The sequence below is a fragment of the Scardinius erythrophthalmus genome, assembly GCF_964197995.2.
Source record: "Scardinius erythrophthalmus genome assembly, chromosome: 12".
Taxonomy (NCBI): domain Eukaryota; kingdom Metazoa; phylum Chordata; class Actinopteri; order Cypriniformes; family Leuciscidae; genus Scardinius; species Scardinius erythrophthalmus.
The window spans coordinates 10,028,388-10,172,566 of record NC_138232.1 but is presented as its reverse complement, the minus strand read 5'-3'; the positions used below and the strand labels follow the sequence as shown (position 1 = coordinate 10,172,566).

The 144,179-nt window shown below is 37.4% G+C and overlaps 4 protein-coding genes across 5 annotated transcripts in view; 3 read left to right on the top strand and 1 right to left on the bottom strand.

Moving 5' to 3' along the window:
- ip6k2a (inositol hexakisphosphate kinase 2a) overlaps positions 1 to 260 on the bottom strand; it is an 8,503-nt gene extending 8,243 nt beyond the window's left edge. The window contains exon 1 of the mRNA XM_081380335.1: positions 1 to 260. This exon is cut by the window's left edge and continues 373 nt beyond it. The gene's annotated coding sequence lies outside the window, so the exon portion shown is untranslated.
- A 36,535-nt stretch (positions 261 to 36,795) lies between these two features.
- On the top strand, positions 36,796 to 59,523 carry mst1ra (macrophage stimulating 1 receptor a). Of its 2 annotated transcripts, none has more exons than XM_081380017.1 (21): positions 36,796 to 37,017; positions 39,914 to 41,178; positions 44,116 to 44,289; positions 44,727 to 44,852; positions 45,026 to 45,190; positions 46,187 to 46,347; positions 53,329 to 53,464; positions 53,582 to 53,718; positions 53,852 to 54,022; positions 54,139 to 54,232; positions 54,314 to 54,517; positions 55,037 to 55,183; positions 55,281 to 55,434; positions 55,555 to 55,644; positions 55,725 to 55,919; positions 56,019 to 56,099; positions 56,938 to 57,119; positions 57,407 to 57,516; positions 57,664 to 57,829; positions 58,023 to 58,159; positions 58,727 to 59,523. In XM_081380017.1, the coding sequence occupies exons 2-21, from the start codon at positions 39,988 to 39,990 to the stop codon at positions 58,938 to 58,940; spliced, it is 4,035 nt and encodes a 1,344-aa protein (XP_081236143.1). In that variant the 5' UTR covers positions 36,796 to 37,017; positions 39,914 to 39,987; the 3' UTR covers positions 58,941 to 59,523. The 2 variants fall into 2 exon arrangements, with proteins under 2 accessions (XP_081236143.1, XP_081236144.1); XM_081380018.1 differs by having other exon boundaries at positions 36,805 to 37,006.
- A 21,684-nt stretch (positions 59,524 to 81,207) lies between these two features.
- Positions 81,208 to 111,268, top strand: camkva (CaM kinase-like vesicle-associated a). Its single transcript, XM_081380400.1, has 11 exons — positions 81,208 to 81,377; positions 105,777 to 105,884; positions 106,084 to 106,215; positions 106,437 to 106,511; positions 107,040 to 107,178; positions 107,422 to 107,542; positions 107,795 to 107,870; positions 108,235 to 108,371; positions 108,464 to 108,542; positions 108,950 to 109,037; positions 109,299 to 111,268. The coding sequence occupies exons 2-11, from the start codon at positions 105,790 to 105,792 to the stop codon at positions 109,548 to 109,550; spliced, it is 1,194 nt and encodes a 397-aa protein (XP_081236526.1). The 5' UTR covers positions 81,208 to 81,377; positions 105,777 to 105,789; the 3' UTR covers positions 109,551 to 111,268.
- A 315-nt stretch (positions 111,269 to 111,583) lies between these two features.
- rbm6 (RNA binding motif protein 6) lies at positions 111,584 to 127,897 on the top strand. The gene is made up of 23 exons (XM_081381367.1): positions 111,584 to 111,663; positions 112,352 to 112,462; positions 114,762 to 116,313; positions 116,657 to 116,746; positions 116,927 to 116,996; positions 118,386 to 118,459; positions 120,592 to 120,663; positions 120,779 to 121,067; positions 121,159 to 121,316; positions 121,429 to 121,529; positions 121,706 to 121,769; positions 122,983 to 123,067; positions 123,156 to 123,220; positions 123,330 to 123,453; positions 124,573 to 124,670; positions 124,765 to 125,061; positions 125,166 to 125,309; positions 126,145 to 126,216; positions 126,437 to 126,673; positions 126,821 to 126,895; positions 127,051 to 127,127; positions 127,232 to 127,283; positions 127,376 to 127,897. Exons 2-23 carry the CDS (start codon positions 112,416 to 112,418, stop codon positions 127,466 to 127,468), a joined length of 3,936 nt encoding a protein of 1,311 aa, XP_081237493.1. The 5' UTR covers positions 111,584 to 111,663; positions 112,352 to 112,415; the 3' UTR covers positions 127,469 to 127,897.
- Positions 127,898 to 144,179: the final 16,282 nt, after the last annotated feature.

The following is a 144,179-nucleotide window of genomic DNA, read 5'->3' as shown; positions in this document are numbered from 1 at the left end:
AACCGTGCAGTGGATCACTGCAGGACATAAACAAAAGAAGCCGGAATGAGGAAGAAAGACGACACGACAGAGAAAAGAGCTCTGTGTTTTGATTCAAATCCTTTCTTTTATGACATGAGTCATCTAGTTCGTATCTTTCTTATTTAGTAAAGTGCTCTATATTTGTTCTAATGGTGAAATATAAGGGATTAAACCGAGAGAGATGGCAGTTTAATCGCCTACGTGTCAACTGCCTTCTCTCAAACTCGTCTTCGACTGACACCGTAATCTCTCACCGAACTGAGAAAATGTCAGCGCTGCATCACAAACCCCGCCTCTAATATCAAACTGGCCAATCAGAGCGCCGGGAACGGTGTTGGGTGGCAACCAGTGGAGAGGACAGAATGCGAACAAAGAGTGAGGAAGGGTGGGGGAGGGGAGGAAGTAGATGGAAAACAGTCTGGGGTGGAGGGGGTGAAGCTCAGCAGCTCAGACTCAGCAGCTGTGTTTTTCTCTCTGTGTGACATGGATGTCTAGGGAAGCTGGTAAGTGCATACGTTAAGGCACTCGCTGCTAGGTTCACACAACACGAAAATACGGAAAATTCAGCCTTACGAGTACGGGGAAACGAAAGCTGAACTGAAAATGAACTATAATAAACTAGCAGATAACATTGACATGGCCACATATTCTACAATCATTTTAACAATATAAACAATAGTTTGTATGTGTATAGCGCTTTTCTATACACATGAGATTTGCAGTAGGCTATATAGTAGGCTATCGCTTTACGTGAGTAGGCTAAATGCGGAAAAAGTTAGATAGACCTAGGCTACTTATAGTTTAAATATTTGCGATTTTCTAAAAAAAATCAAGCAGTTGAGATTCGCTATAGCCTATAGCTTGTAAGTTACGTGTTGCTAAAGTTGGATAGGCTTACTTAAATGCTATATCCAAGTTTATATACAAAGTTCCGTCATGAAACTCTAGATGGCGCATTTGTTAGCAATCACTTCGTTATCTGCATAGTATTAACTTCGTTACTGATTGGTTGCTGTGGCATCAGCAGCCAATGAGCTTGCTGCTCAACATTTCAAATAGCTGGCATTGTTGCTGTTAGCAGTCTGCAGCACCTCTCAGAAACCCTCCACCTTCCCCAGCTCCACCTAAATAGATCTGCTACAAGGGTTGTTTCAAATATGTTGTACTGCAACAGCATATCTTACTTGCTCACAGCAATGCCTGTGAATGTATTAGCAGTAGCAAGTCTGCAGCAGTGTAGCAGATCTATTCAGCCAAGACCAAATACATTTGGGCAATTCCAAGCAAAACTGTCACATCCATAACGCCAGCACAATGCCATTGTATTTAGTTGGCGTTATGGATGTGACAATTTTGCGTGGAATTGCCCATTTACAATGCCACATCCATTACCATGCTAGTTTACATTTTGTAGTGATAAACATTTATGGGGTTGGACATTTTTATATAGCCATATATTGCTTTACGTGAGTGTAATGTTTGTATGTGGGTAAAGTTAGAAACTAGGTCTATATCCAACATTAAATATATTGCTGGGCGATAATGGGCCTATAGTTTAAATTTTGCAAAGGTATAAGCAATAAAGAAGTTGAGATTTGCAATATTATGCATGTAGGTGAATAAGGATGTACTTACTGATGTAATTGAAAGTCATGGCATAGCACTTATATAACACTGTGCAGTAATATATTTAGTCCCCTATGCTTGCACATTAAAAATAATATTATTAAATATAGAACATACATATGAAATGCTATTATAGCCTAGCAATAGTATGATATCATCTGTGAAAACGTTTGGTAGAAATACAGGCAAATGAGAGGAAAAACAGGTGACATGATACCAATGGACCCCATGGTAGGGGATTTCTGTTGTGTAATTTGGTGTCAATCGTTCAGCCGACAAAATGAAGTAGGGTGTCAGTGAACAGATGTTTGTTTTCTGAAGAACTGAGAGTGCTGAGTTTCAGACAATGGCAATATCAGTGTTTTTTTTTTATTGGTAATGTGTATAAAATGCTGTTATATGATATTCAGTGCAAAAAAAATTGGTTGGTGATGAGAGGAAATGGGCATTATAGTTCTGAAGACATCAGAAAAAAGTTAATGGAATGTAATGGCTACATGATTTTCCTCAGAAAAAGAGAATCTTAGTTTGAAGGAGGATAGATGCACGTATCATCAACAGTAGGAGATCTGCAGTAGTGTTGGACCACAGGCAGAGGGTTTGACTTTAATCCCTCGCTCTAATCCTGCCTGCTGGAACTCACGAGTGGAAAAATGGGCCATGGAAAAAGTGTGAGAGAAGAATGAAAAGCATGAATTACCACTACAGGGCAGGGAACCCCTTTTTTAAGTTACCAAAGGAGATGGATATTATTATTATTGAATATGACTAGTCAAAGTCCATCTATTAAGTTTACTTCAAGTTTAAGGATTTAAAGTCCAACTGCAGTCAATAATTGTATCCCTTAAAACTCATCTTTGATCACCAAAATGATATATTCAAAAGATTTTTCCTGGGAAAAATGTTTTCTTCATGCCTTAAAATAGCTTGAATGTAACTGTACACTATTTACATAATTCACCCGCTATATTGTTAAATGTACCGATTTTCATATCAACAGCAAAATATACAGGTTTAACCTGGTAATAACTTTTGAGACTCCCCTGCTTCACAGCAGTTAATAATATGCTAAAGTTAACATGATTGGTTACAAGGTAGTTTGTGATGTAAGAAACGTTTTTGATTTCTCAAAAACGCAATTTCAATCCGCGTTTTTGAGACTGTTTTTTTTTTCACTGCAATTTTAAGGAGAAAAATACTCCGCAATGGTGCTGATTTATGAATTTGCACATGGTTTGTCTAAAAGCATATTAAAAACACCACATAAACAACATTAAAAACTTGATTTTTACCACAGTGGCTTTAAATATCATTTACTCATCTGCATGTTTTTCCAAAATTTTTCTTTCTTAAAGGGGGGGTGAAACACTAATTTTCAGTCAATCTCATGTTAATCTTGAGTACCTATAGAGTAGTACTGCATCCTTCATATCTCCAAAAAGTCTTTAGTTTTATTATATTTATAAAAGAAAGATAGGCAGTTCCGAGTCTTTCCGGAAAAAAACGAGCGGCTGGAGGCGTGCCGTGTGGGCTGTGCTTATGCGCCGATAGCTAACAACACACAGTTTTACTCACCGTCTGCGGTTCCAACGCACGACCGTGAACCTTTATCATTGTGACTGCTCCATCCTTAAGTATTAGACGATCTGCAAATCCGGCGTCAAACTGGGCTTTGTTTATAAAACAATCATCGTCGAAATGCAGGGAACAAACAGTCTTGCACAACTCCGTTGATGCTCTGGAAAAACAAATTCCATCCACTGGTCCCTTAACGCCGGGTTCTTTGGGAATCTGTGCAGGGTTGTCTTGCCCTGGCAACTAAAAACCCACTTCTTTGGTGACACTGACTTCCCTAAAGCCAAGCACAGCGCTGTGATGATGGGCGTACTGCTTTTCGCTCTCTTGCTCTGGTCTACGGTTGTGCGCGCGCCCGCGCTCTTCCGATAGAAGTGCCCTTAGGACCCATATAAGGAAATTCCGCCCCATCTGACGTCACACATGCCCATACTCGAAAAAAACTTTCCGAAACTTGTGACAAACCGGAAGGAGCATTTTTGGCACAGAAATACTCCTTCAAACGTACAATTTAATTTTTGAAACTTTGTCCATGTTTAGCATGGGAATCCAACTCTTTAACAGTGTAAAAAACTCAGTATGCATGAAATAGCATTTCACCCCCCCTTTAAATGGAACATATAAGAAAAATATTTTGTCCAGTCATTTGAATAAACAAGATTGTAACTGGTGGCTGTCAAGCTAAAGGGGACAAAACAAGTAGTCTGTAAATTATATTCTGAAGCCAAACATTAGCTTAGAGTGAGAAAAAGGCAAATTTAAGTTGTTATTCGCTGAAATATATTGTGCATTAGCAGCATTTTCTGTGATTCAGAGCTTTAAACATTAAAACATCATTACCGTGTTTCAGTGTGTAAGCATGGCAGGGTCAAAGGGGCACACAATTCATTTATTCATTAAAGGAACAAATGCAACTTGAGGGGTGGTATATCAGTGGTTAAAGGCCAGTGATACAAAAGCCTGACACTTAGATCTCAGAGACCTGTGAACTTGAGAATCCCTGAGAGAACCATTGTGCCTTTAAATAGAGTGCTCTTTGTGGAGGGCCGTCACTGATATTTTTATACCGTATGTTACGCTATGTAAACAGCATCTGCTAAATGACTAGTAATTGATTACAAAAATAACCAAATATACTTCTATTAAGAACTGTGCAGAGCAGTATGTCTTTACAAATGTTTAAACAACACTGACCTCCAGTCAAGTAATGAAACGATGAGAGGAGCCAATTCAAACTGCTGACAAGAGTGAAACACCAGCCTAATTACTGATCTGAGATGGAGCAGGGCGTTTTGGCAATTGCTCGCTGTTGCAATAGATTCAGAGATATGAAACATTCTGATCTTTGGCAGTGTAAATCTGAGAACTGAACGAGAATGGGAGAACCGAATAAATTAGTGATAGGTTAGCTGGGGCATTTTTTTTCGAGTTCTAACAAGTGCATTAAAACCTAGCCCAATGCCAAGGCAGTACTCAACTTCTATTCATTCAATCCCAGACTTGGTACACTGTGATCCAGCCCAAACAAAGTCTGCAGGAGCATGTCAACCCTGTAACCCAATAAGAACTGGAGGTCAAAGCCAAGGCCAAGACTGGGCTTCATGAATGGAGACAGGTGAGAATGTGAGACAGTAATGCGATTAGGGCAATGCTAATCTCTTAATGTGGCTATCAATGGGTTAAAGACACTGAGATTGAAGCACAGACTGGCATCATCAAACCTGGACAAAGTGTACTTGTTAGAATGTTCTGTGCAAATATAAAAAACATAACTGGGTATTTGGTCTTGTGAGATAGAGATTTCTTAATGTAAATCAAAATCAAAAGTTATCCTGTTTAATTTTTTAGGCTGATATATCTGTCAATTCTTATATTCTTGTCTTTTCCATTGCATTGAATACTAGTAATAAGTATTTCAGAAATATGTCACATTATGAAAGATAATGAATTGTGAATGCTGTTTTTAAAGGAGAACTCCGGTCAATTTTAACATTAAGCTCATTTTTTTGTAAATTTGGAGTGCTGTCAATACAGAGAACAACGACAAAAATCGGTGTTGCCTACACCGTGTTATCCTCTTTTTAAAATTTGCACCCTGTTGACTTCAATAGGGCAAGTTTTAAACCTGCTTTTAGCCTCTTAACATCCTTGATGTGTCATTACAAGTGCACAGGTCATGTGAGTGATTCCTTCAGAGTGATCACGGGTGAATCTGACTGCAGTAGATGTGAAAGATATTAATAAAAATGATGTTTATTCAGCCAGTGCACATACCTGTATTTACATCCTGTTTTCGGTCGAAGTCCACAGTAGTCGATTGTCGAGTTCACGTGCATAGGTTTAGACAACTTTTTAATAAACATCATTTTTATTAATATCTTTCACATCTACTGCAGTCAGATTTACCTGCGTTCACTCCGAAGGAATCACTCACACGACCTGTGCACTTGTAATGACACATCAAGGATGTTAAGAGGCTAAAAGCAGGTTGAAAACTTGCTCCATTGAAGTCAACAGGGTGCAAATTTTAAAAAGAGGATAACACGGTGTAGGCAACACCGATTTTTGTCGTTGTTTTCTGTATTGACAGCACTCCAAATTTACAAAAAAATGAGCTCAATGTTAAAATTGACCGGAGTTCTCCTTTAAGTCTGTGCATATTTATGCATTGAGAATAATGCAATCTATAATAAGCTATTAAAATAGAAAAAAAAGGTTGGTTAGCTCTAAAAAGAAGGACATACATATTCACCATGACAATTTTAATATTCTTTTTCAGCATTCTTTATTAGTGGTTAGTGAAAATGATGGAGGTTTTCGTACTGAAATATCATAAACTAAAGTGATACAAATTTTAAATGAATTCGCCTGTGTGTTTTGAATCAATTAGAGAGCGATGAAAGAATATTGAGTTTGTGTGTGTATGAGAGATAAATTAAGAGAGGACAGCCAAAGATGACCTTGAGGGGAGGGCCAAATCTCCTGATTTTGCCCACGTGATGACAGTGCACCAGCAGTAAGAATGGATTAGTATGGAGTAAATGAGAATGTGATGACTGACATACCTGAACCAGGACAGCTTACAAGTTTGCAGGAAAGGAAAGCAATAGAAAGAAATGCAGCATATAAACACTATAAAGTCATCAAGGGAAACACGAGAAGGCCTTTTCAAATGAGTATTTTGACCTATACACAAATGTTTCTGCTCAGGAGTGAGATCAGACTCTAAGTATGAATCTAACTGACCAGCCAAAACTGACAACAATACAGGCCCATGGCCAAAGATCTCTAAAGAGCCACGTCCTGCACTGGGTGGAAAATAGTTGGGCTCAAGGTAAGTCTATTTACCAGACAGCTCAGAGCAAATCCACACGGGTCACTGAATAATACCTAGAATAGAATAGAATTGAATGAGGCATTTATATAGCGCTTTCACATGTACTACTGTACACCCAAAGCGCTTTATAATCATATCAGGGGGTCTCTCCTCAACCACCTGCACAGTATTCACACACAATGTCTAAGAATAGCACTGTTTCTCCACAGTCTTATAGAGGTGGATATATATAGATATACCTCTCCACTACTAAAGCTATCTGCTTTACACGTATTTCATTAATATATATATAGTAAACTAAACCTATAGTATTTATTATTTACTAAAGCTTTCATTTTCTGTTATAAATACGGTCCAATTTTAGAAAAATTGCTATAAAACTTTCCAAATGGACATATAAATGAGATAATAAGACAATCATTTAAACAAATTACCTATAACATGCTCCAAAAGTGTGCAGTAAAGAATCAGGTTATATTATCTTAAAATACTCTCTGGATTTCTAATTTTAATAAACACATGTAAAACATGTTGAGCATTTCTTGAAGACCTCTTGACTGGCGACTTTAAAACATCTTAAATGATTGCTTGCATGCCAGAGTTGTCTGCAGCTTTGACTTTGTGCATCCACACTATGAAAACAATCCATCACGTGCAGTAAACACATACGTGACTCTGAGATAATCCATCTTCAGTATCAACACATTTAGAATATCCCTTACATCTGTCTATATGAAGCTCTCCCTGAGCTGGTGAGATCATGACACACATAACGATTGATTTAAAATAAGCCACATGCCGGATACAATGAGAGAGTGGACTGATGTCTTTATGAAGGGTCATCGTTGTCCTGAACACACACTTCCTCTCCAAGACAAAGCCTGTCTGAAACTTCCTGAGTGCTCTCCACCCTACCTTAGAGAATAGCATATCCTGCTGAGATGAACATGCTGTCCTAATGTGCATGGGTCAGGTTTTTCCCAGTGCTTACATTGTGGGAGCCAAATGCCTTGCTTAATAGCTTAACACACTAAATAATGAAAATGTAAAAACAATCAGTATAAATAATAGAATTCACTCTAATTAATTGGTTCATTTTAAACTCCCATATGTAGCGCTGGGAAGTCTGATTCATTCTATTGAATCAGTTTATTTAAAAGTGTCATGTGTAGGAAGGTCTGATTCATTCTGAATGTAGCCTAGCCTAGCCTCTCATGTAGCCTAGCGTTGGAAAATTTGATTGATTTTAATTAATCAGTTAATTCTAAACTAATCATATCGCATTGAAAAGAATGCTTCATTAGTTAATCGTTTCATTCTAAACTAATTATAGAAAGAAAAGTCAGATACAGTCTAATAAATTTGTTCATTTTAAACTTTCATATGTGCTGGAAAGTCTGCTTCATTGAACAGGTTCATTCTAAACCAGTCATGTGAAGTGTTGGAAACAGTCAATCAGTTTTAAACGCTGTCATTTGTAATGTTTGGAAAATCTGATTCATTGTAGTGAATGAACTTATTCGGATGATCCATTTAAATGAACAAATTCTCAAAAATTCACATTTTGAGTCCCAGGACAGTTTTCGACTCTGCTATGATGATGTTTTGTTGTATTTAGTATAAATGTATTAGTTCAGATTTGCTTGTAGACCATAGGTCATTGGTGTTGGTTTTAGTCTAGAGTTACAGGAATTTAGAATATGGGAGAGAAGTGTGTTAGATAACATTGTGGTTGCCACACAGGAGGACCTTGTTAATTTGAACTTTCCTTCACTTAAGATAGCAAACTCACACACCTGTGCTCATAAAGAGGAGCTGAGCAACCGTTATGCTCACACAAATGTGCATCATACTTCTGATACTGTGTACAGAGCTGGAAAGTGGATTCATCAGACACTGGGAGTCATTTTTCTCTCCATGGTAACCCGTTGCTGTGTCACATTTGACCGTGTCTGAATATATTTAGTATTATACAATAGCATGATGCTCCTGCAGCACATTTGAGAAACATACCTATATCTAAAGCAGAGTAAAATAACAGAGACAACACAAAGACAAGTCAAATAATATATAAATAATTAAAACACAAAAACACCTACAGAATTAGTCAATTACAGGCCGATCTCGAATCTAGCTTTTCTGTCAAAGATACTAGAAAAAGCAGTGTCTTCACTGTGTTCCTTTCTTGAAAGAAATGATATCTGCGAAGATTTCCAGTCAGGATTTAGACTGTACCATAGTACGGAGACAGCTCTCGTTAGAGTCACAAATGATTTGCTCTTATCATCTGATCGTGGTTGTCTCTCTATTAGTGTTACTCAATCTTAGTGCTGCATTTGACACTATCGACCACAACATTCTTTTAAATGGACTCGAAAATTATGTTGGTGTAACCCCTCTCACCGGGTCCTTCACACCCCGCCCCGTGCGGGTCTCGAGCCCGGGTCTCCGGCATGAGAGTCAGGCGCTCTAACAAGGAGGCTAAAGACTGCAGCCTCTAGCATCTGTCGCTAGAGCGCCTTTTGAGATCAGAGGAGTGAGGTTTTACACGCACAGCAACTACTAGCTGGCCTCCGTTACACTCACCCCCCTAAACCTCACTCCCATCCGAGTAAATGAAGAGATGTCTTATAGATTACAAGTTCAGTATGGCGTACCACAAGGCTCAGTACTAGGACCGTTGCTGTTCACTCTGTACATGCTACCATTAGGAGATATCATTAGGAAACATGGCATTAGCTTTCACTGTTATGCCGACGATACTCAGCTGTATATTTCTTCAAAACCTAACGAAACTTACCAATTCAAAAAATTAACGGAATGCATAGCTGATATAAAAAATTGGATGACTCGTAATTTCCTACTACTTAATTCTGAAAAAACAGAGATTCTAATTATTGGACAAAAAACTTCCTCATGTAATAACCTAGAATACTGTCTAACACTTGATGACTGCTCTGTTAAGTCTTCGTCGTCGGTTAGGAACCTGGGGGTGCTCTTTACCAATCTTTCATTTGAAAGTCACGTGTCTAGTATATGTAAAACTGCATTTTTCCATCTTAAAAATATATCTAAATTACGCCATATGCTCTCATTGATAAATGCGGAACAGTTAGTTTATGCGTTCATGACCTCAAGGCTAGATTATTGTAATGCTCTACTGGGTGGTTGTCCTGCACGCTTAATAAACAAACTACAGCTAGTTCAAAACGCAGCAGCTCGAGTTCTTACCAGGACCAGGAAGTATGACCATATTAGCCCAGTTCTGTCAAAACTGCACTGGCTCCCTATTAAACATCGCATCAATTTTAAAATATTGCTGACAAAGCACTAAATGGTTTAGCTCCGCAGTACTTGAGCGAGCTCTTAACGCATTATAGTCCTTCACGTCTATTGCGATCTCAAAATTCCGGCCAGTTGATAATACCTAGAATATCAAAAATCTTGGAACAGTCTTCCTACCATTGTCCGGGAAGCAGACACACTCTGTCAGTTCAAAGCTAGACTAAAGACACATCTCTTTGACCTAGCTTTCACATAATACATTATAGACTTCTATAATTCAATGATAGGCTGCATAGATTAGGTCAGCTGGACATGGGAACACTTCCCATAAATCCTGATGTACTTGTTACATCATAAGAAGAATGGCATCTACGCTAATTTTAGTGTCTTTGTTTATTCAGAGGTTTTCCCGCAGCCTGCCGGATCCAGGTCGTATCCAGATCTGATGAAGGACCTTCGCCTGGACCCGATGACAACGCAGTGCTGAAGTGCCAACTAGTCTCTCCCTATGGAGGATCCCTTTACCACTCTACAGATAAAGCGTTGTCGGGAAACTCAATTTGCGTATCTACCCCGAATTGATAAAATAAAATAAAATTCTGCATCAAAAATTATAAGGAAACACCAGTACTTTGTTTAGGCTTGGTTTGTAGGGAATTCCAAACCTGCGCACATATATTCAAACGCACATAACTGTAGAACCAATTCTTAATGCGCATGTGAACGGCATCAGCGTTTCTCACAGGTTCGCGTTTAAAGTCTGTGTAGAGAGAATGGTGTCGTCTTAGCGGCCCCAAATTTAATAACAAATGATCGTTGCGACGGAAGCGAATCAATCATAACTAACTTTAGCTGGAAAATAACTTTATTAAAGAACCGCTATAAAGCCAAAACAATCTCTGTTACCTTAAATTATACGTTTATCTCTGTAAAGCTGCTTTGAAACAATCTACATTGTTAAAAGCGCTATAATTTTTTGGCTGTCATTGTGTCCTAAATCTACTAATAACAGCTCTATTTTTTAACAGTATGAAATCAAAACATACGGTAAGTGTTACTCTCACCTTCTTTGTGGTGCACATACATTAAAAATTTCTGTACAGATGTTTTGAAAAAATATTAATTGTAAAAATTATTAAACAAATTATGAGTAAATATTTCCCATTTAATATTTCAAGTATTTGTTTTGGCTTAATGACAACATAAAACACCAATTATTTAATTTATTACAATTTTCCTCAGACTGGAACAAAGTATCTTTATGCATAAAATATTTTTTTATTTTTTAGAAGGACTTCTAAAAGTGTCTGCAACAGCTAAATATTACCAGTCCAGTACACTCTTACAAATAAAAGTTCCAAAAGGGGATTTTCACAGTGATGCCATTAAAGAATGTTGTGGCCATTTTTGGTTAACCTTTCATGAAACAGTTCTTAAAAGAACCAATTTTTCTTAGTGTGAAGCACTTTTTAATAATCTGAAGAACATTTAAAGAACCTTCTGTGCAATTGTACGGTTTCCTGGATGTTTAAAGTTCTTCATAAAACTAGATGCCAATAAATAACCTCTATTTTTAAGAGTGTACTACCTACTCCATGGTTCAGTGTCTATGTGTGTGGATCGTGGCCTCCGTAACACAATCCAGAGAATGTCAATAAGGAGAGAGATTATAAGCAGGCACCTGGTGTCATTTCCTCAACTAATTTAGCACTCAAGGGTGAGAGATACACAGAGATAATCAGAGAGTCTAGAGTTGGATGGTGTCAGTTATGTGGAGAAAAGAGGGTGAATTCCAGAGCCTTGACACCCGACTCTCACGTGAGGGATAACATGAGTAAACTTCACCATATAACCCACTCACCTTAAAGGGGGGGTGAATTACTGTTTCATGCATAGGCCTACTGAGTTTTTTACACTGTTAAAGAGTTGGATTCCCATGCTAAACATGGTCAAAGTTTCAAAAGTTAAGTTGTACGTTTGAAGGAGTATTTTTGTTCCAAAAATTGTCCTTCCGGTTTGTCACAAGTTTCGGAAAGTTTTTTTCGAGTATGGCTCTGTCTGACGTAAGAGAGGGCGGAATTTCCTTATATGGGTCCTAAGGGCACTTCTCCGGTAAGATTGCGGGCGCGCGCGCACTCGTAAAACAGAGCAAGAGAGTGAAAGCAGTTCGCCATCAAAGCGCCCTGCCCGGCTTTTGGGAAGTCAGTGTCACCAAAGAAGTGTGTTTTTGGTTGCCAGGGCAAGACAACCCTGCACAGATTCCCAAAGAACCCGGCGTTAAGGCACCAGTGGATGGAGTTTGTTTTCCTGAGCATAAACGTTGTGTAAGACTGTTGTTCCCTGCATTTCGACGATGATTGTTTTATAAACAAAGCCCAGATCGTCTAATGCTTAAGGATCGAGCAGGATCGAGCAGTCACAATGATAAAGGTTCGCGGTCGTGCGTTGGAACGGTGAGTAAAACTGTTGAACAAATGTCTCTGTGTGTTGTTAGCTCGGCGCGTTAGCACAGCTTTAGCTTCGCCCACACGGCCCGCCCCCAGCCGCTCGTTTTTTTCCGGAAAGACTCGGTACAGCCTATCTTTCTTTAATAAATATAATAAAACAAAAGACTTTTTGGAGATATGAAGGATGCAATATTACTCTATAGGTACTCAAGATTAACAGGAGATTGAGTGAAAATGAGCATTTCACCCCCCCTTTATGCATGCTAAAAGAAAAGTGTGCCTTTCTTACAGACTTTTCTGAGATGAGGTGTGCCTTTTCTTACAGACAGAGTTTCTTTACAAACTTTTACAGAAAGGTTTTATAAAATATATAATTTTTTACATATATTTTTATATAAAATATATATTTTACTTCATGTTATTGTAATGTTCATTCTGACCTAAACCTCTTTAAGACATGTTTCTGTGTGCACCAGAAAATGTTTCATTGTAAAGGAAGACGTTTGAAGAACGTAAGTTTTCCTAAGATTAAGAAAAATCATGAAGTATTAACCCAATACTTCAATGGCAAATCTTTCTGTTTTATGTTTTGAATCAGTTTTTATTTGTGCATTTGTTTTTGTTACGTCATATGGATATTGAACAACTCATTTGTACGTCAAGTTGGTTATATGTGTAGTGCTTTTCACAATACTTCCTGTTTCATAATCAGCATTACAGAAAACTGTGTTACAAATCCCTCCAATAGCAAGTCATGAACAATGTGGCATGGAAAAAAAAAACTGTCAAGTAAACTGAGATCATTCATATTTAATAGGTAAATTAGCAGTCATCAACTGCCAGTGTCCGCCATTGCAGGCATGATGCTGTGCTGAAGGAAAACAAGAAGGAGGGGAAAAGGTGAAAGTGTGAAACCAGAGTGAGTCCAGAGTAAATTACAGTATAGTCTCACGTGCGGTTAGAAAGAGATATCTTTGCATGAGTTTAAGAGACAGACTGTAACCTAAGATAAGCTGTTAAATTTACATGGAAATCTGATCATATTAAAATGGCTACACCAATTATTCATGCTCCAAAAGCAACTGCATTGTCATCTTACAGTTAATATACTTTAATAGCCCTCATTACAGGTGCACACATACACACACCCTGCAGTGTGTGCTTTCTGTACTTTACAGCATGTTTGTTTGTTGCTGTGTTTTGGGTGTGATAGGCTATAATGCTTAGTACCCAGTGTACCATCGGGTTTAATTGCATGTACAGTTATGCATTTGGTAGACGCTTTTATCCAAAGCAACTTACATTGCATTTCAAGGTATACATTTACATTCTTATCAGTTCTTACTTTCCCTGGTAATCGAACCCATGTCCTTAGCGTTGAAAGCGCCAACACTCTACTGTTTGAGCCACAGGAAAGCTAATTTAGGGTGTGAAAACATCATGAGACCACATCTGTGTATTTATTTGCTTTAAGGGAGCTTAGAAAGTGTATTTGTGTGATTTCTAAGCATGCCTATGTCAGACAAAAAAAAAAAAAAAAAGAGAGAGAACAGCCTTTCTTTTCTATGCAGTACTCCTTCCTCCTTCCTCCTCTATTGCATTGCTGTTAAGGTAATGAACAGTATTGGGGAAGCCACTTTGGGGAAGCATGCTCTTAATTTAACACAACAGTGAGGACGTTATTTCTAGGAAAAAAAATATTCAGAAAACTTATGGGTCCCTGCATATATTCAGGTCAAGTGACCTGGTGTAAAAACACTATCAACTCACCACACTTAAATTGGCTGCATGCCGTGAGAAAGCTGCTGAGCCTGAGGTAAAGTTATATCTTATATATTTTGTTATTTTCATAGGAGATACAAACTGTAAAATTGAAAATAAAGGCAAGAAAAATGTGAAATTTTAGTCCTCTCTTTTGAGGATGACAAAAAAAGGTATTTTTAACTTCCTGCCCCTTTTAAGGGTATACTACTGTCAAGCCAACCTTCAGAAAAAGGAGTTATACAAGCAGGCAATATGCTATCTTTCAAATTACACTGCTATAAACACAAGGATAGTTATGATAATTTCACTGATCTGATGATAAATAATAATAATGATTAGATTATATGATTAAGTGAAAAAGAGCAGCATTGAGGCTATCTAGCACAAAAGGATATCGGGGATATAGCATCAAACTTAATATACTATATAAAGACATAGCCAACATAATATATATATACATATATCTAAAAAATGACATTAAACTTATTAAATTAATCAAACCTTTATTTCCATAAATGAATTAAAAACATATGGTAAAACAGGAGTATTTAACTAAATATTGCTTTTTTTTATCACAAAATAGAAGTCATACAATGCCATGCTGTGTGGTGAATCAACTGATTCAAATCAGTCGACAAATTGTTTTGTGAAGCAGTTACTAAAAATAACCGTTCGAATTTCGAACGAACGAACAAACGAAAAAGTAGTTTATTGTTATTTATGTGTCAGTAAATCAAACCAGTGACTAAATGGTCACTGTACCATTTGCTTCACAGGACATATGCTTTCAACTACATACTGTTTATTTATTAGTGTGTTCTAATATATGCCATGTTTGGTCTCATCTGATAGCTTATAAACTGAAATGAATGGTGGTGAACTTAATAGAGATATTAAAGCATCCTAATGTACAATCTAGGTACTATTGCTTAAACATACATTGAGGAGAATATGTTAATGTTCTTCTCCCCCTCTGGATCACCACCAATTTGCCTCAATTTTTGGTTTCCTGTCAGTTGGGTTTGGTGTTGGTATTCGACTCATGTTTAACAATGCTTTGCTCAGGGTATAAGAAGGAAAGGTAACTGTTGATCTAGGAGAAAGGTTTTAACCCTGCCACTCCCGCACACTGGTGTGTAACCTCAAAGGCTTTTATGGCCTCTTTTGCACAACAGTGCATTATTGTTAACTATGTTATGTTGTTCCATTCTACTGTCTGTATATTTAAACATGTAACTTATAGATAAATTTGCCTGCTTTAAAGGCTTTGAGAATCTTTCCTTTTATCACTGATTATGTTGAAAGCTAAAGTGATTATAACTTTCGTTATCTAAACGTTCAGGTTAAATCCTACGTTTTCCTATCAGTTCTAAGAAAGACCTTTACCTTTAAAGAATAAGAGGTTAAAGAATAACAACAACTTTAATGGAGTCAGATTAATTATATTAGAGTCAGATAAATATTCGAATTATACACGTTATCCTTCAACTGCCTTTTGTTCCGATTATTGGTTCAAAATAGCAGCGTAAGCTTCCAGCCTTACATAGGATGAAAATAATCTGTTATTTAAACTGTGATTAAATTATAAAGCAATCAAAGAACGCTCTTAATAGTTCTGGACTCTCACCAAAACTCCTGTTATTATAAACAAATCTCTTATTTACTTTGTGTTTGTACTGTTAGTTATGATGAGAGCATTCGTTAGAGTGCTGAAATCGAGTTAATGACGAGATCACTGCATTCATGCGCTCATCATGTTTGTGATCGGCTACAGTGCTCATCACTGCAACCTTTAATGCCACAATCTAAATATAATGCTATATATATACAAATATAATGATTATCAACACTTCATGATTAGTTAACCTTGAGAGCTGTAATAGTAAAAACTTGCTTAAAGTTTTCGAGAGAGTTCCACATGTAATACTTATTTCATATGCAAAGATGTTAGCCAATCACAGCAGTGGACGTTTACACTGAAGTCTCACAGCAGACACTCCCCTTCAAACAGAACATTCAAATCAGAGGGATAAAATCAGGTTAGGAAAAATGCCTTTTATTTCTAAATTATGACATTTTTTGATGTAAAAATCATCCTAACATTATAAGTGCACCCCAAGAAACATTATAAAATAATGTAGTTCATGACCCATTCAAACCATACCAGTAACTCTCTTTCTCTTTGTGAAAGTGTGGATGTGTGAGAAAGGTATCAGTGATCCGATGGATATCAAGAAGGTGATATGAGGCCTCTTACAGCAGCGGCTGTTAGAGAGTGTGGATGTTCTGATTGGCTGTTGATTGTTTTGTGGAAGGGTGATGATGGTCTGATTGGCTGGTGAATGTTTTGAGGCAGGGTGCTGATGTTCTGATTGGCTGGGTCCCAGCAGGCACGGCACACCTGAGACCGAATGTTGAGTGTCTGTGGGCTGTAGCGGGCACAGTGGAAAAATACAGAATCCGACTCTGCCAACTGTGAATAGGTTCACTAGGAGATGTGCATAAACACAGGCACACAAACACACCAAAATTCGCACTGGGCATAGAACACAAAAATGTATTTAGAATCCAACCAACACCTTTGAAGTATAATATGTGTGTGTGCTTGAGAGCAATTAGAGCAGCAATTGCCCCTGTCAGCGTTGCATGCTATTTTGATCACACATTGCCCCACTTTTTTTCTGTCATTTACATGCGCACGTCTGAAAAGAAATTATCATAAATATTAGCAAGTGAAATGCCCTGGGCCTGGTTAGACAAAAAGGGCCGCAATTTCAATACCAAAAACAAAACCCATAATTCTATTCCATGTAGTCACTGTTGTGCCCTTTCCTAGAATGGAAATACATCAAATAAAAAAAAAAGGATAAATGGATTACTGAGATTTATATGTTGAGCATCACATTTGTAAATATGAAATCTACAGACCTACTGTATGCAGCTTTAAACACTTTTTTTTTCTTTTTTTTTTTTTTTTTACATTTTCTGAAGAAAATATGTTTGGTGTTTGCCCATGAAAAACTGTTAGGGCATTGTGGGTGGTTGCCAGGGTGTTGCTATGCAGTAGTTAAGGTATTCTAATGTTATATTCGATGGTCTTTTGAGTTAGTTATTTTTATTTCATTGAAATGCGATTGATAGGTGTTTTGGGTGGTTGCTATTGTGTTCTGAGTTTTTTTTTTTTTTTTTTTTTTTTTTTTTTTTTAATTTTAGCTAATTGCTGTGTGGTTGCCAGGGTGTTGCTTAGCATTTGCTGTCTGGTCGCTAGGGTTTTCTGGGTGGTTGCTATGATATTATTTTTCCTAGTTATACTCAGACCCCTCTTTCAATGTTTATGTGATTTTTTTTTTTTTTTTGCCCATTTTATCATCCACTATGCTAAAATTGTTATTACTTCTAAAAGTAATTGTAAAACTCAGCTCAAAGGGCTGCACTATTTTAGGTCTGTTGCACAAACAATGTGTATTATGCACTAAAGTGTAGGGATAGTGGTTTAGAACAATCCCCTAACTCTAAGTAAGTATGAGATTGCATAACTCATGAGAACCAGAGGTTATGAACCTTTGATTAGGTCATTGCATGCATAAAGATAGATGATGCAACATGTCAGCTATGAAAACAGATAATTTTAAGAATTACCACAAGCCACTATATGTGCTAAGAACTAAATCTAGTAAGAACTTGGTAAACACCCTGCAATCTTTTTATATTTTTCATTCAAATCCTGTTCCATCCATCTCCTCACACAATCACAACACAAAAAGTCTGGCACTTATAAGTCCGTCATCAATGTCTCATACACCCAATATCAGATTACTTTGAATATGGCAACAGTGGCCCATTATAACCTACTTTATGACTGTGTCTGATTCTAATAATAAAACATGACCTGTTCATCTGTCCTGTGCAGTTATGCAACAAACCTGATTGTCCCAATAAGAAATGACCCACCAGAAGAGACAAATAAGGGACCAAACTAGAAAAAAGGATGTGAATGAAAATGAAAAATAGATGGAAAGGTATGTATATGAATAGGTATGTGTGATAATACATTTAATCCAAGATGGATGGAGACAGGCAAGGCCACAGAGGATGGTGGAGGCACAGCTGGGCAAAAGAAAGGCCGTATCAAAGTATATCAGAGAAAAGAAACTGGAGGAGAGAGATAAACTGGAGCGGAGAGGTCAGGGTGACATAACAGACAGACTGGATTTTGCAGGGAGTCACGGTTTCATGGAAGGACAGAAGAGAGAAGATCTCAAGCATAGAGAATAGACCCATCAGTTGTGTGTGTGTGAGATGGTCAAAACAGGTGATCCTCAGAGAACCATGGTGAGAGTGGCTGACCCTAGAGGCTGATTTGGCTGTGTTTTGTTGTACATGTTGCACATAGACACACATATGCATGCAGAATTTTGCTTATAGGTGCTTACATAACTTCAACAAAGACAGACGAACAAACAAAAAACAGCAACAACAGAATTTCATGATATCTGAATATATCATGCACAAAACTCACTTAAATTTACTGCAGGACATTCTCACACTATGCACTGCCTTGTAATGAATTCAGCTTGTTCATATATTTGTTAAAGTGTTTCTGTTATGACGGAGGTGCCCTTGAGCATGGCACCTGTCCCCCGAATTTCTCCCCGGTCACCGTAGTGAATGGTTGCCCGCTGCTCTGGGTGTGTGTGTGTCCATGGTTTGCAGTGTGTGTGTGTGTGTGTGTGTGTGTGTGTGTGTGTGTGTGTGTTCACTACTCACTGCTCCTATTGTGCACTAACTTGGATAGGCCAAATTCTGAGTATGGGTTACCATACTTGGCCTTCACATCACTTCACTATTTTTTTGCTCAAAAGCTCTAAATTTGTCTTTATAAAATAAAACTTATTTTGTTATTTTTTTTTGGGAAGAGAATTAAAAAAAGGGGAAAAAAAGATATTTCTATCTAATGAAAATGTATAGCTAAAAAACTGTACATTTTCTTTTTATAAAGAAAAAAGTATTTTTGTAATGAATACACTTTGTAAATATGCAAATACATTGCTAGAATTAAAACTGTTTTAGCTGGTTATGATGCAATTCCCATGAGTGCATTTCTGTTTTACTTGCATGTATCATAGACTTGTTTTGTAAGTGAATTACAGTAAAGATGATTTTTGTTTTGTTTTGACGTCAAAATGATATTCTGTGGTAATGGATGGCATTGTCTTGCATTGTACTGTTAATCGTGTCCATAAATTATATTGTTGGTTTTGATATAATTTATTTAACACTTAACTTTAACATTTAGAAGTTGCAAAAAAGACAAGAATAGAATAACAAATTTCCCCTTTATCAATAACTATTCTCTCCCTCTGTGTTTCTGGAGGTTTGAAAGTGTGGTCTATTCTCAAACATTACCATTTGGGAACACAGTGTACTAGACAAGAGCTTCCCATGTGATTAATCAACACTGCGCATTTCTTCATTTCAAAACGGATAACAAAACCAGGCAAAACATTGCATTGCTCTCAGATTTCAAAACAGATAAGGGGGGACTGGTTTATTGAATCGCTGACCAATGGAAAAGAGTTAGAGATAGACAAACAGATAACATAACACACACAAGGGAAGACTGCCTACGCTCTGTGCCAGAGATGGCCTTTAGTGTGCCAGTCCGTGTTGTTTAAATATAAACATGGTGAACCCCCATGAAAGGGCACGCAAAATACAGAGCAATTTAGCAGTGCTGCAGTCATGCTCACACAAAGGGAATAAACCCCGTGATTTATCCAACAGCCCACACAGACATCCAGCCTCCACATCCACACATAACCACCCACACATCAAACATCCAACACAAATGCCATCCGCCCCTCCAAGCACACCTGTCTGTTCTTCTCTGTTTTCCCTGACGGCCAGTGAAGTTGAGGCATTAGTTGCTCACTTAAAAAATGTTTTTTTCATTTTTTTTTATTAGATTACATATGTTCTGTGTTACTTTTAAAAGTAATCCATTACAATATTGTGTTTCTCCTTAAAAAAGTAACTTATTGCATTACTTAGTTACTTTTTTAGTTACAACCATCATGATTAAACTGCACACACAATGCCTCACACACGATTTGGGGGACAGTAGAGGTGTCAGTCAATAAATTTTAAAAGGTATCTGAGAGATGTTGTTGTAAATGTTAAAGTAATGCATTATTTTTGTAGTTTAAAAAGTCATCTGATTACGTAACCTGCGTTGCTTGTAATGCGTTACTACCCCCAACACTGCAAATGTTCAACTAAATGGTTCTGCACATCACCAAAAAAAAGTTAGCTTGGTATTAAATGATAAAACAATAATTTTGCACTCATTTATACCATGCAAAATGACACAAAAAAGCATTGGGCACTTTCTGGCTGTCACACAGCCACTAAAATGATTATTTGGTTAAAAGTCACGACAAAAATATTGTATTAAAATCTGTTTGCATTTGGCACTTAGTTTGATATTTTGTTCTCTAATGCAGTGAAATGTATTATTTCCAAGTGTTGTTTAAATATTCAAATACTTCAATGTATATCTAAAAACATCATAGACAGAAGGACAGTGATCTCATTGCATTTTGGCAGAGCAGAGGCAGAGATGATTTCACGCATGGCTAGGATTCTTGAAGGAAAGCAGTGGCTGAGATGGGATTTCATGAACTGTTCTTCCATGTAGAATGTGATAGGTTAGAGGAGATTATGTCTTGTGAGTGAATAAAGGAGGGAGATGTGTAAGAGGCAGGCACGTGCACAGGTAGGGCTCAACCTGTGCAGAGCACATGCCCTTTTTGCCCTCACACTCCGAAGTGCCCTTTTTTGGTGTTTTTTTTTTTTTTAATCAATGCTATTGGTCATCCTTTACGTCTGTCTGTCTGTTTTACAAATATTTAGCCAATGAAAGTTCTTAAACCGAGCTTGTGTAAATCTTATTCGATCCTCAAGCTGTCAGTAAGCTGATAACTCCGCCTCCTTCATATTCACGGAATCAACGGAAGTGCCACAGCAGCCGCACAGTAGACCGCAGCTAAACGAAGTTTTGCGAAGGGTAAATAAATATCTTGTTGTTTGAATAAGTACTATTAAACACTATGTCTATAAAGGCTCATATTTTATTTATTTGATGACTCACTGACTGAGGCATGTGGGACGTCGCCTGAGAGAGAGGTCTAGGCTAGCATTTGCCATAGTCATAGCCAATACATAGCCTAACGCAAATAACCTAAATATCCTGTGCATACAGTAGTATTTCATCTTTTATAAAATGCGATTTTTGCCAAATGTATTTTACAACAGGAAAAACAAACTAGTTTGTAACCTGTTGATGAAAATGTAATGTGATACCGCCTGCGCCGTTTTAATGACGGACAAAAAATGCACATTTGCACACATTAGCTGATCAAAAACTATATATTGATAAGTAATACAACAACATATAATTTGTTTTTACCATCGGAAAATCATAACAGGTGCGCCCCCGCGCTGTTTCGTACTGGAACTTACACAAAGCGATCCTTGTCACCTAGGTAACATATTTCTAAGAAATTTCTTCTTTGATTTATGATTGTTGATACACTTAATTTATTAACATTTAGGCTAATCATGTTATGGTAATAATATTCAATTATGGTTAATTCAAGGCTGTTAATATGCATGTATTCGCTATCTAGCTAATTTTTAATCTATATTATTCTATACTCTCCGCTCATCCTCACATGTATAAAATGTAGTAAAACATGGTTTTACTACAGTAATGTTGTAGTAGTAACTAAAAAAAAAAAAAAAAACATTAGAGAAGATCACTGTGAAATCTTTATATTGTATCATGCAGAATGTAATTCATGATGTAATTCATTCCAAGGCTTCATTTATTTGATCCCAAATACAGCAAAAACAGTAATATTGTGAAATATTTTTAGTGAATAAGAGACCTTCAAGAGACCAACATCCCTTGTCCTCCACAGCACAGTATCAAATTTTTGCCAGGTAGGCGGATACATGTTGGATATAGTAAAGGTATGGCTATAGTTTATTATAATCTGGAATTGATTTGGACATAATTACTCAAATTATATTTCAAAATAGTTTGTCAAAAATACTTGACTCATTGCTCTACCTTCCCCTCTTCTCAATGTCATACATAATCATGGTAACCAAATAATACAAATTAGCTAAACAGAATAGCTAAAAAAGAGAATATGAAGAGTTCAGATGCAAAAGCCTCTAAGTGCCATCTGAAAATTTCTTCTAGAATGATCATTTTTATCAAGCTCATATATTTAAGTTAAGTAATTTCACTTAAATGGCAATGAAAATTAGCTATTAATTGTAAATTACTGAACTTAAATATACGAGCTTGATAAAAATGATCATTCTAGAAGAAATTTTCAGATGGCACTCTCTCTCTATTTATATATATATATATATTTCTCTGCAAAGTTCATAAAGTGCATAAAGTTCATTAAAATAAACAGAATTTATTAGCTATTCTGTTTGGTTTTGTAAGCTAATTTGTATTATTTGGTTAACATGTTTATGTATGAGTCAAGTATTTTTGACATATATTTCTATAAATGCAATTTAAAAAAGAGGGAGTACACAAGAGCAACAGAAGGTTGCTGTTATATTTAGGTTAAGAGGCCCTTAAAACCCTGTTTATCTATATTATTATTATGGTTGTTATTAATCGTAAATAAATCTAAAGCTTTTGAGACTATTATTTTGTGTAATTGAATTTGTCATGAAGACGTGACTATTTCTTCCTTTTATGTAGGCTTACTAAATAATTTTGATATAAAAAAGGGAGGGGGGTGCCCTTTTTTAGTTTCAGCACATGCCCCTCAAAAGGTCTGTGCACGGCCCTGGTAAGAGGGAAGCAGAAATAGAAAGGGACATGGAAACAGTAAACCTCACTTCAACTTAATGGGATACCCCCAAAGTTCCCTCCATTTTCATTCAGCAGTCTTTCAATCTCCCCTTTCATCGCCTCGTCGGTGCAGCGTGTATCTATGAAAAAAATATTGGTCTCTCTATATGTGTGTTTGCAGGCTTATGAGAGTGTTTTATGGCTTATAAGAGTAAACAACAGTGATCCTCCTGATACGCCACATAAGGTTATTCAACAATTAGTAGCAATTTGTAACAATGCAATTTTATACTGTTTTACAGTTTGGCAAATTGGTGGCTAATTCATAAGAAATTTTGTAAAATCTGCGCCACAATACGCAAAATACGCCACAGTGGCGGTTAGGTTTAGGGGAGGACCTTCATGCTTTTTTAAAAATCGTACATTTTCATAGGAAATCGCCACCTCATAAAATATTTATGTTTTCCCGCGAGATTGGTTTGGGTTATTCGTTTACAACATAGGCAGCTCAGCTACTACTCATTCAAGGTTACTGTCATATTCTTATTGGTTGATCGTCTTGATTGTTCACAGGTGTTTCTTTTTAGTCATTAGTCTTGGTGTATAAATAGCCCTCATGTTCCCATTGTATCTTTTTGTGTGTGTAACCGCTGTTGGTGAGTCTTGTCCATTTCAATTTCAAAGTCAATTTCAGTTTTTTTGTGACGGTGTCAATGTCTGTGCCGGTGACCGTTCCGGTGTCTGTGCCAGCATCTGTGCCGGTGTCCGTGCCGGTGTGTCCGTGCTGGGTGTCTGTGCCAGCTGTCTGTGCTGGTGCCCGTTCCAGTATGTCCGTGTCCATGCCGGTGCCGGGTGTCTGTGTCCATGCTGGTGTTCGTGCCGGTGTCCGTGTATCTGTGTCTGTGCCAGTGCCGGTATCTGTGCCGGTGCCAGTGTCTGTGTGTCGGTGCCGGTGTCTGTGCCGGTGTGTCTGTGGCGGTGCCAGTGTCTGTGTCGGTCCTGGTGTGTCCGTGCCGGTGTCTGTGCCAGTGTCCGTGCCCGTGCCGTTTTATGTGGCGGTGCCAGTGTCTGTGTCGGTCCTGGTGTGTCCGTGCCGGTGTCTGTGCCAGTGTCCGTGCCGGTGTGTCCGCACCGGTGCCAGTGTCTGTGTCGGTGCTGGTGTGTCCGTGCAGTTGTCTGTGCCAGTGCCGGTATCTGTGCCGGTGCCAGTGTCTGTGTCCGTGCCGGTGTGTCCGTGCCGGTGTGTCCGTGCCGGTATCTGTGGCGGTGCCAGTGTCTGTGTCGGTCCTGGTGTGTCCATGCCGGTGTCTGTGCCAGTGTCCGTGCCAGTGTGTCCGCACCGGTGCCAGTGTCTGTGTCAGTGCTGGTGTGTCCGTGCCGTTGTCTGTGCCAGTGCCGGTATCTGTGCCGGTGCCAGTGTCTGTGTCGGTGCCGGTGTGTCCGTGCCGGTATCTGTGGCGGTGCCAGTGTCTGTGTTGGTCCTGGTGTGTCCGTGCCGGTGTGTCCGTACCAGTGCCACTGTCTGTGTCGGTGCTGGTGTGTCCGTGCCGTTGTCTGTGCCAGTGTCTGTGCCTATATGTCCGTACCGGTGCCCATGTCAGTGTGTCCATGCCTGTGTCCGTGCCAGTGCCTGTGCCAGGTGTCTGTGCCTGTGCCAGTGTCTGTGCCCGTGCCAGTGTCTGTGCCCGTGCCAGTGTCTGTGCCCGTGCCAGTGTCTGTGCCTGTGCCAGTGTCTGTGTCCGTGCCAGTGTCTGTGTAATTATTTATGTGTTTCATTATTACTGTGTCTGTGTTTTATTTTTTAATTTGTTAATTTAATTTCTTACTTGGATGCTTCTGTTAAATACACCTATGTAGCTGTTTATTTCATTTGTATATTATATGTTGTGTATATATAATGTCTAATGTAATGTCTGTAATGCCAATTATAAGATAATGACAAAGATTTTTATTTTCGCCACTTTGGCCTAAATGTCTGCCATTCTTTTTTATTTTATATTTTGTTACCTTGTGAGGCTTTGTTTTTAAAATAGGGACATTAGTTTGGCTGTAATGCTCAGTCACTTGCAAAATAGTAAAACCAACATGAAAAAGAATGGTGATAAAATCGTGAATCCTGATTTTCCTGAAAAAAATTGTGATATTATATTTTTGCTACTTTCACTAGCTCTCTCTCTTTCTTGTTCACTCGCACACATCTCTACAATATTTATTTTCATCTTGTTTATCCTATAGCTAAACACAGGACCTGTTTCCAATCCTCTTAACACTCTTGGCAGCTGCATGCAAGTTCCAGTGTATGTACGTGTGTCTGTGCGTGCACGTGTGTTTGTGTAATCAGATCTCAAGCTTCAGAAAGATCCGACATTAACAGGAGATGAGTGAATCATATCGGTCAATGAGAACACAAGATCAGATAGATGCCAACACACACACACACACACACACACACACACACACACACACACACACACACACACACACACACACACACACACACACACACACACACACACACACACACACACACACACACACACACACACACACACACACACACACACACACACACACACACACACACACACACACACACACACACACACACACACACTAACCCTCACCCTAAAACTACCCATCACAGAAAACTTTCTGCAGTTTTACTTTTTCAAATAAGCATAATTTAGTATGTTTATTAATCCATTTTCCTCTTGGGGACCACTGACTGGTCCCCACAATAGTTTACTATCCTTGTGGGGACATTTAGTCATACACACACACACACACACACACATTTATGCCATGTTCTACTCTTGTTGTAAAAGTTATCTTCAATTTAATTAAGTTTATTGAACATAATCTTTGTTAGACAACAGAGGGGAAAACAATGCTAAATGTGTATAAAAAATGCAACCATGTAATTGAATTTATTTATTTATTCATTTAATTTAATTCAATATTTTATTTAAAAATCTGAGAAAATATTTCCGATATGTTTTGTTTTTCACATTTACAAACTTACAATTTAAAACTATTTATGTGAAAACCTTCCTTTGTGATATTATCCAGCTCCCTGGCCTCTGACGTTAGTCCTTGGTTTGATACCAACAGGTTTTAGGAGCCGATATGAGCGCAGCTTTTTCTGAAGTGGAACATGCAGTTCTAGATTGGGTTCAAGAAAAGTGGCTTGGGACCAGCGATCAAAAAGTAAATCATAATGTTCCAATTAAATGTAGGTAACCTCCTATGAAATACTCTAAGCCTCTAATGATAAGTGACTTTCTTTTACAGAATACCAACTCTAATATAACTGCTATTCGAGCTATTCAGAAAAGGCAGCTAATTATATATAACATCCTCTTTCCATGAACTGTGCAAAGAAAGTCAGCTTTCAACACCTTCTCCATGATGGCTTCTTCAAGCGTGACGTCCCACACAAGGGGGGTGGCATGTTCCTTGAACTCCCTGGAAATCTGGATTGATGATAGGGGGATCTGCAGGAGGTTAGAGATCATGGTCCTTTTCAGTTCACTAATGTGAGAGGTTAATTGAGTGCGTATTTCTATGTCCGTGTCAGCGCCAGTTTTCTTGGCAATGATGTCTTCAGTTTAGGGTTACAGCTGATGAGCCATGCTGAAAATGAAACGTTTGACGAATCTATGCTCTTAGTTTACTCGCAGCATACACATGTATGTCTGTATGCTAAAATCCCTCTGCTCCTAGGCCATATCTAAACTTGACATAACACTCTAGGCTAGGGTATCGTTAATGACGTCATTATCAACCTCCCAAGTTTGGTGAAGTCAAACGAGTGCTCAGTGGATTGTCTGGATGTCACAGCCAGAATTGAGGCCAGGGTTTAGATACCAGGAGAGGGTGTGTGAAGGGAGATACCACCACCATCTGGGTTTTCCCCTTTAGAAGGGAAACCTCTCCTATTATGCAATGCAGAAGGAGTCTGTATTACTTGATCACACTGCTGATTTGAACATTTAATTAGGATTTTTGTATTTATATTTCATTGTGTGATCATTTCCCATATTTTTACATTTTAGATTACGTTTGTTGTCATCTAACACTTACTTGAAGTTAATCTTTAAAGCTAATCTTTAATTATAATTTATATGATTTTAAAAATTCATTCATTTTTAATGAATTAATTAATTAATAAATAATTTAATAAGTTAAATGTAATCTTTAGTAAATCTAATTTTTTAACGGCATTTTTTAAAAATTTTTTTGATGCCTAAATGCACTTGTAGCAATTAAAATAAACAGATTTTTAGTGTTTTATTTAAAATTTATTTAGACAAAAGTGTACAAAATAAATATCTGCAATGTATTGATAATCGGCTATAACATGAAAATAATAACAAGCTTATTGATATAAGCCAGAATTATAATTTTTGTGCATCCCCAATGTTAATCTCATGTTTGGTTCAAATATCCTGAATGCACTTCTAATGAAGAAAAAAATATTTCAAAGAAATATAATTGAATTCAATACTTGAAAGTTTAAAGGGTTAGTTTACCCAAAAATAAAAATGTTGTCATTAATTACTCACCCTCATGTTCCAAAACCGTAAGACCTTCGTTCATCTTCGGAACACAATTTTTGATGACCCCATCTAGACTGCAAAGGAATCTCCACTTTCAAGGCCCAGAAAGATAGTAAAGACATCATTAAAACAGTCCATGTGACTCAACCTTAATTTTATGAGGCGACGAGAATACTTTTTGTACGCAACAAAACATCAACAAAAATAACGACTTTATTTAACAATTTCTTCTTTTCCGTGTCAGTCTCTGATGCTGTTCACGTTGTAAACAGTGCATCACTTCCGGGTTCTACGTCAGAACGCCGGCTCAGTTCTGGCCGGCTCCTGCGCCAGCATCACACGCACGTGTCGTGATACTCACTCGAACGGCGTCTGAGACTGACATGGAAGAGAAGAAAATGGTAAATAAAGTTATTTTTGTTTTGTTTTTTTGCACACAAAAAGTATTCTTGTCGCTTCATAAAATTAAGGTTAAACCACTGTAGTCACATGGACTATTTCAACGATGTCTTTACTACCTTTCTGGGCCTTAAAAGTGGTCATTGCGTTGATGTCTATGGAGGGGTCAGAAAGCTCTCGGATTTCATCAGAAATATCTTAATTTGTGTTCCGAACATGAACAAAGGTCTTACGGGTTTGCAACGGCATGAGGGTGTCATTTTTGTGTAAACTAACCCTTTAATACTTAAGGTTACGAGTTTGTTCAAATCCCTAAGCCTAAGTATGAGGACTAGTTAATAATGGCAATAAGATCACAACTGTAAAACACACTTACTAGAGCTTTCTATGTGAAAGGTTAGTCAAAGTGGGTTGACCTGAAAATAGCATCACTAATGACTTTGTCAACACACAACACTTTTAATCAATAGCAGTTTGGCTGTAGTTAGTATAGTGCATAAAACCTGGTTCACTAGCTCTGAATTATACATGTTAGGAGGCCAGAGACAAGGTCATTCTTTGAAAGTGGAACCCAGTAACACTAACCCGCCAACACAAGCAGGGAAAATGAGCACACACACTTACATGCACTGACATGATTATACACACCCACAAAACCTTTTTGTAGTGAAGAACTGTATACTAACTGGTTAAATAGATATAAAGAGCCACCAGTCAGCAAGTTCTCACACATATCTATCTATCTATCTATCTATCTATCTATCTATCTATCTATCTATCTATCTATCTATCTATCTATCTATCTATCTATCTATCTATCTATCTATCTATCTATCTATCTATCTATCTATCTATCTTTTTTTTTGCATTCAGTTTTGAATGTAAATTCAATGAATTTAGTCACTACCATACTGTAATAATATGTATTGTCTCACTTTTTTTTAAAATAGTAGGCAGGCAACAAGTACAAATCCTTGTTTACTGATGATTCAAGGAGATGATTCAAATCCTATTAATCATTTGTCTACTGAAAGGAGAGAACTGAAATCCTTGGTTTTTCTGGAGACTTACTTAAAGAGCAGACTAAGCGATTCCTAATTAGGTATCAAGCACTGGGTTAGTCATTCCGAACACATGAAAGAGAAAAGATAAGATTAGGGTTTTGGGGATGCTCAGTCTACAGAACTTTTGCAGAGACAGCTGCTCACATTATGTTCAAAACCTTCCATTGAAAAAGGAAATTAAAGGGTATAGTTTAACTAAAAATGAAAATGATGTAATCATTTACTCACCCTCATGTTGTTCTAAACGTGTATTGAAAATTTTCTTGTATAGAACACAAAGGGAAAAGTTTACTAGAATGTGACACTATTTGTAAATGGCTGCAGTGCTCAAATCTCATTGAAATATGCACATATTCACACAAATCTACATCAGAGGGATACTTTTTCATTAAATAATGTCCTAAATGGGGTCTGTTTCTCACACAGACCTATCTTATGATATCAGAAGACTTGTAATATTGTGCACATGGATTACTTTCTTTAAGGTGCTTTGGTAATTTTTTGCAGCTTGGGTTTGTGGTCACCATTTACTTATCTTGTATGAAAAAAGCAACATGACCATTCAGCCTAACATCTTTTTTGTGTCTTGTTAAAAGAGAAAATAATACAGATTTTTGAAACATAAGAGAGAGTTATGATGACAGTTGGTTCATTTTTTAAATAAACCAATACCTTAGTTCAAACTAGAAGAAAAGTGATCTTAAGCCATTTTGAAAGAATAAGAGACATAAAGACCAAACATGTGTAGTTTATTCTCAGCCCAACTTTGACAGTCGGAGCAAATTCTTTTTGAAAAAACAGATAAAAGCCTGAGTGAAAGTCCTGCAATTACCCTGATGCTAATTGTATTGAACTACCTACTATTCAGAAAAGAACAATAAGCGTATCAAAATCTGTCAAATTTAAATCTAGGCTGCATTGATGCAAACGGAGTGCATATCAAGACTCTACAATTAGCTTCATAATGGCCGCATTGAGCTTATCTGCCAAATTAATTACAGGTCTGATGATTTGCCATCTCTGGGAGCCGTGAACATGAGTCGACCGCTTTGTTCCTGTCAGTTCACCTGCAGAAATCCATGAATCAGTGTGCATCACATGGAGATCTCTAAAGCAGCCACAGTAGCAGTTTCAGACATAGTATGGGGAGGAGGAGTAGACTTACATAACACTACTTTACAAACACACATTCACACTGCCGCACGTGTTCACAATGTTCCGGGTGAGACACATACCAGACAGAAAGACAAAACCAGATGTTCTGCGAGACACATCTGGATAATGGAAGGGCATTGGGCATTAGTGGTTTCGTAGATCTGTTAAGTGAGAATGTTGAATAAAAGGCTTTTATTTCTTCAGCAAACTCTTTCTCCTGCAGCTGAAAGGTTGTTAATGTCTGGATCACACTCAAAACAAGGTCCTTCTGGTCACATTCCATAAGCATACATTCTACCCTTTCGGCTTATCTTTCGAAGAAATCTCTGAACAGCTTATGCATAGAGTAGTGTGTGTGAGATGGTAGCGGGTGCGTATGAGTTTGTGTAAGTGGTTAGGGGGTGATGGCTATCAAGTATTACTGATTCCAGGAACAGCAGACAGCACGGGATGCCTTTGACCCTCCTAAAGGGTTGTAACTGTTCATCACACACGCTTCTCTGTAGCCTCACTCACTTTTAAAGGCACAAATGCAAATAAACTATTACAGACCTAAATAATAATAAACATCAATTAGCAAAAACTTTTTGATTTTAAAATAACAAACTGAGGTCAATAATTGTATTCCTTAAAACTCATCTTTGATAATCACAATGACATATTTAAAAATTACACTTTGAATAATACCATTGTATTAATACCACAATCGGTTGAAATGTGAGGGAAATAATCTATTTGCAGCAATGTCAATATATTTATTAAGCAAAACTCAAACTCAGGAACAGAACAACCGTAATATCATGAGGAGAACTGACAAAGAACAGAAAGAAACACAAGGCTTAAATACACAGAACAAACTTATCAACAAAATAAACAACAGGTGTAACTTATAATCAAACAATGATTATACCATGGTCTGGGTGAATACTCGATTCTGATTGGCTGCAGGGTGTCCATTAAAAAGTGATAGAGGACACCTAGTAAAGGAGTTCTGGTGAAACTGACTGTTTACCGTTCGAAATTAATAAATAAATGCGCTGGCTACACCAGCTGTGAGTAACCATAGCAACAGGCAGTCAAAGTATCTATACGGACTATAAATCGAGCGGACTATAAATATCTCCGGTTGCTAAATAAACCGGGGAAACCAAGTTATTGTTTGTAAAAACTTTAGATTTTGATTGTAAAACTAATTAAAATTTAAACTAATGTTTTAAAAATGTGTTATTTGGCAAGTGACCATGGTATAAGTGGGTTAATGCCCTTCGAGGTGTCCATTGTCAGGTATTAATGGATACCTCCGCTGTGCTTCGGATGGTTCACGCTTTGCCGTCGTCCACCTGACAATGGACACCTCGTCGGGCATTAACCCTTACATAATCAAGGTAACCAACTGAAAACACAGGAAACAGAACTATAGTGAAAACCCAACACAACAAAGAACACATATTTCCTATAACAGCCAACCAGTCTTATCTTTTATTTAGTTTAACTGTCTTTCCTCAATATTTTTTTTTTTTATTGTGCTGTCAAGGGTGTTTCCCCAGTCTTCTGGCTGAGACGGTGGGATAGACTCCAGCATCCCCACAGGTCAAGCAGTTTGGAGATTTGATTTGATTTTGATTAACCTTGCAGCAGTTGATTTGTTTAAAAAATGACTATAGCTTTGCATTTTAATATGGCAATGGTGGACTAAAACCCTAAATGTCCATGCCTCTGCTTTCAGTTTACAGGCATGAAAAGTCTCCACAAATGCCTCAAGCTCCACCTGGTCTCCCATGCACATTTGAAATTAGGCTTATGAACACCCAGGTGAGCATCACAGTGAATCACAGCAACCACTCCTATATAAATATCTTACCCAGTCAGTTTTGGGGATAGTGAAAAAGAGCCATTAATTCAACATGACTATTATTTCCCAATTAAAGTGCCAGTGAGTGAATGGATTTGACATTAAAATTTGAGCAACATGCCATTAGGGTCAAGTCAAAGTAAACATGTTGGGCATTAAATTGCTCATTAAGATAATGAGTTGCGTAAAAGTGGCTGACTCCCCAAACAGATGAACAGACGTGTGGAGCACATGACCTACAGTATAATCAAACTGTGATGTGCCCCTACAAGCAAGTTCCTTGGTGTTTTTTATAAAGAGCGATGACGCAGGCTAATGTAAAGTCATGCAACTAGAGCGTATCTCACAAGAATATCCAATAATTATGATGTTAAGCATTCCACAGAGTCTGTGTGTGTGTGGGTAGTTTATTTTTCACTCCGTCTCTCTCCAAGACAATGAGCCTTTTGCTCATCAAACAATGGAGGATCATTCACATTCTGTTCTCAAACCCTTGACTTGTCTTCCTACACATTTGGGTGAAAAACGCCCCAAAAAAATGTAATATGGAACTGGTCCGGTTTATACTGGGCATTTGACTATTGATCTTTTTGCTGTCTGTTTGCTCTAGGTTGATGACAACCAGGTTTGGCTATTTACAGGCGATTAGAATGAAAAAGCGCCCAAATTTCCATTAATCTAAAGAAAAGGAAAACCAATTGCAAAGGAACATTGGAAATCCGGCCTGATTGTCACACAGGAAAGTTGTCGCAAGGACTATCATCTAAAAGGTTTCAAAAGTACAAGGTTTCAAAGTAGTTACATACAACAGTTCTTTTGTATTAGTTTCAAACACCTAGTTCAAATTCTCTTAAATTATAATAATTATTTTGGAATTCTGTTCTCTACTGTTCTCTAAAAAGTAATAAACATCATAATAAAACCACACTGTGAATTTTCTTTTAATAAAACCACACAGGCATATTTTGAATAGGAGACTTGTTGTCAGGACAAGGTTATTTTTCTATGCATGTCAGGTTAGGGCAAGTTTGTTTTTCATATATATATATATATTTATATATATATATATACAGTATATACATATCACATGAATGCATCATTATTATAGTTCAAACAGGTTTCAGGTATCAGACGTCTTTAAGAACTCACGGAAGTGAAAAAGGGAAATGGTGATGTTGGCCTGGTGGTTTACCTCATGTTGCTGCTTACCATCATCAGACACGTCTCTGCAAATGTTTCAAGCCATACACATGGACATGTATTCAAAGAGTGGCGTGAATTATTTTTCCTTGCTAACATCTCTCTAGGTATAATAATAGTCTGCAGATATAATTCCAATTACAGTAATTGCTGATATTATTTTAAGCATCATACCTTGAAAAATCTATATAATACTATTTTAATTTGTCATATAATGAACTGAGGAGTAAGAAATGGAGAAGCATGGGCCTTTTGGTTCATTAAAAAAAAACAGCAGTACATTTCACATTGAATTGCTTTGTGCACTTGGTCACGATGTATGGTTTTTTCAAATTGTTGTTAATGAAGGATGGGACAGTGCCAATTGCCAGTGGAATCAACAGCATACCTAAAATCTGTGAGTATAAGCTTTGTGTCTCATTTCTTACGCAATTAATACATTTACATAGAATTATTAAAGGTACTGCAAATTATGTTATGATAGTAGGCCAAATTATTTACATATTTTATTGTTTCACCAATCATTTTTCTGCTGTTTGGCATTAGTCTGCCTTCCTTCCTCTCTTCCATGCATTTATTTCTTAGTAGTGACTGCCAGGCTCATGGACCCAGCCAAGTACATCGAGAGAGGGGGAGTAAGGAGAGAGAGAGATAGAGTGAAAGAGAATGAAAAGCAAGTAAGACAGAAAAATGCAGGCATAAATGCAGACAAAATTTGCAGGCATAACAAAATACTCAATGCATAAAATACAAATATTCAATCAAATGAAATGTATATAATTTCAGATTTGTCAGTTTGCATAACAGTCACATTCTTCTACCTATTAATTGCTGTGTGCTTTCAATTCTGTTCTTCTTCTTTTTATCATTATTATTATTATTGTTATGTTATTATCATAAAATTGTAGTTATTTTAATGTATTTTGCATTGTTTGCACCTAACCAGCAGCTGCTTTGGCAATGCAATCACAGCACTATTTGTCATGCAAAGAAATTGCACTAAATCTGATATTCATAGAGTGAGAGAGGAACATTGTGTGTTTCTGTGACTGTTCCACAGTTATGCAAGCCAGAAGTAAAAAGTCAAACTGTCCTGTGGAGCACAGCGAAATAAATCACTGAATCAAAGCGACCAAACGCGGATAGAGTACCATGCTTCACAGCTGATGACTTAACACATTGAATTAGTGGCTTGTCTGTGGAACTGGAAATGCATCAGAAGTGCCTTTTATAAAGTTGACAATGTCAGAGATAGTAATAAATGGCATGATGCATGCAAGAGCAAAAATAGGCTGCCCCCAGCTGGCTGTATTGATGGGGTGTCATTTTTTACATTTTAATTATTTTTGCAAAACTCTATGTCAGGCCAACAAAAATGAATAAGGCTGCAATTTGCTACATTTCTACAATAATACCATAATGAAATATTCTGAATAAAAAATAAATAAATAATAATGTATCAAAACAATTAGATAGCTGAACAACTACACAGGTGTTAGCCTTTCAATTTCATTACCATCTATACAAAAGGGTAAACATAATATTGCACCTGAACCATGTAACACTGCAGTGTCATTCATGTTTTGTAAAAATTTTCACAAAAGAAAACTTTGTATAATGCTAATTGTTGTTAGTGGTTATTTTTTACATCATTGTTTTATGGAAAAATTACTTCATGTGAGTGCTTTGGTAGTTTTAGTGCATTTTGAATGTGAAATTAACTGCTGTGCCAAGTTGAAAATTGGTTAAGAGAACTGTATGAAAAGTTTTGAAAAAGTTACATAAGTATTGAGAAATTGTAAAAATGTACAAATATAAACTGCATGCAACTTGTTGAATATAGACAAGAGACATTAAAAACCTAAAAAGTACCCTTTTCTTATGGCTTTTATTACGATTTAAACCATAAAAGGTTAATATATTTAAAAATATACTAAATGCATTGAAATTACTCAATTTAGCTTAAAATTGGATAGCGAGAGACAACAATGGATGCTAAAATGACAAAAATAAATCTTTCTTATCTTTTTTACTCGACTAAATGAACTCAATGGCATGAACTAAAAGCCACGAAGCTCTAATTTTGATTTCATGGGCTCTTTAGCAACCTGTTTTTCTCTTTCTCGTGTTTTGGAAAGACTTTATGTATCACTCTCTTCCTCAGCAGAGGCCTGAGCGGCACCTTTGGACATTCAGAGACAGACAGAGAGAATAGCAATCACTCCAGTGTGAATAGCTATGACGCATGTAGTTTTCTGGGTACTCCGTTTAACAACAACTCTACTTCCACCCGTTCTGGCAAACAGACACACACTAAAGCGGTCTGAAAAGACCCCAAACAGAGTTTGAACAGACAAAAGGAAGTCTGGATGACCTTTGTGTCTTAACTGGCTGTCCAAAATGGGCTGTTTAATAACAGGCTGAGCTGTTCTCAAATGCTGTAAAGAACAGCATTTCTCTTTAACATTATAAATGTCTCTTTCATTGTAATGTCCATGAAACTCAGACCACGTGCAATTATAATTATTAACAGTAGCATCTACTTTTGCAGTGTGCACATATTGCAGTGCCAAAAAATATTAAATATCAATATTTCATAGGTTTAATTGCCTTCATTGTCAAATTGTAAGCAATGGTGTTCCAATAGATCTGGATATTTTACAAAGCATTCTGAATTTATGAAACGTTGTTACAGTTTATATATACAGGTTGTTGGCGCCACCATGTGGATATACTTATACTATATATATAGGACTACAAGATGTAACTCATCAAGATGCGAATGCGAGAATATAATTTCAACACATTTTTTGAATTTGGTCTCTGTATTCATATTGAATGCCATCATATGAAATCATGCCTGATTTTTATCATTGAGTAGGCTACTAAAATAATGTAATAAATAAACGATAATAAGAAAATAATAATAATAATTTATAAATTATTTATTATTTACAAAATATTTTTACATTTAGACAAATAATGACAAATAAATTCGTATGATAAAGTAGGCCTAATTATTCAAATATTTTGTAATATTATCTAGACAGCAGAATTAGCAAACAAGAACATAAAGAGTAAATAGAACATCTGTAATTAATATAGGCTATGTGAAATCCATAATTACATCATCTGTTACGTCCGCCTACATGCTACTCATGTGACAACATCGGAAAATGATACACCCAAAACACAATTACTAATTTCTCCCACCCTCCCGAGCCCACACAACAGTTTCTTAATAGTGTGGAACACCTGTATATCACAACAACATCTAGGCCTACGTAAAGTGAACCACTGTATTGCTGGCTTAAATTTCCATTACATTCATTTTAATGAATGCTGACGTACCAGTTTCCCCCCCTCACCCCAGAATAGCCTATAGCCTGCATGGGAACTAAATTCCCTGCATTCCTTCAAAAATGTTATTGCTCTTACTAGCCAAGGAAATCGAGATCTTAGTCGTCATCTAGATGTTAAATGCGCTTAAATGCTGTTTAGACAAGGAAAGGGGTGTGCAAGGCTTAATTTTGATTTCAATCCCTGGGGAGATATTTAGGTTGAGGAGGAATTGCACAACATCACTTCCTTATGAGGTGTTCAGGCGTGTTCTGTGGGACTGACCGTATTCTCTGTCTCATGCTAATACTAGAAGTCGAAACTGTCCCGTCGAAGAGCAGTTAATCTTGTGAGGTTTTTTTTCTTCTTCAGGTAGGCTCAACTTATCAAGTACAATCACTGTTGTCATATTCTGTGGAGTTTTTGTTATGGAGTTTGACGTTTGAGAGCGCACGTTCACTCTTCATTGGACTTCAGAGAAAGAGGTAAAAGGCCACAGGTGAGCTTCAGGTAAATTCACACACTTTTTTACAATCAATAATAGGCTACATTTGTATCATTTTTTGTCAGCGCTTAGACTTTTTGTAACATTCCCGCGCCACACGCCACATTTTAGTCAATATTCCTCAGTATATAGCTAACTAAAAACGAAAATCAAAGCTGGTTACGCTTTGACATGTTTGTTTATCTACTGTTAAAAGTGCGCATACAGTTGCATATTCATTATTTTTACACGGCAGGGAATTCGGTTACAGGGAGTTTACGCACGTTCCAATAGCCTACATTACAGAGAAAATCTTTCTCTTAAAGCTATAGGTATATTCAGAGCCGGATTAACCCAAAGGCAAACTAGGCACGTGCCTAGGGCCCGATTGGCGGGATGGGGCCCAGACAGAGGGACAAAAAAAAATTGTACATATGTCCTATCTACAATTTATTTCAATATTTATTAATTAACTAAAAATAGTGACGATGTTTATCTTAACCATAGACTGTTACATTACTGCAGTTAAACCAATTAATGTGTCCGTTACAAAGCGGGTGCCGGCTTCTGAAAGTATAACGAACGCATCCATCAGGTGCTGCGAGGCAAAAGCCTAATAAGCACACAAAGAAGCACAGCTCATAATGCAGGTGTGTGAGTTGTCGTCATCTATTTTGGAGTGATTATGTATTCTAAATATAAACTTGTAGCCTACTGTAGATCAGCGTCATTTCTGGAAAAATCATTCACCGCTTTATTACGAGTTTAAAAGAGCGCGAGCGTCATTAACGTGCCCAGACGCGACGCTTTGAATTTGCGCGTACAATGAATAACATCGTGTCGGGAGCTGACTAGTAAAAAAGCTACAAAATTAAAAGACAAGACGTGTGTATTCTAAGTTAAAAAGCCAACACAGTACAACATTTTTAAATGTTTCTAATAGGCTAAAGGATCTCATATCTATGGGCTTCTAAATTCTGCTGATGATTAGACATCTCCTGACATTACGCCAATAATATCAGTTTATATATTTTTTTTCTGCTCAGTAGCGATCGTGTCTTTCTCTTCCACTTGATTTGTGTAAAGCATATTTAAGGTAGCAATGCAATATAAAAGCACTTAGTGGGATTCTGGAACTGTGAATAAATTGAATAAAACAGCAAAATAACAACAACAACAACAACAATAACAATAACATCTTCATTAAACAAAAAAGACATTACCTTAGATAAAGTTTGATTAATATGTACATACAGTACCGGTAAAAGTCTGGACCCATTACTATTTTTAATGTTTTTGAAAGAAGTTTATTATTATGCTCTACAAGCCTGCATTTATTTGATCAAAAATACAGGAAAAAACAGGAATATACTGTACTTTTTTAAAAACAACTTTTTAATAATCAAAAATCCTGAAAAAAAGTATCAGGTTATAAAATAAATATTAAGCACCATTTCTAACATTTGATAATAAATCAGAATATTATAAAGTTTTCTGAAGGATCACGTGACACTAAATTCAGCTTTGCATCACATAAATATAAAGTATAGTAAAATAGAAAACCATTATTTAAAATTTTAATAATATTTCACTATATTATTTTTCTTTATTTTTGATCAAATAAATCCAGGCTTGATGAGCATAAGAGACTTCTTTCAAAAACATTACAAATAGTAATGTGTCCAAACTTATGTACTGTGTAAGTAAAAATATACTGCTTTTAAAATTAAATGTTGTATAAATAAAAAGGTTAGGAATCATATTTGTTTTCAAGTGTTTTTTTATGGGGGGTGGCGGGTGGGGGGCCTCCAACATGAATTTTGCCTAGGGCCTCCTAATGTCTAGAACCGGCCCTGGGTATATTGCGTAATTATACAGCCATTTTTCGTCTACTTCATAGGCAAGTTCACTTGCAATATTACCTAGTAACAGTTTCCGCCAAAATACCAAATATGAGAACGCCTTCAAGCTGTAGGCTATTATTTATTTATTGACAACGCTGGTTCCTTATACCACGTGACCACAATTTAACTATGGAAATATGGTGTGTAACCGATAAAATGTTAACCTTGAATGCAACAAGCATTTGGATTTTAGCTGCCTAATGCATACATGTAAATGTAGCCTATTTTGGTAAAAAAAAACCCACAAAAAACAACTAATAATTATTGTTTTTAATTAATTTAAAGGGATAGTTCAACCAAAAATGAAAATTCTGTCATCATTTACTCTCCCTCAAGTTGTTCCAAACCTGTATGATTTCCTTTCTTCTGCTAAACACAAAAGAAGATATTTTAAAGAAGGTTGGTAATTAAACAGTTGCTGGTCCCCATTGACATCCATAGTATTTTTTTTTTCCCTACTATGGAAGTCAATGGGGTCCATCAGTCGTTTGGTTACCGACTTTCTTCAAAATATCCTCTTTTGTGTTTAGCAGAAGAAAGAAAGTCATACAAGTTTGGAACAACTTGAGGGAGAGTAAATGATGACAGAATTTTCATTTTTGGGTGAACTATCCCTTTAATGAATTATGCATTCAAGTTATTCATTCAAGGCACAGCATTAATTCATTTTAAAAGTAAAATGTGGTGTCAAATTCATCTCACTTTAATTTAAAGACCTCAAATCAAAGTTTATTTATTAAATGTACAATGAAACTAGCAAGATTAGAGTAATAAGCACTAATACATACATGCATAATAGAGTAAGGGAGAACTTTGCAATATAATACAACATAATCAAAATGCCGATCAACTGAATATGTTGATCAGTTTCGTGAGAGCTGCATTCAGCAGTCTTAAGTTACTGTCAAAATAATGTAAATGGATGGAATAGATGTTGTTCTGACATAATGGGGAGAAAACATTTTACATTGATTGTTAATCTCACTTCCATCTATTTTTGTCATTTTTCCATTCAAAGGTCCTGGTTATCTTCATCATGTGTTAGTAACAGCAGTGACATCCCTTCACCTCAGGCTACATAGGACTGTGGAGATGTTCATCAGCCCCAGGACCTTGTTAAAGTGTGTCTGGTTGCAGATACATTTGACCTGTGCCCTAAAAACATGTCCTGCGATCCCGCAAATGAACATTAACTTCTCTGTTGCCTACTCTGTCTCTTTTTTCCAAACTACAAAATCCATACAGAACATAGTTGTTAAGGAAAATTATGATGAAGTTTATGTAGCCTCTCAAAATGTTGTTGAAGCCTTGGACAAAAATCTCACTAAACTATGGGAATTAAGAACTGGCCCAGTTGGCAGTCCAGACTGTCAGACCTGTCACTGTGATATTGAGAGTGAACCAGGAACTTCACTGGACACAGATAACCAAGTTCTTGTTTTAGAGCCTCATGACTATCTTGATATCCTGTACATCTGTGGGAGCACCCAGTATGGAGTCTGTAACATCATTGATCTTACTGCAGGCCAAAAACCTCCCAACCCTTTATGTTTTTTCGATGCAAAAGCCAACTCACGCTCGGATTGTCCTGACTGTGTTGCTAGTCCTCTGGCAACAAAGGTCAGTGCAGTCACAGATGGTTTTTCATCTTACTTCTTTACAGCAGCTACCATCAATACCACCATTGCCGGGACTTTTGGCAAGCGCTCTCTTTCCATTCGCCGCCTACTTAACACAGAAAATGGTTTTCACAGCGAAGTGAAGGGTCTAACGGTTCTTCCTAAATTCCAGGATACATTTACCATTGACTACATCTATACGTTCTCCACGGAAGAATATGTTTATTTCTTATCTGTACAATGGGAGAGCCCAATGAAATCAAACGCCAAGTTGCAGACCCATCTTGGTCGGCTGCCGATCAGGGACAGCGAGGTTTGGATGTACAGGGAGATCATTCTGGAATGTCGCTTTGAGCCCAAACGCCGGAGAAGGAGCTTTAGGGATGTTGTGTACAACTCGGTTCAAGCTGCTCACTTCAGTACGGCAGGCAAGGAGCTGGCTGATGACCTAGGGGTGAAAATGGAAAGCCCAATTCTGTATGGGGTGTTTGCTGTATCAGATCAAAAGGGGAATCCTATCAGCCGGTCTGCCTTGTGTGCATTTCCAATAGACTACGTGAACAGAGCCATAGAAAAGGGAGTAGAGTCCTGCTGTTCAACTGGGACGGAGCAACTCTCACGGGGATTGTGCCATTTACAGTCCTGTGAAATGTGCCCACATGAGGTAAGTTTGTATTCTCAGTGGAGCTTCTTGACAATTCACATTAATCCTACAAAAGAAGGTATTTTGAAGAATGTTTGTAACCAGACAGTTGACGGTAGCCATTGACTTACATAGTATTTTTTTCCTACTATGGATGTCAATGGTCCTTGCAACTACCCAGAACTACTTAGCAGATGCCTTACAACACCCTAGCAATGCTCTAGCAACCACCCAGATCACCCTAGAAACTGCCCATCAATGCCCTTGCACCAACAACCCCCCAAACTCCTCACCAATTGCCTTGCAATGCCCAAGCAACCATCCTGAAATGGCCTAGCAACCCTCAGAACACCATATCAATGCCATAGCAACCACCCAGATTACCTTAGCAGTGCCCTGGCAACCCCAGGTTGCTTCGATGCCCTAGAATTGCTTCGATGCCCTAGCAACCACTAGCAATTGCTTTACAATAATTTAGCATCACCCAAGCAACCACCCAGATCACCAGGTATGCCCTAGCAACCATACAGAAACACAATATCAACCACGCAAAACATCCTAATGATGCTACAAAAATCCCCAGAACACCCTAACAACCACCTAGCAATGCAATAGCAACCACCCAGATTACCTTAGCAATGCCCTTGCAACCTCCCGAACACTCTAGTATTCGCTTAGCAATGTAACTGGCTGGCAAGGCCCAAAACATCATAGCAATTGCCTCACAATGCCCTAGCAACCTTCATTACACCCTAGCAACCGTCTAGTAATGCCTTAGCAACCGTTCGGATCACCATAGCATTAATTTGTCAATAATTATGAATGTTTACTTTGCCTTTCTAAAAAAAGCTGAATGAGTCATTTTAATTTGTCTACTGCCATTTTATGCTTTACCTGTACCTCAAGACTTGTCCCCATCTTGTGTTTAGTCAAAGGGTTTATGTAATTCATCTAGTTTATATTACACAACCTGTACCTTAAAAGGAGAGGACCATAACATATTTGATGGTTAGTAAGGCCACTTTCAGGAAATGACTCGCACAAACATTTGATTGTAGTTTAAACTCAGATGTGGAGCTGCACTTGCTCAGGGATCTCAGTGACAATCAGACTTTATCAGACACTCTCATCGCGTGTGGATTAAAAGTCTGTTGAATCAATGAAGTCACTTTCTGTTTTGTAGATACCAGCCGCCACATGCTCATACATGAACTAATACGTCACTCAATACCTTACTAGTGAACTGAACTTTCTGTGGCAAATGTTTTGTGCTGAATTTCCCTCAGGATCTTAAACAAGGCGTTGAGCCAGAGCTGATAAATCAAAGAAAGTATGTAGTGGGCTGGTAGGATATTCAGTAGTGACGTCAACAGTTTGTTTTTAACCAGCAGAAACACAGATAACAAGGGGATTGCCTGAAATAAAACAATATTTATAATGCTGTCCTGTAGTTATAGTTTTTCTAAAATTGCGCATTTTGTATGCATCCATTGTAAGTAATTTCTGGATATTCCATCCTGTACATCTCACATACATAGATTGTTTTTGTTTTTCATTTCATGCAATTCCATTACATTTTACAGAATATTTTAATCCATTCATTAGTTATAGTGGATGTAACAAATGATTTATTAGATACGTTTATTACATACATACTAAGTTATTATGGATTATGATAATGATCATTTATTTATACACCTTCTCAAAGAAAATCTCTCAGCTATCATATTACTTCAGAAGAATTGTATATTACTTCAGAAGAATTGTATATTACTTCAGAAGAATTGTAATATCTTGCATGTGTTGAATGGACCTCTTTAATGATACCAAGAAGTTTTTACATCCTTTTTTAAAGCATGGAAAATATTCCTCCTTTTATGTTCCATGGGAGCAAGAAAGTCTGTAAATATATATGCAATGCTGGGTAGATTACTTGGAAATTGTAGTTACAAATTACATGATGAAAATTGTAGTTGAATTGTAGAGTTGTGAGTTGATGAAAAGATAATGATTAATGTGAATATGTAATCATGTAGCCTAATCCATAAAAAGTAACTGTAATATGATGATTATGAGTTTTAGAATGTAATATAATCTAATTACAAGTACTACATTTATAGAATCGAAGTACTTAATCCAGATTACATGTAGTTACTACCCAGCAATGTATAAATGTTCCTAAATTCGTTCATTTCTTCAGCAATGCAAATTAAATCCTGACTGGACAGAGTGTTACTATTGACAGACTGCACATATTCCACAAAATCCTAATTTGGTACAAGGGTTCAAGCTTTATGGGCAGGAAATCATTTATTATTGCCAGATGGCGTCTGGAGCCTTCCGTTTACAAGTGCTTCTGCTTCCTTTTCACTGGTTGCTGTTGCTGTGGATGCATTTTTTGCTGTCACAATGCCCCCCTTTTTGAAGTCAGTAAAGCAAATCATAATAAAAATGGCACAGGAAATGGAAAATAAGTAAAAATGCTGATTTGATGGAAGTGTCAATGAAATTAAAATATAGCTGTTTATTCAAACAATACATTGAGCTTCACATATAGGCCTGGTTTCACAGACAGGGCTTAGATTAAGCCAGGATTTGACCTGTAAGTAGCTTTCATAAACATGCCTTAGAAAAAAAAAAAACATTACACGTGTGCATCTTGAAACAAGATATCTCAAGCACAATGCCAGCACAATGAGATATTAAGATAACTCAGTGCACGTTGCTTTCAGTTAAAACAGCTCAAACATGCATTTTAGTCTGGGAATAGGCTTAAGCCTTATCTTTGAACCCGTGGGATGGAGTGTATATTCTTGTAATTGTTGATTTTGCAGTTTTACTTAGGTTAAATTGACATTTTCTGTGTACTCTCTGTTTTTTTACTGATTTATTTACTAAGTAATGTTGAATGTAACATGAAAAAAAATATATTTATTCATTTTGTTCTATTTTGTCTAGAATACAGACGATTTGGCTTGCAAAGCTATCCCCACCATGGTGGCAAAGCCTTACTACAGAGTGGACTTCTTCAATGGAAAGATGAACGATGTTCTCTTCACTTCTATTCTGGTCACCACCATTGGGACCAAGACTGTGGCACACATCGGCACGGATCATGGAAGGCTCTTGCAGGTTAATAGTGCATCACAAATGTTTTGGTAGAAACAGATTCCTTTTCGAATACTGTGAAAAACGTTTTGCATTTTACCGAAATTTACTTACATTTTAATATGGAGCTAACATATGTGTTTTAAAGCCTTTTTAGGTGGGTTTCAAACTCCAATCTTTCATCTCAGCCACCATAAATATTTGCAACAAGCTCTGCCCCCCTCTGAATCCTCTCCTTAACAGTTGTTAAAAAGTTTAAAGTTCATATCTTTCCCTCTAATCAGTGGCCAATCTGATCATAGGCCAGGCTTTTGTTGGCTCCATATTGGATGGTTACTATGAATGAATTTTTCCCTTATATGGACAAATGTTATGCATGTTTCATATTTGTGTAGCTGTGACTAAGTATCATTCTGTTAAATGTGTATGTATAAAAAAACATAAAATAGTTTACTTTTCAGGTCATTCTGAGCAGATCCGTCCCTGTAGTGTTTGCCAACTACTCTCTTGTGGAAGACATGCAGAGAGTTTCACGAATGGCTGCCATTCGTTCCTCCGAGTCTCTGCTCTTTGTTGTTGGAAACAAGGTATGCATGTTTATTCTGTACAGTTCAAAAGCTTAACAGCCGTCAGCAGAGAACCGAAGGTTTAATGTTTAAAATATACCAGTGCACTGAAAGTGACTCATAGTTTTCATCTGCATTTTTCTGTGTTTACATCCATCCAATGTCAAATCTGTCTCTCTTCATCCTATGTACAGCTGATAGATGTGTCTCCAAGAGGTCCAGGCTGTGCCCATTTCCTCAACTGTTCAGTCTGTTTAGCGGCGCCCAAGTTTATGGGATGTAGCTGGTGTGGTGGAGTCTGTTCCCAAAAGTGTGAAGATCAGTGGAGCAGCATTTCCTGCCCTCCTGTTATCACCCAGGTAACGCATTGCCAGTGGAGTATGACGATAATTTGCCAGTAAATGTAAACACAATAAACTGTCTGTCTTTTAAGTTTGCATTCGTCATCATATAAGGTGAGTGTGCACTGATAATATCATTGTAGTCATATCAGGGCAGGGGTGTGTTAACAACCGCAGTTTTTGTTGGACTCTCACCCTTGTCTCACACTGGATGGAATGCCAGCTTTAGCTGTGTAGTCATTTGAGTGAAAAGGAACCTTAGTTTTGAACTATATACAACATTTTAGAACAGTAAAGTCATAAAACCTGAAATAACACAAATGGAAGTATGAAAATTATACAACGATGTCAAATAAAAAAAAAAAAATATTCTGTCTTGTACAGTAAATTGCTAAGATGTATGCTGGGCATTTGTAGGCTGCTCCTTTGCTCTCCAAAGAATTAAAATCAAAACGAATTAAATTTTTAGTTTTTTTTAAATTTTTAACTGTTCTGTACAAGGTCGAAGTCAGTAAGATTTTATTTCTACTTTTGAATGTTCTATTCATCAAAGAATCCAAAAAAAGTTAATCACAGTTTTCACAAAAATATTAAGCAGCACAACCATTTACAACATTGACAAATCAGATTTCTGAAGGATCATTTGACATTGAAGACTGGGGTAATGACTGCTGAAAATTAAGCTTTGCCATCACAGGAAGTAGAGTACATTATTTTAAATTGTTACAAAATTTCACAATATTACTGTTTTTACTGTATTTTTAATCAAATAAATGCTGCCTTGGTGAGAGTAAATTCATGAAAGACAAATTCAGTCTGTGTCCAGACTCTTGACTGATATTGTTTTTTTTAATGATTAAAAACTAAGTAGACATGTTGTACAGTCATGTTTTACATTAAGTTCGAGGCTGATCCAAATAACATATTTCAGTCCTTTTTTATTGTCACATAGTGACTATAATGAGCTTTATGCACAACCCTAAAACTTGATTTTTGTGCACTGTTGCTTTTCAGTTTTTCCCCAGTACAGTGCCCATAAATGGTAAGAGTGACCTTACTCTCTGCGGCTGGAACTTCCAATCAGCTTCCCGACCTGCTATCACTCAATCCTCTCACCAGGTTAAAGTGGGAAATAACAACTGCACTGTTATACCAGAGAAAAGCAGTAGTTCCCAGTAAGTAACACACATTTTTTAGTTTCCCCACAAAAAGGTTTGACAAATACAGTTTTTTTTTTCTTTCTACTGAAACAAGAAGCTGTGGCAGGGGTGTATCAAAGCATATCCTTTTTTTTTTAGGTTTCGAATGCGCATGCGTCGCGTCTGAGCGCGTTGTTGTCTTTGGAGCTCCATCGATTGATTTATAATTCTTGATTTCTCTTTAAACTCACTTACAACGAACATTTTCTACTTTTCCTCACCTCATAGTTATAACGCGGATTGTTGAGCAGACGCGTCTCAAGCCTTGTGATCCAACGCTGGATACTCTTATAGCAGGCCCGTCGCGACAAGGCAGGCAAACCAAGCAATTGCTTGGGGCCCCGAGCTGGCCTGGGGCCCCAAGACAACGACTGGTAAAGAATAAAATGCAACGACAAACTGTGTGAGCGCCCCTTTGATAGACAATGCAGTAAAGTGCAATGACACTGTTTTCGGGATCCCCCTCAAGGGGGCCCCTCTCAGCAGTCGCTGACAGCAGCCAGCCAACCACGTGATCTCTGCTGCCGCAAAATACAAATCCTCCTCGGCAGTCATCATGAAGCGGAATTATGCTTCAGGAAGCCAGAAAAGAATGAAGAGAAAGAAAGAGAAGGATAAGAAAAAACAAGATAGTGGTAAGTAGGGGTGTAACGATACACGTATTCGTATTGAACCGTTCGGTACGAGGCTTTCGGTTCGGTGTTCGGTACGCATTTTCAAACCGAACGGTTCGTTGGATCATTTTTCCTGCCGACCAAAATTTCGTTATTTCAAATGTAGGCGCGTTGCGTGTGGCAAGCGCGCTCATAATGTAGAGACGCCGGCGCGACCACAACATTGCCCAACATCAAATGGCAAACGTAATGTAAGCGGAACGAAACTGAGCTACTCGTTATTGTGTGGTTGACGGACCGTTGTTTATCAGTTTGGACCAGTGCAGCGCGAGCCGATCGTGATCATGCGACACTGTTACTACACAGCACTAATAAGAGATCCAGTAAAGAAAGCATTTGAATTCGCCACAGAAGTAATAACATCACTGCGAGATCTAGTGAGAAACATTCACATAGTTTGGCAGGAATAGTAGGCTATAATGCCTTCAAGTAACATTACGTCGGTTTTATTTTGACTTTATGAATACAATGCAAATGTTAATCTTAACTAAAATAAACATTTGTTTATAACTACTATAATATTACATTAAATTTTTTCCAAGGAGCTGTTTTGTTTTATATGCTCCTAAGAAGAGTCAATTATAGCTCCAGAATTGCTCAAAGTAAAAAGAAATCATATTTTATGATTAAAAAAAGAAAAATAAATAAATCAAGGAAATTGGCATTTCTTTCTTTTTGCTGTATCGAAAACATACCAAACCGTAACACGTGTGTATCATATTGAACCGAACCGTGAATTTTGTTACACCCCTAGTGGTAAGTGATAAATTACACTGGATAAAATAGCTCCACTTGTCTTGTACAAATGGTGTAATTTTGCAGCAGGTAGGCTAGAAAAAATATGTTTATGTTAGCTACCTGCCTGACGGCAAATGCTGCTTGTTACAAACAGTTAGTGCAACTTTTTTTTCGAACGGACGGAATATGGTTACATATTATAATATGTTTTTTTATTGGGGGGGCCTCCATGTCCATTTTGCTTGGGGCCCCCAAATTCCTTCAAACGGCCCTGTCTTATAGGTTACGTCCGTGGATCACGGCTGAACGCGTCTTCTCCGCACTCATTTAAGTTACAAACAAACATTTTTCACCTATCGTGCGTCTACTCTACACCCGTACCACTGAAAAGACGGATTATATCCAAGACTTAAGCCATAAATTAGTATTAATATTGATAGCACCACTGGTAGCGTCGTTGCTAACTTAACTTACTGTCCATCTGTTAAAATGGCGAATATATCAAATGTAAGTAGTCTACCTTTTGGTGCAGGTGAGGACACATTTGAGCTGCACGCGGTGCAGTCTGAGCTGGAAGCTGTTGAGAAACAGATCCACGACCTTTTAGTAAGAAAAGCCGAGCTGATAGACCGGCGTTTGGCTCTCGAAACATCGCGCGCCGAGGCACACAAATCAGAGATTAATGTTACTAACCCGCTGACTCCGACCTCGTCTACTCCGTGCGTTCCTCAACATCGGTCCCGAACGTCGAGGTCGCGATCAGCCATGGTCTCGTTCACTCCGGCTCCAACATGCCATCACGAAGCCTGGATTTTTCCGCAGCGGAAGTCGCGAGTCAGGTCTAGACCAAGAAAACTCTCTCCGACCCTCCCGGTTTTCGAGATATCCACACAAAACCGCTTCTCCCCTCTTCGCGAAACAGAACGCGATGCTGTGATCATCGGCGATTCCATCGTTCGACACGTACACGTTACGTTAAATAAAAGTAAGGTGCATAGTCACTGCTTTCCTGGTGCTCGTGTTTCCGAAGTCGCTGCTCACGTTCCCGAGATTCTGAACGAGCGCGTCGGAACCGTTGTCCTGCACGCGGGAGGGGCCGACATCAGACTGCGCCAGACGGAAGTTTTGAAGAAAGACTTCAGGAATCTGATCGATACGGTACGCAGCACATCGCCTGATATAACGATTATTGTGTCAGGACCGCTTCCCACGTACCGACTAGGTCATGAAAAGTTTAGTAGATTATTTGCGCTTAATGAATGGTTAATGTCATGGTGCAATGAGCAGAAACTTCTCTTTGTAAATAATTGGAATCTGTTTTGGGAGCGTCCTAGGCTTTACCGTGCTGATGGCTTACACCCAAACAGATTCGGATCGGATCTTCTGTCAGATAACATCTCCAAAATGTTAAATACCTTTTGACTAGTAAACAAAAGTCCAAATCATAGTCTCTGCTGCACCAATTTAACTGATATAAATAGTGTAGAACATTGCATAGAAACTGTGTCTATTCCTCGTTTAGTGAGATCAAATCATAAATCTACTGCAGGATCTAGAAAAAATCTAATTGTTATTAAACCAGAAAATGTTGCTATTGGTAATCAAAAACAATTTTTAAAGCTAGGTCTTTTAAACATTAGATCACTCACACCTAAGGCAGTTATTGTAAATGAAATAGTCACAGATAATAGCTTCGATGTACTTTGCCTTACTGAAACCTGGCTTAAACCAAATGATTATTTCGGTTTAAATGAGTCTACTCCATCAGGATACTCCTATAAGCACGAGCCCCGTCTGAATGGTCGTGGCGGCGGTGTTGCAACAATCTATAGAGATTTTCTCAATGTTACTCAGAAAACGGGTTATAAGTTTATTTCATTTGAAGTACTTGTACTAAATGTTACGCTCTTAGATGATAGAAAAACATCCCTATTATCTCTAGCCTTGGCTACCGTATATAGACCGCCTGGGCCTTACGCTGATTTCCTAAAAGAGTTTGCAGATTTTCTCTCAGACCTATTAGTTAACTTCGATAAAGCATTAATTGTTGGAGACTTTAATATCCATGTAGATAATCAAAATGATGCGTTAGGGGCTGCGTTTACTGATTTATTAAACTCCTTTGGGGTCAAGCAAAACATTACCGGACCGACTCATCGATTTAATCATACACTCGATTTAATTATATCACATGGAACCGATCCAACCGATATAGATATCATTCCACAAAGTGACGATGTCACTGACCATTACATGGTAACTTGCATATTACGTACTCCTGTAATATATCATGCTGCGCCGCGTTATCGATTAGGCAGAACAATCCTTCCATCCACCATAGATAATTTTTCAAACAGCTTATCGGATCTGTCTCAGCTGCTCAGTGAACCCAAACAAACAGATGAACTTGAGGAATTAACTAGCACTATGAGCACCATTCTCTCTGGATCATTGGATATTGTTGCGCCCATTAGATTAAAAAAGGTCAGAGAGAAAAGTAAAGCACCATGGTACAACAGTACTACGCGTGTTCTAAAGAGAGAAACCCGTAATTTAGAGCGTAAATGGAAACAAACCAACTTAGAGGTCTTTAGAATCGCATGGAAAGACAGTATGTCACGTTATAAAAAGGCCCTAAAAGCGGCCAGGGCTGAGCATCTACGCAAACTAATAGAAAACAACCATAACAATCCTAAGTTCTTATTTAACACCGTGGCGAGACTAACAAATAAACAGATGTCTCCTGAACAAAGTATTCCATTACAGTTTAGTAGTAATGATTTCATGAAGTTCTTCACTGAGAAAATAGAAAACATCAGAACCACAATTGTAAACGTTCAATCCTCAATCGCGCCTTATAATTCAGCCTCAATTATCACGCCGCAAGAACAATTACAGTGCTTTTCAACTATAGAACAAAAAGAGTTAAATAAATTTATCATTTCCTCTAAAACAACAACATGTTTATTAGATCCCATACCAACTAAACTATTGAAAGAAGTGTTACCTGTAGTGGAAGAGCCTCTCCTCAATATTATTAACTCGTCTTTATCTTTAGGTCATGTTCCAAGAACATTTAAATTGGCAGTTATAAAACCTCTCATTAAGAAACCACAATTAGATCCGAATAATCTAGTAAATTATAGACCCATTTCAAATCTACCTTTTATGTCTAAAATACTAGAAAAAGTTGTGTCCGCTCAACTGGGCTCTTTCTTACAAGAAAATGACACCTATGAAAAGTTTCAGTCTGGATTCAGGCCGCATCATAGCACTGAAACTGCGCTCGTTAAAATCACAAATGATTTACTTTTAGCTTCTGACCAAGGCTGTATCTCAATATTAGTTTTACTTGATCTTAGTGCTGCGTTCGATACTATAGATCATACAATACTCTTAGATCGACTACAAAATTATACTGGTGTTCAAGGACAAGCATTAAGCTGGTTTAGATCGTATTTATCTGACCGCTACCATTTTGTTTATTTAAATGGAGAAAAATCTATCATAACTCCAGTAAACTATGGAGTGCCGCAGAGATCTGTGTTAGGCCCTCTATTATTCTCAATATATATGCTGCCACTTGGAAATATTATAAGGAAACATGGAATTAGTTTCCATTGTTATGCTGATGACACTCAAATCTATATTTCATCACGGCCAGATGAAAACGCTAAATTATCCAAATTGACAGAGTGTGTTAAAGATATAAAAGATTGGATGACGCATAATTTTCTTTTATTAAATCCAGACAAGACAGAGGTACTACTTATCGGTTCAAAAAACCACCCACAAAACCTCTCACAATACAACTTTAACATAGTAGGATGTCCTGTTACTTCATCCTCTACAGTAAAAGACCTGGGTGTTATATTAGACTGCAACCTGTCTTTTGAAAATCATATTTCATATGTTACAAGAACAGCCTTTTTCCACCTTAGAAACATTGCTAAGCTACGTAATATGCTATCAATTTCTGACGCAGAAAAGTTAGTTCATGCATTCATGACCTCGAGACTAGATTACTGTAATGCGTTATTAGCCGGTTGTCCTGCATCCTTAATAAACAAGCTACAGTTAGTCCAAAATGCCGCCGCTAGAGTTCTAACTAGATCAAGAAAATATGATCATATAACACCGATTTTATCATCCCTACATTGGTTACCTATAAAGTCCCGTATTAATTACAAGGTATTGCTACTGACTTATAAAGCCCTAAACGGCTTAGCTCCAGTCTATTTAACCGATCTTCTATCGCCCTATAATCCATCGCGCTCTTTAAGATCACTAAATTCGAGGCTTTTGGTCATACCTAGGATATCCAGATCCACCAAAGGAGGGAGAGCATTTTCACATTTAGCACCAAAACTCTGGAATAGTCTTCCGGATACTGTTCGTTGCTCAGACTCACTCTCCCAGTTTAAAACTAGATTAAAGACGCATCTCTTCAGCCAGGCATTCATATAATACTTTTAATCCTACAGTTAAATCCGACCTCTAGTTCATAAACGCCAGAGGAGAACTGGCCCCCGACTGAGCCCGGGTTCTCCCAAGGTTTTTTTTTCTCCATTAGGTCACCTGATGGAGTTTTTCGGTTCCTTGCCACTGTTGCCTTTGGCTTGCTCAGTTGGGGATATTTGGGGATATTTAATTGAATTAATCAATCAACGATACTATTGATCAGCATTACCGAACGTAGACGTTCCACTAGAAACAAACATTGATGTATTGTTCTAATTTATTACTGTGAAGCTGCTTTGATACAACCTGTGTTGTGAAAAGCGCTATATAAATAAACTTGACTTGACTTGACTTGACTTTTTTTTTTAAATAGCCAATACTCAGGTCAAACTAACGTGTGTATAACATTTAGGAACAGATAAAACATTTACTGCTCAACCGGGTTTTTGTGTGGGCACTGGGCAGGAGTACTTTGCAAGCACAAGCTTTAAATGAGTATCAATTACAACTTATTACAGACCAGATACCGGTGAGCATTTCATAAAATGCACAAATGTTACAGATCACATACAGAAGCAGTGAAACTCAGGGAAATTGATACACAGAACAAAAATCAGTGCAGTACAGACAACCTTTTCTTGGATACAGATAACTTTGTTGTTACTCATATTGATGACCCCGACACTAATAAACATGGACTACATTTTTTTTTTTTTTAACACGCATACATACATGTGTGTTTTATCAATTGTATTTTAGCTTTATTTACCATTATAATATTTAATACATCAAATAGCTTTTATGGTTATATTTTCAGTTTTCAATTAATTAATTAATTTAATTTAAATTTATTTCTGGTTTACGTTTTAGATATTTTGTTATACGTGTCATTTTTATTAGTTTGTTTTACAACATACTTATATTTATCTTTACTTTTATTTCAGTTTTAATTTTAGTACCTCAACTTAAACCTTTTAATTCAGTTAGTAGTTTTTTTTTTCCATCTATTATTTGTTATTTTATTTCAGCTTCATTTCAGATAGTGAAATCTATTCATGAATGTTATTTTTCATTCATCTCTCAGGCTGGTGTGTAGGCTTGATGGTGAAGTGTCAGGCCTGGAGCAAAGTGTTGATATAACAATGGAAGTGAATGAAAAAAGAGTAGAAAGTGGATACTTCATCTTTGGGAAGGCTAGCATACAAGACTTCCGTTTTGTGGTAATGACCAAAACATTCTCAATCTTTAATTATTCCACTTGATTATGTTAAGTAATTATGTATGATTTTGCTGTTTTAGATTGATAAAACTCTGTCATACCAAATATCTTCCATCAGACCCCAGAAATCACAGATATCAATCCAAACTTTGGACCTAAGATTGGAGGAACCCTGGTCACCCTGTCAGGAAAACATCTGGATGCTGGTGGAAGCAGAACGGTCAGCCTTGGAGACAGAATTTGCCCTGTTGAAAGGTTATTGTGCCAGGTTATGAAATTCACTGTTTAACAGTTATAAGTCATCATGGTCTAGAAATAAATAGGGATGTGAGTATTACATTTTTAACTACTGCTTTCTGAGGATTTTCCTCCTGTTATTTCTCCACAGCATCTCCAGCAATGGAACGTCTATCATTTGCAGGTCTGAAAGTGTTGAGGAGACTTCAGAAGTAGATGTGAAGGTTGTAATTGATGAAACAACTATTTCAGCCTCAAAAACATTTAGCTACAAGGAGAATCCTGTGGTGACGGGTGTGAAGCCCAACTGTGGTTTTAGAAGGTGAGTCAAAACATTCAGTTTTTCTTTTGTTAACCATTTAATGCGGTCTTTAACAGTAAATTATGTGAAAGGCCATTCAATTGTTATGTATTTTTTGGGGCGTTGCTACAATGAAGAGGATCCAAAATAACCATCACTGGGCAGAATCTGGACTCTGTTTCCCAGGCCGTCATTAACTACAGAGTCAACAACACAAGACCAGTGCAAACCGTAGGACTCATTTGTAATTTGAAGAGCCATGTTTGATAATAGTGAATAAGTTGCTACTTATTGGATAATGTATCTCCTTAGGTGTGTGTTGGTCAAAGGAATCCCACCCAGATGGAATGTATAATCCCAGAATGTGAGGAGTCATCAGGAATTCTGTCTGTTGATTTGGATGGAGCCAAGGAACTCCTGTCTCAGACTTTTACCTGCCATGCTAATGGGGAACCCATCCCGTTTGAAAAAGATGTGCTTAAGCTCATGCCAGGGCAGGAAAAAGTCTCATTGCATGTGCGTCTAGATGGTTGCATGTATTAAATATGGGGTTATATAGTCTCACATAGCCAGACCTTTAACTATAAAGTATAGGATCTGACCAGGCCAAGTTTTCACGTTTTTGTTAAATGTTGATATTAAAAATATATATTTTTTATATTTAAATATAAAGTAATTTATACACATTTTATCATTTTTAATTTTAATTGTTCAGAAATACAGTAAAAACTGTAATATTGTGAAATATTATTCCCATTTAAAATAACTGTTTTCTGTTTTAGTGTATTTTAAAATGTATTTTGTAATATTTAAAAATTCTCTTCATATTTTTTTTTGGCCAAAATAACTCAAATTGACTGACATGACATGTAAATCAACACAATAAATGATTTATTAAATTAAAATTATGGCTAAAAACTGTGTAAAAATGAATGCTGGTTTTAAGTGAAAATTTGCATTTATAATATCAATTGAACTATTATTCTTCAAATTTTTATGTATTATAATCTAATCAAATGCTTGTTTTTATTCCAGCACAAAAAACTGACACTGGTGTCCGGTTGCATGGAAATCATCATGACAATTAATGGAGTGGATTGCAAGGCCACAGTTCTGGACAATGAGATCACCTGCTGGATTCCCAAAAATATAGAAATCCCTAGCCAGGGGGCGCCAGTCAAGGTCAGAGTCTGTGACATATTGAATTCAGCTTTGATATGTTTAAGATGGCTCTGTTTTTTATTCATGATGCTCTTCTCTTCCACTTTGTATTTCTCAGTTGTTTGTGAATGGAGAAGAATATTACATTGGTATGGTAGTTACTACAAAGAATAATTTTATTTTGGGCATGGTGCTGGGCATCATAGCTGCAGTTGGCGTGGGGGCAGCTCTGGCCTACGTAGTCATGGCACATAAACGCAAGAGAAAGAAAGGTAAGTGCCCTCAATAACTTTTTGGTACCAAGAACAGGATGAGGGGCCCTTTACTGTATGAAAAATAAATGTCAAATTTGGTGAATATGAATGTAAAAAACAAAACTGTTTGGTTGGCAGCTGCACTTGGTCATGTTCGACTATCCATGCTTTCATCTCGTGCAGCGGTGGAGAATTATGACAGATCACCTGATGGTGACTACAGAAGAGGTGAGACAACCTGTGAAAACAATGAGGCATCATTTATAAACAGCATCCATTCTTCAGTGAAAATAAATTGTGTCCTGTAGGTCTGGGAGTTTCTCCATTCCAAGCCTTGAGCACAACGTTATCCAGTCTTACGATGGACTCTGCAGCAGCTCCTTTGATGCCATCTCAGACGATCTCTATGTCTTCTCTCCGGCCAAATCTGTTGGAGGAGGTGAAGAATGTTTTGATCCCACCCAAGAAGGTCAAAATCCAGTATGACCAAATTATTGGCAAAGGTACATTTCTTAGGGCAATAGCAATCCATCTGATTTTGGTACATTATTTTCCATTTTTCCTTCATTTAATAGTACATTCTCATCCCAAATCTTTCTCAGGTCATTTTGGAACGGTGTATCATGGATATCTTATTGACAGTGATGACAAAGAGATTCACTGTGCGGTCAAGTCACTCAATAGTAAGTAAATTAACACTTTAAATAAAGGTGCACCAATATTAAAATTGTGGCTGGAAAAAATAATTAGAGTTATTTTTAATGTTAAGGCCAATTACTGAATAATCTAAAAAATGTAAAAAATTATTTTAAAAGTGAATTCAGGCATCACAACATTATAATATACAGAATAAATGTTTTCTAAAGATTACATTTAACATTATCAAAGTATTAGTTTAAATAAAGAGTATTTATTTTAATAAAGAGTAACTTTAAGTGAGTGTTAGTTATCATTTACATCAACCATTATACAGCTCACATTGACCAATATCAATAAATTCAAAAATCTTTAATATCAGCTGATTGTCACGGGTGAGGTGGTTGAGATCAAGCGCACAACGAAGGAGATTCAATAGGAGACTTTAATTCAGAAATGATACCAGGAAACATAACCACACATCAACTTAAAGTAAAAGATACAAGAGAAGGAACAGGGAGAAACAGAGGGCTTAAATACACAAAGAACAGATCAGGGAAACAAGACCATGATCAGGGAAACGAAACAAGTGACCATGGAAACTAACAAGATACAGCTGACAATGAACAGAGGAAGAGCATGCAGGTGAGGGCCAGGGAGGATGATGGGAAATGTAGTGATTGTGACACTGATAACCAGTGTTGAACAAATAAATTATGCATGCCTAGGTTTAAAGCTTATGAAAAGACTATAGAATATATTAATTTTTCAAAAGACAAACAGTGATATTATAGTATTTTACATTACAGTTTACATTACAACATTAACATGTGTAGCAATTACGGAAAAGACAATCGTTAATATCGTCTTATTCTTTCTTTAAAGGGATCACTGATCTGGAGGAGGTGGAGCAGTTTTTAAGAGAAGGAATCTTTATGAAGGCCTTCCACCACCCCCATGTCCTGTCTCTCCTGGGCATTGTGCTTCCCAGTGATGGACTTCCCCTGGTGATCCTGCCATACATGAAACATGGAGACCTCCGGCATTTCATCCGCTCTGCACAGAGGGTAAGCACATTCATTTTATACTACAAATCAGTGTCTGGAACAACATACTGTATCTTAGCCCTTACTTTAATCATCATAATTGATAGGTTGATGACTCAAACCCAGCTCATCCCTAACCCCATCTTAAGCCTAACTTTAACCCTAAAATATGATTTGTCGATAGCAATGTTGCTCCAGAACCAACAAGGATGTTTGTCTAGAAACGTTTTAATATTTTAAAAATCAGGTCACCTTACTAAAATGTTATACTGAATAATGCCTCATAAAAACATATCTTTCATGTTCAGAATCCCACAGTGAAGGACCTGGTTGGCTTCGGTCTTCAAGTTGCCAAAGGAATGGAGTATCTTGCAAACAAGAAATTTGTGCATAGAGATCTTGCTGCACGCAACTGCATGTAAGTAACCGGCAACCTTAATTATCATAATATGTATAGTAGATTATGTATATTTCAAACTGTAATCAACAGCCTTTTTTGTTTTCTTACCAAAGTACAATGAGTATGGACAAATACATTTCTATTGAATGGAACTGCTTTTCCTAGGCTGGATGAGTCCTTTACAGTGAAGGTGGCTGACTTTGGCATGGCACGAGATGTCTATGATAAGGAATACTACAGCATCCAGGACAGCAAGAAAGCAAAGCTGCCAGTCAAGTGGATGGCTTTAGAAAGTCTGCAGACACAGAAATTCACCACTAAATCAGATGTGGTAAGTTTAAACATGAAAAATCTTTATACCATTACAAGAATCATGTTTTTAAAACCGCATGATTAATAGGGGTAAAAAATAATAATGTTTATGTAAATGTATCAAATAGAGGGATTTCAATTTTAGCAGGTAGGTATGACGCTACATTCTTTATATAACATACATACAAATGTATGCATTTTATTCCCTCTAGTGGTCTTATGGAGTGTTGATGTGGGAGATGATGACAAGAGGGGCCAGTCCATATCCTGATGTGGACCCTTATGACATTACATCATATCTGATGCAAGGCCGTCGACTGCCACAGCCACAATACTGCTTTGATTCCATGTATGATTTTACGTGTATTTACCTGCTGCTCATTTTAAAGGGGGAATTTCATGTGGAATCAAAACTGACTTCTCATTGATTATATACTATGTGCCAGATTTACTAAACAGGGCAAATTAGCATGAGAGTCCAATTCCAAAAAAGCGCACATGGGACTGGAAAGCTCTGCACGTGATCTACTGACGATGTGCAAATTAAAGAACACAGATACAGCCGGATCATTTCCATAATGACCAACGAAATCTACCAAGAGCAACGCAAATTAGCATCTGGTTTAAGACATACTTTTTGTTTGCGTTAAATAATGGCGAAAATACCAGTGAACTGACTAGCGCAAACCTCAGTAAATCACCTTGCATGATTAAATACTCTCCTACCATAAATTTTGCATCTGAAAGGAAAACTCATTCAAATGCAGTAAGGTCAGACACAAAAATGTCCACATCACCAAAAGAGGGTTGGTTTAGAGCTGATAGAAAATCCGGCCCAATAGAGTATAAATTACATACTATAAATTACTATATATATATATAATTTTGGATTGTGTACTTTACTTTTGTATTATAGGTGGTCCATCCTGATGCAGTGCTGGCATCCTGAGCCTGAGAAGAGACCAGGTTTCCCTACGCTCGTACAAGCTATTCAAGAGATCCACTCCGACCTAGAGGGGGACCATTACATCAACCTCCAGATCACCTATGTGAATCTAGACCAGCCCCGGCCCTACTCCTCACTCTCCCCGGCCCCACCCGTGCACTCGGACCACTCTTCTTCCACCTGACCCTAGTCCCAAATGAAGTCTGAGCTGCCTTCATCCTGTGGATTCAACGGCTCGTATAGTCCTGTGAAGTTTGTGAACCAAAGAGCATGCACTGAAGATTATCTGCTGTATTTGGAGAATCCTTATGTGTGTCCAGCCAAAGACAATGCACATTCTTTGTGTGCCTCTGTAATGGTCATGCCTCTGTGAACTAGATTCACAGCCGAATTGATGTCTTGTCTTTGGGATTTTAACAATTTCTGGGCAAGTGCACTTTTTAAATGAATGCAGACTTTTGTTGTGTTACAGTATGATGATTGTATTGTTTTATACTTTTTTAAAGCACATGAAATTGTTTATTACCCTGATAACAACTGAATCATCTGTTATTGCTCATACTTTACAGTGCAACACGGTTCTATCCGGAAGACTGTAGCAACAAGCCATTTTTATGTTCACACTGCCTGTAAAAATTATAAGAGCAATGATATTACTTGAAATATGATTCCATCAGTTTCATTCTACTACTTTTTTGTGATATTTTCTAAAGTGTAAATAAAGAGTTCAAACTAATGTTGTTGACATTAAATTACAAACTTTTTTTAAACAACATTTTAAAGTTCTTGCATAGTTATTGCAAATGCAGATTTGAATAATCTTACAAAAGTTGTACAAAATTATTTTGTCATTTCTCGAGAATATATCCAGCTAAGAACGTTCTCAGAACTTTGGCTAATGTTCTCTCAAAGCTATAAAAATGTATTTTTCAGTAACGTTAATAGAATGTTCATTCTAAGTTATCTGGTCATTAATAATGACCTCAAAACGTTAGCACACAGGCATTATTCATACATCGTTCAACATTCAAAAGTAACAGTCCCATAATGTTTGAAGAATAATCAAATTTAATGTTCCCTTAACATTCACAAAACCAACAAAAATGTTAAAACATAAAAAAAAACTACGTTTTGAACGTTAAGAGAGCATTCAGACATGAAATCTTTACATAATTTAATGCGAACATTTTCAAAATGTTCTTAGATCATATTTTTGTTAGCCGGGTATAGCTGTAAGCGATTAAAATGGTGGAAAACTTGATTACTCAATTTGTTTAGCACTTTACTCTTTAACGACAATGGCTGCACTGGGGTGCATGCATGCTATTGAAAAATATGAACCATGATGCTAATAATTTACATTGCTTTTAGTAAAGTTATAGCTCAGTGACCTACAATAGCAGTGATAATGTTCTGATAATAAATTATTCTAGGATTTTGGACATATTTGAAGGGATTCACCTTCCTCGTCACTGGAGGTCAGTATAGACCTTCTGTAGGTTATTTTCCACATAACTTTAGTATCGCTAGCATCATGTTGTGTAAAGGTTTGTCCTCTAGTGTACTGCAGTGAGTCATATAGTTGTCACATTGGGAAGAAACGCAACACTTAAATGCCAGTGTCATGAAATGCTGAGTCATTTATGTCTTTTCAGTCTAACTGCTTGCCTTGATCTCTTTAAAATCCATTTCCTAAATCATATATTGGAAAGTTATATTCACAAGTGAGAATTAATGTCAACATGAAATAATAATTGACTGGTGCAATCCATACAGTGATTTTTTTACGCTTCTGCTGTTAGTAATGCTTTCAAAAGTCTCGCAATTAATGTCATTTAGAGCTGAGATTTTGTGATAGCAACAATAGGTGCGAATAAAAATAGATCAAAATATGCATTACCATTGAGATACAGTGTAAACTTGACTTTCAGCCTCCTTACATGTCTGGCTCAATTCTGTTATGAAACATCTACTTCTCAAGATCCAACAACTTCTTATGGATAAGATCAAGTCAAGACTTTTTTTTTTCACTCATAAATGCATCATGTTGCAAAGTAAAATGGGTTGCAAATGCCATTCCATGCTCCAACAGACTGAAACACATTATTTCAAGCACAGTTCAGCTTCCTCAGCAGGAAAATTACATGATGCGGGTATTGAAACATAGGCTACATCTATAACTCTATATACCTCTATAACTTCCCAGAAACAATTTGATTGCATAGCTACCAGCAACTGTCCTTCATCTCAACTCACTTTAAAGACACACTGTGTATTTAACTCTCATTGTTTCTATCACTCAGCCATTGTTAGAGACCGAGCAGAGTTTGAGCAGAGCAAAGTAAGTGTAGAGAGAGAGAGAGAGAGAGAGAGAGAGAGAGAGAGAGAGAGAGAGCGAGAAGGGCTGGAACTAAATGATGGAGGGTTGCTTCTGTTCAATAAGCTTGTTAGTGGAGGGATTCTGGAACAGTCACACATGACAGAACTACATGAACTTCAGGCTTTCCAGAATCCCTCAGACGAAAACATTTCTTTAAGCATTAATCCAGTTTATGTGGTTTGTCTTCTCTGAAAGCGAGGGATGAGAGGGTCTGGCAATGATTTATATGGGTGATTTGAGATGAACAATATTTGCAAAAGCACTACCAATTTTTCTACCCAAAAATTGGTGTGTCTCATAGTGTTTGTGCAACATGAATGATACCTACTTATTAAGAGAAGTGTGCTATTGCTAGTGCTATTCTAAGCAATCAGATCTAATAAAAAAAAGTGTTACAAATGTTTTTCTTCATGTATCCTTAATTGGTGTGCTTTTATTTTGAAGTTTAGTGTCTCTTGTCTTGTCTGTTCATGATTCCTCCATTGATTGTTCAAGTGTTGTTGGTCTTTGTTTATTCAAACCCTGTGTCCAAATCCTGAAAAAATGAAATGAATAGGATGAATATGAACACCACATGTAGACCATGAGAGTGCTACATTGACTTATTAGGTTATCAGTCACAATCTTGTAGAACATTCCATGAAAATATACATAAAACCTGACCAGTGAGCTGTTTAAACGGTCTTTCTACAGGTGTGCTTTATTTGTGTCTCGTTTTCAATCCTCCTCGAGATCAGAGTATTGTTTGTGTTTTGTCAGCGGAGTGCTGGAGTCTTTAGGAAGCTAAGGATGGTAAGGATGTTTCAGATGTCAGAGCCACAGCAGGAACCTGTCTTCTATTGAACACTGTGTTCTTCCTCGGCAGCTTTGAAGCTTATCTGTACATGTATGTGTGTGTTTGTACTTTGCCAAAATGCGCTACACACATAAATTCGGGAAAAAAAAAGAAAAAAAAAGAAAGGGGGACAACAGAGCCACTGTAAAAAATAACTTTATTAAAGAATAGTTTTCTGTTATACACTGCCCGAACAAAATAAATAAAAAAGTCACTGGATTTAAATAGGCAAATGCTTAAGAGTCTATGATTGATCATTATTGCAGTGATTATTATGTTTCTAGCATGTTCTAACGCTTACATTGTCAATAAAATTGATGCACCTCTTGATGGAAATAACATCACAACATCTATTTCCATCATTATTTGCATCAATTTTTGATCAAGATCTTGTATTGACAATGCAAGAGTCCAGTACTCTGTAAAGTCTCCTCCAGCACATCCCAAACACTCTCAGTGAATTTAAGGTCTGGACTCAGAGGTGCCAATTCATGTGTGAAAATGATTCTTCATGCTCCCTCCAACCATTCTTTCACAATTTGAGCCTGATGAATCTTGACATTGTCATCCTGGAATATGGCTATGACGTGTCTTCCTACAAGCTACACACTCAATCAGTTAGGGTTAGAAGAACTGTTGCCAAACATATAGCATGCTAGACACATAATAATCACTGCAATAATGATTCAACCATAGATTCTTAAACATTTGCCTATTTAAATCCAAATAGCGAATTTCTTTTAAAGCCGGGTAGTGTATGTATATGTGTATCAAATAAATACAAGCTTGCTGAGCATAAGAGACAACATAAAAAAAAAAAGTTTGTGCGATATATATAATTGTGTATATACTATGTTATACTGTATTTTGGTTATATTTCTATTTTATTATATTTTGTTGTTGATTTTAATGCCTTCCCGTTTCAGTATGTATCTTGACTATCCAAGCTCTACCATTAACTCAAAAGACACGATTTTGTGCATTCCTTTACCTGACATCTTATTTTCTGTATTCAGTTTGAATTTTAGCCTTGAGTCTGTGTGTTTTCAGCAAACAGAACTGCACTGCATTCTTCCATCTTTCTGCCACTGCTTCTCTGCATTGTCGCAAAACATCTAGAGATATTATGTAAAGTCTCACTGAGGTCATAAAGGTACAGATTGGTATTCACATGAATGCTGTTGGGTTGAATATGTCTGTGGATGGGAATTAATTGAAAAAATGGTTTCCATGGCATGAAAAGCATTTTGCAGACCCAAGGCTATGCGGCATCGGAGTGAATGCTAAGGTAAGCCATTTTGATCTTTGCAGATCACATTGAGAGTGACAGAATGTTCTCCTATGAAAGAAAGTTCGAGGTCTTTTGTTAATGTTTCACCACTTACTATCAAAACAAAATAAGAAAATTATTTTACTTTAGCATATTCGCAAAGAAATATTTCTTGCAAATGGTTGTAAATTATATAAGTTTGCTTTTTTTTTAAATGCCATATAGGTAAAGCCGGATATCTTACAGTTTGTTTTGTTGTTGGAGCTTAAACATCTGAGAGTAACACCAGAGGAAGAAGTTACAAAGAGAGCTCATGGATGTTTAAGGACATGTATTCTTGATTAACTGTCATGTCTTTGGAAAATAAATCATTTAAACCTGGATATATGGAAATACAGAATTGACATGAATATGAACATAATCTTGTTTAATCATCTACATGATTTTCTTATATTTCATATTTATATGTGGTTTGGTGGCATTTTTTACTTGAAAACACTAAGGATGATGAAGTGTGCATTAACGGAAGTTTAAAATGAACATGTTATTTTAGCTGCTTTTATTAAGTAAACTCTCCATAGTGGGTATTTGTTTAGTGGTATTATTAGGGGAAAAAATTGTTTGGGCTAAATAAATATTTCACCAACAATTTCAGGCCATTATCTACCAATTTCCTCCAGCTATTTGATATAGACTACTTCAGGTCTTATTACGCCAAATTGTTCTAATGGGCTCATATCATGTGAAATCAAATTTCCATTGATCCTTTGAGATAAAAGAGCTTGATGTGCTATATAAAAAACACGAAGTTTCTAAAGTCTGTTTTCAAATCTTGAGCTAATGGAGCAAAATGAGTTTATTGATGTTATCAAAGCTTGACAAACATTTTTTATGATAATTTGTTATTTATTTTTTATTCACATAGATGTACCTGTATACTTTTTACTTACATAGAAAATAGCTTACCAAGATGGCTGCTGATGAATGAACTTTTAATTTGAATTTTATGGGAAATGGTCATGGAAAACTACGACTTTGCTTTGAGATGACCCCTTTAAAACTTTATTTGAAAATTCATACTGACATTATGCTGACCTTTGAGTTTAATGAGTTACGACACGACCAGCACTTTCCTCGTATTGCTTGTGCAGCTCAATTAACATGCCTGGGTATAAAAAATGCATCAACTCGCTTCATCTATAATACATAAAAGCACATATTCACATTACTCTGTTATCTGCAGCCATGTACTTTTTTTTCAGCACTTTTCAGCGTATGTACTACGAGGTTGCTGATCTACACAAACCATACGCCAATGAAACTGACGAAAATGTTCATCAAAGCCTTTGGTGCACATTTTCGTCAGTTTCATTGGCGTACATTTTCGTCAGTTTCATTGGCGTATGTACTACGAGGTTGCTGATCTACACAAACAATGAAACTGACGAAAATGTGCACCAAAGGCTTTGATGAGTTGAATGTTTTTGACAAATCGATTATGCAACAGTGATGTTACCTGTGTATTTGGATCTTGTTTCTCATTTTACAGTTTCAGTCCTCTTCATTTATCTGACTGGGCTAGTTGTCACAGAGGGAAAGGCAGAAAACAGTAGTCTATGGTTTTATTGTTTCATTTGTTTACATTTTGCTATCTATAGGCTATTTAATGGCAGACAATGCAATACTTTATTTAACCCATGTGATAACATGCCCCGGTATTGGTAAAAATGTTACGTGAACTGTATTTTTACTAAACAATAACGCTGTAAATATTCAAAAGCGTTTTTGTAGTCAAGACTTGATCGAAGAGCCTATTTCAGAAATTAAGTTTATTTAGAAATAAAGCTACACTGAGAAATATTAACTGGAGTCATAAGTGTGACAGCTTGCCTTGTCATCTGTTTTAGCATTGTTTTTTGTAACATGTATTGTCCTCAGTTATGCAGGCTATGTTGGATTAAAAAAAAAAGTTTTATTAATGAATGAAACTGTAACCTTCTAGCCAAGCACTCTATTCTGACCTTTTTCCTTTGATTTATATTTAATTCTCTGGTAAGTCACCATTTTTATATATCCATCTTTATTAATATATGGATATATACATTACAAACCCCAAGAATTTTTAATATTTTTGAAGTCTGTAATCCTCACCAAAGCTGAATTTGATTGGAAATACTGTAAAAACAGTAATACTGTGAAATATTTTTACAATGTAAAATAACTGTTTTCTATTTCAATGTATTTATTCCTGTGATGGCAAAGTTGAAATTTTTGCATCCATTACTCAACTTCAGTGTCACAGGATCATGATAAAAACAGCATTTATTTGAAATACACTTTTTTTGTAAAACTATACATATCTTTACTGTCACTTTTGAGTTTAATTTGAAATATTACTGACTTAAATAAAAAAGGAATACATAATATATATATATATATATATATATATATATATATATATATATATATATATATATATATATATGTATATATGTACATATGTATGTATATGTTGCTTGCAACTTATTATTATCACAATACAATGCTGCCTTTGAATGGCCTTCAATAGACAAAAATGCTATTATCTGGATGCACAAAGAAAAATGTATGCTACAGAATCTCCTTGAAGCCTCCCTTTTTCTTTTCCTTCTTCTCTATATTGCTGCAGCTATTCCAAAAGAATTAAACACTAAGACAAAAGTGACTTTGACAGTGTATCTCTCTGAGATCTTCTGTCTTTGGCTGTCTCCATTTGCTCTGTGTCAATAAAATCTCTTCAGCAGAGTTTTTGTGCCCCGGGCTCTTTTTTTTTTTTTTTTTTTTTTGCTCAAAGCTGGTATATTGCAGAGTTCTATGCAATACACCTGAGTTAAGCCTAGGAGACAGCTGTGCTTTTCTATTTCTTCTTGACAGAGGTAGTCATAGAAACCCTTTACTCTTACTTCGGAAGGCTGCTTCTAGCAGCTGTGAAAACTCTATGTGAATCATCATTATTAATGCAACTTGATTTACCATCTGCAACTCCTAATAACAGACCAAAGGATCCAGTATCATTGTAGATGCTCTGTGTTTTTCACCCCTGATTCAGCCCACAAAAGTGCATTCATTCTTTTGATTAGGGTGTGTGTGATGACTTAATGTCACTTTTATGCTTTCATATGTTTCAGTTTGTTTATTCACCCAAGAATCAGCCTGATTGTGCTAAGCTCTTTCTGCACCACTTTATTGTGCTCTGTTGGCTATAAATTTGGATTATATATGAGGTTGGATTTGTGTGTCATAATATACATGCATCTATTATTTTAGTGGAGGCCTCCAATGTGCATTTCGGATGAAAATAATATAGAGTACTATTTTTAGTGAATCCGTGCAGTCATTCTTTTGTGTGACAAAGAGGGAGAGAAAAAGCAGGCGGTGATATATGATCTTTCCAAGCGCTGTGCAAAGATGATGGCAAAGGTCAAACCTAAACCTAAAATTACAATTATGCAAAAATGTTTTATCTTACAAAAGGTCAGTTTGCCTCTAAATATTTCAATGTGAAAATATTATTAGTTTAAATAACCGAATGCTTGCCTTTTAAAAGTAAAGAAAGTGATTTAAAAAGCCTTTCAGTTTGCATTTTGAGCAATTTCATGAAAACATTGTGCTTACTGAAATTTAATCTTTTTATTTCTTGTTTTGTGCTGTTTGTCTTTTTTATATCTAATGTTTTAAACTGCATGCTGAGACAAGCAATCAAATGAAACGCGCAGCATAAAGCAAATAACAAATTGCAAGGCCCAGCATGTTCTAAATAATCAATTTGTAGTTCTTGCTACTGTGCATATCTAAAATAATAGATATCTGTCTAAGGACATGAACTGTTGCTGGGAAATCTGTTTGCCCAGTAACTGTTAACAGAGCTAGAATGCTAAGTTTGCCAGTCTATAATGTAATGTTTTTTTGTTTGTTTTTCTCAGCAAATATTAATGCAAAATTAATGTTATTAAACAATTAGAATATTTTGCATTTAATTCTACTACAATTTTAAACTGATTGACAGCTCTAGTATGTTTGCAGATTTTAACATTAAACATCATCATATAATATTTATTTTTAGTATATTTTTATTAATATTTGAATATATCATAAAATATAACAAAAAACAATGTGCCTGAGAATAACACTAAAATCAGCGAAGCGAACAAACAAATCAAGCTAAAAGTCACCATGAAATCAAAATTTACATTTATTTTTTATTTTTTATGGAATATTGGGGTGTATATGTACTATAAAAGATTTATCTTTTTATTTTATTTATTCGTTCTGGTACCCTCTAAACTTTAATCAAAATAACTTCCCCCTCCCTTTTGCCGCAACATCTTTTCTGTGATGACATGTTCATGGCGAAGGGGCGGGACAACCTGTCACACACATGAGATTGACCAATAGCAAACCACAATGATCCAACCATCCAATCAAGTCCCACCCTCCATTTTTCTTGTTTTGAGAAGTCATTTCACTCAGATATACTTCACAATTGTGAAGAAAAGACTATCGACTATCGACTATCATGCCATGCTGACTTTAGCATGAAGGATAACTTCTTATATTAAAGATTTGAGTGAAATTTGAGTGCAAAAGGTTGATCAGATCTTGATCAGGTTGATATATATATATATATATATATATATATATATATATATATATATATATATATATATATATATATATATATATATATATATATATATATGTGTGTATATATATATATATATACAGTGCTATGCATAAGTTTAGACACCCATGCTAAAGTTGACTAAAAAGAGGAATAAAAAATCATCTTTTGGAAATTGAACTTAATGCCTTAATTAAAAAAATTTGGAAAAATCCAACCTTTAAGGACACCAATTTTCTTTGTGAATGAATAATGTATCGTAAATAAATAAATGTTCTTCCTTAAAATACAGGGTGCGTAAGTTTGGACACCCCTATGTTAAATTCCCATAGAGGCAGGCAGATTTTTATTTTTAAAGGCCAGTTACTTCATGGATCCAGGATACTATTCATCCTGATAAAGTTCCCTTGGCCTTTGGAATTAAAATAGCCCCACATCATCACATAGCCTTCACCATACCTAGAGACTGGCATGGTTTTATTTCAGTTAGCCTAATAGCTGGTTTGATTTGCATTGAGAGATGATCTTATGGAAAGTACCCCATGCCAGTCTCTACACTCTAAAAACTGCTGGGTTAAAAAATAACCCAACCTTAACCACACTGCTGGGTCACTATTGGACAGAACACGCGCTGGGTTGGTTTGACCCAAGTGCTGGGTTTTTGCCATTTGACCATATTTCTGGGTCATTCATTTGACCCAACCAGTGGGTGAAATTAACCCTTTTGCTGGGTTAAGTCTTACTCATGTGCTGGGTTATTTCTTGTCTCATTGCCTTAATAAAATTAGAAACAAATATTTGTTATATTATGAATGTAAAATAATTATTATCTCTGTAATACAATAAACAAGAGAGGCCACTGTATGATTTCAATCTCATTTTTTATTTTATTTTATACATTTCTTTAATACTTTACTTTATCAAATACAAATGTTAATCAATGTCAAAGGTCTGACATGTCCCCCTCATTTCATCCCTGAGGGACAGAATGTGCAGCAATTCACCAGTCATCTCATTTTGTAAATATTCAACCATGTTGGTCCTCACCTGTTAGTCAAGTCATCTTTATTTATATAGCGCTTTTTACAATACAGATTGTATCAAAGCAGCTTCAGTAATACTGTAACATGAATATAATACAACAAAGTTTGTTTCTAGAAGAAAATTGCATCATCATCCACCTTAAGGCAAATCAATAATATTGTTGAATATTAAATGTCCCCAACTAAGCAAGCCAAAAGCCAAGGCAACAGTGGCAAGGAACCAAAACTCATCAGTGACAGAATGGAGAAAAAAACCTTGAGAGAAGGCTCAGGCATTCAGTTCTCCTCTGGCCATCGAGCGAACAGTGTATGATTATGATCCAGGCAGCATTACAGGTCAGAGGTCAGATTGAATAAGAACATTCAGAATATTTATCCAGTTCCATCTGGTTGGAAGTCGGAGTCATCACACCGGTATGGAGACGAGTTTGTTGAGGATCAGTCGTGTCTATGAGGCCTTCACAGGGCTGATGAGGCTGGCACTTCAGGAAAGCGTCATGGATGGGTCCAGGCGCAGGTCCACCATCTGATCTGCTTACGGCCTGGATCCGGCTGACTTCAGTAAACTTAAGAATGAACAGAAAGACATACATTAGCATAGATGCCATTCTTCTTATTAAATAATGAGTACATCAGGTGTTATAGGAAAGTGTCCCCGGTTCCGGCTGACCTATGCAGCCTAATAATCATTTAACTGATTTGAATAATAGAAATGTATAATGTTCTATATGAATTCCAGGTAAAAGAGATGCGTTTAAGTTTAAAATTTAAACTGACAGAGTGTGTCTGCTTCCCGGACAATCACTTAGAGTGTTGCAATAAAACTGACATGCAAGTTAAGCTTTTTTTGTGGAAGTATCAATTTATTACTGAATATGCAATTCAAATTATTGCAAACATTACCAAATGACCAAATGTGAAAAACAAACAAAATGTGCATTCAGTATTGCAAACTGAATTATAGTAATAAAAGAGTAATTTTGACAAATATTATCAACATTAAGGCATTAAAATAAAACATTATTTTATTAAAAGTAAAATATTACTGTAATGTTGATAAAGTGTCTTTAACATTAAAATTCACAAACCCACAAAGCTGCTCGTTAATCTCCTGACTGGCAGCGCTGATGATCGCCCGTTTAGATGTTAACTTGCACACAATAAAATGAAAGATGACAGGGTAGGCTATCATGTAAGTTTATTTTTTTTAAGTTTTAAATATTGACGATCATTCGTTCAACTAAACGGGTATACTTTTCTTCTCAAAACTGGCGCTATTTCTCCTTTCCTCAGTCGATGTTTATAAAGATTGCAAGTCATACATTTACTAAAAAAGGCTATATCAAGGCTCTTGAAAGCCTTTATTTTTTGGCAGAAACGATGGTTCGAGACATTACAGACAAGACACACGCAGACTGTGCTGGAACTTACCTCAGTCACTTCTTCAGACGAGTATTTAGACACCAGCAGACTTTTCACTCACAACTCACTAGCTAGCCTAACGTACATTAGAGACTCATTTCCCGCTGATTTTACGTGCGAGCCCTGTGAGGGAAACTGCGCGTATGGATTTCATACAAAAGCTTTTCTCACTTTTAAATACGCAACGTCCACAATGAATAGGCCTACGATAATTACATGATGAATTTAGAATTAAAATTTTCAAAAAGGCTGCTGATATATCTGGTTTAATTTCAACTAAGGATTTAACATGCGGCATTTTGTAAAAAATTCTAACCGGCTAGCTGTGGCTAATTAATGTTTCACGGACGTTACCCCTCACACTTCCATATCAAGGACTGTATGTTGAACAGTGAAATTAGCTTGCTGCTACCACCACAACTTATTAAAAATATAGGTAAACATTCATAACTTACCATAAAACACTGCCTGCTCCGAGTGGCGTGCTCCTCAAGTCAGAAGTGAAGAATCCAGAAAGTTCCGCAAAGAATGGAAAAAGTAACCAGTTGCTGGGTCAAAATAACCCAACCAGCGTTTATTTGTGAATTGACCCCCTTACAACTCATTTGACCCAGCATGAGCAACCCAATAATGTGTTTACAGTACCCCAAACAACCCAACTTTTTGACCCAGCACAATCAACCCAACAATTTGTTTACAGAAACAACCCAGCATTTTTTAGAGTGTAGGTATGGTGAAGGCTATGTGATGATGTGGGGCTATTTTAATTCCAAAGGCCAAGGGAACTTTATCAGGATGAATAGTATCCTGGATCCATGAAGTAACTGGCCTTTAAAAATAAAAATCTGCCTGCCTCTATGGGAATTTAACATAGTGGTGTCCAAACTTACGCACCCTGTATTTTAAGGAAGAACATTTATTTATTTACGATACATTATTCATTCACAAAGAAAATTGGTGTCTTTAAAGGTTGGATTTTTCCTAATTTTTTTAATTGAGGCATTAAGTTAAATTTCCAAAAGATGATTTTTTATTCCTCTTTTTAGTCAACTTTAGCATGCGTGTCTAAACTTATGCATAGCACTGTATATATATTTATATATATACACACACATATTTTATATGCATGTATACAATACCCATTCTTGTCTTAGGGCAACTTTGATTAACTTTTTTTATCCACTTCAAATGTTCACTACTGTATATAAAAAAGGATTTTTCCAAAAATGAAAATTCTGTCATTGGTTTCTCGCCCTTGTGTCATCCAAACCATTATTAAGGATTTTTTTCAGAGGAATGGAAACAAGATATTTTGAGAAATGTTTTTTCCATGCGCTGGAAGTCAGTGGTCACCGAAACATTCTTCCAAATATTATCTTTTGAGTTCCACAGAGAAAGGAAGTCATAGAGGTTTGGAATCTCTTTAAAGGTTGATGAGAACATGCTGCTCACTGGTGTCTGTCTTTGTTGTTCATCGGCCTTGACTCCTTTTAAACCCATAGCTGAGATTTCCATTGAGCACAAACACGACTTGTACAGTCTGTACTGTATACGATTTAGAATGTTTCAAGTTATATAAACTAATGTAGATAATGGGGCCTCTTGTCAAAAATAGAACACTTTGAAACAAATTAGTTCTTGCACAATGTATTAAAACCTATTGTTTAATAGAGGACTTTCATTTCTTAAAGTCATCAAATCAATCACAGATAATGGGATTTTGTAATTTATTGTGCAAGGAGAACATTAAAAGAAAGATTACTAATGCCTCTTATCTATTTGCGCCATGAACAATATCTAGTACACTTTTTGTACCGCAAGTACATGTGAAGTTTACAGCCTGAGCCAGATAGTTTAACCTGGAAAACCTACAGTACTGATGGATGATCAGGGCAGAGCAAATGGTTAATTCCATTACTTATATTCCATGACTGCGCTTACACACACACACACACACACACACACACACACACACACACACACACACAAACACTCATCTTCCAAGGACCCTGATTTGGTTTCTGTGCTTATCACCATGGCAACCTAGCTTTGACGCTGAATATGTTGGATGGCCAACAGAATTCTTTAGAAAATCACGTTGCTGTATCAATTGATTTCAAATTTGTGCAGAAAACATATATTTGCTCCATTGTGAGTTTGTGCTGAGGAGAAGTGAACCGTCACCACTGGGAATCATAATGCCAGCCAACTCTCAACACTAACTGGAACTGACAAATCACAAGGTAACCGTCTTATAGACAAACCAAAATATGCGATACTACATTCAAACACATTTAAAGCAAAATATGTCATGTTAGTATTCATAAGAAATGAAATGGTGCTCTTTAGTGGCCTTTAGATCAGGTTTGGGAGTCTGGTGTGAAGGCTTGTGCTAGATTGCTCTGTAAGAAACAACATTATTAAACATTTACAGTCTGCAGAGAGATAGCTACGTTTCACAGACAGGACAGAGGCACTTGAAGCCGAAAAAATCTCTCAATGTCCGTCATATGTTGCTTTCACTCATTCAGCGAGCAAGTCCTCCATTCATTCCTTCCACTCGATGTGCACTTAAGAGGACGCAATTCAGCGGGCCTTTCTGATTGGCTTTCAAAGAGCCATGCCTGAAAATGCATCTATAAAGTTATATTATCAGAAAAACATGTCTGATTTTATATCTGACCATCTGAAGCTGTTCACATACCATTCAGATACGTAACAATACATTTATGCAACGTTAATGTGAACATTCAGTCTATGAAAGACGCGTCTTCATCTGTGATGGAGAATGTGCCACTCTTCATGGCACTGGACGTAACTGGGGCATCTGTGTTGTGGTAACCATGACAACGTGAGAGTTTGTCATCTACAGTGGCAAAGCTCTGAGGGGATTGAGCTCATGATTCTGCGTCTGTACCACACACACCCGCCCACACAAACACACACATATGTGCACATGCAACATACTACAGTTCTGGTTTAAGCCACGCGTAAAAGCATCTGATTCTTACTATCTGTTATTTGGAAAGGTTGCAAGTTCGAATCTCATCACGTGCACTTCAGAAGGCCCCTTTCAAGAAGACTGTCACTAAAATAAGTGTCACTTTGGATTAATCTGTCTGCTAAATAACTACTTGACTGTGTATTTTTAGGTAAAAAGTCAACTTTTTTCCTGATGTATACTCAGATATGCAAAATATTGCATGGTGGCAGCATGAACTATCAGTTTATTCTTTTCTACTATTCTCATTCTGCTAGAAATACTCTCTGTCAGGCCTCCAATTCTTTACCACTTCATTGCAAATGCATCTCCCTCCCAAAAGATTTTTATTCACAAAACTGTGATAGAGACTGTTTGTTCCCAGCAAGCCAAGGCTTGTTAGTTGATACGTTTCACTCTCTCCTCTGCGCTCTGTCATGACGCTTGTAGAAAACGAGACTAGACGATCGTTGTCAAGGTAACCAATCATCTTTAAAGAACTCATAATGCAAAAAAACATTTGAAAACTACTGGTCCAATGATGTCGGAGTTAGACCCTTTTCTAAAAATATTTAGGAAAGAAAAAACTTGTTGCACCTCTTTCTGAATCTGAACGTGCTATTTATAGAGGTCACAAAAATATTGGTTTGGTATGAATTAAATGTTCAGGATCCTGAAACATAATCTAAAATCTGATTTTTAAACCGTACATAATTAAGTTAATCAATTTCTAATTCTCTTGAGCAAATTGCAAATGCTTTGGTACATTCATGCAATTGATTATGTGCAATTTTCTGCTGTGTGTGTAATCGCTAATGTCATGTTGATAAAAATATTATACGGGTTCCCTGTTGAATTGTCAAAACATCTAGACATTAGTTATTTATATAAGTCATTAAATGCAAAGTGGTTGAACTGGTTGACTTAAACTTTAATATAAAAAGCATATTTTCTATACATTTCTATGTTTTCTTTTTTGTATCTTTAGCATCTCATGAAGTTTCATTTGGCAAGCATATATAAACAGCACAACACAGAGTTACAAATTCTGACAATGGAAGAACAACAAGGAAACAAACAGGGTCAGCAACCGGCAAGAAGAAGAGCTAGGAATAAGGATACATGGTGGACGGGTTACAGAGTCAGTGGAAGAGGTATAGAAGAGGCCAAGATTGTAGAGATGTTTCTGGTGAAATAAGGGCCACTATTGTGGACCACGTTCTCAATCATGACCTAACAATGGCTGAGGCAGGTATAGCCGAATGTCGGGAGAATTCCTCAATCATTCAATAATTTCATAGACAGAACAGGTAATCATACAATATTCACTACAGTATACTTTCTGTAATTCTGTATTACAGTAGTCCACTTGAATTTTACAGTAAATATTCTTTAGAGACATAATGTAACACACAAACAGACATGTAGAGTTGTAATCGAAATTATTCGACCCCCATTGCAAATCAGGCAAAATTTACAGACTACCTGCTGTTTGCAATGAACAAATCAACTAAAGTAATTGAAATGGCTCAACACAACAAATGTTTCAAGTGGTTTCCCCAAATTCAACTGAATATGCAACTTTTAATGACTTCTGCAGTCTCAAAATTAATAAAATCTTAATACTTAGTAGAACACCTTTTGCTGTTATGACCTGCTGCAAACGAGATGTATAGCAAGACAGCAGCGTTTCTGAGGAATCTTTGTCCATTCCTCATGAGCAATGGCCTCCAGTTCAGTAATATTCTTGGGTTTGCGTGCTGCAACCACCTTCTTCAAATCCCACTAGAGATTTTCGATGGGGTTCAAGTCAGGTGACTGTGATGGCCACTGTAGAATCTTCCAAGACTTCTTCTGCAACCAAGCCTTGGTGGAATTTGAGGTATGCTTGGGATCATTGTCCTGTTGGAAGGTCCAATGATGCCTAAGCGTCAGCTTCCTCACTGACGGCATGATGTTTTCTCCTAGGATTTCCTGACACTTCAATGAATCCATCACGCCTTCCACACGCTGCATGTTTCCAGTGTCAGAGGATGCAAAGCAGCCGCAGAGCATCACGAGCACCACCATGCTCAACTGTAGACAGAGGTTCTTTTCAGCACATGCTTCATTCTTCTTCATCAGACATACCATCCATATGGCCAAAAAGTTCCCATTTTGTTTCATCACTCCACAGAACAGAATCCCCAAACTTCTGTGGCTTATTTATATGATTTTTAGCAAGTTGGAGCTGACTTTTCTTATGCTTTTGGGTCAGTAGTGGTGTAGGTCTTTGAGTTCTGGCATGGAAACCGCATGCGTTTGGAACACACTTTACTGTGAAAGCTGAAACCTCAGTGCCTATTGCCACCAAGTCTTGCTGCAGGTCTTTTGCAGTCACTCAAGGGTTTTTCTGAACCTGCCTTCTCAGAAATCTGGTTGCAGTTGTATTTTTCTGCCCCGTCCAGGAAGTGTAACCACTGTTCCTTTACCTTTGAACTTGCGAACTATGCTTCCAACTGTGTCTCTAGGAACATTTAACTCCTTCGCTATCTTTCTGTGTCCTTTTCCTTGCTTGTGAAACATTTGTTGTGTTGAGCTATTTCAATTACTTTTAATTTTTACAGTTTAGTAGTAATGATTTCATGAACTTCTTCACTGAGAAAATAGAAAGCATCAGAACCACAATTGTAAACGTTCAATCTTCAATCGCGCCTTATAATTCAGCCTCAATTATCACCCTGCAAGAACAATTACAGTGCTTTACAACTATAGAACAAAAAGAGTTAAATAAACTTATCACTTCATCTAAAACAACAACATGTTTATTAGATCCTATACCAACTAAAGTACTGAAAGAAGTGTTACCTATAGTGGAAGAGCCTCTCCTCAATATTATTAACTCATCTTTATCTTTAGGTCATGTACCAAGAACATTTAAACTGGCAGTTATAAAACCACTCATTAAGAAACCACAATTTGACCCACATAATCTAACAAATTATAGACCCATTTCAAATCTTCCATTTATGTCTAAAATATAAGAAAAAGTTCTTATAAAGTTCTTAAGTCAACTGGGCTCTTTCTTGCAAGAAAATGACATCTATGAAAAGTTTCAGTCTGGATTCAGGCTGCACCATAGCATTGAAACTGCGCTCGTTAAAATCACAAATGATTTACTTTTAGCTTCTGACCAAGGCTGTATCTCAATACTAGTTTTACTTGATCTTAGTGCTGCATTCGATACTATAGATAACACAATACTCTTATATCGACAACAAAATTATACTGGTGTTCAAGGACAAGCATTAAGCTGGTTCAGATCATACCGCTACCATTTTGTCTATTTAAATGGAGAAAAATTGATCATAACTTCAGTAAACTATGGAGTGCCGCAGAGATCTGTGTTAGGCCCTCTATTATTCTCAATATATATGATGCCACTTGGAAATATTATAAGGAAACATGGAATTAGTTTCCATTGTTATGCTGATGACACTCAAATATATATTTCATCACGGCCGGATGAAAACGGTAAATTATCCAAATTGACAGAGTGTGTTAAAGATATAAAAGATTGGATGACGCGTAATTTTCTTTTATTAAATCCAGACAAGACAGAGGTACTATATATCGGTTCAAAAAACTGCCCACAAAACCTCTCACAATACAACTTTAACATTGTAGGATGTCCTGTTACTTTATCCTCTACAGTAAAAGACCTGGGTGTTATACTAGACTGCAACCTGTCTTTTGAAAATCATATTTCATATGTTACAAAAACAGCCTTTTTCCACCTTAGAAACATTGCTAAGCCACGTAACATGCTATCAGTTTCGGATGCAGAAAAGTTAGTTCATGCATTCATGACCTCGAGACTAGATTACTGTAATGCTTTATTAGCTGGTTGTCCTGCATCCTCAATAAACAAGCTACAGTTAGTTCAAAATGCCGCCGCTAGAGTTCTTACTAGATCAAGAAAATATGATCATATAACACCGATTTTATCATCACTGCATTGGTTACCTATAAAGTTCCGTATTAATTATAAGGTATTGCTACTGACTTATAAAGCCCTAAACGGCTTAGCTCCAGTCTATTTAACGGAGCTTCTATCGCTCTATAATCCATCGCGCTCTTTAAGATCACTAAATTCGAGGCTTTTGGTCATACCTAGGATATCCAGATCCACCAAAGGAGGGAGAGCATTTTCACATTTAGCTCCAAAACTCTAGTTCATAAACGGCAGAGGAGAACTGGCCCCCGACTGAGCCTGGGTTCTCCCAAGGTTTTTTTTTTCCTCCATTAGGTCACCTGATGGAGTTTTAGGTCACCATTAGGTCACTTGATGGAGTTTTTCGGTTCCTTGCCACTGTTGCCTTTGGCATGCTCATTTGGGGATATTTAATTTAATTTAATCAATCAATAATACTATTGATCAGCCTTACCAAACGAGGACGTTTTTTTCCATTAGAAACAAACCTTGTTGTGCTATTTTGATTTAATACTGTGAAGCTGCTTTGATACAATCTGTATTGTGAAAAGCGCTATACAAATATACTTGACTTGACTTGACTTGACTTGATTTGTTCATTGCAAACAGCTGAAAGTCTGTACATTTTGCAAATAAACCTGATTTGGGTTGAATGGGGGTTGAATAATAATCGCAATGACATTTTACTGTAATTTGTTGACAGGCCAACAGTAAAAGTGTAACTGTGAATCCTGTCCAGTCTCTTGAAATGTTGAAATTTATATATGCCATACAGATAAAGTGCAGTCTTGTGCATTTTCAATCATTGTCATCAAAATCATAGCCATAGTTTACACCTGAAAATACTGACAGAGACTGTTATATTGACAACATGACTAAGCATCTTGTTTGTGAACGATGACACAAGGACTTGTCATTCTGATGGCACTGATATGTTCATTAACGTAAAAACTTAGTTTTGAGAGATAAACTAAGGATTTATGAGAAATGCACAACTGGTTTACAAATCTTAAGGATGATTCAAGAAATGTATCAAAGCGACTGAGAAAAACTAACTGTACCTTTTGAAATAGACAGACAGACAGATAGATAGATGGATGGATGGATGGATGGCTGGATGGATAGATAAACTACATACATAAAATTGGGTTTGGGGGAAAAATCAGTATTAATATGATCATGAACAGGAAGTGCGATGTAAGAATGAGATTAAAACTTACTGCATAGACTATTCAATCACAAAGCTTATCACCTAAAAACCCTCAAACTATAACATTTTAAGGAACTTCCTTCCATTCAAAGTTTACAATTTATACAGGCTGACATTCACTTTTTTAGGCCATTGCGCTGTGCTAAGTGACAGTCCAGATGATTGAATTAAACCAATGACATAATTAGCAAATTGGGGCGAGAGAGCAAGAGAGAAAGAATGACAGAACATCAGGTCAAAAAAAAAAGAAAAAAAAAAGAAATAACAGACCATTAAAAGTTATTATTTTTATTAGAATAAGCTTTGTAAAAAGAGTGGGTTGGAATCTTTAAATATTAAACACAGCTATTTTTTTTTTTGTGAGTTTAAGAATGTGTCTGTATGTCTTTCTGTCTCCCTTATCCACACACACATACCGACACAAGGCCGTCTGTGAGGATGGCGTCATTAATGAAACAACTTTGGTGCGCCACATCAGAGTCCACCCACGTTGTTGGAATAGCACAGGTGTCCAGCCTCCAACAGGCTATACGAACCAGCTGACTCACAAACACTCTCTCACTGGCTCTGTGTCTGGAATAATCAATTATAACCAGATATAAAGCATTATAAATATTTAGCAATCCACAATCTTTAAAGTTACCACACCTGAGCATTCACCTGTCACAAACTTCCAGCAATTGTCATGAGGTAAAAACTGTGATCAGTTTAATGCATCCTTGCTGAATAAAAGTATTAGTTTAATTAATAAAAGTTTTTTAAATAAATTAATATTTCTGTTTAGCGAGGAAGCATTAAACACAACAGTGACAGTAAAGACTTCTACAGTGTTAAAAAAAATTCAAATAAAAGCTGTTCTTTTGAACTTTTCCTCAAAGAATCCTGAAAACAAGGTATCACAGTTTCCATAATTATTACTGTTTTACTGTAATTTTGATCAAATAAACACAGCATTGGTGAGCACAAGAAACTTCTTTCAAAGATGTCAAAAATAAAAGCATTTTCACTATCCAGGATTTTTGACGCCTGGAGTGATATATATTTACAAACAAAATGTGTGAATATGAAAATATAAAATTTAAGTGTCAATTTAAATTAAAACATTTAAATCTACATATTCGACTTTAAAGACAATGTCACAATTAAAATAATTGGAAAAAACGGCAGAGATATGCAGACATTAATAACAAACTCTGTGGGAGCTGGTATTACTTAAACATTATTAAAACTTATGAAAGCATCGGCATACCCCATCACTAAATTTATGGGGGGGGGGGGGAAAGACAATGGTACTAGTGATTATTTTGCCATCTAACACATGTATGATTGAAGGTTTACTGTTTTTAATGGTGTAACTAAGAACTATAAGAAAGGCGAGCAAGATTAACACACTATTTATAAGTTATGTGTGAGAAGAGCTACAATCATATAAGCCAAAAGAACAGAAACAGATGCCACACACTCCACAATTACACCCATGCAGTTACAAAGCTTAATTTTAGATATAGGCCTACAGCACATGCCCTTTTGCAGAAATAACTGTAATTGAACTGTAAAAAAACAGGCATTGTTAAAAAAAAAAAAAAGAGTAGGCCTATTTTGCAGCTGTTTCTTTTTGGACTTGGGTCGTTCTTGTTATGCTGTACCTTTGGAACTCTGACTTTTTAAATATGATTATTCTTGTCTTGAATTAAGAAAGCTTTTCTATAAAAGCACATAATACTTTCAGAAAGATGCTCTGGTCAAACTCAGGCCCCTTAAACTTTATAGGTATAGCTTGATTTATCTACACTATAGAAAGTAAGTGAAGTGGATAGAAAAATGCTTTTTTACAAGTTGTTTTTGCCTTTATTTTACAGGACTGTAACAGTATGTGTGTGAGAAAGGGGTAAGTAGGTCCCAGATTGGATTTAAACAGTTTAGATTTCTTTATAAATGGCTAGTTTGCTTCAACCAAAGTAGTAAAATAATATAAAAAATAAAAAATAATATAATATATACTATTAATAATTTTTCTCCCGGTTTCACAGACAAAGCTTAAGCTTGTCCCAGCCTAAAAATGCATGTTTGAGCTGTCTTTACTGAAAGCAACGTGCACTGACATATCTTAAAAGATTTTAGTGCCATTGTTTTGTCTCAAGATGCACACCAGTAATGTGTTTTTCTAAGACATTATAGAAGCTATATAAATGTCCTAATTGAACTAAGGCCTAATCCTGGCTTAATCTAAACCCTGTCTGTGAAACCAGGCCAAAATGAGATATTTTGACAAAAAAAAATAATCTTTGAAAGTGTAATATTTCATCCAATATATTAAGACATACATGACAGGGACATGAAAATGTACTGCATAACAGGAATTACCCAATTAATGGGAGCTTTTTACTCTTATCCTTTAACCTGCAACTGTTTTCGACCATTTTACCGTTTTGTGTTCTCATAACCAATACCTGTATGTTAATGAACGTTAAAACATTACGTTTTGATACAAAAAGATTGTATCCTCAGATATACTGTAGTTGTGTTAAACCAGCAAAGAGCAGTTTCAGCTGCAGCTAAACCCTATACTGCACCTCTACCTGAGAGACACAGAGAGAGAGAGAGAGAGAGAGAGAGAGAGAGAGAGAGAGAGAGAGAGAGAGAGAGAGAGAGAGAGAGAGAAATCGAGAGCGCGCTCTAAGTGCAGGTTTCTGGGTTGGCAGCAGAGCGCGCGAATAGAGCGTGGCACGCGGAATATTGGCCAAAAATTTAATTACCGGGAACTCAAACATCAGGAGACTCTCTGGGGGAAGCGATCAAGAACGCCACCCTTCATACATCTATTTCTCTGAATCGCTCATATTATCTGGTAAGTCTTCGTGGTTACATCAATTCAACCTATATGGTTCTCGCTGAATGCGTATATTTGTTTCCCCTTACTGATTTTACCCAACGCTTTCGTAGTAGATTGTGTCAGTTACGTTTAAAAAAACCGGGTCGCTATTTTTCTTTTCTGAAGCAAATTCACCTGTGACACCATCTGTAACTAAAACTAGAGGACTGCACAAACTCTTTCAACAACTTTAAGAGGTTCCGCGCACACAAAAGTATGCTTACATCAAACCTATCATCACTGCATGTTGTGCGCAAGTGGACACAGCTGTTTCTTTCTTTAGTTCGTTATTTCTTGACAGAAAAAGTTCTGTAATTCATCAGTTCAGCCTCAGTTGATTTCTTTAATGAATGTTAAATAGAAGTTGATCCCACCACCAGTGCAGTAGCCTATAGACTCTAAGTGAGTTTGAACCTTTTTACTAGATGACAAAAGTGCAATTTTGGAATGTTAAGTATTCTGTGTGGTATTGGCCAACAATGTGTTATGTAATTTGGTAAACCAAGTAAATACTTACAGGTAATATACATTTTGTATGGATGCTGCTTACACTCTTGCGGTTAATGGATTTGAAATTTTTCTTTTTTTAAATTTTTGCAGTCCACCATGACACAACGTTGCCCAATGCTGCACATAATGACATTTTGAGGGTTTTGTTTCAGCGTCTGTAACAACATCTGTGTTTTTGTTCTATATATCTCAAACGTAAGTCCCATATTTATGCTCTGATTAAAGTGGTTAATAAATGTATAAGCTTAAATTGTGTAAATTAGTGTAAAGAACAGAGAGTACTGCTGTTAAAACCTAGCACACTACTCTACACGACTTTTTACTTTATTGTGGTGATCAAATTTACTTAATTCATTATAGACATAAGATCATCATGACATTGGTAACACTTTATGTAGTAACTAACATGAACTAAAAATGTGCAATATTTGATACACTTTTTATTCATCTTTGTTAATATTAGTTAATAAAAATAGAGCTGTTCATTGTTTGTGCATGTTAGTTCACAGTGCATTAACGAATGTTAGCAAATATTGATTTTATTAACGTATTGGTAAATGTTGAAATTTATATGAACTAAGATTAATAAATGCTGAAGAAGTATTGTTCATTCTTAGTTCATGTTAGCTATTGTAGTCAACTAATGTTAACTGATGAACCTTATTTTAAAGTGTTACACATTTATTTAATTCATAAATGGGAACAAATAGGAGACATTTTATAATGCAAACCATATAAAAAACCTAGTTACTTTAATGACAGACAGTGTGTGTGTGTGTGTGTGTGTGTGTGTGTGTGTGTGTGTGTGTGTGTGTGTGTGTGTGTGTGTGTGTGTGGTGCATAACCAATACGCTACTTTGTCTTGTCTTGTGTTGTCTTGGAGTAAAAAAAAAAATGTTGGTCTGTCCATCGTCCAGACAAACAATGGAAGGTGTTCCAACTTCCAACCCTCCCCATCTGGTCAGGCATGATCTTTTTAAATCTACAGAATCATAGATTTTGTAGATGTTATAGGTTTAATTATAAGATAACTTGCTTATTCAAATGATAGTTCTGTCATTTAAAATCCACTAATATGATTACAATAAACCAGGCATTTAATTTGATTTCCCTACCTTCAAGAACGTTAAATTATATAATCCTTTATATTTTGGTGGCCATGTATGATTTCATCTTTGTAGCTCATTTGTAATTGGTATATATGTATGTGTGTGTGTGAGTGTGTGCAACAATGGACTGTTGTGTACTTCTCCCCATAGACTTCAATTCTGAGTCCATAATTGTCAACATTTTATGTTTATCAGGGTTTTTTTTTCCTGTGGTAATGGAGCTTAACTTGTATTTAACCTAGGATATTTCTTTTAAACACTCTCAACCTGTAATTTAGTGGTCACAGTATTGCTTGAGAGGCAATTATTTCTTATGTAACAGTCAATGATTGTTGCACTAGTTGTTTAGTTGTTGCATTCTGGCTTTTTTTACTCAAGAAAGAGGAGATAAATAGTATGAATCTTGTTTTTGTTGTAAAATTCGTTAAGTTTGTATTGTGTGTCCACCTCTTGTTTTTTTTTGTCACTGTTGTTTTCTGACAATTTGATCTGTATCCATCTGCTCAAAGGAGTCCATCTGCTAGATTTTAAGGATGTTATGGTATCAATAGATAGAATAGCATAACTGACCTTGCTCTCTGTGGCTCACATAGAAGACGAGCACAAAGCAGCCCGGACACCGTGTTTGTGTCTGTACAGTATGTGTGTGTGAATGCAACCCACGGGCTAAAACACCCACCACCTCTGATCAAAACACCATCCTGTTCTCCAGAGCTCTTAGCAGGGCCCGTCATCCCTTTATATAACATAACACCTGGCCCACCTCCACCCCCAGCCAACACCCGCACTGCACCAAAGGTGATGAACAAGAGCACACCCTCCCCCTCCCCACTACACTTTTCCTAAAACTGAATCAAAACGAAACACTTTTATAATGGCGGACCACTGGCCACAGTAGTTTAGCCAGAACTTTCTATCTTTTCTCAACAACCTGTTGATCAGTGTCTCAGACGGAGGTTGCCAAAAAATATAACCAAACTAAATATAATCCAGTGATTAGGTCTTTTCAATGTGCTCTTTTCCACCATTCAAGTGCCTGTTGCAGAAATATTAGTGCGCAGAGTTTTGGCTATTTCTGACTGTTTTTTTAACATAACGTTTCATAAACTACCATTCAAAAAATTGGGGTATATATATATATATATATAAATAAATATTTTTATTCATCAAGTGTGTGTAAAATTGTGACTGAAACGACATTTAAAATGTTACTAAATATTTCAATTTCAAATACCTGGCATTCTTTTAAACTTTTTTCATCCTAAATTTGTTTTTTCAAAATTGTTAATAATGAGAATTTTTCTTGAGCACCAAATCAGCATATTTGCTGCTGAAAACTCAGCTTTTCCATTACAATAATAAATTACATTATACATTGATATATAAAACAATGAAACATAAATTGAATATAAAATATATACAATTAGAAAACAGTTATTTTAAATTGCAATAATCTTTCACAATATCATATTACTGTTTTTTGCTGTATTTTGAATCAAATAAATGTAACCTTGGTGAACATAAGTCTTCTTTCAAAAATATAAAAAAATCTTACCCCAAACTTCTGAACATTGTTTGTAATTTTGTGGAAAACAGAAAACCATTGGCTGCATCTGAAATTGCATACTTCCCTACTATATAGTATAGGGCGAAAAACAGTACGTGACAAAGAAGTCCGAATTCACAGTACTCATAAAAGAGTAGTCGAAAGTACCCAGATGACCTTCTACTTTCGGTGAGGTTCTGAAGTGTGCATATGTTGTACACTTTACTATCCCATGAGGCCATGCATGGGAGAGGCCTGTGAATGGCAGTGAAGCGACACAACTGACGCTGGTAGGTCAGGTGATAATGACCACATGCCGAATGTAATATGTCCAGATTACATTCATACTACACACATTAATACTATATAGAACATACTTTTTTAGTGGTGTTTTAGGATGCAGCAATTGTTTACAGGTGCATTATGTAATAATGACATTTAGTGGTGGAAATGGGTACTGCTGTCAAAATTAGAAATATTGGAGAGAGCTGTTTCCTCCGTCCCCTCTGCCTCAGACTTGATGCTTAGGCGGGTTGCCAGTTTGAGGACACGCAACAGGAACGAGCGCAGTTGACAATGGAAGACGCTGAGCATTACACTGTCAAGTTAATGAGGTGATTTATCCACAGTTTAATATGCCTCTGGTCATAGAGCTTTTTAGATGGATGGTGAGGCTTTTTAGTCAGGTATAGCAATCTCATACCCAGTTCATTTGCTTGCTTCCTTGGCTACAATAATCTGTGTTTTCCTCCAACTGGCATCCCGGGGTGTTGAAATACTATGGAGTAAACTGGCAGTGGGCAGGATCACACAGACCAAAACAAAAACAGACATTCCGACACGGAACAGAACACACAGAATGTTTCCTAAGTATCTGCAAACATATTATGTTTTTTTTTATGCTTTAGTGGTCGAAAAACATTACATATAGCACTTTTGATTCTTTTTACAAGGTTCCACTAATCATGGAATACTTGGAAGTATCACAGTATTTTAATTTTGATTTCCAGGCATGGAAAAGTAATTGAAATGAATAAAATTAAGAATTGTAAAAATAGTGATTAAAATTTTGTTCTAATAACCTTAAGCTCTAAAATATTTAATTGACTAAAACTTTTCGCAAGTGCAGTCTTTATAATTCTTGAAATCTAAATCTAATCTAATTCAATTTATTTCATTTTTTAGACATTAGTGTTTTTTCATAAGGCTTTATGTAAAAGCATAGGTTGTATTTAAAATATATATGAATAGTGCCAAATACCTTTCAGAATGCATCAGTCAATCTGCTATTTTACAACATATAAAATTCTATATTATCTGCTAGCTACAGCATGCTTGCATTGAAAGTAATGTAGAAAATGGAATAGAAATACTTTTTTAATTGTGAATGATGATCAGATGTGTCTAAACCTGTGTCTTTAAAGGTCTCCTGAAATCAAAATTTAAGTTTTTTGGATCTTAGGATGAATATGTTAGCCTTAATGTTATAAATAAGCTGGTGTGTTCCAGAACAATGACAAAATTAGCATTTAGGAGATATAAGCATTCAAAACATACAGTCTCTCACTTCCGCTAAAATGGATCACAGATTTGTATGACGTCACCGTGGACTTCAGCTTCTCATCACATCTTATGTCCAATCAAATCATCTCTAGAATCTGAAGCGTCCCGCCCCCTATGCTATAAATACCACCTGGCCAAAGTGACTGTGGCTGTACCGGACTGTATGTTCGACAGTAAACACATGCTCAAATGTCAGCTGCTCGTGCTCATCAGTTCCATCAGTTAACTGTCGGAGTTACTGGAGTTACATATACTCCGGGATGTTGTTCATTTCGAGTCGGAGTGATTGTCAGGCACGTCTGAAAGCGAGTAACTTTAGAAAATTGGATCATGACTCTTTTTTTGAACGATTCAGTTCGATTTGGTGAACTGGTTCGACCGGTTCACAAAAAAAAAACCGGTTCACGAACCGGACATCACTACTGTTGTCACGTCACGGAGCAATATGGGTTGGAGATGTGTGTTCGGTTGTTCAAACGCTCGAGTTTTATTCCGTTTTCAGAATGAAATGGCTAGAATTTATTCACACCTCTAACGTTACTATTGAATCCAACGTATCAGCGTTCGGATTCGTTTCCATGGTGCTGTCAAGTATACGACTGCAGTCTGTGAGGTAAACTAAACGCTATTGGCTATTTGAAAAGGCGGAGAAGCCATTCAATATGTCCCGCCTTAGCTTCCTGTTTCAGTGGAAATTACGTCAACGCATCATACAAAGCTGCGCGTTTCAAGGTACTTCTGTGGGCCTTTAAGCAGCAGATCTGTTATAACCTGATTTAGTTTTAAAGGGTAAGTTCGGTATTTTACACTTAAAGCCCTGTTTACAGATCGTTTCTGATGAAATAGAACGGTTAAGATTCAAATTTGGACACATTCTGCTGTCCCGAGAATTTTAGGTTTCTTTCGCTTTCCCCAAAACCTCTAGAATGGGTGTATAGGTGCACTGGAACAATCCTTCATAAAACGCATTAAACTTTCGTTTACAAAGATGTGAAACTCACCGAGTGGTCAGGGGTGTTCACTGATATGCTCACACAAAAATTGCTGCAAAAGATGCTTTCCAACAGGTGTTTTACAATTCGTTGTAAAACTGTGGATCTATTTTTCCAAACGTCTCATACCTGTAGATTCTTCCGTTGAGAGCTTGAATAATAGACACTCCAGCTCAGTTGGTGGCGATAATGCACCTTTGCCAATTGCAAGCAAACCACTGGCATTTCATTGAATACACAGAACAAGCAGAAGAAGAAGCGGCGGAGTAACGTACCTCACACAGCTCTTTCAATACAAGTCGAAGGAGTTGGACAAAAACTACAATAAAACCTGTTGGAAAGCATCTTTTGCAGCGATTTTTGTGTGAGCATATCAGTGAACACCCCTGACCACTCGGTGAGTTTTACGTCTTTGTAAACGAAAGTTTAATGCATTTTAGGAAGGATTGTTCCAGTGCCCATAGGCTGCCATTCTGTAGGTGGGGGGAAAGCAAAATAAACCTAAAATTCTCGGGACAGCAGCATGTGTCCAAATTTTAATCTTAACCGTTCTATTTCATCAGAAACGATCTGTAAATAGGGCTTTAAGTGTAAAATACCGAACTTTTCCTTTAATCACCAACTCAACACGTGACTATATCTATAAAATCAGTGCTTAAAGTCCAACTGAAGTCAAAATTGACCCTATTTACTTTGTTAGCGCATATTACTAGTCTTGTGGTGAAAAATGAATCCGTGCAAGTTAATACACAGAAAAAAATTGTTTGCCGTCGTAATCTTTAATCAAAGTCTGGAAAGTTACTTCCGGTCTGGAATGGCGTTCCTTCTCTGATGATGTAGGTTTGACGGCTTGGGTTGGGAAATGCTTAACCTCTCCCCTCAAACCGTTAGTCTGTTATGAGCAGAGATGGAGAGGAGGAGCGCTAGAGTAAAACCCTGCCCTCTGTTCAATATTCCTTTTCACTGGGAAATGCGTCACAACACTGGAGAAAAGTCGTTTGCAACTTCCGGTTCACGCGGACTTTAAAACAGTGTCACTATTGCCATAGCCGAGAAATTTGAGATCGCTAGATCTCATCTGTTTTATTTCTGTCTAAATAGAAACCTCCAGTTGACACCAAATTCCCTGGAGCAGCTTCTACGGATATAAAATAAGAGGATGAGTATCAGTGTGTCTGTGTGTGAAAGAGATAAGAGAGACTGGAGTAAAAAATTACTGAAGAAAAATAATAGGACTGAATCTACAGTTTCTGAGTTTTATTGGGGCCCATAAAACTCAGCATCACACATGACACATGACACATGCCCTCATGACCTAGATTAATGCCCCCAAGAGTATCTCAATCTGTCCTGTCTCCTGACAGAAAAGACACTGATTTCAAAACTGATAACTTTATTTACCATGAATATGCGATGCAGTCAACTGCGTCTGTCAATTTTACATTTACATGTTATTTTATGCGAAAACTATAAAATACAATAACTTTCACTTCTCTGGTTAAGTATTACTCTGCTAGCTTCAGAGAGTGACTGTGATTTGACTGTCTGTCCAAACAGTCAAATACAAATGGGAATTTAAAATGGAGATGTTAATTAATATTTCACCCACCCCCTCATTTCACATAGTCAACATTTCCATTACCATCTGGGGATGCATTAGTGCATGCAGGTCTAATGGATCTGGACTTATGGACATGGTTAATGGATTTGTTGGAGTCATTAGTTTCACACAAGTTCATGGGATATTAAAGCACCTCAGCTTCGTAATATTTCCAGCAACAGTAGATAATGGTTCTCTTGGAAAGTCCAGCCTATTTATTTTAGTTTTAACATTAGCTCGAGTCCAATTTAATGAAATGTTCAGTAGGGTTTCATTGATCACAATATCTTTCATTTTTTTTAATTGAGTGTTGGTCTTAATTCTTTTGAGAAGATTGAGGGTTTTTGTCTTTGTAAACTGGGTCTGATATTGGTTTTTAATTCAGATTTTATATTTAATTGTCTCTTTTTTAGGTTAGCTGTAGGTTTAGCTGTTACAGTTTTTTGAAAACAATGGTTTGGGTTAGCAGTGAGAATATGGAAGCCCAGTGGTGTAATGTGGAAAGCTTGGAGGGATATGTTTTATTAGATTACCAGCATTCAGGAAATATTGTTTGCTGCTAACACACCCATCACTGATTCCCAAAACTATTTCCTACTCCGCAAGAGAGCAGTCTGATGCAAGACTTCCAAGGTAAAGCTTGAGAATTTGAGACTTCTCTTGAGAAGTGCTGTGGTTCTCTCACTGCAAGCTAATACTTGAAAAGCAGCCATAGAATAAAATAGAGCAACATCTTTGCTTTTATAGTCTGTTGGAATCCAGAAGCTATTGCTTTTCCCTCCTTTTTTGTTGCCTGGGAAACGGTGTTATCATGAGGCGGGTGCTTGTTGTTAAGTGATCCACCCTCAATGTTTTTCGGTGGAAGCATGCCCAGAACAGGCAGGAAATGAAGTTAACTGAGCAGCACTCTTTGTTCAGTGCAGTGGCATAACACATTTTTCTGCAGTCTGTGAAAAATATTTTCTGGAAGTTATGGGTTAAAAAATAATCGAATAGCATTGTCTTCCTACTGACGTCACAAAACAAAACCCTTTTATTTTCCAACTTCTCCATTCCAGCTGCCAGTAATATATATAATTTTTCATGATCCATTCGATTCCTGATGAATAACCATTTCATTTTATTTGGTTATTATTAGTTAGTATTTGCCCTGACACTTACAGATTTATTTAGAGGAAGTGTTGCATTGCTCATTGCTTCATTTAATTTCTTCAACTAATAGTTTAATTATCTTTAGTCTCAGACGTCACACCCTCGGATTGTTGGCTGAACATCTGATGTATATGGCACACAAAATGGGAAACAGTTTGGGAGTTTCAAAGTCGTAATCTGATTGGTTGAATTCTCCAGAATTTCCGGGAGAGTCGCGTTCTTTAAAGGTCAGCCTGGAAACAAAGCCGTTGTGACGCCAAACCTCCTTATGGAAAAAAAAAAGCCATTGTGTTTACAACTGACAATGAGCACTTATTAAGATCAACTAAACTATGGATTTTGAAAAATATGCGTTGGTGTTCACAGCACCATTGTTATACCATTGCTGCGTTAAACTTGCATGACGTTTTTGAATTTATTGCACACCGGTCTGTTATTTGGGGGACATCGACTTTACATTTACACAGTTGATCCTAACCCATCTGTCACAGGACAGATCATAATCAAAGAGACTTAACTCAGTTGTGACAAAACATATAGTAACTGCATTTTGCCTTTGTGTAACAGACGTAGGCCAGTAAGAGCTGTGCACGCTTGAAGCAGGTCAAGTTGGACCGATTACATTTGCACGGCAGAAAAGTACAGAGGGATTTATCGAACACTCTCAAAAGTCATCTCCCACACTGGTCAAGGACACAAATCTAAACTTTTTGGTCATATTCCAAGAATACCTTAGGGAGAGATTTTTGTGAGTCCTTAAATGTAGAATTGTGTTGTGCAGTACTGCGCAAATGACCAGCTCCCCTCTTGAATCCACTAGCCCAACTGCTGCTGGCTTTACTCTAAAGCAGCCGCACTGTACTGTACCACTGCATTTATGTATGACTGTAACCAAGGCAACAAACAACATAAGGAACAGAATGGACAGATTAGCCGACTGGGTGTGAAGCGAAACCAGGGTTCTTAATACGCACAGAATCCCTCCAATTAGCCATTGCTCAGAGAGACCTCGCTGGTGTTTTTGGGAAGGGAAGGTTCTGTCTGCAGCAGCTTGTGGCGTTGTGGAGGCATTAGACAGGTAAGATAAGATGCACTGCCCTCTTTGAAGGTTGTATTGTGCTCTTTGATGTTGTCTGTTAAGTCTCAGGAATGTTTTGACTCACACTCCATATGACCGTTTACACTACAAAAAGTACACTTGTACGGTTTAATATGGATAAAATGTGTAGTTAATGTGTAGTGAGTTCCTTCATTTGTGTCAGAATTCTCCTTGTTGTAACATCAGAGGGAGATTTTTTTTTTTTTCATGTGCGTGTGTGTCTTGGTGCTGTACTAAGCCATCTGGCACCTACTGTTTCACCACAGCTTGATAAGATTCACCCTTTGAAGAGGCCTAAGGATCCTGCTGTCCGCTAGGCCTGTGGTGTCCATCTATAGAATCACCAGAAATCTGGTGTGTTGCGTTATTTAAGAGTCATGTGTAAGATATGATGTGTTTTTGACCAAATAGGAGGAATTCAGTTCTGAGAAGATTGATTTTAAAGATTCTTTAAAGATCTTATAAGATTTTTTTTTTTTTTTTTTTTTGCTTGTTAGTGTAGGTTATATTAACAGTGTACTTGGCAGAAAACATGGATTTACACTTCTAAATTTGGTTAGTTCAAAGTCACACCTTCCTCAGATCATTTGCTTTTAAGTCCCCCTGTAGTCAATAATTGAATCCCTTAAAACCCATCTTTGATCACCAAAATTACATATTTAAAAAAAATTTCTTCATGCTTTAAAATAGCTTGAATGGAACTCTACACCCTTGCCTCATTTAGTATACGCGGTTCTATGAATATGCAAATTAGCAGTTTTAAGGAGAAAATACTCAGCAATGGTGTTGACATGAATTTGCATATGGTTTGTCTGAAAGCATATTAAAAACACCACATACTGTAGACATACACTCACCTAAAGGATTATTAGGAACACCTGTTCAATTTCTCATTAATGCAATTATCTAATCAACCAATCACATGGCAGTTGCTTCAATGCATTTAGGGGTGTGGTCCTGGTCAAGACAATCTCCTGAACTCCAAACTGAATGTCAGAATGGGAAAGAAAGGTGATTTAAGCAATTTTGAGCGTGGCATGGTTGTTGGTGCCAGACGGGCCGGTCTGAGTATTTCACAATCTGCTCAGTTACTGGGATTTTCACGCACAACCATTTCTAGGGTTTACAAAGAATGGTGTGAAAAGGGCAAAACATCCAGTATGCGGCAGTCCTGTGGGCGAAAATGCCTTGTTGATGCTAGATGTCAGAGGAGAATGGGCCGACTGATTCAAGCTGATAGAAGAGCAACTTTGACTGAAATAACCACTCGTTACAACCGAGGTATGCAGCAAAGCATTTGTGAAGCCACAACACGCACAACCTTGAGGCGGATGAGCTACAACAGCAGATGAGCAGCAGTTGAAGAAAAATGTTGCCTGGTTTGATGAGTCTCGATTTCTGTTGAGACATTCAGATGGTAGAGTCAGAATTTGGCGTAAACAGAATGAGAACATGGATCCATCATGCCTTGTTACCACTGTGCAGGCTGGTGGTGGTGGTGTAATGGTGTGGGGGATGTTTTCTTGGCACACTTTAGGCCCCTTAGTGCCAATTGGGCATCGTTTAAATGCCACGGCCTACCTGAGCATTGTTTCTGAGCATGTCCTTCCCTTTATGACCACCATGTACCCATCCTCTGATGGCTACTTCCAGCAGGATAATGCACCATGTCACAATTGGTTTCTTGAACATGACAATGAGTTCACTGTACTAAAATGGCCCCCACAGTCACCAGATCTCAACCCAATAGAGCATCTTTGGGATGTGGTGGAACGGGAGCTTCGTGCCCTGGATGTGCATCCCACAAATCTCCATCAACTGCAAGATGCTATCTTATCAATATGGGCCAACATTTCTAAAGAATGCTTTCAGCACCTTGTTGAATCAATGCCACGTAGAATTAAGGCAGTTCTGAAGGCGAAAGGGGGTCAAACACAGTATTAGTATGGTGTTCCTAATAATCCTTTAGGTGAGTGTATAAACAACATTAAAAGCTTGATTTTCACCACGGGGGACTTTAAGCATAATTTACCCACCTTCAGGTCTCATGACTCATCTATTGTGGAACACAGGAGGAGATTTTATAAAAAATTATATTGATAATATATATGTTAGGGCTGGGCGATATGGCAAAAAAATCCAATTTCGATTTTGATGCTTTTAATTTTACAATATGTAACATTCTCTTTATTTACTGGTTAAAAAAAGTTAAATTCCAAGTGCACGAAGTGATCAACATGGTGTAAATTTTAAACAAATGAATTGTTAAGTATCTCTGCACAAAATATGCATGAAATATGAAGGCAAATATTGTACAAACTTAAAAATCTTAAATCTCAAATCTCGTTTCTCACATCTTTTTCAGCGTCTCACCCATGAAACGGCATTCTAAAAACGTAGCACTCAAGTTAAAAAAAAGTTCAACTCACGTCTAATAACTTTTCCCATCCCACTGCCCACTGCAGTGCAATTACACATTTCTCAGTGAACAGGTTTAAGATTAGTGATGTCTTCTACATTCATAGAGCGTCACACAAGAGCGGTTAAAGCAGCACTATGCAGCTTTGCTGATTTCTTCGCTGTTTTCTCGCTTTTTGCTCGGGGGTTTCTCTATAGAGCTCCCCCTACAGCTTCGGAATAGATATTTGACAACACTGTCGTCAAAACTCGTTGGCGACTCGCCCCCCCTCCCATCTTCTCCCGCGGGTCATGTGCATTTGTTTTCAAAGAAGCCGGCGAACACACGGAGCCATGTCCACTGAGGTCTGTATGATACACAGAAGGCTAGCATATAAATGTTTAGATAGTGTATGTGTGCAGTGCCGTAAAGCAATTTGTTACATCGCGAGACCTGATATCACTCAATACTGCCGGCCCAAAGTTGCAAGGGTGGTTTTTCGGCTCACAGGCGCTCGGGGGGTGAGAGAAGACCACCATTCAACCCGAAAACAGACATATAATCATTCCAATGACTCCGAAGCTGTTCGGTTAAGATAAAAAAGTTACTTAGTTCACCTTTAATCAGGTGCGCCATCATGTGGTCTGAATTGTCAACATGTGTAATTGTAACGCTTGTTAACATTTTTATTCAAAACCACAATTTCTTGATTTAAAAAGAATAAAATCGTGGCAAAACAATCGTCCAGCCCTAATATACGTATATGTATAATATATGCAGATGCAAATGCAAGGTGTATTCTTTTTCATTTGAGTCATTATGAATAGCTCACATTTGTTTTTACTGCACATCATGAATCTGGATATATTTTATTTCACAATATAATTGTGAAGAATATTGTTGTAAATAGTATAAAGTGGTAATAACACTAGATAATGTGGTGAATAACACTATAATGTGGTAAATAACACTAGATGTTATTTATAAGTGTTTTTTTCTGTTGAAATAGGTCATATAGGGTTTATGCAAATTTCATTCCTCCTGCTTTAAATTAGTGAGGTCTTTATCTATTGTATTACAACAGTTGGTAATAAAGATTACCGTAAAGATTGTAAGCCTCAGGTCTTCTAATGTCCATCATTTGTTCATAACTCTGTGGGAGGGTCAGTTTCACAATTTGACTTTAGAAAGCACAAGAAAAGCATTAGAAGGCCCATGTCTGACTTTTTTTTTTATTAAAACATTTCTAAAGCTATTTAAAACTGTAAAACATCCTAGACATATTTATGTTTAGGAAATAGTTTTGTAGGTCATTGAAGTGTAATTGTTATGAACTGCTCTATTAAAGTAAATCAAAATCGTAATCAGAATCCAGGCAAAGGTCATACACAGGCAGGCAATCCAAACAAACAGACAAATCCAGAGGGTGAGGCAGGAACGGGAAAACCAGGACACGGGCAGAGATCAAGAACCAGGAACAATGACAACAAAGGAAAAGCTCAGAAATGCAGTGAATATTGTACAAGACTTTGCAGGGAATGATTAGGTGAACCAGGCTTATATGGGGTGAACTAAACAATATAATGAGACACAGGTGAATGTGATAATCAGGGATGAGTCCGGGCAGTGAGTTATGGGAAATGTAGTGATGTGGAGTGCCCTCAGGTGGCTCTCAAGGGCACTCCAGCTGATGACTGTTACATAGCCACCCTCAAAGGAGCAGCTTCCAGATGCTCCTAAAATTCTCCAGGAGGGAGGTGCAGCGGAGGCGGACCCAGGGGCGGGATGGAGGTCCAGGCCCGTGGAGCGGAAGAGGACCTGGAGACTGCGGCAGGACGGAAGGCCAGGGTAGAGCAGGCAGTGCAGGCGACCAGGGCGGAGCAGGCAGTGCAGGCGACCAGGGCGGAGCAGGCAGTGCAGGCGACCAGGGCGGAGCAGGGCGGAGCAGGCGGAGCAGGCAGTGCAGGCGAGCAGGTGACCAGGGCGACCAGGGTGGAGCAGGCAGTGCAGGCGACCAGGGCGGAGCAGGCGACCAGGGCGGAGCAGGCGACCAGGGCGGAGCAGGCAGTGCAGGCGACCAGGGCGGAGCAGGCAGTGCAGGTGAGCAGGCGACCAGGGCGGTGCAGGCGAGCAGGTGACCAGGGCGGAGCAGGCAGTGCAGGCGACCAGGGCGGAGCAGGCAGTGCAGGCGACCAGGGCGGAGCAGGCAGTGCAGGTGAGCAGGCGACCAGGGCGGTGCGGGCGAGCAGGTGACCAGGGCGGAGCAGGCAGTGCAGGCGAGCAGGCGACCAGGGCGGAGCAGGCAGTGCAGGCGAGCAGGTGACCAGGGCGGAGCAGGCACTGCAGGCGAGCAGGTGACCAGGGCGGAGCAGGCAGTGCAGGCGAGCAGGCGACCAGGGCGGAGCAGGCAGTGCAGGCGAGCAGGTGACCAGGGCGGAGCAGGCAGTGCAGGCGACCAGGGCGGAGCAGGCACTGCAGGCGAGCAGGGTGGAGCAGGCAGTTCAGGTGGCCATTGAGGCGCGGCCTCCATTACCCTATCAAGGGACACACTGCCCCCCCTCCCCCAAAATTTTCTTGAGGGCAGCTATGGGGTTATGCTCAGGAACAGGCACCGGCTCAGGAACAGGCACCGGCTCAGGAACAGGAACCGGCTCAGGAACAGGAACCAGCAGCGTGGCGGCAGCCATCTTTGCTGAGGGCTCAGGCGACATGGCGGCTCCCATCTTGTCCGGAGACACTGGCTCGGCGGACGTGACGTGAACAGTCTCTGGCTCGGCGAACAGTCTCTGGCTCGGCAGACGTGACGTGAACGGTCTCTGGCTCGGCAGACGTGACGTGAACGGTCTCTGGCTCGGCAGACGTGACGTGAACGGTCTCTGGCTCGGCAGACGTGACGTGACGTGAAGAAGCTCAGGCTCGGCAGGACTAAGGTGAAGAAGCTCAGGCTCGGCAGGACTGACGTGAAGAAGCTCAGGCTCGGCAGCGGCCATGGCGGGATGAGGCTCTGGTGTGACTGCGCTGGTGAGCGGTGTTAGCACTGGAGTTGCCAACACTATGATGATGGGCATGATGTGCAGTGGATCAGGCTTAGAGGATACCATGGGCTTGCAAGACTCCTCATCCGTAAAGCCCACAGTAAATGATGAGAATAGAGTAGAATAGAATGAGGCATTTATATAGCGCTTTCATATGTACTACTGTACAGCCAAAGTGCTTTCACAATCATATCAGGGGATCTCTCCTCAACCACCACCAGTGTGGAGCATCCACTTGGATGATGCAACAGCAGCCACAGTACAACGGCGCCAGTGCGCTCACCACACACCAGCTATAGGTGGAGAGAGGAGAGAGTGATAGAGCCAATTAAATGTAAGATGAGCCGCTCAGCAAGGGCAAGGTCAATAAACTGAGGTAGAGTCCAGTGAGGGGTATTGTCAGGCATGAGGTAGTTAAGAAGGTCATTAAGTCCATGGCGAAAAATGTCCTTTAAGACAGCATCATTAAAGTTAAACCCATGGCTAAGCTTACAAAACTCTTTGACAAAATCCTCAATTGGATGGTTACCTTGGCGGAGGTGGAAGAGACAAACTGCTGGATCCATGTTAGCGAAGTCTTCTGTTATGACCTGCTCCAAGACACGAAGGTTGAGGATCCAAATGCAGTTTTATTAAAGTAAATCAAAATCGTAATCAGAATCCAGGCAAAGGTCATACACAGGCAGGCAATCCAAACAAACAGACAAATCCAGAGGGTGAAGCAGGAACAGGAAAACCAGGACACGGTCAGAGATCAAGAACCAGGAACAATAACAACAAAGGAAATGCAGTTGAACAACGTACAAGACTTTTCAGGGAATGATGAGGTGAACCAGGCTTATATGGGGTGAACTAAACAATATAATGAGACAGGTGAATGTGATAATTAGGGATGATGAGTCCGGGCAGTGAATTATGGGAAATGTAGTTGTGAGTGAATAATGATAGTCTGATGTGGAGTGCCCTCAGGTGGCTCTCAAGGGCACTCAAGCTGATGACTGTTACAGTAATCTTTAATTTTCTTTTAGACTCAAAAGCAGCATTTAGGTTGCAGTTTAATCTTTCTTGAGGTGTCTGGATGTCTCAGGCTTTAATACATTTTTAGTCTCCTGACAGTTTTGTGTGTTATATGGCAAGTGGGGATAGAAATGTGTCATGCATGTAAATGACTGTACATTATCCCAGCTTATTACTTGCCAATATTGACTTTTTTATGATTTAACTGTATATTATCTTTAAGCTTCCACTGAGAAAAGTCAATTATTGTGTTTATAATGTCCATGATTACGCACAGTCACCCTTTGTCATATGATTTGGGACAGTTCCCTTGTTTTTAATCAAGCCTCAGCTTTCATGGCCAGAGTACATTTATAACACACAGCTTAATGCTATGATTGTGCCAAATGAGAGACAAAACAACATGATGCACCATCAATTAGATTACTAAGTACCCATTTCTAAGAATAAACTCATCCATATGAATGTGTTTTGATAAATAATGTCTGTCTCCATTTGTTGACTCACAGCTAATTGATGTTATGTCTCTTCATTTGTTTGATTGCTTCTAGAGAGCATGTTTTTTAGCTAAGAGGAGAATAAAACACTCTTGTTATGGCCGATGGAGGCTTGATGGCCAATTTAGAGTATTAAATGCTGAAATGGCATTTTGTTAATTGAACATAGACACACGTAATGGAATTACTGTACAAATTGTAACTGGGTTATTGTAAGACATTTACGTGTTTCTCTATACAAAAAGTATGTAAATCTGCATGTTTTTAAATGTATTTTGCTGTTCCTTGTCATTTTGTGCATGTTAACTATTTTTTATTTAAACTGCTCCGAAGAAATTTTAATTTCTAAAATGTTGCACTTTAATAGCTTAAAGGCCCCTATATACTTCAAGCGAAATCATAGAATGAACTGATGTGACGTCATTTCGAACAAAATCAGGCCAAAACGAACTTTTTTTGGAGTTTGTTTTGGGAGTTCGAAACAGCTTGCCAAATCGAGCTTTCCAAACCTTTCCAGGCTGATAAACACCTTTATACTACCATTGGTCTGTGGTATGTAATGGGTAGCTGTGCGCGGAGGCTCTGCCTTCTTTCCAGTGGAAAGCTTTTCCAGTTCATTTCTCCTCATGAGTCCGTTGAAGTCAGACTTAACCTGTACGTGAAAACATGAACACACTGGAGTTTACCAGATGTTTTTTCTTATGCTTTATTTAAAAAAATGCTTGCTGTTTTCTTAATTTTGTTGTTTGTTTATTTGTTTATTGAGAGGAAAGCGTGCAGCCCATATTTACATTTTCATCTAAACGTCTCTCTCATCAGTGTGAGCGGCGTCAGATGTTCAATAACAGTATATCGCAGTATATTTTATCCCAAAATGAAGAACGAAAAAGACATTTGCCGTTAGTATATCTGGGCCTTAAGGCTCACGGTCACGGTGATGTTTTAGAATATTTTTTCATATAGTTCATATTAACTAATTTAGTTAATTATTGTTAACAAATGAAACCTTATTGTAAAGTGTTAGCGAAATCTCTGACTTTTGATGTCTTGGCAAATCTGAGCTCAGTTAAAACTTTGCTGAGATCTCTTTTGAATCTCTAGAGTAGATGCATGTGAGACATTCTTTTTTCTCAAGAGAAATATCTGAGACACAGAAGACAAAAGTCTCCATTTGCTTTCCATTTAATCTCTTTGCTGTCTAGGGCAGATCTCATCTGTTTTTAGCTTTCTGCTTACTGGTAAAACAGTACAGTTGAACAGTCCAGGTAATCTCCCAGCACACAAATGAATCCAAACATCATTATTTGTTTGAACAATGCTGGTCCTGAAACAATTCCAAAATCTTATTTGATGTTAAGCTCAATAGGCAGTTTAAAACACTATATAGCTTTGCAGCATGTCTTATAAAAAGGCTGAGTGACAGCAAATGTAGACACGGCTGGCAGCTCTGCAGAGAGAGAGACAAACAATGCTCAAGGCTTCAAACTGAATGTTCAGCTTTACAGAGCACAGACAGCTTTTCCGTCGAAGAGACACATGCACACACACAAATACTGAAGCTTGATATCATAATTTATCAGAAACAAGGTTAAAGGGTTATATTGTGTTTTATTTCCTAATGCAAAAATACAAGAGGCACAGATGACCCCCAATTTTTCTTTTTTGCAGTGTATTTAAAATTATTTTTAAATACACTTTAACAGTTTGTTTCTCTTTTTGTTTCGCCTAAGACAGTTTAGATAAACGTAATATTTAACCCTGTAAAACACTTTTGAGTCAAAATATAGAATAAAGATAAGTTTGCATATGTATTTTAAGTATCATATAGGCCTACATGACACTTTTTTGGCTCTGTATGATACAGTGAGAATATGGAGCTCATACTGGAGGAGGGAAAAACACCTCAGTTTTTATTCAGAAGCCCAAAGTGAGCAAACATATGCAGTTTGGTGCAGTTGCTGATATTTATATGGCCAAAAAATAAGATGAAATTCTGATAACTTATAATGTAAATCAATGAGATTGTTGTAGCAGTATAACAGACAACCTGTACACATCCATGTAAATATCAGATGTCACTCTATATCTCCCACTAATCTTAGTAAGATGTTATATGCTTAGTTGTATGATCAAAGCTCTGTAGTTTTTATAGTGGAGGCAAAACTTGCAATGCAATACAATGATGATTGAGAGATTCCTCGGGTCTTTATCAATCCTGGTCGTCATTCACAACCCTACCCCTATTTTTTTTAAAGTTAGACATCAGCCTTCATTCATCAGTCTATTCATCATAAACAATATAACAAGATTTTTTTTTAAAAAGAATGTCTGTTTTCTCGTTTTAAGCAAATTTTTGCTAGCGATCCAAGGAATGTGAATGGGATTTTTTTCTACACAACAACAATCGAACTCAGATGACTTAATGAGTGCAATTCACCTTTATGCCTCAAGGTGGCAATGTATGATACACAATGATGTTTCACTCATAATTATTGTAGACATAAAACAAAAGAATACACAAGTATCATCGGCAAAACTTGAATGCCTTAACGATTTACTGCAGAGCAAGTACTGTACACAATCAAATATTACTGTTGCTTGATGGTGGATCTGGTGAAGAAGCTGTCAGCAATCAAAATGTTTATTTTGAAGACGTTGAAAACGATAGTTTTGAGAATATGGTTGAGATCGCGAATATGAGCCAGATGCTGAAAGTACTGGGGAAATGAACTGTGACAATGACAGTGATGATTGCAAAAGGCATCTGCTTGAATTGAACCCTTCCAAGTTCCAGTTGTTATTAAAGTATCAGGAGAGTTTTTGCGGCAGTTAGAAATCCATCCACAATGTTAGATATAAATCTGGGTCGCTAAAGACCTGAATATGTAATAATGATTGGCGAAACATTCATGCTTTTAAGGATTAAATGTATGATGCATCATATTTGAGAAGCTGACTTGGATAACCCCACTGCTTAAGAAACCCACTGGGGACCGGTATCCCTTCTTCCATTCGTTGCTAAAACACTTGAACGACTCGTTTTCAACCAAGTCTCTACCTTTCTTGCACAGAACAACCTCCTGGACAACTACCAGTCTGGTTTGAAAAGCGGACACTCGGCTGAGACTACCCTGCTCTCGGTTATTGAGGCTCTTAGACTGGCAAAAGCAGCTTCCAGATCCTCAGTACTCATCTTGCTGGATTTGTCTGCTGCTTTTGACACAGTTAACCACCAGATCCTCCTGTCAACCCTCAGATGAAAGGCATCTCAGGAACAGCACTCCAATGGTTCAAGTCTTACCTCTTAGGCCCTTCAGGGTGTTATGGAGGGGTGAGGTGTCTACATCGCAACGTCTAACTACTGGGGTGCCTCAAGGCTCGGTGCTTAGACCACTTTTCTTCTCCATCTACATGTCATCACTAGGATCTCTCATTTAGAAACATGGTTCTCATTTTTCCTGTCACTGCTATGCTGATTACACACAACTCTACAGAATTGTTTGTGGTCTTGACCAACCCAGCACTTCATCACAACTTCCTCATTCAGCTGGGTTCGTCAACCATAACTCCTTCCAGGAACCTTGGAGTTGTGATTGACGATCAGTTAAACTTCACAGACCACATTGCTAGAACTGCCTAGTCCTGCAGATTTCCCTTATACAACATTAGGACGCTAATGTATGCTACACAACTCCTTGTCCAAGCTCTTATTATATTCAGACTGGACTATTGTAATGCTCTCTTGACAGGTCTTCCAGCATCAACTGTCAAACCTCTGCAACTGATCCAGAATGCTGCAAATTGGTCTTTAACGAGCCGAAAAGAACCGACATCACACCTCTCATAAAATCGCAGTGGTTGCCAATTGCCGCTCGCATCAAATTCAAGGCACTGATGTTAGCCTACAGAACAACCACTGGTTTTGCACCCCTATATCTTAACTCATTCAAAAAACTGCGTTCTGCAAGTGAACGGCGCCTTGTGGTACCATCCCAAAGAGGCACAAAATCACTTCCATGGACCGTTACCTTGAACGTTCCAAGCTGGTGGAATGACCTGCCTATCTCAACCCGAGCTGCTGAGTCTTTAGCCATCTTCAAGAATCTACTAAAGACGCATATCTTTCGCCAACATTTAACATAATAATACTAACACTTACTATTCTATATCTATTATATTAAAAAAATACTTGCTACATGTGCTGCGCTGGTCTAGCTGAGACTGGTCACAACATTTGCATATTGTTGCCCTATTGTTGATTTGACTGCTTCTATTGCTCTCTTCATTTGTAGGTCGCTTTGGACAAAAGCGTCTGCTAAATGATTAATTTAAATGTAAATATTTGATACTCACACTTTAAGTGCTTATGCAAAACGTTAACATTACTAAATACATCAGCCCCAGTTAGATTTTTAAACATCTCTTCTGAACTGTCTTTAAAGCACCTGCACCTCTCTCCCCTCATTACCATGCATTGGCCTTGCAAAACTAGTGTCTCCTGCAATCATTGGGGCCAAGGGGAGATTAATTAGAGACCTTAGTGCTCCTCTGACGGGCAAAGCAAACAGCCTCTCTCTCAGCCTGTAATTTATGTAATGCCCCCTTTACTGTGGATATCAGGAATGGCTTTTTTTCTTTTCTTTTTTTGGTTGATACTCAGTTGCTGGGTGGTAATGGCGCTTCAGTCTGCTCTCCTGCCTTTTCTGGATTATTCTGGGAGAGTGGAGGAGAGAAAATAGGATGTTTTTGTACTGTAACATCAAACAGCAAGTTTCAGAGTAAGTTCAAGCCCAGCAGAGTTCAGAGGCGGGCAGTGCATGTGAACTATTGTGCTGGTTTTTGTCTTGGTTCTTTGTTAATGTTAAAAGCCTGAAGGCTTTAGAGACAAAATCCTGTCACATTATCCGGTGGAGCTTCAGTGTGATTGAGGACTGTCATGGTGTTTGGCAAATTGTTGGGTCAGACCCGAGCAGCGGTGCAATTGTACTGTCAGCCGGATGTGTAATTGCTTGTTTGTGTGAGGCCTTTTTGTCGTTTCTTTCAGTATGTTATACTGCATTAGATAATAGCTGTCCTCCCAGCTCTCAAAACAGTTAGGTGACATTTTTAGAAGATTCATAGAGTTTTGAGAGTCTATTCAGGCTCTTCAGAGAAGATTAAACTAACGGAGTATCACATGATGTGCTGCATAAGGGGAATTTAACACTGGTTGGGGACTTTTGGGCTCTGCGTGTCATGCATTTAGATTTGAGCTTCTTTGGTCGTTTCACCAGTTCACTAGTTAATTTTAATGTAAAACGCTGTTGTGTTTATTACCGAAGGAATAAAGCCCCAGGAAACCTTTTAAAAAGTGCACATTAAAGCAAGTACTAACACAAAGAGGAAATGCTAAGCTATCATGCTTTCTAGTGCTACACAAAAAAATGAAGCCATGTTTGTCATGGCCAAATTATATATTTTTATTCTAAGATCAATTGCAATCTTTTTCAGAAAAAGAAAGAAAAAATATCTAAATATAACTTATTTTATTTTAATATAACAGGTGAAACTGCCTGGTTTTATTAAAAGCTAATTGTTGCAGCAGTGAATTCTACCTTTTAAAGGCATTGTTTACCCAAAAATGATAATTTACCCTCATTTGTTCCAAACCTGTATTACTTCCTTTTTTCCATGTTTAACACAGAAGAAGATATTTTGAAAAATGTACAAAAAAATCATCTTTTGTGTTCGACAGCAGAAATAGGCTACCCTCCTTCAAGTTTCATGGTTAGTACATGATGATATAATTTTAATTGTTAGTTCTATCAATTTATATGTTTTATTTTGATGGGATCTAATATCGCTCATCATTTAGTATCCAAATGCAACTAAATTAAGACTGTTCAATTAAAGTCATTTTTATCTGTCTGATGTCGCTTCGGTCTTTTCCTATTGCTTGCTCTCAGATCTGTCATAAATAAGTATGAATACTGTTCAAAGAATCAGAATTTTTCAGAGCTACTTCCTGCCACAAGTGGAAATTGTCATTTTTGGAATAAATTGTAGGCATTACTCATTACTGGTTATGAGTGTGCTGTCTGCCAAATCTCTCTCTCTCCCCCTCTTTCTCACTGACTTTTCTCTCGCTCTCAGATAAATGAGAATTTATTCCTCTTTGAGTTCTGGCTCAGACGGAGAGAAATGCAAAGGGTCGCGGAGCTCACTTGCAGCTCAATGGAAGGAAAAAAAGAAACAACTGTGTGCATTTTAATTGTCAATGAATGAATGTGGAGCGGCATCGCAAGGCTTCACAGCAAAACCTCTTCATAATTTATTAAATTCACACCATCATCAACACATCAACTGCTTTTCAAAACATGCACAATTAAAATGTGCACTCAAAGGGTGGATAGAAGACAAAAAATTATCTAATCATCAACGTTTTTGTGCATTGAGAGGATTGTGAAGGCATGGAGGCAATGTTGCAGATGTAAGATAAAGGAGGATTAGACTGATGCAGCAGCGTTGATTTGTACCTCTATATTATTATTGCGACAGTGGCTTTTTTCAGGTTTTTGCTTATATTGTTATGTATACAACACTGTTCAAAGGTTTGTGGTCGTTCAGAAGTCTCTCATGCTCACCAAGGCTGCATTTATTTGATCAAAAATACAGTAAAACAGTAATATTGTGAAATATTATTACGATTTAAAGTATATTTTAAAAAGTAATTTATTCCTTCGATCCTTCACAAGTGCAGCTTAAAGGAGAACTCCGGTCAATTTTAACATTGAGCTCATTTTTTTTTGTAAATTTGGAGTGCTGTCAATACAGAGAACAACGACAAAAATCGGTGTTGCCTACACCGTGTTATCCTCTTTTTAAAATTTGCACCCTTTTGACTTCAATGGGGCAAGTTTTAAACCTGCTTTTAGAAAGGAAGAAAATACAGGTATGTGCGCTGGCTGAATAAACATCATTTTTATTCATATCTTTCACATCTACTGCAGTCAGATTCACCCGTGATCACTCTGAAGGAATCACTCACATTGGCTGTGCACTTGTAATGACACATCAAGGATGTTAAGAGGCTAAAAGCAGGTTTAAAACTTGCCCCATTGAAGTCAACAGGGTGCAAATTTTAAAAAGAGGATAACACGGTGTAGGCAACACCGATTTTTGTCGTTGTTCTCTGTATTGACAGCACTCCAAATTTACAAAAAAATGAGCTCAATGTTAAAATTGACCGGAGTTCTCCTTTAATATGTTTGAGAACTGTGACTTTTTTCAGGATTCTTTGATGAATAGGAAGTTCAAAAGAACAATATTTATTTGAAATGGAACATTTTAGTAACAACGTAAAAGTCTTTACTGTCACAATTTTTATTGCATCCTTGCTGAATGAAAGTATTAATTTCTTTCAAAAAAAGAAAAAAATATTACTGACCACAAACGTTTGAACTGTATTGTATTATATTATCATGGTATGATTTAAAAAGCACCAAAGCATAGTGCTGCTTATTCAGTGTTGTTATATAATTGCAATATCATCTTATAGTAAATATAATTCAAAACATTTTCAGAAGAAAATATTTTAGTGTTGTTTGCCCATTCAAAACTGGTCACTACGATGCTATAGTGTTATGAGTGTTTTATTACTGGCACAAATCTCATTCTGGCCCCTAGATATGCATCCCTCCTTCAATGTGCTGTAAATTTATTACGCACCAAACTAAAATAATAAGCTCAGTTGAAATTGCTTTGAAAAGTAATAACCCACATTGCCTCAATAAACCGCATGGTTTGTGATCATTCATGCCAGTAGTAGGCCTACATCCGATTCTTTTGAAAAAACATGATTTCGCGTTTGCTTTCCAGGGCAGGAGCAGCCATGCCATTTGGCTGTTTGACTCTGGGAGAGAAGAAGGACTACAACAGTCCTTCAGAGGTCACGGATAAGTATGACCTGGGACAGGTAGTGAAATCGTGAGTACAAATCTATCTACCTCTTGTTTTATTCCTGTTTATAGTAATCTTTCTGTGCAAAATGTATGCTTGAGAAAATGCTTTTCTAAATACAAGCACTCTTCATTACAAATTATTTCCAAAAATTATTTCCAGGTTTAAATTAGATTAAATCCCAGATTTTCAATGTTGACTCAATAGCACTGTTTATTGTCACCAGGGAGGAGTTTTGTGAAATCTTCAGGGCGAAGGACAAGAACACACTGAAAATGTACACCTGTAAAAAGTTCCTGAAGAAAGATGGGAGAAAAGTACGGAAAGCAGCCAAAAACGAGATCCTCATCTTGAAAATGTATGTTTTCCGCACAGGTTATTTAGATGTTACACATTTTAGTGAAGAAAGGTGCTTGCAGATGGTGCTCAGTGCTGAAATGTGTTTAAAAAGAATAGCAGAATGCAGTCGACTCTTTACCATGCAAATGATTTTATTTTTGCAGATAGTCATGATTTCTTTTCAGTTCCTAGCCTGCTTCCTTTCACAGTGTCACAGTTTCTCTCTGTCTCTCCCCGCAGGGTGAAGCATCATAACATCCTCCAGCTGGTAGATGTCTTTGAGACGAGAAAAGAGTACTTCCTCTTTCTGGAGCTGTAAGTGCTTTGAGATTTTTGTGTGTGAGAGGGGAAAAGAACATACAAGAATGTGAATGAATACTGTTTGCTTCCATTGTGAGTAGATTTTAAAGAAATACTTGAACAAAAATGAAAATTCTTTTATTTACTCAGCCTCATGTTGTTCCAAACCCTTGTCACTTTCTCTCTTCTGTGGAACACACACACACACACACACACACACACACACACACACACACACACACACACACACACACACACACACACACACACACACACACACACACACACACACACACACACACACACACACACACACACACACACACACACACACACACACACAGACTATATATATATATATATCCCCTGGCAATTTTTCTTTTAGGTGAGCTGTTTCTTTAAGTAAAGATGCATTTGCTTTTTTTGTAACTTGATCATTTTTATCTATAAACCAAAGAGTGAACATCTTTGTGTAATCATCCTATACATTGCAAACACAAATTTGACTATCACATGTGGATATTTGGTTTGGCTTTACTTCAGGGCCACAGGAAGGGAGGTGTTTGACTGGATCTTAGACCAGGGCTACTACTCAGAACGTGACACCAGCAATGTGATTCGGCAAGTGCTTGAGGCTGTGGCTTACCTACACTCTCTCCACATCGTTCACAGAAACCTAAAGGTGACTTGGGGCTTCACTTCCATCTAATGGTCACCACATAGTATTGCACCAGAATACAATCTCAGGCTAGACACCGTAAAGAGTTCATTTACGCAAAAAGGAAAATTCTATTATCATTGACATGACTATCATCTCTTGTTTTTTTAATACAACCCTAATAATTCCTATAAAAGGTTTTACAATGTGAAGTTCTTGAGGTTTAATACAATTTATTGCTTTTACTACTATATCTCACCTCGCCAGCTGGAAAATCTGGTCTACTACAACCGTCTGAAGAACTCCAAGATTGTAATCAGTGACTTTCACCTGGCCAAACTGGAAAATGGTCTCCTCAAAGAGCCATGTGGCACACCAGAGTACCTTGGTAAGAAAAAGTGTCAGAATTTTCATGTGTAACTGCACCCTATATAATGACTTATGGTTAATGAGTTTGTTTACAGACACCTAAAACCTAAAATAAAACTCCAGAAAGGTGTACAATATGGGACCTTTAAATACTTTTACTGGATGGTTACATCACTTTTTTTACACCACCATGAGCACAAACATTGCATGTCCAAGAATATGCGCTTTAAACTATATTTTTAAATAAAGTTCACCTTTTCATCATTTATAGCTCCAGAGGTGGTTGGCAGACAGAGATATGGCAGACCAGTGGACTGCTGGGCCATCGGGGTGATCATGTACATCCTGTGAGTCCATGCGTCATCTATACATTTGATTCATTGTGTAAGACAGTCCAACTTGTTAATTTCATTGTGCTCTTGAATGAGATCTTTATGTATTAGTAGACGCCATACATATCTGTTTTGGAGTCACTTGCCTGACACGTCCTTGGAGTCATTCATGAGTTCATCAGCATGTACATTCCATTTCCTGTAGTCACATTGCGTGTTAGATGATCCATTACCACTCTGTAAGTGCACTGCATTTCCTGAATCTAATTCTCTGCCTAATCTCTCCCAAACAATCAATTGCTCATGTAATGCTACAGTCCTAATTATCTTCTTGTCCTAGGAAATTTTAACACTCTGGTCATTTTATCATTTTCAACAGACTGTCAGGAAACCCACCTTTTTATGATGAGACCGATGATGATGAATATGATAATCACGATAAGAACTTGTTCCGGAAAATTCTGTCTGGAGAATACGAGTTTGATTCGCCCTATTGGGATGACATCTCAGATTCAGGTACAATAGTCAAATCACTGTAGAGTATGTTTGGAATGAATCTATAGGGTTGTGATCAAAACATAAATTCAACTTAGCCATCTGAATTGCAGCAAAAAGCCTAGTTGCATGTTTAATGGATGTGGACCAGGACCAAAGACTGACTGCACAGGAAGCCATCAACCATGAGTGGTAAGGAGCCTTTTCCAGTGTTTTTTAACACTTTATAATAAGCTTAATTCGTTAGCATTAGTTAATGTATTAACTAACAATGAGCAATACATTTGTTACAGTATTTATTAATCTTTGTTAATGTTAGTTAATACAAATTCAGCTGTTCATTGTTTGTTCATGTTAGTTCACAGTGCATTAACTAATGTTAACAAATACAACCTTTGATTTTAATAATGTATTATTAAATGTTGAAATTAATATTAACTAAGATTAATAAATGCTGTAGACGTATTGTTCATTCTTAGTTCATGTCAACTAATGTTAATTAATGAACCTTATTTTAAAGTGATACCCTTTTATAATTAATATTTGCTATTGTTTAAAAAAATAACTGCTGGGCATTTCTGTGTGTGTTTGTTGTTTAGGATATCTGGAAATGCTGCCTCAGACAAGAACATCAAAGATGGCGTTTGTGCTCAGATCGAGAAAAACTTTGCTAAAGCTAAATGGAAGGTAAGATGATCTAGTTGTGTCTAGTTGTTGTGTTGAGATACATTACCATTCAAAAACATTAATACTTTTATTCAGCAAGCACTTAATTGAATATAAGAGACAGTAAAGGCATTTATAATGTTACAAGCAGTAGTATACGACTAGTTTATACGAAAAATTATATGGGTTTACTTTTTAAAAATACATTTTAATTTATTAATAATATTATTATTATTAGTTACATACATATATTAAAATATCATTATTATTATTGTTATACAGAAAGCTGTTCGTGTGACCACCATGATGAAGAGACTCAGGGCTCCAGATCAGAGTGACTCTGGAGCCTCTAGTCCTGCACTGGGAGCCTCAGGAGGACCTGTTACCCCCAGCACCACCCCTGTTCCCCTGGCTGCCACACCAGTGCCTCCCCACAGCACCCTGGTCGGCCAAGATCACCCCGAGGCTCAGGGGCAGGAGGCATCAGCTCCAACACGGTGCAATGGAGAGATGTTGACATCCCAGCAGCGTTAGTGGGGAGACTAGGGAGGAATATAATGCTGGATACATTAAGAGAAATATAGTGAGAAATAGAGCAGCACCATATTGAAATCTATTGGTGGAGCAAAGTTCAATTGTGCTTAGAAGCTTGATCGCCATTTTACATTTTCATTTGTGCAAAATGCTGTAATCTACGAAGAATTTAAAATGTAAATCCCAGACCCATGGTAGTCTGCCTGTATTTTCTTAAATAGATTTATCAAAGAAATATTGTTTGTTACTTCTCTAATAATACACACTGATTTAATTTCCAAAACTTGCCATTGTTAATGCAAACCAATTAAAAAATTCCTCCTCCAAACCTTTGCTGCCATAACAGTTTATTTGTTTGGTTCTTAGTTTTAAGTTTATGTTTATGTGGTTATTTTTTTCAGCTTTTTTTGTTACATTCCTGAAACTTGCAAGTGGAAAACTATGATATGTTCTAAACTTTTGTTTTTCCTTTTTTATTTTTTATAAATAGAACCTTATGAGATTAATCTTAAAGCCATTATAGAAGATAATGCCCTCAAACACAAACAAAATGTATATTATGCTTTATGTATATTTATGAAATACAAAAAGGTTGGACTTTGATGTAGACTTTCATATAGACCTTCTCCAAATGTCTGTTTGAATTACAATTCATATCAATATTTTGCGTCATAATCTTGGCTAACTAGCAATTAAAACTGCTGCTGTACTTCATTAATGTACAAATCATAATGTTATTATCAATACTATCATCATATCAATATAATATTATTTGGTGTTTTTGTACTGCTGTATCATGTTTCTTTTTCTTTCGCTGTACAATCCTATAAGGAATTATGTAGCTCTTTTTATTCAATCTGCCCTTATATCTGTATTCTGAAGAGCACTGCATTTTATATAGAATGCAACTGGTGTCATCAAGTCTTATACATTGAGGACTATGGGTTTTCAGAACGTTCTGTAAACGTGCAGTACAAATGAAGCAATATGAATATTGCTGTAATACTGTGAAACTGCTATACAGGTGATAAGATGTTCCTGCCATATTTCATACAGGTAGCCAAGCAATTTGCTCTTGATGGTCATTTGTGTTCTCGACATGATCTTATAGCTGTGTATATTATGTCCAGTTAATGTATTCTGCCAAACCCAGACTTTATTTTTACTGTCCATGTGGAGAGAGATGAAAAAAAAAATTCTTTAAACTGCAAATCCCACTGTAGCTACTGTCCATTTTGGCCTATTTATTTGTTTAATGTTGTTAGTTTTACTTAACTGTCTTTAGCATGATATCATGATGATCACAATCACATGTTTATTTTTAAGCATTTGCTAAATATACTCCTCATTGTATATAGCTTCACTGAGTTGTATCTGTTAGTATTATCTCCGTAATGTAAAAAGTAATGTAAGGACGTACATTTTGTTTGACCTCTATGTGCAATAGTTTGACCTCAGATCATTTTTTTTCCTGTTTATGTTTTCCTCTTTAGGATGCACTGACTGCAGGCTCTGTGAACATTGAAATATATTTTCTGAGAAAAGTTTTCGTAATAGAAGACAGAGCAGAAAAATAAGTGATCGTAAACTCAGTTAAATATGTGTGAATGTGATTCGCATTTTCATGTATCAGCTCAGCCTAAAGTATTTGTCACTGTTTATTTGTGGCTTCTGTATTTTGTTACTCGATATGCAGAATAAATGTTTTTGGACAGTGTAAGTATCTATGGTGCTTCTTATTTCTGGTCTAGTGCTAAGTTTAAACAACATTTTGCAAATAAAACCTTACCTGTGTCCTCTGATAGCAATTGCTATATGTGAATGTGTATTATGGCAGTAGTAAAAATCCATATTACATGTATAATACTTTATTTATAATAGAATTATAATACACTGTTTGACAGACAGACAGACAGACAGACAGACAGACAGATATCTATTACATTTGCAATGAACTACTTCCATAGTGCTTTTATAGGGTAACTCATCTTTCTTTTTGGTTTTTAAACTACAACTCCCATAAGCCCTCATTCACCGGAAACGGAGTATGTACTCTTCCGCCTCTTTTTGTCGGTAAACCCAAGGACCCCGCGGAAAGAAGACAACAAGCTAGGTGAGACGTCTTAAAATGTTTTCCCGACGTTTAAGACAATACATGTTCCATTTTTAGCTGTAGCTTTTTGTAAAATTAAGATGGATTAAAAAAAACGTTGTTTAAGTCGTCCATATCTACGTGCTATGAAGAAATTTTTTTTGATTGAGAGCTAAAGTTAGCACGTTAGCCTTCTTTTATGAGGGCGGGTTTGTGAGATGAATAAAGAAATAACCTGCCTTCTTATTAATAAATATTTGAGTTCTCAAACTAGTATTTTGACATGATGCTCATGTGTATTTACTCACACAACGATGTCAGACATCTAGTTTGACCTCAGCGCTTTAGATACTCACACTAGTCAGACGTATTGTGTTAGCATGAGGGTTTGACAACGTAACGTTAACCTTACTTGCTTTTCAGTCTGAAACTCAATCCCAAATTCCCAATCCTGAAAAATAACATTAAAACGGTTTTCATAAGACCTCGTCGTGTTGCTATGCAAATATCACATTTCCATTAGCCTTCTAGAACGATTAATAGTTAATGAAATGCGTTTATGTCTTCTATGACAGAATATCTTTATTTTCCTTGTTCCGTGAAGTATATTTATTCGAATAAGGCTTTAAAGCCCGGACGTTATGTGACAATAGATTAAATGACAAATTAATTGATCTTTAATGATCAATTCTATTATTTATTTCCCAAGTGAAACGACGTTCTGCACGCGAAACTCGTGCTGAAGGGAACGTTTCAAGGAGAGGAGGAACACAATGTGGAACGGTTCAAGACCTGGACCACGAGGAGGAATGCCCTTTCGGTAAGAGATCTTAAAACAAGTAGGCCTACACTTCATCGGATGCTCTCACAAACAAGAGTATGTCAATTGTTTCAACAATTGAAAAGTACATCAGTTGTTGTGTTCCTATTGGTTCTTTATTGTAGTGCAGTTATACTGTGGGACATGCAACCTAAAATTTCTGTTAGAAATTGCTCAAATTTATTTTACCTGAAATGAATTGCTGTCAGTGGGCATTGCACTCACAAAAAATCCAAACTTGCAGATTTTGTCATGTGATGGAAGAGACATTTTATGAAAAAAACCCAAACATATTTGAACATTAAGAACACAATTAATGTGGGCCTTAAATTTAGGTCGTAAACATCTCATCTTAAATGGTATTAAAAAGTCTCAATTATAATTTCAAGAAAAGCAGGAATATACAATTCCTTTTCTTAAAAAAATGATTTAAAGGCTGAAATGTGAGGTTTATTATTTTATAATGCTTCGGTTTTTGAACTGTTGTTGTTTTTCACATCATCATTTTCAGTCCTTTTACTGTTAAGATGGTAATCATATAATATTAATTTTATTAGTGCAAATCTTAAAAAGCCTTAAATTTGATTTTAAAAAACCCTGCAGATACCCTGTGTTGAACTAGCACATTGGTTCCCAACCTGGGGTCCGCGCCCCCCTTAGGGGGGCGCCAGAGTTCACAGGGGGGGCGCGGGAGCACAGGGGGGGCGCGGGAGCGGATATGTTTTGAGGTGAATAAAGATGCATAAAATGTTCCACTAATAATTTTATATAAAAATATTTTTTCAAAGTTTTTAAAAAATCATATGCTTACAATGCCGATTTCAATTACAATTTCGTTATTTCAAATGTAGGCGCGTTGCCCGTGGCAAGCGCGCTCATAGACGCCGGCGCGACCACAACATTGCGCAAACATCAAATGGCAGAAATAGTGCAAGCGGAACGAAACTGCTCGTTATTGTGTGGTTGAAGGACCGTTTATCAGTTTGGACCAGTGCAGCGCGAGCGATCGTGATCATGCGACACTGTTACTACACAGCGCTAATAAAAGATCCAGTAAAGAAAGCATTTGAATTCGCCACAGAAGTAATAACATCGCTGCGAAATCTAGTGAGAAACATTCACATTTCTCCGTTATTAACGGATCAAACAGCGCTGACGTGGAAACCTGGAAGAAACATTGTGCCATGATTGAACTATCCAGTGTCATCAGCAACATTCACCATGGATTTACTGTAGTAACTGCAACTATGGAAGTTTGGCAGGAAAGTAACATTACGTCGGTTTTATTTTGACATTATGAATACAATTGCTGCCCTCAAATGTTAATCTGAAATAAAATAAACATTTGTTTATAAGTACTACAATATTACATTAAATTTTTTTCCAAGGAGCTGTTTTGTTTTATATGCTCATAAGAAGAGTGAATAGCTCTAGAATTGCTCAAAGTAAAAAAAAAAATCATACTTTATGATGTTAGTTTTAATATAAAAAAGAATAAAAAAATGTATTGAAGGAAATTTCTCTGGCATTTCTTCTTTTTGCTGTATCAAAAACGAACTGAACCGTGACACAAGTGTATCAAATTGAACCGAACAGTGAATTTTGTGAACCGTTACACCCCTAATATATATATATATATATATATATTGAAATGCAGAACTGTGTAAAAGTCTTAGGCCACCACTAAATTTGTTGTTTTAGCAAAGTTTCAATGAACATCCATATTTATTTTTTTGGTCTCTTTATTAAGATACAGAGTGAAAATACAGGAAATATGTACACAAAAATTTTCAGAACAAAATGGCTTCTTTAAGCAAAAATCTGTATTTAGTGTGACCTCCTGAACTACTTCCAGTTTCTCAAAGTAGAAACTCTGATTTCTTTTCTGACTCATAGTTTGAAAGTTTTCTTGGCCTTTCAGTCCTTTTCCATTCCATTTAGGTTTAAGAGAGCCAGGTTCCTGCTATTGCTCAAGTTTAAGAGGAGATCACTAAATACTTGCCTAAATACAACGTCTAATGGTGGCCTAAGACTTTTGCACAGTATTGTATATCTCAAGCACATTTTTCAAGCAAAACATCTTACACAAAGACGTCTATTAGGTTTTATTGGAAAACTCTAGGTACTGTTGTATACCTATATCTACATACAGATATACTCTGACAAATTATTTGGACAGTTTCTGGTTTTGGAAAATGTACATTGTTAATGTGATGAATTACATCTTTGTGAGTCAGTTTATGTTTTGAGAAAAAGTAAAGATTGCAAGGTTGCACTAATGTGTCTGATTTTATTGCAGTGGGGAACCTCGTGGAGGCATGTTTGAAGGTAGAGATGGCCCAATACCGGACTTCAGAGGTAGAGATGGCATGAATATGGACAGGTCACCCATGGACATGAGGCGGTTTGACTGCCCACCCCATATGAGAGGAAGAGATATGGGTCTTCATGACCGAGGAAGAGAGCCTTCCCGAGAATTTTTCAGGCCTGGAGATGAAATGGACATGAATTTTCGAAGGCGCTTTGAAATGGATCAGAGAAACAACCTTCAGAATTCTCCCGGCTTTATGGGTCAATCCAGGCCACCAATGGATATGGGCGGCAGAGACATGCAAGGTGGTAATATGAGGGGGCCGGAGGACGGATTCATGAATATGAGGGAGAGGGAGAGATTCCAAATGGATATGCCTGGGCTTCCCCCCATTGACATTAGGAGGAGACTTGCTATGGTGGCTATGGGCGGAAATGGAGATATTGGGGACATGAGAGATAGGGAGAGGTCACGAATGGGTGGCATTGATGGATTCAGCATGGACATGCCCTCCAGAGACAGACCAATGATGGATTTTGAAAGACGTGGTGTGACTCCTCCACTTAATCCAAGAGGAAGGTTTGAATCTGATATGGATATGAGAAACCGCATGGGATCCTCCAATGATTTTAGGGACCAGCCTGCTCCGATGTTTCGAGACAATGATGGTGTTCCCATGGATATCAGAGGAAGACCTGATATGCCTTTGGGTCGTGGTGGCCCAGAATCCATGATCAGAGCCGACGAGTTGACCCTCAGGGATAGAGAATTCCCAGAGCCGATTGACAGCCCCATGGGCTTCAGAGGAAGAGAAAGTGATTCACTCTCAGACGAATGGCGCAGCCACGGCATAAGAGACCGAGACTCTCTTCCACCGATGATGGGCAGAACGCCGCCACTTTTTCCGAGAGAGATGCCAGAGAAGTTTTTCTCTCCCCGTGGAAAAGATGTAGATCTTGGAGAGCGGTCTCAGTTCAAGGACAGAGACCGAGACAGGCAGTCTGGGTTTCTGGGAAAAGACGGCACAGGCTTTAATCGTTCAGAAAGAGACTCCAAACTCCAAAACTGGGACAAAAATATTCCTAGTGATTTCCCAGGCAGAGATACAACTCCAAAGCCAGCTCTTCTTCCAATTGATCCCCCTCTAAATGCCCCAATTAGAGAAGGTGATAAACCCTGGCCAAGTGACCGAGACGAAAAGCCTGACAGAATTGCACCAGCAGGAAGTAGACCTCCATATTTCCAAGACAAGAACCCGCCAAAACAAGAGCATCATTTCGCAAGTGATCATGTGCCCTTTAAGGGATCCAGTGACATTGCTTCAGATCAGGGACCACCGAGAGAATGCTTGGTGTCTGGGCCAAAGGAAAACCAGGGTAATCGAGGTGAGCGACAGGATCAGGATTATAGGGACATTGATTACCGCACTGGCTCAGGGCGCAAATACGACTACAATCTTGGGGATCTTCAAGCACCTGAGAAAGATGTCAAGGAATCCAAACTGGGTCCAGCTCAAAGACCAGATGACTCTGGTTCTCAGGTTGGATTTTGTTTTTGTTTAATGGAAAGCTAGAAAATCTTTTTCTATTCCAACTACAATTTTTTTTCTGACTTTATTTAAAAAATAAATAAAATACTATGTAAATTAAATTAATTGATTTTCTTTTTGCTTTAAATTGCCTTATTTTTTTTTCATCCCCCATGGTGGGTAATTCTTGTGGCATATGGTAATTCATATGACATATAATGGATAATTTAACAATTATTTTCACATCTTATGTAAATGATTATTTAAAACGTAATGTACATTCAGACGCGCTAGTATTAGAAATTGACTTGTGAATCATCTGAATATTTAAACTGCTGTGAATTTTAAAACAAAGGACCAGGATTACAGGAGTGCAGGTGTCCAGGAAAAAGTCTCAAAAACCATTTCCATCTCTGGAATTCCTAAAACCGCCACAATGCAGCAGGTGAGCAAGATTTTATCATTCAGACTGTGATCATTTTCATACTATTTTTAGAAAAATAGTTCTTAATAGATTTTAAAAAAACATGACAAATTACTTGAATGATTGTCAAAAGTAGTGTTTTTGTCTTTGAATCTGACTGTAGCATTCTTTGTATTTACTCTATTTATTTTTATTTAATAGATTTTGGATGCTTTCGCGGTTCGTGATGGTGTGCCAATGCAGGGCATGAAAATAAAGAACGTTGTGCCAGGTGAGATTTTGTTCATTGTAAACATTGTTGACCGATTCGCAACCACATTTCGCTATTCGCTCTCCGAATCTTACGCTCACTGTCTCTTTTACATCGATTGTACTTTCTGCATTTGAGTCGCTTTTGCTTTCTAAAGAAATGCTCATCAGAATTCCGAACATGCTACAGGATCTCTTGTTGTCCCCTTTCCACATGTTCTTGTGCGGGAGGTTGAATTTTCTCTGAGCAGCTTCCATCTTTAAGGTGGTATGCGTTTGGAGGGAATTTGGAATTTCTTAAACGCGGATCTCTTTATAAACAAGTCAATAACTGTCGAAACGCAAATACCAACCATCCTTACTTTGTGATGATACCAACCAGCCCTACGAAGTGTTGCTGCAAAATGCTCTTCTCTGGGTTCGTTTGCCAAGGGTTTCAGTGGTTTTTCAATATGCCAGAATAGTTTCCTTTCTCCACAAAAGACTAACCAATTTACCAATGTGCTGTTCAGTGTTCCCTGCAAAACCTAAAAATATAAGGCTGGGAATACACATTTTTGGAAATTAATAAAATAATTATAATAAAATCATAAAAAAATTCTGTAGTCATTATACTTTTACAAATTAGCACAGTTCTAAATTATTCTTTAACTAGAATAATCTTCCATTTCTGTAAAATGCTATTTAATAATTCTTATACAGACATCAGAAATGACTGCAAAAGTCATGGAATTGTTTTTTAATTACTGCATTTAATTACATAACTATCTTTCTTTTTTTTTTTACTTGCAGTGATGTTAACATGACATTGTGTAGCCATGGCATCCCTAGAACTTCAATTAATTATTAGTGAATAGTGTTTCTTTTCACCATAATTTTATTCATAATCTAATAAATCAGTTCAGGTTTTTAAAGATCCTATATATTCCATGTGATCCCATACACTTCTTTGCTTTATTAAACTTAATTTTTGAATTGTTCAAACTGTTGCAAGTTTGTTGCTGTTGCATGTGGGTCTTTTACGATGTGTTTTAGGTGTAATGTGATTAGACATTTACTAGCAACTCAGTTTTAGTCACTGTAGTGTTAGATTAAGCTCTCTTTTACACGTTGGTTCTCTTTTTTTCTATTACTACTATTTTGATTCATTTATTTTTTATAAATGTATATCTTGGGCTCTGAAGTGTCTCTGAGTTGAGGCTGCTCTGATTCTTTGTCACTGACTTCAAAGAATTATAAGCAAAGTTGCTAATGAAATAAAATGTGCCAAAACAGGCAAAAGACATCCTGTATGAATTCGCTTAATGACATGTTTCGTGAAACGAACCACTGCTTATTTTCTCTTGAAAATTCTCCTATTTACCTGCATTAACTAACGCAAACCCATCTGTATTTCAAATGCTGTTCCCAGGTTACAGCTACGATACGGCCTATGTGGAGTTTTTAAACCTCGAGGATGCTGTCCACTTCATGGAATCCAACAAGGTGGCCCATCCTCGTCCTCATCCAACGGCTCTGTCTGCTAACAGGAAGAAGGCTTGGGCCTGGGGAGGGGGAGGTGGCTGGGCTCTGGGTGGGAATGGGGTAGATGGGAGACCTTCAAGAAAAGACCTTTCCCACTCATTAATCATGACCAATTAAAACACGCCACTTAGTTTACAACATTAGTTTTCAGCAAGTGAGCGTAGTGTTAAGGAATCCAATGTTCTTTGATGATTGCCATAGGCGTATTAGCTGAGTAATTGCTTTCAACTTTTTACACAGAAATAGATAGTTTAATGAATAGTTACACTGCATACTAAGTTTGGAATTGGATGTGCAACAAGTTGTGCGGCAACCATTTCTTCAACTCTTGATATTCCTTTCAACGTTTTCAACCGTATAATATTTTTTCCCCTCATTTGTCCAACTTGTCTTATGATCACTTTTTACTTGATCCCACTGATACATTCTGAAGTGGTAATGAAGCAAAATTATGCATTCCTCTTTGGCCTCCTGTATTTTCTTACATTACAATGATTCAACGTTGGATTTTCAAGATTTCTGTGTTGACTGAAATGCTCTATGTAGTTTCCTTTTGTAGATTGTCATATTTTGCTGACTTAAAGGGAAAGTGGTAGTTGCTGTTTTCACCATTTTACATTTTTGATTAAAAGGTTGTTCTACGATTGTAGGTGAAACTTTATGCTGTTATGCACACAGCAGAAGAGTCAGTATTATACTTGTGCTGTGTCAACACTTATCTTTCATCCTTACGGAGTTCCAGAACTGTGCTCTTTGGTTCTGCTTTTAGCCCAAAGTATTTTATTCCTCTTTGCCTGGATTGTGATTTCATCATCTTGAGTTTGGGCGTCTTATCTCATCCAGCACAACAAACTTGTTCTTTCCATTCCTGCTTACTCCAGCTTGCCTGGCTTCATGGTTGTTGTGTATCTGGATGTGTAGAGATCCATGCTGATGTTTGTTTGGACATTTTAGACTTGGAAAATCTAGACTTGTGTGTCGTAGTATTTCCGCATTTCTAATGAAACTTACTGTAAATATAAGGCGAGTGCAAAAACTAAAGTTTGCTTGGGTTTGTGTTGAAAGCTTTTTGGCAGTTGTGCTGAAACTTGAATTCCCTGTGAGTTGCTCTGGTTGTATCAGCGTATAATTTCCCCCGTTTTTGTCTGCCAAAGTACCTTTGAGAAAATTTTTTTGCTCAGGGTTCTTGTTTCTCCTGAAACTACAAACTATTTCTCTGCTGGCCAGCTAGCAGGATACGTAAAAAAAAAATACTTAATGCACTTAAAAAAAAAAAAACAACGAATCACTGGGACAGTGGTCCAGCAAAGACGGTGGGTAAGATGATAAAACGCTGATCACATAACACCGAAGTCACTTACCTAGAATGATCTTTCAACCTAAAAGCAGAAGAGCCTTTTAAAGATCTTTATTTTATTTTTAACATTTGTCCATAAACAGTATTTTTCTTTGGTCAGGCATGAACTGGCAACAGTAGGGAGTACCAGGACTTTTCCTGATGGCCAGCCATTTTATGGACTGTCTTTTGAAACCCTATTTATAAACAGCAAGGTTGATGGCCTAGTATATATAGAATGTCACTGCTGTTTTTAGCCATTTTTACCCTCTCTTAAAAGTTAAATTCTGTGGCCATCCAACCTATTATTAAAGTGAATTGTGTACTAGTGGTCAACTTTTGCAAGTTTCTCCTCTGCTATCTGTCTGTACACTTGCAAGAAGTGCACTTTTCTCTTTATTAGTCCTGTTTACGGATGACTAATGTGCAGTGGATCTGCTTCTAGTATATCGTTTGACATTACTATATACTTAGCATTCACATTAAGGTGATAGTACACAAACCATATATAACCACAACACGATTTTACTATACTGAAAAATTTTCAGATTGTAGTGTCTGTATTAAATAGGCAGATAAAAGCAAATTTTAGTCCAAACCTGGGCATAAGCAAAGCCCAGATCAGACCTGCCTGTTTTCATGGCCTCAAATGGGTTTGCTGGGCATTTTTGGAAATACCTTTCTTTTTTAAGTTGGGTTATTTTTTTGGGAAGATGTCAATAAATTAGCATTAAAATACTTTATTCCTGTTTTCTAGGGATCTGTTAAGGTTGGTGATAAGACTGCTCTGCTCAAATATATCCAGCCTGACAAAAATGTGAAAGAACAGGTGAGTTTCCTTTTTGTGAAAGCTTTGTTTTTATATTGTAGAGATTTGTATTGATTTGAACTATGATGCAACTCATCCATTGAAATCCTTAAATATAATGTCATTTGGATTGCAGTATCATGAACCACCAACTAAAGCTGCTCCAGCCAGCGATGACGGTTTGTTACCAAATCCAGTCTTGCCACTGAATATAAAGGAGGAAACCGATGCCGAACCTGTGCAGGATCCCGCCTCTCAAGGTGTGTGGCAGAGAAGCTCCAACTTGACTCCGGAAGCATGGCAACAGCAAGTGGACCAACAGCTACAACAGCAGGAGGTGGAGCAACAGACCGAGGAATGGACCAATCAGAGAGCATCACGACAAAACTTGCAACATTCAGATCCAATCTTCAAGGAGAGTAAGAGTAAGTGGCCAACTGTGAATGACATTATCTAAAAGAAAAAAAAATAAGAAAAGGTGGCAGATTGTTCTAAAGTTTTTATGTTTATTTATAGCAATGATTATTAAGAACATTTTGCCCACCACCACCGTGGAGACAATTTTGCAAGCACTCGATCCATTTGCGTACCTGGATGAGCGCAATGTACGTCTGGTTAAAGGGAAGTCACCTGGATCCAAATGCTTCTGCTTTGTTGATATGGATTCGCATGAGGTATATTATTCCTTCATACAATATTATGATGCTAACTATAATATAATATCTTTAAAAGCTCAATGGTGTTACTTGGACCATTAGAAACTATACCACTCATTTTTATATACAGCATGTGACACGATTGGTGGAGCTGCTCACCAAACCCCGCCCTATCATGATTGATGGAGTCAGAGTTTATGCTGAGGTCGCCAAGCCTTTAAAAAATCAGAAGTAAGTCTCATATTTGCTGTAATATATGAAAGTAATGAAAGAATATTTTATGGATATTCTGGTTTTAGTTCTTAGAGGAAACATTTCATAAATCATAAACGAAGAAATTTCGATGTGAATTGTTGTTGTTGTTTGAGCTTTGAAGCCTTTTAAGGTTACTCGTCTTTTCACTGCAGCTATAGGAGGGACAATGATAAGTCAAACACTTCTCTCCTGGGATTCCCTCCAGATGTTATGATGGTAGGTCATTTTTATACATAACATTAGTTGTTAATGAACAGACAGCTAAACTGTTTTTTAAGTTGATACAGTGTTTTAAAAACGTTGTACCCATTGCGTGAGATGCTGAAAAACAGATAAACATTACAGATCAGGGCTCCAGACTGCGACCAATTGGTCGCATTTTGCGACCATTTTTCCTGCCGGTGCGACCAAATATTTATTTAGGATCGAAACAAAATGAAAGCGGAACGAAAATGCGCTACTCCTTCATGCTTCACGGACCGTTTATTAGTTCGGACCAATAATAGACTGTGCAGCGCCAGAGCGCCCCGAACTTGCCAGTCGCGGGCCGATCTCGATCACGCGACACTGTTATTAGGAGATCCAGACTCTGGAGATCCAGTGAAGAAATCCATTGAATTCGCCTCAGAATTAATAACATAATGGCTGCGAGATCCAGTGAGAAACATTCCGATTCGGCGCAGAGTTCTCTATTATAAACCATAGATATCAGATCAAACAGCGCTGACGTGGAAACCAGGAGAAACATTTATATAAGGCTTTCAGTCCACAAATCATTAATATTCACCATGGATTTAATGTAGTAACCATAATGTGACAGAAATATTCAAACGCTTACAAGTACTAACTGTTACTCATCTTTTTACAGCACTTCAAAACTATCATATAAATGTTATTTTTAATGTGATGACCAACACATTTTTTGTTCATCCTTCAAAAATGGTTTTATTTAAACTCTTATTTAAACACTTATTTAAAAATAATAAAATAAATAAATTACCATTGTAAACAGTAGGATGCTTATTGGCTATTTTCACTCCCTAATATAATTTTTTTTCACTCTGTTTGCTTTTTAATTAATATTAAGACATTATGAATGATAATAATTAAAGTTAATTTCATCTACACCCTAAATTAAGCTTAGTGCTTTATTGTCAGCCCCAGTGCTACCAGATATTTTTTTTTGTAGAACTCATGAACTCAACTTGCATTGCAAGCCTATTTTAAGGTGTGCCCCTAAATTTTCTGCTTGCGCTCCTAAAATTTTCAGTCAGGGGCTACAGCGCTCCTAGTGAAAAAAGTTAGTCTGGAGCTCTGCAGATGGTAGGAGTTCACTTCTATTAAGTGCGTTTTAACATTGTGTGAACAGTCCATCTTCTCATCGAATATTTTGTATTAAAGTTTTCATATATAATTTTTCTTTTTCTAGCAACAACATCAATATCAGCCGCCACAGCAGCAATTTTATCCTCCAACTTCTCATATGACTATGGGTGTTGCACCTGCTGTACAAGGTATATGGTCTTTACTTTTTCATTATTATGGTTTTGAAATTGATTGTAGTATAGTATATTTAGATGTGTTCTGTGGGACTTTCTGCAGGTGACCCAATGGGAGCAGATGTCACATTGTCATCAGCTGCAATGCAGAGTTCAAGCTTTACACAGGTGATTTTCTTGTTATACTAGCACAAAGACACATATTTGAGACAGGGTGGCCAATTTAAGCCAGGAAATATTGTTTTTTGGACTGTAACTGACTCTCAGGCTTGCACAGGGTGTGATGTATTCTGAGACAACAGCAATGGTGCAGTCAGTCCAGACAGCTGAGCACCAGACTGCAGCTTTATCTGACGCTGCTCTCCCTGGAGCTGCGGAGAACATTGACGGCTACAGCTACGGTATGTCACTGTTCACTGTTTGTGGGGCGTTTGGAAACGCTTTGTTTGCCAATGGCATTAATTTGATGGTACTTTTTGGTACTCTTTTGTTAGTATAATGTTTATTGCACTAAAACGTTTGGGTGAAGGGGTAGGGCTTGCTATCTTATGTTATTTCTATTCAGCCTTTTTACAGTAATTATATAATGCTATAAGTATATTATTTGGCTTAAAGGGTTAGTTCACCAAAAAAATAAAATTCTGTCATTAATTACTCGCCTTTTGTTCAAGACTTTTGTTCATCTTCGGAACACAAATAAAGATATTCTTCATAAAACCTGTGCCATTTCTTTACTCTCCATTGACAGCTAGGCAACTATAATTTTGAAGCTTCAAAAAGTTCATAAAGAGATCGTAAAACTAACCTATATGAAATAAGTGGTTTAGTCAAAATTTTCTGAAGAGACACAATCACTTTATATAATGAACAGATTGAATTTAGGCTTTTATGCACATATAAACATTGATCAGTGAACATAAACGGAAGCTTAACTGAACCTGCTTGACGCGTGAGAACAAACCGTAAGATCAAACGTGCTGTGTAACACACGATAATAAACCTCATTGATTATTGCTGAAGCTCAAACGTGCTGCGTAACACACGAGAATGAACCTCATTGGTTCTCGCACGACAAGCGAACATGCTTGAGCTTCCAAAGAAATCAATGAGGTTTATTATCGTGTGTTACACAGCACGTTTGAGCTTACGGTTTGAAGCTAAATAAATAATAATAATTTATTATTAACACTTTATTAATTTATAGTTTTATCTTGTCAATATTCTTAAACATATTGTTCAAAAAAATTTGCCAGTTGGGTCAGTGCCAGTTGGGTCAGTTTTTTTTTTAGTTTTTTTAGCAGTGATTCAAATGCATAGTTGAATTAGAGTTTTGAATTGATTTAATAAAGCAGGCAGTTTGAAACCAAATGCATTGAACATGTATACTACTTAAAATGCTATTAAAACATCTGTCTTGACAGACACAGATTGTGCATAGATGTATATATTTACAGTATTCACTTGCCCTATTTGAAGATCCTTTTTGATCTGATCTTATAATCGTGCTCCTATTATTGCAGGATCTGAGGCTCCGGATTTGTCAGCCTTCCTTTATGATGCTACATCAGGCTTCTACTATGACCCCCTGACTACCCTGTACTACGATCCCAACTCGAGGGTAAGTACAGGAAATAGCCCTTTAATTCTCCTAAATGTGTAATATGAATAAAATACAGTGTACAATGACATAATGTTTATTTTGGCTTGTGTAGTATTTCTACAATGCTCAGAATCAGCAATACCTGTACTGGGATAGTGCCACAAAAACCTACGTCCCAGTCCAGAGCTCTTCCACTGATGTTCACGAGCCACCTCCTGAAGTTGGTATTCCCGTGGCAACTGTTGCTGAGGTTATAGCCACGCCCATCACTGAGGAGGAGGTGAAGGTGGTTCCAGAGGTGGCTTCAGAGCCCGGGGCAGAGGTGCGGGCGGATGAGGAACCTGCCCCACGTGCAGAAAAAAAAGAGAAGGAAAAGGAGGAAAAGCCCAGAAGTTTAGCAGCTTTTAAGGTATTAACATCACTTATATAGCATCACATGTTCTGTCCCTTACAAGAAATGGGAAAAAAAACACTGTGTTAGATCTGTGTGGTAATTTTGGATCTGATCATCAGATAATGAAAGACATGGAGCGATGGGCGAAAATCCAGAACAGGCAGAAAGAAACCGTACGAGCTCCTTCACCTCTCTTCAAGTCTGGAGATGACCAAAGGCCTTCAAAGGCTGCTGATGCTGCCTTTGCCATCTTTGAAAGGAAGGTCAGAGAACCCTTTATTTCTTTTCTTTTTTCTCCTGTCCATAAAAATATTGTGTAAATAAGGTGTGGTGACTCTGCTCAGGCAATATTCCTATTGCTATGGCTCAATCGGAGTTAAGAATTTAAACAAACCTTAAACCTTGCATACTAATAAAATAACTTTGGCACAGACTGTTTGTGATTTCGATGTCTAGCTCTGTCCGGTTTTAAATAGTAAATTTTGGCATACCATTGACATTACCTGAGTAGTTGAATTAAATACGCTATAAAACCTCATTTATTAAAGGCTGTGCATTTATTACATAAATGGAGCAAAAACATAAAGTAAGTGTTTAGAATGCATGTGCAGAGTGACTGATGGCCATTGTGTAATCTGCCCCCTGCTAGCAACCACATAGAAACATGCTACAAACCATCTCATTACTCTTTCCAGAGCTTGTGCAAAAAATAATCATTGCCTTTGACTTAAACCGATTGGGTTGCATGTGCCATGTTTATTTTTTATCTGTCAGCAAAATATTGTAACATGGTATTTTTAGTCTTTTGGAGTGTTGTGTGTTGCATTGTCCCATAAATTATTTAAATGGACTGCATTTTAATCCTTCAACCTTGCTCATCTGTTTTCACCTGCATGTTTTAGCATCCTCGTTGATAAAGAATGGAAATGCAATAGGCCAGATATGTGTTTTTAAAATTCAATAAAATTCAGTTAACAGTGTCTGATTCTACCCATCGGTCATAGGTCTATAACCGCCCTATAAACTTTAGCTAAGTTTAAATCTTTATTTGAAACATTTTGTCTGTTATTTTTCCATACTGTTCCCTTATTCATATAGGTCTCTGGCGCAGATGAATTATTCAAGAAGCCTCTTGCTCCTCCAAAACAAAAAGATGAAAAATCATCGAAGGTGAGAGTTCAAAGTCTTAGTAACAACAACACACATTAACATGCACACTAACAAACTTCATGGATTCAGACTCAGTTTTCCCAAACAGCTAAAAGGGCACACACACCGCCTTGACCCTGATTGATGAAGGTTATTTGATAACCCACACTAAAGCAGATTTACAGTGAGTGTCATTGTAGATCAAAGCAAAACTCCCCCCTCTCCCTCTGTGTGTTGGCAGCGGCCCATGGGCTCTCTCGGCATGTTGGCGGCCGACTACGGGGCAGGCAGCGACGAAGAGGAAGAAGAGAAACATGAGAAGCAAGAAGCTGCACGACCCACAAAGAGCCAGCCGCAGGTGGACGAGAAGGAGGACAGGTTGACAGACTGGAAGAAGATGGCGTGCCTTCTGTGCAGGAGGCAGTTCCCTAATAAAGACGCTCTGCTCCGCCATCAGCAGCTCTCAGACCTGCATAAGGTACCAGATCTCTGACTAAAACTTATATGGGCTTTTAGGACTGTTGACGTAATGCGATAATTAAAATTTTATAGAGAAGAAATATATATTAGTTTTAAAAACTTGTGGGTGAGGTTTTGACCTCTTCATTGTTTTTCTGTATTTTAGCAAAATATGGAGATACACCTAAAAATCAAAAGGTCAAAGAGAGAACTTGAGGCTCTAGAAAACCAGGAAAAAGAGGTATCATTTTTCCCTTTGTCAGTTATGTACATCTGAATCATTTTAGTTGTTTCTAGTAGATTTTTAATCATTTCAGGTCAACATTGACTTATAAAATAAAAAGTATATTTTTCATTGTTTTCTCACAGTAGTCTAATTTTTAACCCGTCTTTTAGATGAAAATTAAAGAGTCGAACGGTTCACCTGAAGCAAAAAGAAGAAAGCCGCAAAACACATGGGCCGGCACCTCAAGGTTTGTGATTTTTCAGAATCCTAATACATTTCATTTAAACTTGGCATTGATATGGACCCTCATACCTGAATATTGACATGTGGCACCATGTGGTGTTGTTACAGGGACAGTCATAAAGGCAGCGAGAGACCAGGCTTGGGTTTAGAAACCGCTGAGGTGAGTGTCTATTCAGCTACAGGATGTTTTGAGCTATGACAGTTGAGGGTCATTGATTTCATCTGCTCTCTCCCTCTTGTTTCTTACCAAAGCGGAAGAAAAAGGAACCCGTCGTCTGGAATCATGCCACATACAAGCAGGCGGTTCGGAAGGCCATGTTTGCACGTTTCAATGAGCTAGACTGACAGTGAAATGAATGAACACAAAATAATTTGTGAATATATATATATATATACACACACACACAGTGTTGTGTGGTCTGTTGGCAGCTCATTCCAGGCTTTATTCTCTGAACTGATACAAAATTCCCAGAGAAGCTTATTGTGACTGACCCCTCATTTTGTGAATATGGTGACGTGTGCCTGTGTAAAATGAAATTATTATTTCCTTGCAGCCAAATGTACTCTTATGTTTAATCATTCTTTTTGTAGCTCTATTCTTCAGGGCTTTTTAAAAAATATTTCCTAATTTGATGTTGTACCATGTTTTTTCCCCTTTTTTATGTAGTAAATTTAATTATTTCATTTGTAAAATGAAATATTTGAATTAAAGAGCTTAAAAATTACTGTAGTTTGTCCTTGGGTCAATAAACTGCCTCAATGTGACTGAAAATATACAGTTAGTCTGTTGTCTTTATATACTGATTTGTTTTTATGTGTTATTTTTACATAAACCGATACATCTCCTTTTTAGTCCTTGTGGATGTCTCAACAGTGTCAGGAATCACTAAAAGAGGATAGAGCCTTTTTTCCTACACCCTCCTCCAGGTGGCAGTACATAACTATTGTCAACATTGCTATTTCAATTTCACATTGAGCCGCACCTCAGAAATGTCTAATGCTGAAAGAATGAATCTACACATGCAGTCTTGAATTTCATCTTTGTAGAAGAGTGCCTCGAGTTAAACTTGAAAGTGATGCATTGACAGTAACAGTGCTTAAGTTCATTGCATGCTAAGGCAGAGATTAAATGTCAAAGTTCTAAAGCCTTACCTGAACCTTTTAGTGCTTTGTTATAAAATGTTGAATCATGCAGTTTATTAGAGCCAATAACCTCTATGCAACATGATTCTTCATGTTTTAAGCATCTAACTCAGGGCTGCCCGATCCTGTTCCTGGAGATCTAACCTCCTGCAAAGTTCAGCTCCAACCCTGATCAAACAAAACTGATCCAGGTATTGAGATCTTTTGGAGAACTTGATAATCACAGATAAGTTTGTTTGATCATGGTTAGATCTGAACTCTGCGGGAACAGGATTTTGTCATTTCCTTGCTTATTTACATTTAAATACATTTATGTGCACAACATGAACTTTTGAAGCACATGTTTGAAGGTACTAGAAGTCAGCAGCAAGAAATACATCAGCAGAACCTGCAATGAAAAGATCCCTTACCCTGACATTCAATGAGTGTTTGATCCTTTTCTTGGTGGACAAATAGTCTCTATCCATTGAGTTTGAGCTTGTTGAAAGAGAGGAATGTGGACTGTTTGTTTTGGTCAATCATGCTTGAATGATTGATCAGGCGAGTAGGACCATAAAAAAAGGAAAAAGAGTAATGCACCCCAAAAAGGTTTCTTTTACACTTCCACCTCCCTTTTCAGTCACAGATAAAAGCTGATAATACTTGTGTTAGGATAACATATGGACACAGCGTCTAGATCTCCACAGAGCAAATTTTAGTACTCTGTTTTTTATCAGACTCTGCTTTGATGTGTAAATGGCTCTTGCCTGTAGTCATGGTATAATGTAGAGAAATGTCAGAGGTCAGCTTGCTTTCCTTCCTCCTCATGGTTGTTGTCATCTGAAATTGCTTTTTAATTAGTCATTCTTTAAAGGAGAGCTCGCAAATGTCCGTTTCAGCCAGCTTCTTTTGAAGGGGAGAACTTTTGTCGTATTGAATCTTCTCAGAGTTTGTTCCCATACATACTTCTTGGCCTGTTTCTGTGTCTATGGTTTAAAGAAGTCTAGAAAACGTGTCCCTGGGTGAGACTTTTAAGATTATCCTTTAGTTCACAGTGTGAAATAAGATTGAAATGTGCAATCAATGTACTTAAACATATTGTTTTATATATATAGGGCTGCCAAAGTTAACGTAGTGTAACATTAAAATTATTTAGATATAAAGATACTTACTATTTTGAATTTTGCATTCAATTGTGTATGAGATAATATATAGTATGTGGCCTTTGTGATATAATTTTTTTGACAATATTAAAGTGTCTGTATACATAAAAATAAGTAGCGGTTTTTATAATAGACATTTTAAATTACAAAGAGTAATTTCTAAACGTTTGTTTCTAGTTTTCCTCCTGGAATGCTTTTTTCCGTGTTGGCTTCACGGTTTGACCTTCTTTCCTCTTTTATTTGCCAAAGGTCTGCGATGGCTTAAGGGAGTTCCAGTCCTACCGGATTTTCTGCATGTACAAGAAAAGATTCTCCTCTGTATCTTAAGACTTTGCAGTCCTCAATATTTTTGTAATCCATCATTGTATCCTCGCTTGTCGTCTTGCACCTTAGTGGGCCAGATGTCAGCAACACCATCCTCATTACTGCAGAGCGCATCAAATTACCTTTGGCCTTCAGATGAGTCCAGACCATTAGAGTGGAGATACAGAGGGGCCGGTGAAGATGAATGCGGGGGTCTGGGGTTTTGTACCCACTGCACGTGCGGCTCGAGTCCTCAGAGGCAGCAGGACTGACTGTGGAAAGCGTGCGGGGAGCCTCATTATCTCCAGCCAAAGCTTCTTCTTGTACATAGAGCGGGAGCTGCATGGGGTCTCTGGCCAGCCTTGAGATGGCCCTCAGAAAATAAACAACACAGTCAGAGTGCAGGGCTGAACCAACAAAACAAGAGGAAGCAATTATTTTAGCATTTTAATTAAAGCCGTAATTCATTCTGTTTAGAATTAGGACTTAATTTCTAAATAATGTGGTTGGTTTGGGATGTGTGTATTTGGAGGTTCTTTTTTAAATTTTTATTATGGCACATTTTTTTCTCAAATTACTGCCATAGACCATCTTGATGTGCAAACTGATCTGTTTATTACATTTAATTTCTATAAATAAAAATGTCAATTCCCCATTAGATAGGCGCCAGATTCATTTCTTCCGTTCCTCATCCATCAGCTCAACCACTGAAGGAAACTCAAAGAAAAACCCACAGAAATCTCAATTTAATAAGTAGCCTACTGTGCAAATGTTTACATTCACTTGTGATTTCCAGGGGTTGACCGCAAGTTTATTTAGCTGAAAATGATCCCACCACAATGTGTAATCATAATTATATCAGCACGATCTAACTACATTGAATCACTAGAACCTTAATGTTAAAACTACTTGCAATAATTTTCCATCTGAAGAAATAGTGTAAAATTACCAAAAACAAACTCTAGTCTATCCAAGTATGCACGTTTGAAATACATGGGAATATCAGAACTGCATTTGCAATCCTGTTCTTTTATGTGTACTTAATTTGAATTCAAACTTCTGATCAGTGAAGTACGTTATATGCATAGTTTTGTGTATAGCCATACCTAGCATAGCATAGCAGCTTTAATTGGCCAAGGACCAGCCAGATGCCGTCTGACTGACATGTAAACCAACCAATCACAGTTCATTTTGTTCAGTGTCATGTTTAAGGAAGGATGTGAAAATGTAACGTCGATGTCCCTACAAAATGTTCGGTGTGTAAAACTCTTTACTTGAACTTTACATACTTCACATTCTTTTAGAATTCCAACGTTTAGTTGATCCTGAAAAGCCGTCATGTTGTAAACATGACGCCGTTCCTCTTCCATGAGGGGGTTTGGCGTCACAGCATTTGTTTCCAGGCAGGAAACAAGTCAGTTCTTCTGACGCTTGTTACTAGTCCTCTTCAGCTTTAAAAACATATGTCAAATGTTCCCGCCCCAACGGTCTCGGCATTAAAATACCATTAAAACTAACATTTCGAAAAATCCTTTGTATTAAAAATCTTTATATTAACCGGCTTTTTATATTAATAATGAATGAAAACCGTCTGTGCACTCCCGGCATCTTATATAATTGGCAGTTTAGTGTTAAGTGATTAATTTACACCAAAACAAAAGATGCCTTCATTTCTGAAAACATTATTTTTGTCCTACATTTCATATTGAACTCAGACAAGCTGTGTGTCTTGTCATATCTGTAAATAGAGAAAATTGCTCCAGCTACTCTGGCATAGCTGCAGGAGCTAGAGAGGTTGACATGGATCATGCTAAATTAACCTCTGGGGAATCACCTGTTTTAAAAAAGTCTGAACAGATGAGCTTCTGCTTGCAAAAAGAGAATGTGACACAGCCCTATTATGTTTTTTACAGTCAGAGCTCGTAATTAAATGAGAATCATGATTGGCTCGCTTTTTGAAGATGGCGAGAACTGATGGATTTGAAATGTTGTAAAAGCGACCTGGAGGTGGCGTCTTTATTAGGCTACTCAACAGGTGAGTAAGGTATTTTATGGAATATTTAAATTGAGCTCTCTAACATAATTTATTGTAAAGCATTATCTATTGTGAAGGGTGATTTCATTATTGGCTGTTGTAGTGCTGTGCTGGAATTATTTTTTAAGTCGATTAATGGGTATAAAGCTACAGGGTTCTCAAGTCTCACGCATTGGCCGTGAGACACGCAATTCAACCAGTTCACACGCTCACACGCCACACTGTGTATTTCTCACGCTGAAAAGGCAATGCCAACCAAGTTGTCCTGCGAGCTTTATAACGTTGTATATGAGGCGCGGGCACACAAAGTGAAGTTTCCTGCCGCCAGCACGTATCTCGCGGCCAGATTGCGTTCGTTAATAGCAGAGACAATTTATATTTGTTAATAGGCAACATAGATGCGCGAACACACGGAAGTTGACGGAACATTCTCGGCCACCGTACGTTCGTTACTAGGTAACCAACAACATCGCGCGAACACACGTCGAGATGGAGAAGGTAAGTTGGAAGAAAGCTCGTCTAACATTTTTAGGCTAGAACATTTAATATATAGCCCATCGTATACACTATTATTGATGCAGTCAAAAACTCTACAACTACTTTGCAACCAGGCCAGAAGCTTTGGCTCAGTTTGGCTAGCTTACGTTATCTGAAACTAAGGGAAATGTTAGTGGGTATGGGAAGGAATGAAGATGTATTTCTTCATTTTATTTTCAAATAAATTTAAATGTATTTATTTTATTTTATTTTAAATTATATTATATATTATACGGTATTAATAGTATTTCTAGTTACATTAAGGCTACATACGTATTAAAGCAGAGTGCTCTGGGCAATATTTTATATCCTGTCAAAACATGACGTTACATTAATCATTGATTGCCATTGCATTTGTATTTTTCAAACACTTGCAACACAAAACACATTTTATAAGCTGGAGTGTACTTTGTGTACACACACAAACACACACACATACCTTAATAATACTCTAATATGTCATTTGTTCTCAATTTCCCACCACACAATAAATCATTATACCATTTCGACTAGACACATTCAAAATGCAAAAATATTTGTTTTTCCAAACTGTTTGGAGCAATTTGTTATATTTTTGTACTTTTTGTAACTTAATTGTAATTTTGAAATATAACATTAAAGAGTATATTTGATGTGATTAATTGCTCTGTCATTTATCAGATTTACCAATTGTTATAATTTCAATTTGTGCTGGTTAATTATGAACAATGGGTAAAATTGGGGGGCAGGGCTCCATTAGGGCCCCTCCCCTAACCGCATGTGATCTCACTCCAAGATTTTGATAAAACTTGAGAACCCTGAAGCTATTCAGCTAAAGATCATTTCCATCTTATATCTTTTAAGCCTAGTAGCAAATGTTTTATGAGTAGTGGGAATTCATCCGCACAGTCACGCAGAGCCGCAACACAACCAAAACAATGTTCATCCGCAAAATGCGAGGGCCAAAAGTTACAAAGTGTACTTTTAAAATATAATGGGATCTCCTTTAAGCAGTGTAATACGGTTTCAGATTGTTTCTTTTATTACAATTTTCATTTCATTTTTTAAAATGAACATATTTTAATATGTTCTAATATGACTATTTTTTTTAACAAAAGTAAACAAAATTATTTTATTTTTCAAAACAGAATATGGTTCAAACTTCCTGAAGTGATTGTTTTAAACAAGTATTAAAACTTGGATATTACAAAAAAAAAACAAAAAAACAACAACAAACCTTTAGCTGAAGTGTTTGTAATACATGAGGACCTTTTGCTCCATGCTGCTATTCATATTCAAATATCCATTTGTATGTGAATCTGTAAAGAAAATATAGTATGAAATTAAAATAGGATGGCTTATCCTTTGGTTGGTCCTAAATTAAAGCGATGCGTTTCAGTGCTCATATCTGAAATTTCACATCTTTTTTTTTTCTGCCCTTTGATTTAAAGTGGGCTTGTAATTCAAATCCTTTCATGAAACCATTTGCTTGTACAGTTGGAAAAAGCTTCAAAAACCGTGATTAAGAAATGAATCAAGTTTTTGGCCAATTGGCAAGCAGCGTTCTGCTCTGCTAACTTATAGCTTATTTCTTTTGAACGTATTTATTGTCTTTTTCCAGTTGTCATCACCTGGTTTTATTGCAGTCATCATGAGGACTTTGCAATAGTTTCTGACTCCCTCATAAATCAGAATATTTGCAGTTATTGCCCTAGCTTTGATCTTGCGGTCCATTTTCTTTAACTGCCAGCTTCATTTAGGTGTAAATAATACAGCAGTTTGCATTTGCCATGTAATGTAGAACCTCTTATTGGGAATATTCTGTTACTTTTTTTGCCTCAAATTTATACATCTCATTTCTGAGTTTATTAATGAAACACTTTGACTCCATACGTCACTGTCAGACAAGGTGCAAACGATAGGCAGTGATGGTTCAGTAATTTGTTTGTTATACGATGCCGTGAAGAGCAAATCATTTTTACTGTTGACACGTCTGTCCTTTTCCCAACCGCACACTACCTTTATTTCCACATTCATTCTGAGGTTCTTTGTCATAAAGACAGCCAGTGTCAGTATCCACATTTATCTCATCACCAAGTATAGTGTCGTCCCACAGTTCAAGACTGTTAAATGCTAACAAACCAAAGTAACTTTCTTTGTGCGCCTTGGCTGTTAACATCGGCCTTTCAGCAAGTGAAGCATGTCTTTAACCTTGTTTAGCCTTTTGGAATCAAGTATAATCTTCTCTGACAGGAGATTAATGGCACCATCTCTCTAGTTTTTACTAGCACCATCAGGGAGGAGTGAGAGGCAAAAATGAAGGGGAGGAAAGGAGAGAATGAAGGTCTGCAGTCTGTCATCATGCCATCCTGGGATGAGTTTGGGTGAAAGGGCTCCGCAAAAACATTATGAGAGATGTATGGATTTTATGCTCTTTTGTTCTCCCCCCTCTATCTGTTTGCTCTCAGTAATCTGTCATTGTGTCATTTACTGGGGGTAGAGATGTCTGTCCCGCTGGCCTACGGAGATATATTGGGGAAATGAAATGTTGTTGCTCAATCCCTTGGACATTTCATTCTAATTTTGTCCATTTGCCACTTTTCTCTCAATCTCCTCTTATTTCAATTATTTATTTAGAATTAATTCTTTATAGTCTTGGGAAAATTGATGTTTTCATATTTTTAGCAGACAGTAATTAATTGCATGAAACATGGTCTGCGTAAACCATATTTTTCCTTGTTGAAACTTAAGCATGGAATGCATTCTGGGTCGTATCTTCTTTAATGTTGCATAGATTTATTCTAGGTTTTTATGGATGAAGGCATGTAAAGCAACCTTTCCATGTTGGCATTGACCTGAACAATTCAACTAGCTCCTAGCAACCACATAGCAACGAGTAAAAAACAACAAAAACAATCAGAATACCTTAGCAGTTGGATAGCAAAAACCCTGGCTTCACGCCTTCACAACGGCAAGTTTTGAATGGGCAAGGAAGAATGCCTTCCCATGCATGTTAGCTTACATGTATTGGTTTGTATATTCTGGACTCTGTGGGAGGAAAGAGGTGGTAATGCCCTGGAGGTTAAGCCCAGATGGTAGCATTTCTTCCACAGCCCCAAACAGCTGCTCAATCGTTTTGCAATTCTGCGGTGTGACGACTGACTAATGGCAAAGGCCCATCAGTGTGTGCACACACGCGAGTGTGTGTATGTGAGACTGAATGATGGCTGGGACTTGGGGGGGGGGCCCACCGTTGCATTTAAAGGTAATACCTAACCACACCGGGCCCCTAAATGAGCAGCGAATCAAGGTAGTGTTGAAAAGGGCTTACAACACTCGCCCGCTAAACTAAAGCAACGTCCCGTAATTAGATTCAGACCATTGCCTAAACTTAACATATCAGAAACCAGACCACTGCATGCTGGAACATAGACTGGTTAAACATTCAGTCCCTAGTGGTCAGCTTTAAAGGAAATGTGCTACATAAGTATCAGGAATATCTGTTGGAATATTCAGAGTTTAATACAATGTAGGCTCAATTGACAGCATTTATGGAATAATGTTGATTACCACAAAAATTTATTTCCATTTTTTCCCCCCAGGTTTTAAAAGTAGAAAAGTGAAGCTTATAATTTTATAAAAGCGCTTGCATTCGTTCTTCTGTTACAATGTATGTATTATATGAACTGTAACATTGTTTTCGTGGTGTTTACAGTAATTTTAGGGTTTTAGCCATTAAGTTTTTTAAGTAGCCTACATAGATAGATTTTAAAAAGGAAGAACAAGTCGAATTTAAATGTTTCAACATTAAAGATGTAGAGGTTTAATAAAGATATTTTTCTGTGTTTGTTCATTTTTACATTTTTCTTGGCAGAGGAGAAAGAGAACCATTTTCGATAATAGGATCATTTTGTTTTATTACACCACACTTGAATATTTTTCTGCTGGTGTGAACATGATATTTATTCTAACCTTTCGTACAGAACGCCTCAAGCTGGAACATTCTCTTCCTTCCTCAGACTACTTTGTTTTGAGAGAACCTTCCTTTTTCTAGCAATGAATAGCAAACAATCACCATTAATAGGTTCGCTTTCAAAATGGGTCATGAGTAAAAACCTGAGGGCTCTCCTGGATTTGAGAGTTAACAATTTTGCTTTATTGTACACTATTTGTGTGGACTTTATATTCAGTGCATTTTTTTTTTATTTTTTTTTTGGTAAATTATAAAAATATAGCCTCAAAGTGCTTTAAACCCATGCATGTTATTATATAATATATTACTTTTCTGTTTTCCATATCTTCAAAATTCCTTGCCATGATGGTTTATTTTATAAAAACCCTCAAATTAAAAATATTTAAGTACAGTACTTTCACCAAAAAATGTTCTGCAAAAAATATTATTATTAATATTATAAGCGGATTTGTTCTCTAAGCTGTATTTTTCATGGAGGTTAAAGGTTCAAAAAATGTTCAGTACACATAAACATTAACGGAACTTCACTTCAATCTCCCAAACTTTTACGTTTCATTTTCGTATTTCTACAAATACATACACTTCTTAAATGCCTCTGAAGGTGCAATGAATTACAGTCCTGGTCAAAACTTTCAGGTTCAAAGGTTCAAAGGTCAACTTTCTTTATGTGTACTGACATCGACTCCAGTACAGCCTCCCAGTCCCTTAAATTTTGTTTTGTGGTGGGAAAAATGCATTAGATAGCTGATATAAACAGATTAAATATCTTGTAAGGTTTACATATCACAGTGTTTTAAATTTTATAAAGCAAGCATAAAATAAAATGCAGACTACCGTTTCACACAAGAAAATTGGAGGCTGACATGCAATGCAAGGTGTCCATGGTGTCATGCATAATTAAATGAATAAATTGCCAATTGCGACTTACTGCTGTGAGATCTAAAGTTAAAGCCTGTTTACTTAAAGTACATGCATGTTCTATCATCTCATATTTCTTCTTTTCTTAATTGTTGTCATAGTGAGAGGCTGTTAAAAGCCTATTATAGCATCTCAGCTTCTCTCCTGAGGTTGAAAGGCCAGCATGCAATTTTAGCATAAGAATGCAGACCCTTATGCATGCCATTAGAGTGGTGTACAGTAACCATTACCCTCCATTTTAGATGACAGCAGAGAAAGGCCCCTATAGTGAGGATTCAAAGACCACCATGTTTACCGTCATTAGGCTTTGTAACCTCACTTGCTTATATATTTATAAAATACTGGACAGCCTGAGGGCTAAACATTCAGACTATTCTAGGACGGAGTTTCCCATGTAAGTGATCTAGACACACAAGGACACTTTAATTATGAGCTTTTCTTGGTAGGAGATAATCTGTTATTTTGGTCATCTTATATCTTAATAGCGCTCGATTCCTTTCCTTTACTGTGCTTTAGTACTTCCTTATCCCTGCAGGATCTGTTTGTACGTTTTCTTAATGGACTCTGCTCTCAAATGCATTTAACATGCAGTCAGTCGATTGTTTATGTAAAGTTTGGTGTCAGGTTGCGCTTTGAGACGCATTGTGGGTCCACCTTGGCCGAAGGGAAAGCATACGCTCTACATCCTCTCTGGTTTAGATGAAAAACGTAGTATAACCCCGAGATGGCTTGCTAATTTTGGAGGGAGCATGTCTTCGCTGCCGTATAAATTAATGCATTGGTTGCCACTCATGCATTAGGTTAATGTCTTATGCATTCGGTCAAATTGGCCTCTTGGCAATGAGAGAAGAGCATATTTTTTGAAAATGCACATTTTTATACAGTACTGTGCAAAAGTCTTAGGCATGTTAATACCCCCCCCCCCCCCAATGGTTTTAAGTCAGTTATTTATATCTTTTGCTGTAGTGTGTCAGTAGGAAATATCAGTTTACATTTCCAAACATTCTTTTTGCCATTAATTGTAATAATCCAGTGAGATTTCTGTATGCACAAAGAATCTGACAACAGCCAGGATGATCTGATCTCACCATCATCTAGTCCGTCTGTGATTACATGAAGAAACAGAAAAAACTCAAAATATTAAAATATTAACATGCCTAAGACTTTTGCACAGTACTGTATATCTAACATGAGTAATCACATATTTGCTGGAATGGAACAGGTATCTGGTTTCTTTGTAGAGTATATAAGACATTTGATCTTTCCTCAACACTTATAGGCCATGTATTTTAATAAAAAGGAGTCATGTTTTTTGATTATCATCATGTTCCTCTTTCATGTGCTGTATCTTTCATGTCATCCATCTACAATTGGCTGCTGTCCGCCTTTACAGTGCAAAAAAAAAAAAAAAACTGGCAGACTGTCTCAAATCACTATTAATCATTGTAAATGGGGCATGATAACAGCAATTAAAGCCACGCGAAACAACACCCTTGCTAAGACTTTCTTTAAGCTTCATTTTGTAATCTCTGCCAACTTTGGAAAAAGTCTCACTGAAAGGACATATTGTAAACCAACACGATAGACATGAGACTGTAAGACTTTTGTTTGGAGAGAATTATTTCACCTGAAAGGAATTGTGCAGGATGACTGCAGGAATAATTGCCCTGGGCTTTGAGGAAGAATAGAGAATAGGCTTCCCTCTTTACAACTGGAAACTTATGTTGCCTTTCTTTTGTATATTAAAACGCTCTTTTGCAAAGAATGAAAGGAATGCTGAATTGTGTTTCTGTGTATTTCCGGTGTATTGTTGCTATAGTAACATAACAGTAGTCGTGAGCCAACAAAGCTGGGATGCATTTCTCCCTCCAATTTGATAGACAGACAGACAGTCAGATCAATTGTTTTATGAAAATGCGCTTAAGTAAAGGTTAGATCTGAAAATTTATTTTAGCATATGTAAGCTTCCTGCAGTAATGTTCATAATTCATCCATGAGTCTCGCTCTATAACTGCCATCTCATCTCATTAGGTAAACACAACTAAATGAATGACACTTCTCGCATTATGACCTGTCAGAGTTTTGTGTAATGACAGGCAGCCTTGACAAACAGTAAATATCTCATTTCCTCTTTCCTAATTATGTTTGATGAGTGTTTGTACCCGAAAGGTCAAACCGCCAAAATAGAAGCAAGTCTTAATTATTTGTAATTTATTGGAGAGTCATATTAATTGATGTTAGAGATTAGTTTGTTCTCAGTTTAAAAGTGTAAAAGGGATTAGCGTGTGTAAACAGAGGCATTTGTTGAGCTTGTGCATTAAAAAATTAATTTGTTCTCGAGATAGTCATGCACTAAAAGTAGGTTCTTATAAGGGTAAACAGTAACAAATGCTACAAATCATCAAATAAGAATCGAAGAGGCAAAATAATTTTGAACTTTTTTTTAGGCTGTTCATCACATATGTTGCTATCATTATCTTTCATTAAGTTTTATGCTATCACTAAATTCTTACTCAAATGCAGTAACTCAATAATTTTTTTCTCATTTTTCAGTAAAATCTCTAAACATTAGAAACATCAGATTTATGCTTAAAACAATGATTTGAAAATGTAAATTTAGAAGTCTTAATAATTATGCAACTTTGTACATTTATCTTGTTTTACTGGAGAAAAATGATCACCAAAGCAATTTTTTCAGTTCGAGATGCCTTTGTTCTTTGCACACCGCATACTGAACATTTACATAAATTATGGCTCTGTAATGTAAATACTTGAGATAGCCTATTTTGCGTGAAGGTTTACACTAGACCAATTATTATTATTTTTTATTTTTTTTCAAAATTCTTAACAAAATTCAATACATCATCAATCCAATGGTAAGCTTGTTTATATTTTAGACCTGTCGGGATAGTTTCGCTGGTAATTATGTAGCTTACATGCATCACTCACCCGTGCGTGCATGTCTCGTCAAATGTAGAGAAAAGTTGCTCCGGTTACTTTGACGTGTGTGTGTGGGAGTGGCAGAGGTTATTTGTCACAAGTAGCGAGAAATGTTTACATGGAGCACAGACGGTAAATCTCCCATTTAAAAAAACAAAAAAAACAAAGGCTGAACAAAGGAAAGTCTGCAGGCTTAAAGAGAACGTGACAGAGCTCGTAATGAAGCGAGAATCAACATCGGCTTGGCTTTTCGGAGACGGTGAGAACTGGGATTTGAAATGTTTTAAAAGCGACGCGGAGATTGCATTAGGCTACTCAACACTCATTTTTTTTATAGATAAATTGCGATATGTAGCTCTCTAACAGAGTTTGTTGTAAAGCATTAGCCTACACTCTAAAAAATTCTGGGTTGTTTTAACCCAATTTTGGGTCAAATATGGACTAACCCAAACGTTGGGTTAAAAATGCAATTTAAAGTCCCCGTGAAATCAAAATTGACCCTATTTACTTTGTTAGCGCATATTACTAGTCTTGTGGTGAACAATTAATCCGTGCAAGTAAATATATATTAAAAAAAAAATTTTACCTTGGTAATCTTTAATCAAAATCTGAAAAGTTACTTCCGGTCTAGAATGGCGTCTTTTTCTGATGACGTAGGTTTGACGGCTTGGGTTGAAAACGCTTAACCACTCCCCTCAAACTATGAGCGAGGGGGAGCGCTAAGTAAAACACTGCCCTCTGTTCAATATTCCGTTTCACTTGGAAATACGCCATAACACTGGAGAAAAGTTGTTTGCAACTTCCGGATCACGGGGACTTTAAAAATGGACAAACCCAGCCGTTGGGTTGCATTTTTAAATTGCATTTTTAACCCAACGTTTGGGTTAGTCCATATTTGACCCAAAATCGGGTTAACCCTTGTGCATTGTTAGAATTTACATCCTTTCGTTATGTTTGTGGCTGAAAACAGCCACTACTTTAAACTGCTGTAAAAATGTATCAGATAAATATTTTTTTCAATTTTTTTTGCATTAATCTATTAATCAACCTCAGTCCTGCTCAAAAATATTAAATGTTTAAAAAAATTTCAGGATTTTAACTCTTTAATTGCCAAATTCGTAAATGATGTCACTGATTTGGGAGGAAAAAAAACACAAAATTACTCATTTTCAATATAAAATGTGATTGTGGACTGGATTTTTTTTTACCTTTTATCACAGTCTTGGACATGTCAAAGATTAGAAACAACATTGGTTTTGATGCATTGTTAGTTTTTGTGCAGCATCAGATTTTAACTTTTTCTCCCTCATTTACTGTTCGTGGCTGTTTTTGCCCCATTGACTTCCATTATAACCACATTTTTTGATTGCAAAGCCATGACACCATATAATCATGCATTTTTGATTGTTGGTGGTTTTCCCTGTTGGGAAGAGGTAAAATTTGTAATTTTTACTGTTGATAACCGGGTGGCACCATTAACCCTTTAGATAGGCCTGTGCCAAAAAAAAGCTTAGTTTCTGGCTTTTACATGGAGTTATATGGAGTATAACAGCATAATAAAGTGTGTGTGTGTGTGTGTGTGTGTGTGTGTGTGTGTGTGTGTGTGTGTGTGTGTGTGTGTGTGTGTGTGTGTGTGTGTGTGTGTGTGTGTGTGTGAACTCACCTCTATGCGTCTGAGAAAATCAAAATATGCACCTCAGCTCTCAGAACTGCATGGAGTAAACAAAAACAAAGTAAGTGTATTTATGCACCTGCTGCCTTTTGATGGTGAGAAATGCAGACTAAACAAAAACAAAGCAAGTGGATTTAAACGCGTGCATGCAAGCCTGCTGGTCATTTGATGGTGAGAAGAGCAGCAAGCAACATGAGAAAGGGCTTGACTTGTAGTGAAGTTTTAGAGATGATTATGCAGCCTGACCCCTCCAGCGAGCTGCAGGATGTATCGTCTTCTCCCTCTGACACCACAGACTCAGGAGAGTCAGATCCTGATTTGGATGTGGCACCCTCATCATCCACTCTAGCTTCCACTGAAGGCGAGGAGGATTCGGAGGATCCTGGATCTGGGTGGATTGGGAGAAACAGCGAAGTGTTGTTTTCCACCAACGCGGAGACAACTCTCTTTCTTCAGCCTGCCAGTGGCGTGACTCCAGGGCCGACACGCTATGCCATCACAAGGCATAGTCATACATGTTTGTATGACTGTACAAACATGTATGTGTTGACGCAAGTCATGCTGACAATGAGGTCAATCATCTCCTCCGTAAAAAACAGATTGAACACGGAATCCATGTTCTGGACCCTTGCGAAGGCATAGCGCGTCGGCCCTGGAGTCACGCCTCTGGCAGGCTGAAGAAAGGGAGTTGTCTCCGCGTTGGTGGAAAACCACACTTCGCCGTTTCTCCCAATCCACCCAGATCCAGGATCCTCCGAATCCTCCTCGCCTTCAGTGGAAGCTAGAGAGGATGATGAGGGTGCCACATCCAAATCAGGATCTGACTCTCCTGAGTCTGTGGTGTCAGAGGGAGAAGACGAAACATCCTGCAGCTCGCTGGAAGGGTCAGGCTGCATAATCATCTCTAAAACTTCACTACAAGTCAAGCCCTTTCTCATGTTGCTTGCTGCTCTTCTCACCATCAAATGACCAGCAGGCTTGCATGCACGCGTTTAAATCCACTTGCTTTGTTTTTGTTTAGTCTGCATTTCTCACCATCAAAAGGCAGCAGGTGCATAAATACACTTTGTTTTTGTTTACTCCATGCAGTTCTGAGAGCTGAGGTGCATATTTTGATTTTCTCAGACGCATCAAGGTGAGTTCACACACACACACACACACACACACACACACACACACACACACACACACACACACACACACACACACACACACACACACACACACACACACACACACACACACTTTATTATGCTGTTATACTCCATATAACTCCATGTAAAAGCCAGAAACTAAGCTTTTTTTGGCACAGGCCTATCTAAAGGGTTAATGGTGCCACCCGGTTATCAACAGTAAAAATTACAAATTTTACCTCTTCCCAACAGGGAAAACCACCAACAATCAAAAATGCATGATTATATGGTGTCATGGCTTTGCAATCAAAAAATGTGGTTATAATGGAAGTCAATGGGGCAAAAACAGCCACGAACAGTAAATGAGGGAGAAAAAGTTAAAATCTGATGCTGCACAAAAACTAACAATGCATCAAAACCAATGTTGTTTCTAATCTTTGACATGTCCAAGACTGTGATAAAAGGTAAAAAAAAATCCAGTCCACAATCACATTTTATATTGAAAATGAGTCATTTTGTGTGTGTTTTTTCCCCAAATCAGTGACATCATTTACAAATTTGGCAATTAAAGAGTTAAAATCCTGATTTTTTTTAAACATTTAGTATTTTTGAGCAGGACTGAGGTTGATTAATAGATTTATGCAAAAAAAATTGAAAAAAATATTTATCTGATAAATTTTTACAGCAGTTTAAAGTAGTGGCTGTTTTCAGCCACAAACATAACGAAAGGGTAGTAAATTTGCCCACAGTGAACTGTTGAGTTTTTGAAAAATTTCAAAGCATTTTCCCAAAATATGTGTCAAAATAAGATTTGTCACCAAAAATCATCCCATTTGCTGAAACACAGAAAAAGTTATAGCCAAATTTAGACTCAAAAATACCCCATAGTGGATGAAAACATCCCCAACAGCACATAAGGGTTAAATCAACCCAGCATTTTTTTGAGTGTATCTATTGTGAAGGGTTATACTAATTATGGTTGTTTTAGCGCTGTGCTGGAATTTATTTTCAAGGAAGTACCGTAACTTACGTGTCTATTAATCGTTATAGCTACAGTAACATCTTCAGCTTGTCAGCTTGAGATCATTTCCAACTAAACTGGTATATCTTAAGCCTAGTAGTGAATGTTTTATGAGTAGTAGGGTAAACATATTCACGCAGAGCCGAACCACAACCAAAACAATGATCTTCCGCATAATGCATGCAGTTTTGTTTTTTTAACCACTAGAGGTAGGCTAGTTTAACCAACCAATACATGGCTAAGTGTAACCGGGTCAACTT

Excerpts from the sequence above, each read along its gene's own strand:
- mst1ra (XM_081380017.1), top strand. The coding sequence starts at position 39,988 with ATGTTCATCAGCCCCAGGACCTTGTTAAAGTGTGTCTGGTTGCAGATA. Across the intron at positions 54,518-55,036 it reads AGGAAAAAGTCTCATTGCAT|CACAAAAAACTGACACTGGT; the intron begins GTGCGTCTAGAT and ends TTTTTATTCCAG. Across the intron at positions 55,645-55,724 it reads TGATGGTGACTACAGAAGAG|GTCTGGGAGTTTCTCCATTC; the intron begins GTGAGACAACCT and ends TGTGTCCTGTAG.
- rbm6 (XM_081381367.1), top strand. The coding sequence starts at position 112,416 with ATGTGGAACGGTTCAAGACCTGGACCACGAGGAGGAATGCCCTTTCG. Across the intron at positions 121,068-121,158 it reads AATCTTCAAGGAGAGTAAGA|CAATGATTATTAAGAACATT; the intron begins GTAAGTGGCCAA and ends GTTTATTTATAG. Across the intron at positions 121,770-122,982 it reads TCCCTCCAGATGTTATGATG|CAACAACATCAATATCAGCC; the intron begins GTAGGTCATTTT and ends TTCTTTTTCTAG.
- camkva (XM_081380400.1), top strand. The coding sequence starts at position 105,790 with ATGCCATTTGGCTGTTTGACTCTGGGAGAGAAGAAGGACTACAACAGT. Across the intron at positions 107,179-107,421 it reads TCGTTCACAGAAACCTAAAG|CTGGAAAATCTGGTCTACTA; the intron begins GTGACTTGGGGC and ends TCACCTCGCCAG. Across the intron at positions 107,871-108,234 it reads GGGGTGATCATGTACATCCT|ACTGTCAGGAAACCCACCTT; the intron begins GTGAGTCCATGC and ends CATTTTCAACAG.